At 35.6% G+C, this 122573-nt stretch overlaps 11 protein-coding genes and 2 pseudogenes across 15 annotated transcripts; 8 read left to right on the forward strand and 5 right to left on the reverse strand.

The window, feature by feature from the left end:
• The first annotated feature begins 795 nt into the window (after positions 1-795).
• On the forward strand, positions 796-2470 carry LOC110715932 (F-box protein SKIP1-like). Its single transcript, XM_021894550.1, has 2 exons — positions 796-1363; positions 1797-2470. Exons 1-2 carry the CDS (start codon positions 990-992, stop codon positions 2251-2253), a joined length of 831 nt encoding a protein of 276 aa, XP_021750242.1. The 5' UTR covers positions 796-989; the 3' UTR covers positions 2254-2470.
• Positions 2471-11813: 9343 nt separating this feature from the next.
• On the forward strand, positions 11814-15267 carry LOC110715736 (F-box protein SKIP1-like). Its single transcript, XM_021894343.1, has 2 exons — positions 11814-12227; positions 14325-15267. Exons 1-2 carry the CDS (start codon positions 11875-11877, stop codon positions 14896-14898), a joined length of 927 nt encoding a protein of 308 aa, XP_021750035.1. The 5' UTR covers positions 11814-11874; the 3' UTR covers positions 14899-15267.
• A 1396-nt stretch (positions 15268-16663) lies between these two features.
• On the forward strand, positions 16664-20399 carry LOC110715830 (molybdopterin synthase sulfur carrier subunit-like). 3 transcript variants are annotated; one of them, XM_021894443.1, is made up of 2 exons: positions 16664-16903; positions 19788-20399. In XM_021894443.1, the coding sequence occupies exon 2, from the start codon at positions 19838-19840 to the stop codon at positions 20144-20146; it is 309 nt and encodes a 102-aa protein (XP_021750135.1). In that variant the 5' UTR covers positions 16664-16903; positions 19788-19837; the 3' UTR covers positions 20147-20399. The 3 variants fall into 3 exon arrangements, with proteins under 3 accessions (XP_021750135.1, XP_021750137.1, XP_021750136.1); XM_021894445.1 differs by lacking the exon at positions 16664-16903 and adding an exon at positions 18511-18821; XM_021894444.1 differs by lacking the exon at positions 16664-16903 and adding an exon at positions 19180-19519.
• A 3129-nt stretch (positions 20400-23528) lies between these two features.
• On the reverse strand, positions 23529-27559 carry LOC110715957 (protein MULTIPOLAR SPINDLE 1). The gene is made up of 10 exons (XM_021894573.1): positions 27106-27559; positions 26972-27029; positions 26713-26859; positions 26544-26606; positions 26314-26393; positions 26146-26200; positions 25547-25657; positions 24790-24982; positions 24177-24247; positions 23529-23908 (listed from the first exon to the last, which is right to left on the reverse strand). The coding sequence occupies exons 1-10, from the start codon at positions 27274-27276 to the stop codon at positions 23724-23726; spliced, it is 1134 nt and encodes a 377-aa protein (XP_021750265.1). The 5' UTR covers positions 27277-27559; the 3' UTR covers positions 23529-23723.
• A 655-nt stretch (positions 27560-28214) lies between these two features.
• On the forward strand, positions 28215-31135 carry LOC110715767. 2 transcript variants are annotated; one of them, XM_021894378.1, is made up of 7 exons: positions 28215-28478; positions 28561-28795; positions 29298-29498; positions 29604-30273; positions 30381-30484; positions 30563-30640; positions 30768-31135. In XM_021894378.1, the coding sequence occupies exons 1-7, from the start codon at positions 28290-28292 to the stop codon at positions 30803-30805; spliced, it is 1515 nt and encodes a 504-aa protein (XP_021750070.1). In that variant the 5' UTR covers positions 28215-28289; the 3' UTR covers positions 30806-31135. The 2 variants fall into 2 exon arrangements, with proteins under 2 accessions (XP_021750070.1, XP_021750071.1); XM_021894379.1 differs by having other exon boundaries at positions 30581-30640.
• An 800-nt stretch (positions 31136-31935) lies between these two features.
• On the reverse strand, positions 31936-38505 carry LOC110715786 (eukaryotic translation initiation factor-like). Its single transcript, XM_021894399.1, has 9 exons — positions 37965-38505; positions 37151-37222; positions 36638-36733; positions 36264-36467; positions 35481-35575; positions 34310-34397; positions 33884-34234; positions 33553-33795; positions 31936-33454 (listed from the first exon to the last, which is right to left on the reverse strand). The coding sequence occupies exons 1-9, from the start codon at positions 38133-38135 to the stop codon at positions 32417-32419; spliced, it is 2358 nt and encodes a 785-aa protein (XP_021750091.1). The 5' UTR covers positions 38136-38505; the 3' UTR covers positions 31936-32416.
• Positions 38506-44359: 5854 nt separating this feature from the next.
• Positions 44360-48261, forward strand: LOC110715924 (heat shock 70 kDa protein-like). The gene is made up of 3 exons (XM_021894542.1): positions 44360-45121; positions 46447-47112; positions 47244-48261. Exons 1-3 carry the CDS (start codon positions 44657-44659, stop codon positions 48054-48056), a joined length of 1944 nt encoding a protein of 647 aa, XP_021750234.1. The 5' UTR covers positions 44360-44656; the 3' UTR covers positions 48057-48261.
• A 75-nt stretch (positions 48262-48336) lies between these two features.
• LOC110715925 lies at positions 48337-51721 on the reverse strand (annotated as a pseudogene).
• A 2737-nt stretch (positions 51722-54458) lies between these two features.
• LOC110715763 (translation initiation factor IF3-4, chloroplastic-like) lies at positions 54459-59370 on the forward strand. Its single transcript, XM_021894373.1, has 9 exons — positions 54459-54859; positions 54950-54989; positions 55074-55133; positions 57481-57533; positions 57820-57875; positions 57965-57998; positions 58120-58192; positions 58291-58383; positions 58691-59370. The coding sequence occupies exons 1-9, from the start codon at positions 54600-54602 to the stop codon at positions 58919-58921; spliced, it is 900 nt and encodes a 299-aa protein (XP_021750065.1). The 5' UTR covers positions 54459-54599; the 3' UTR covers positions 58922-59370.
• Positions 59371-60217: 847 nt separating this feature from the next.
• LOC110715976 (cellulose synthase A catalytic subunit 7 [UDP-forming]-like) lies at positions 60218-66061 on the forward strand. Its single transcript, XM_021894597.1, has 13 exons — positions 60218-60292; positions 61047-61242; positions 61382-61581; positions 61667-61757; positions 62090-62198; positions 62306-62572; positions 62720-63065; positions 63160-63423; positions 63708-63920; positions 64016-64229; positions 64321-64517; positions 64735-65088; positions 65287-66061. The coding sequence occupies exons 1-13, from the start codon at positions 60218-60220 to the stop codon at positions 65869-65871; spliced, it is 3111 nt and encodes a 1036-aa protein (XP_021750289.1). The 3' UTR covers positions 65872-66061.
• On the reverse strand, positions 62467-69371 carry LOC110715978 (pentatricopeptide repeat-containing protein At4g30700-like). The gene is made up of 3 exons (XM_021894598.1): positions 66733-69371; positions 66226-66307; positions 62467-62582 (listed from the first exon to the last, which is right to left on the reverse strand). The coding sequence occupies exon 1, from the start codon at positions 69156-69158 to the stop codon at positions 66789-66791; it is 2370 nt and encodes a 789-aa protein (XP_021750290.1). The 5' UTR covers positions 69159-69371; the 3' UTR covers positions 62467-62582; positions 66226-66307; positions 66733-66788.
• A 7049-nt stretch (positions 69372-76420) lies between these two features.
• On the reverse strand, positions 76421-84655 carry LOC110715764 (AUGMIN subunit 8-like). 2 transcript variants are annotated; one of them, XM_021894374.1, is made up of 7 exons: positions 82157-82716; positions 80533-82009; positions 79933-80052; positions 79470-79586; positions 79265-79354; positions 78284-78391; positions 76421-76881 (listed from the first exon to the last, which is right to left on the reverse strand). In XM_021894374.1, the coding sequence occupies exons 2-7, from the start codon at positions 81868-81870 to the stop codon at positions 76795-76797; spliced, it is 1860 nt and encodes a 619-aa protein (XP_021750066.1). In that variant the 5' UTR covers positions 81871-82009; positions 82157-82716; the 3' UTR covers positions 76421-76794. The 2 variants fall into 2 exon arrangements, with proteins under 2 accessions (XP_021750066.1, XP_021750067.1); XM_021894375.1 differs by lacking the exon at positions 82157-82716 and adding an exon at positions 84288-84655 and having other exon boundaries at positions 76569-76881.
• A 20161-nt stretch (positions 84656-104816) lies between these two features.
• On the forward strand, positions 104817-107677 carry LOC110715952 (annotated as a pseudogene).
• The last annotated feature ends 14896 nt before the right edge of the window (positions 107678-122573 follow it).

Genomic DNA, 122573 nt, shown 5'->3' on the forward strand with positions numbered 1-122573 from the left:
TAACGGAGGTAGTATGTATTAATATTCATCAAATACAAAAGTTTGTGTACAATTTGGACGACATTATATATACTCAATTCTCTCTTATTTAACCAAGTTATTATAAGAGTATATGAAGTGAACGAACAAAATTGCTTGTAATTTCTTGTGAAAGGATAACAATAAAAAGCTACTAACATATGCAACCTAATCACAACTTGAAAAAATAAGATAAAAAAGAATTGAAAGAGGTTTAAAACTTATAATTACTATATATACTCGTTTCTCAATATTTACAGTACATGATAGACTATTTGTACTATTTGTATACAAACTTTGACCATATTTATTCTTACTAATGTATAAAGATATAATTTTCAATATTTTTATTTTTGTTGAGTTAATCTCAATATATATTTTCATAAAATAATTTTTTTTTTTTTTATAAATTTTAATAAAGCATAACTAAAGATATTACAATTAGGTAACCAATATAAGAACTTATTTTTCTTGAATAAAACTTATATGGTTTTATTAGACTTAAAATAAATGAAAATAAGGTGAACTAAATAGACGACCCTTATGAATCCAAGATCCGCAAACCATGTGATAACCTTTTGAACAAATTAGCCAATTGAAACCGATCGAGGACTCAATACACTTAGTATACCTAGTCGAAGTTTGTATTACTCGAAGTCTATCTATTATGCTCAAACTATTTGGACGATGTTTCCTACAAGTAATACTCTGAACTTGGTAATAAAAAAAATTGTAGATAGAAGTCATAGAAATATTAGAGTTAGGTTAGATTAAATGTGTTCACATAAAAAAAATAAAAACAAAATCAATTTCAGATTTTGATATGTGTACACAATAATTTACGACTTAATTTAATATAGACCTAATCTGAACTCGCCAAACTTGATCTAGACACACACCTCTATTGGGTGAATGCCCGAATGTGTCCTCGAATTTAAAAAGCTGCTCAAACACCTTCAATCTGTCCAAAAATGAACATACTCTCACGTCCACCATTAGAAGAAAACCCAACGGAGTCAACCCACAACCCGGACTGGGCTGGGTTAATTCACGAGTGCTTAATCAATATCTTCTCACGTCTTCCATTAGAGGATAGATGGAAGGGAGCTATGCTTGTCTGCAAGCCATGGATGGAAGCTTGCCAAGATTCACCTCTCATCAACAACTCGTTTGATCTTGAATGTTACTTTGAGACATATACTGATTCAGCTCATTGGTGGACTCCCGAATTTGAGAGCAAGATCGATGCGATTCTTATATCTGCGGTTAATTTGAGTTATGGGTTGTTGAAACGAATTCGTGTTAGCCATTGCTCTGATCACGCCCTCATTTTTGCTGCTCAAAGGTTGACTTTTTTTTTTTTTTCCCCTATTCTTTTCCTTTTAATTTCCAATTTTTGTATTTTTTTTTGGGTTAGTTATGATATCCTTGCTCCATTTTGTAAATTAAGTATAGCAATTTGATGTGATATTGACGGGATTTGATCCGAGGTCTTAAATAACAACAAGCAAGTTGACATTGAGGATGAACATGAACCTATGATTGGTAAGATCGAAGATTATAAAGAAAATGTACTGTCAAATGTATGATTGAATAAGTTGTGGATGATTGAAATTCTATATATATGATTGGTTTACTATATGATGGAATGAGGTGTAGATAGATGAATTCCTTATAATCGAAATTTCTATTTAGTTACTTGCTATAATCGAATCGGGCGTATACTTAGATACTAGAACTTTAATAATGATGTTTGAGTTTGATTGCCCTGTTTACAGATGCCCAAAACTTGAGGTTCTTTCCATCAAAAGCAGCCAAAGTGTCTCTGATGCGACTATCATAGAGGTGTCTAAGAGATGCCCTTTGCTGAAAGAACTCGATATGAGCTTCTGCCATAAGATCACTTATATATCTTTTCCATCAATCGGGAGGAACTGTCCTCGTCTGAAGTTACTGAAACGCAATTTTATGAACCTGCAGGATTCTTCGCAGTATAGGGGAATTGTACCAAATGAATACATCGATGCTTGTCCCCAAGGTTTTGATTCCGAAGCTGCTGCCATTGCTGGATCCATGCCTAATTTGCTGAGTATCGATCTTATGAATTCCGGGTTGTCAGGTAAAGGCCTCGCTTTGATTTCTGAAGGCTGTTTGAACCTGGAAACTTTGGATCTGCGTGGGTGTGATAACCTGAGTACTCAAAATCTTATATCTGTGTTGCCTTTGGTAATGTAAATTACTTGTACTAATTTATGATCTTCTACATTTTGTTTTAAATTGTCATATTGTTAATGTAATTTAACTTAAACTTAGTTTCAACTTTCATGGATCTTGGTTTGGTTTTGATGATTTCTTGGTGAGTGTAGTGATCTACTTCGTAAATGTATTTGTATTCATCAAATTTAAAAGTTTGCGACTCTAAATACTCTCTCTGTATTTTATTACTTGCTCCGATTCTCCCTTTCACGCATCCCGATACATATCTTTGCTCAATAATATATTTAATTATCAATAAGTATAAATTGTAGCAAATGAAATTAATAATAATCAATAACTTAATACTAATTAAAATATACACGTGAGTGACACATGTCATATCCTGGTAGGGATGACAATGGGTCGGATCTGGATCGGGTCTGGATGGACCCAGATCCAGATCCGTTTTTGTGTCTAGGATCCAGATTCGATGGGTCCAACGGATTCGGGTCCAAAACGGCTCAAAGCCCGTTGGGTTGACCCGAACTCAAAACTTTGGGCAAGGGTTGAACATTTCTGGACTCGTAACTTGAATTGACCCAATCCGAGATGACCTATGACCCGATCCTAATTGACAGGTCTACATAGTAATAAAATTCCATTAGATTGTGAAGTATATTATTTTAATTGATTAGTATATGTTATAAATGGATGTTTTACGTTTTGAACTAATTCCTTCGCTCCAAAAAAATATTATGATATAAAAAATAAATTTATATGATAATTTTTTTAGAATTATAATCTAATAATTTTTTTGAATAAAATTATAATTCAATTTGTACATATGAAATAATTGTATTTTATCGAAAATAAAACTCTTAACAAACAATTTAATCCTAAAATTCTATCAAAATAAATTTTAAACTAACTTTTTTTTTTATCTTATGAAATCTATTTAAATCTATCCAACGTGGCACGACATTTGACGAAAAGTTAAAACGTCAAGTGTCGCTGCCTCGTGACCTGGCTAAAAGTTTAGCTTTATATATTAGTTATATGATTATATTGGCATAATTACGAGGCAGGTAAGTAGCTTTAATTAAAGACTTATTTCATTAATTTTGTTGATTTTGCGAATTATCGTTAGTTAGGGTTTTAAATTCGAATTAGGGTTTTTTTATTAAGGGGTTTAATTAATCCTAGCAATGTTTTGTAGGATGGAGGTAGCAGTAATGTCGAGGGGTCAGAAGTGCTTTGTGGTCTTCCAATTGCTGTTAGGACCTCATGGACACATGAGAATCCAGGGAGGAGGTTCAAGACTTGAAAATTGAATGACAAATGAGAGGAGAGAGAATTTTTTTCACTTACCCTTTCACTTGGCCAAAATTAACCCACAAATTGAAGCATTCAATTCGTGCCTGCCATGGCAGACTTTCTTCATAGAGCTATAATGGTGAGGTGAGCAAGACAGAGAGGAGTAATTGAGAGGAGAGAGAAATAAACTGAGTTGGAGGGAAAGAAAGGGAAAAAATTAGAAGGGAGGGGGGTAAACCGGCGCACGTGCCTCACATGAGATAGAAAACGCCGTAAAACCAAGTCAACTGAAACCGCCCTCAGGTGTGATTTTGCAAAAATTATCTGGTATTAGGTGTTGACCAAAAAAATAATAATAAAATAAAATAAGATTATAAGGTGTTTCTTCACAATAAATCAGTTTTAGAAGGTGTTATCTGATAAAATTTCCTCTAATTTAATTTAAACTTTGTTTCAACTTTCATAGATCTTGGTTTGGTTTTGATTTATTGGTGTGTTTTGTGATGTAAATGTAACAATATTCATCAAGTTTAAAAGTTTGTGACACTATAATTTTTCAATTATCTCTTATTTTCCAATTATAAGAGTATCTGGAGTGAATGTCACGTGGTTATGCAACCTGATGATGATCACAACTAGAAAAGATTAGATTAATTTTTAGCGGAGAAAGTAATAAACAGCGCTCGCACATCACTGGCGGAAGTGTGGGACAAGGGGGGACAGTTGTCCCTCCCACTTTCCAAAACGAAAAATCGTTTAAATCCAATATTTTGTACATTTTGTAATGTCCAATGGAGTTGGCGCGGCGGTCAATGTGAGTTGCATGTGTTTGTGGTCTAAGGGTTAGGAAGGGATTGAGGTTCGATTCAACATTAAGGTTTTAACATTACTCCATTTATTACTTATTTGAATAATTGTTATTGTAGTTTTTTTTTATTAAAAAAAAAAATCTTTATAAGATAATATCACTTCAATAACAATTACTCCATTACGTATTTGAATCATTGTGATTGTAGTTTTGCATGAACTTTACCCGAAATTACGATTGCAATAGCCTAATAGGTAATTATGACAAGTACTACATTTAAATATTTATATTATTTATTGTTTGAAATTTAAAAAAATTAAGAACTCCTAATCAAATAGTTTATGGTGAAAACATGGTACATGATGTTGATTTTTTAGCTAAATACTCCGTACTATAAGGGTTAGGAAGGGATTGAGGTTCGATTCAACATTAAGGTTTTAACATTACTCCATTTATTACTTATTTGAATAATTGTTATTGTAGTTTTTTTTTATTAAAAAAAAAATCTTTATAAGATAATATCACTTCAATAACAATTACTCCATTACGTATTTGAATCATTGTGATTGTAGTTTTGCATGAACTTTACCCGAAATTACGATTGCAATAGCCTAATAGGTAATTATGACAAGTACTACATTTAAATATTTATATTATTTATTGTTTGAAATTTAAAAAAATTAAGAACTCCTAATCAAATAGTTTATGGTGAAAACATGGTACATGATGTTGATTTTTTAGCTAAATACTCCGTACTATATATTTTTATGTTATAAAACTTTAACTATTTAAGTAGATTTTTTTCTCTAATATAATACTTTTGTCAAACTAAGCTATGATTTTCAGTTGTCCCCTCGATTTAAAATTCCTGGCTCCACCACTGTCGCACATGTTATTTTCTGCTTCGTCACAACCTGAAAATTAAGAAAGACTTGAAAATTTTATTATTGTAATCAAGAATTGATGGTTTCATAGGATATTTCAAATGCAAAAAATGCTTGGTATCCTCAACTAATTCACGTAGGACTCAAATGATAACTAATATTTTCAACGGAGTATGCAAATAAAAATAATTTAAAAAATGAAAAGAAGTTTTAAACTTACCATACCCATTTCTAAGTCAATATATACATTAGTTGACTTTTTGTACTATTTTATACTAACTTTGATTGTATTTTATCACAAATAAATATAGATAAATTTCAGTATTAGTATTTATCTAATTAATCTCAATATATATTCTCATAAAATAATTATTTTATAATTTTTAATAAACCAAAATTCAAGATATTAATAATTAAAGTAGTGTATAATGTTCCTTCAAAAAAAAAAAAGTAGTGTATAGTTAAGTATATATATGGTTTTCAAAAAAAAAAAAAAGTATATATATTGATAAACTTATATAGGTCACGAGTTCGAGCCCTACTAGATACATTTGCTTGGGAGTAAGGGTCCTCCTCCCTCTACTCTCAAGCATTGGCTAGTGGATCTAGACTGACTTAATATGTAAGAGGTGTCGGTTCACTAGGGCATCTTACTTTTTTTTTTTTTTGACAAACGTATATGAAAATATAAAGGAAGACGCAAAGTATATATAGTAGAGCAATAAGTATGAATCCATGATCCACAAACCCCATGATAACCCTTTAAAACCTAGGACTCAATACACCTAGTTGAAGTTTGTATTAGTTGGAATATATTATGCTTTATGCTCTAATCCTTTGGAGTTTGGACAATGTTTCCTACAATGAGTAGTAATTTACCGAATACCCTGAGCTTGGTAAATCGTAACATTAAAAAAAACGTAGATAGAAGTCATAGTACTATTAAAATCATGATAGAGGTGTAAAAAATTAGCCAACCAATCCAAAATAAGATTTTAAATTCTAATTTCAATATATATAGACACAAGAATCTAACATGAGTCAAATTTAAATTAGACCCAACCCAAATTCACCAAACTCAATCTAGACACTGAAATTGACACCTATCACAGGAGGTGCACAAATGTGAAATGCCCTTTCGTTTGTGAAATACCCACTTTGCCCCCTTCAATTAATTTGATGAGTGCTAGTCGTATTAAGAAAGCATTTGCACGTTTGTCCTGGCATGGTACCAAATGCTATCATTTTGAAAAGAGAAAACGTGTTAAAAAGATAAATTCGGGAATTTGAGTACCATGACACGACACATTTGACCGTTTTTACGTGTTTTTCAAACTACATTACTTTTGATCCGTAACTTGGAATAAGGCATATAAATATATCGTTAAAAAAAATCTTTAAGTCTACTTTCCAACTCAATTAGAATTAGGTTAAAATTATTTGTATATTTTAAGATATGGTCGTTTGAGTGAAGCAAGAGGTGTCAGTTTTGGGCGGAGTTTTAATGTTTTGCTCATATCTTCTTCGTTTTAAACCGGAATTAGACTTATGATATGTTGTTGGAAAACTTATTTCAAGACCTTTCCAACCAAATAAGATTTGGATTACAAATATGAGGCACAAATATCATACCTGCTTGTTTTTGGGATTATGGTTTAGGAAGATGGAGTAGGAATTGGGTTTAAGTAAATTTAATGGAAATGTGTTGGGCTAAGGCGATAGTTTTAACACTCTGTAAATTGAATACGCAACCTGACCAATAACGGCGAGGAAAGGTTGTTCATCACTGGGTATGGATTTGGGAGAATACATTTTTATGTGTCATCTATTCCTAATTTTAGTTGAGTTTAATTTGTTATTCATTTAACCTTTTCCCTTTTTTCTATTAAATTATTATCCAACAGTTATCAATGTTTATTATGTAGTATTGGTTTATGAATGATTTTTTTTGTTTTTCAGATACTAAAACTGGATGCTGGTAACGACCATCTTGATGATTCTTGTGGATTGATGCTTTGCACAACCTCTACATCTTAGGGTTTTGTCATTGAGGAGGTGCACACTGTCTGATTTGGTGTTGAAAAAATTTATTGTCAATGTGAAATGACTCGCATCACTAAATATAAGTGGATAATACATAAGTGAAAGTTTAATGGGAAACATAGTATCTACTGAGATTGACCTTAATAAAAGCAAATTGTATCCCGACCGCTGTCAATTGAAACACATCATCGTTCTCATGTGTTTCAAAGTAAACTGATTAAATAGTTTTATCTTTCCTGACTTTTATTGGTACTAATCTGCTTACACTAGGTAATTCCTTTACTCTTTTAGATCTCTTTATTATATGTTATGCTCATCTTGTCCAAATGGTAACTTATTCATATTTTCACACTTTTACTTTTACAAAATAACTGATCAGACCATGAACTTGGTTGGTCAATGTTGTCCAAACCTGTTTGAAATATGTGTTTCTTAACTTATATATGTAATTCTAACGTTACACAGCCTTCGAGAGCTAACAATAATCAATTTTATATTAGAATTTCAATTGTAGAGTATATTTGCCCTAATTATGACAATTGGGTTCTTCCATTTTTTTTTTTTTTTAACATAAACCTGCTCAGTGACTTGGTGAATCCAACATTTTTTAACCTAAATAAATTACAATAAAAATATTTATAAATTAACAAATCACATGAAAATATAAATATAAAAACTCCATCTCTATTTTTTTTATAAGAATATACTCCATCCCAATTTATGGCATACCACAGAAATTGATATGTAGGCCTTTGTGACTTTTTGTAATACCCGTATTTTTGAAATCGTATTTTCTAATTACTTAAATAATTAGTATTCTCTTAAAAGGTATTTAGTTTACTATTTGAATTTTGGACCCAAAATGACATTTGAATTTTGGCGCCAAAAGTATTTTAAAACTCAAATATTATTTTTGGATAAATAATAAATCATAACCTTCGTTACGTACATGTGGGGTGTCCGGAGCTAGCAATAATAGATTTTAGCGAATAAACTCGAGTCGATGATGAAGCCGTGGCTACATTCATTGAATTTACTGGTCCTAGATTGATTAAAATCAATTTTTATGATACCAAGTTAGTTGAACATCACACTGTCAATGTTGTTGCTTGTTTTTGTACCAAAATAAAACATGTAAAGACCTCTCTCGTTGCTGTATTAATCAAGCTGATGTTGGAAAGATCATTGAAAGTTGTCCTACACTTGAAAAGATTTCATACATGGCTGTTTTGAGATTTGTTTGATGTCATAACTTTTTTTTGGTTGATTAATTAATCCTTTTTTTGTGGGTTTGTTCACCATTTGGTGTTGAATGTTGAGTGATTCTAATGTATACTATATGTTCTTATGTATAATAAATAAATAAATAAGACCATACATTGAAATTTTGATTAGTAGAGCCTTCCATGATTGTGGCGGCGACGGATTGATTGGTTGTGGTGTTTGTTGAGGAGAGATAATTAAGGAGAGGATAGGAGGTAGGGTAAGATGAGGACTGAGGAGAGATATTTTAATAGATATTCAAAAACCAAACTTTCCTAGGATTAGGAAATAGGAATATATCATCAAATCCAATCCTACAATATTTTGGTTTGGTAAGTAACGGCTATTTGGGCTTCTTAATAATCCGAGGGAACGTTGGTAATTTCAACCCAAATTGGGCCGAGTTAATTCACCACTCTGGGATGGTAAGTAACGCCTAATTGGCCTTTTTTTTATCAACATTCTCTCGCGTCTGCCATTAGAGGATAACATCAAATCCCCCTTGGGAGGAACTCAAATCCGAAAATTTTGGTTATTTGAATCTAATTCGAAAATAAAAATTAAAATATATTAATTACAACGATAACATCATGTACCAAATATCAACAACAAGCTAAGCAACAACTTTCACCAAGTTAGCCGCAACCTTTCAGTAGGCAATCCAAATTTGGGTCCATATTCATACATGCTTAATTTTACAATTCAGTTTTCAGTTTAGTTGGATCCTTTTTGGGTTATCCGAAAATTAAAATTTTAAAAAAATCTCAATCTGATTTGATCCGAATTGATAATTCGTTTTGGATTAGATTGGATTTTAGTTTTAATCCGAATTATGAACACCCCTACATCTGTGTGGGTGTGATAACTTGACTACTTAAGATATTATAATTGTGTTGCCCTTGGTAAAGATGGCACTGGGTCAGGCCGACCCGAAGCCCGGCACGACCCAGCACGAAAAAAGCACTGCGACACGGGCATGAAAAAGCACGGCACGACACGGTACTATGTATGTGGGTAGTGGGTCGGGCTTGGGACGCCTTTATTTGTGAGAAGCACAACAGTACAAGGCACGACATGATTGGGCCCGACACGAAAAAACATGCTAAATCAATGCAATTTTGCTAAGGCACGCAAGCCCAGCACGGAGGCACGTGGGCCTAGGCCGTGCACGGTCAACCTTTTGAAAACTTAGGCCCAGCCCGGCACTGAGGCACGTGGGCCTAGGTCGTGCACGGGTCAACCTTTTGAAAACTTAGGCCCAGCACAGCACGACACAAAACTCGTGGGCCGAGTCATGGGCCAGCCCTAACTAACCCCAAAGCACGTGGGCCTGGCACGGCCTAGAGCCATCTTTAGCCTTTGGTAATGTAAAAAACTCATACTAATTTATGATCTTCCACATTTTCTCTTTTAATTGTTGTATTATTCTACATTTTGTTTTAAATTCAATGTAATGTTTTTTATGTTTTAAAACTTGATTTGGTTTTGTTATTCCAAAGAAGAAGAAGAAAAAAAAAATACACTTTGGGAGCAGAGAGAAAGAGTAAGGGATTCTACCCCAAAATGCCTCTAATGGGGATAATCTTACAAGCTCATGGTTAAGAGATGTAAACTTCCCTACTAAACCAAGCTTTGCTTGGCACATGATAAATTGATAACCAATTGAAACCTAGGATTCAATATACCTAGTTGAAGTTTGTACTAGTTGGAATGTATTATGCTCTAATCTTTTGGAGTTTGGAGTCTTTGGACAATGTATCATATTACTCATTCCGTTCCAATTTTAGAAAAAATCGAAACGTTGGACTTTTTCACTATTCATGTACTATTAGCTTTGACCACAATTAATGTTTTACTAACATAATAAAAATACTAGTTTTGTGCCCCGTGCGATACCCGGGTTGTTTATTGAATTTTAGGATAAATTTATAATCTATGTCAAAATTTAAAATATATCATTGATACAAAATTAGTTCGGAGTTGATGTGTTTTTCTGACGATTTACTATCTCGTAAACATGTAATGACTAATAATAATGTTGGTGAAAGTGTTCGCTTTAATACATTAAAAAAATAATTAAAAAAATTAGCAAAAAAATAAACTAAATAAAATAAATGTTCAAAGCACGTCAGATTGACCCGAACACAAAACTGTGGGCAAGAGATGATCATTTCTTGACTCATAACATGAAGTGACCCAATCCGAGATTGACCCGACCCTAATTGACAAGTATCCATTCTATAATATATTGTGAAGTATATAATTTTAACCAATTAGTATATATTATAAATAGATGTTTTACGTTTTGAACTACTTCCTTCACTCCAAAAAAATTATGATATAAAAAATAAATTTATATGAGAATTTTTTAGAATTATAATCTAATAATTTTTTTGGATAAAATTATAATTCAATTTGTACATCTGAAATATTGACATTTTATCGATAATAAAACTCTAAACTAACAATTTTATACTAAAATTATATCCAAATAGAATTCTAAATCAACTAACTTTTTTATCTTATGAAATCAATTTAAATCTATCTAACGTGGCGCGACACTTGGCGAAAAGTTAGAACGCCAAGTGTCTTAATGTCAACCTGGCTAAAAGTTTAGTTTTATATATTAGTTATACTAGTACGTACCTCGAGCGATGCCCCGAGTTCCCTCTGCAATATATATCTTTATGTTTTAAAAATCCTTACATTAATTCGCAACTTATAAAGACGGGTTAAAGTTGTGTTAAAAGTATTTAAAAGTTATAATTATTTATCTTATGCGTGTCACACTAATTCATATTTGTTGTTTACATGACGTGACACTTGACGAAAAATCAAAATGCCAAGTTTTGTTTTGGTTGATTAAAGTGTATCATAAATAGTTTTGTACAACTTTGTAAATTTTATGATATATATTTAATTTAACATATTTATAAGATATATTTTTAAAGTTACAATCTACTTATTCATATGGAAAATTAGAATTTCTATTAGAAATAAAACTATAAATAACTTTTTTATCAGAAATAAAACTCTTAATAACTTTTTCATCTTAAAAAAATCTATCTTAAATTCTCTTATCTAGCGTTAGAGGTATCATACTAAATCTTATATGTTGCCTATGTGGCATGACATTTGGCGAAAAGTTAAAGTGTGACCTGACTAAAAGTTTAGCTTTATATATTAGTTAAGTTAATATGATTATATGATTTTATTAGAGGACAAATAGAATGGAACACCCACTTTGTGAAATACCCACTTTGTCCCCTTGAATTAATTTGATGAGTACTACTCGTATCAAAAAACGTAAAAACCATTTGCGCAAGCAAATCTTCAATCTGTCCAAAAATGAACACGGAAGATAACCCAACCGAGTTAACCCACAACTCGGATTGGGCCGAGTTAACTCACGAGTGCTTAATCAACATCCTCTCACGTCTGCCATTAGAGGACAGATGGAAGGGACCTATGCTCGTCTGCAAGCCATGGTTGGAAGCTTGCAAAGACTCTTCACTCAACAACTCCCTTGATCTTGAACCTTACTTTGAGTCATCTACTGAGTCAACTCGTTGGTGGTCTCCCGAGTTTCAGAGGAAGATCGATGCGATTCTTAAATTCATAGTCGATTCGAGTGATGGGTTGTTGAAACAAATCCGTGTTAGACATTGTTCTGATCATGCCCTCATTTTTGCTGCTCAAAGGTTGTTTCTTTTTTCCAGTTTTTGTACTCTATTTTTTGGGGGTCTTAGCTTGATCATTCATTTGAATACTTTCGTATTAAATATAGCAATTTACTGAAGTATTGAATCTCGGAAGTTGTGATGTTGATGGGATTCGATCCGATTAATTACCAGCCTACTAACATGAACATGTGATTTTGGTGTTCATCTTTATTATATATGGAATTATAAGGAATTGCTGGATGGTGTGGAAAATGGAAGTGGGTATTTTTTTTTTTTTATAATTTATTTGGATTTTGAATTTATGTAATATGGGATTAATTAGACTAATTGATAAATGATGTGATAACTAAAGTATGGTTTTGAAATCAGGCATAGTTTGTTTAACAGGAAAGTAGTTTGTAGCACTTTGTAAAGAGGGTTTTGAAGGAGTTGCCTACTATATGAATATTTAAAAGGATTTGGAGTCATTAATCTGGGAGTTTAATGATGATATATGTAGGGTTTTGTTATACATTCATGGTTGAGGCTTGTTGTTGGACCTTGGACATCTACAATATCTTAGTGTAGTGCATGCACTTTAGGCTTTGTATGCTGAAGAAAGCCTCTTTTGAAGTTTTGAACTTGATGGCCAATTTGGTAGCTGGTTATAAATAGTGCTAATGGAAATGAATATACGTGTAATATGATAATCCAAACAACATCCTAATGTCAATGGTAAATTAGTAATGCAATTTCATCCCTAAACATAGTGTTTTTCTTTATATATATTCATATTTCATAACCACCCCCAAATGGTAATGGATGGTAATAAAATTTTGTGAAGAAAAAGAGAGAACTTGTAGTGAACTAGCATTACCATGGTAATGAAAGTTGATTTTTCTTACAAATTTATATACAAATTTGTTTTTACCAAATAGGCTGTGAGTACTTGACACAATGAATATCAGACTCTTTTTTTTTAAAAAAATAAAATAAAATTATTGACTAGGTGTTTGGCTCATGGGAATGGGGTTTTATGAACTAATATATGAATTGGGGAGGGGGTTGCTATGAGTTAGATTAGTGACAGGAATTAACTAGGCAAAAATAGATAGCAAAATATAAGAATTGGCTTAAGGTTTCCAAACCGACCTTCCTACTTTCTACCCTTAAATGCTTAAGGCATAACAAACTCTCTCACAGCTTCTGGATTCCTTCCCTTTAGATTTTGCTGATAACAACTTAAAATAATAACTTTTATTCCCTCCTCTTGACGTGTGAATTAGCTAGTAAGATGCTGCCGAAATGGTCTTCTCTTCTTGTTGGTGATAGTCACCGGTGGTTTAGACTTGGTGCATAGTGCCGGGGAAGGTAGGGGTGGGGGATGATTAATCAAATTTTTTCCAGTCCTTAGTCCATAATTGAAATATGTTGAAAATTTAATATTTTGTGGTTAATAAATATTCTTATACCCTTGTATGTGATCATTATATAATGTTGTTTTTTTTAGCCTGATACATATGCCTCCATTCCCCAACCCTGAGGATTGTAGATTGTGGGGATTGTAGACCACCGTTTTCTGCCCAGTTGATTACTTACTACTGCACCTATTTTCCCTAAACACACCACATGAAGGTCTTATACTCTTATGTCGTATTTAGCTCTTGTTGCCTATCCTTTGTGATAAGCCTTGTCTAACTATTATGTGGTACACATGCTATGTTGGTTGAAATTCCACTCTTTTTGTGATATGAATCTTTTTGTGATACTTGGACAGTTGGACTTGCCAAGTTTTCCATGGTGATTGATGGACTTCATTTTGTACTTTTTCTGTTGTGATTAACCCTTGCATATCTAAGTATATCTCAACACTATTGCTAACATGATCAGTTGGTCACTGGTAGAGTAGTAATAACTATATCTCGTTAGTAGGAGCTAGAGCTAGTATCTCTTCCTTCTTACCCCCCCCCCCCTTTTCCCCTCTCTTTTCTGTTCCTGACCTTGCGCAATATCCACTAAAAACTTCTGAGTAAAGAATAAGAGAACATTCTTGCTTCTGTGAAAACGATCAGGAAAGTTATAAAGTCCCTTGTGAATTCTGTGAGTGGTGTTTCAGTTTGATTGCTTTGTTTACAGATGCCCAAAACTTGAGGTTCTTTCAATTAAAAGTAGCCAAAGTGTCTCTGATGTGGCTATGACTGAGGTGGCCAAGAGGTGCCCTATGCTGAAAGAACTCGATGTTAGCTTCTGCCATGAGATCTCTCATGAATCTCTATCATCAATTGGAAGAAACTGTCCTCATCTGAAGGTACTAAAATGCAATTTCATGAATCTGCTGGATTCTTCACAGCATAGGGGAATTGTACCAAATGATTACCTCAATGCTTGCCCCCAAGACTTTGATTCTGAAGCTGCTGCCATTGGTAAATCCATGCCTAATTTAGAGAATCTCGAGCTAAAGTTTTCCAGGTTGTCAGGTAGAGGCCTTGCTATGATTTCTGAAGGCTGCTTAAACCTGGAATTTTTGGATCTGAATGGGTGTGCAAACTTGACTAGTCGTGATATTTTAAATGCATCCTCAAATTTGAAGAACTTGAAGACAGTTTTGAAACCAAACTTTTATATACCAAGATCAGTGTATCACACTGAGAGGTATGGTCACTGGAGGCTGTATGATGAACGATTTCAAACAGATATTTTTAGGATATAAATGCCGACCCCTTATAGGTAGGGGCACCAGTTTGACTGTAGGCTAGAATTTACTTCCGGAGTTGCTTCTTACAGCTGATATAATTGGAACGATACAGAGGCTAGAATTTACTTCTACAGCTGTGTTTATGAAAAGATGTTGAAGCTCATCTCCGCTCTTGTCTGAATGATTTCTGTTGTGATAATACCAGCACTCACCTGAGTTGTATACTTGTATTGTTATTTGTTTTCGCAATATTTGTTTGTGACTACCATGTAAAGCTCATTTCTGGTTTAGCTGTTGTAAATACTGATGTTGTTCATTAAATGAATAAACGGTCAAATATTCTGTGTTCTGATATAATTTGATTCTGAAATATCTGCAAGATTATTCTTTTTGCAGCTCAAATTATAAGCTAGATTTGTCAACATGTATGGACGGTTATTAAGTAGACACCGGATACAGCCCTGGCCAACGATTGCTATTGGTTTTATATACAGTACGGAGTATACTGTTTTGAGGTGGTACACAAGCAAAAACTTGGCTTTATCAACCTTGTGAAACATCAAAGTGTCCTGATGCACAAGAACTTTTGTCAAAACTTCCTTAAGCCAATTTGTTGATGTAGAGTGAACCTTATACCCATTTCTGGCACAACTAACACCTTGTGCAAATAATAAAGCATTAAGCATCCCACAACCTTGAAAATTAGTGACCTTATAATACATTTGATTTGCATCTTGCCACTTTTACCATTGTCCCTAATGCTCCCCCAACATCTTATGATGCTTCCTTTGCAAAATATGCACAATTGTAATCCAGTGTAACATCCAATTAAATTAATTCTATCCAAAAAAAAAAAGGTGAAATTTGAATTACTATAAGACCACTTTCAATGGTGAGCAAAAAAAATGTCCACCCACTATCTCTCTACCCACTTTCTCTCTCAACAAATCTGTTTTGCCCATGGGCAAATTTTTTTCACAATTTCTCTCCCAATGGTGAGCAAAAAAAAAAATGCTTGCCCACTACTCTCTCTCTTACTTTTTCAATACCTCACCATTACTTTCTCTCTCCTACACAACACTTCTTTATTTATTAATTTCATTTATATTTTAACAATATTACTCCAAATAAATAAAAACTAGTCTAAATTTGTGTAACTTATTTTTTTTTATTTGTGTCGTTTTTATCGTTAAAATAAATAATATGGAGGATTTATGGTATTTATGAAATTATACCAAAATATACCAAAATGCATGTCAATTTATAGAGAATTAAATTTTATAACCGTTGGTAATTTTAATTTTTTCTTTTTAATAAATATTTATTTCAGAATTTGCATTACAAAAAAATATAACCATTACAAATTGTGGGGCCCACCAGAGCACTATTCATCCTTTATTTTGCTCATCTCATGGGCAAAATAACAAATGCCCATGGGCATTTTCACTTTTGCTCACCATTGCAAGACTACTTCTACCAAAATGCCCACAAAAATGCCCATGAGCATTTGATTTTGCCCACCATTGTAAGTGCTCTAAGTAATTGATTGTTGATTTTAAATCATTAAGACAAAACTAATACAACCAACAAGTGTTTGGATCAGCTGATAAGAGAGTTGTTCTAACTTAATCTGAACTTTTTTCTTTTTAAAGCTAACTCCATAAATAACAATAGTTTTAAAGATAGTTTTTATCCCGATTAAGATTCGGACTTAACTTGACTAGAATTCGAATTACTTGTATTTAATAAACTTTGGATTACTGGGTGAGGCCCCAAATAAGAAAGGAATGCCCAACAAAATCTAGTTATATCTTGATGATGTGGTTGCAACTTCCAAGAACAAAACTTCACTAGGAGCCTCAACTATAACTCCAAATCCAAAAAGTTTACGACTTTCTTTTTCGCCGGAACTCGGTGATGACTCAGTAGTCCCGCCGCCTTATTGGTGATTGTTGTCGCCGGCCGCCGTGCTCTCCGATTGCCGGAAATCCATCTCATATATTCTGCAGCTTACACTCAGGTAAATTTGATTTCTCCTCATCAATTGCTACAATTTTTAAGCTTGATTTTCTGTCATCTTATTAATGTTAAACTTAGATTGTAATACCCAATTGATTAATTTGGGATTTCTTTACCCTGTTTTGAATATATTCTTTGATATATAATGCTTAGTTGAACTCAATTTTATGATATTTGGAATATTAGGTTTTATAAGCAGTTATCATCTTGCATTTAGTTGATTAAATTTGGGGATTGAAATTAGTGATTTAGTGATGTATGATTTGTTTATTTTAATAGCTGTATATTGATTTTGTTCGGATTGATGAATTTTGTAAGAGCCTTGTAATTTAACCCTATTAGATTGAATACCCTGCACTAATTTAGCTTTATATGATACAAACAGCTTAACAAGTGGTTGTTTCTACACTAATTACCATTTCCATTGTGCGCCGGGTGTATCGTACAACCTAAGGCTTATTTGCTTTCCCATTTTCTCATAGTCTAGAGCTTTTATTGAAGCTATTAGCAGAAAATAGGTGTATGTTTACTTATTAGTTAGTTTATGTTATAATGCACTCTTGCTGTTAATAGATGGGAATTGTAGTTTATCAGAATTTTTTTGCTCGATATCTTGTTTATGTAATATACATGTTTTTCTATTTTACTTGAATGTGATGGAACTCGACCTAGATGAAGGATATAAGATAGGGCCATGCGAATTGCGAAGGGTGGGGGGATGCTGGATGTTTAATGGATTAGTTGGGTGTTGAAACAAGCTGGATTTTTGTGGACCACCACTTGGTATATAAGTCTAACTATATCTCTTATGGTGGAATACAAATTAGGAACCTAATTCATTTTCTTAAGAGTTGCTTCTTGGTCTCCACTTTGCAATGGTGTCCTACCGCTTAGGCACGATTCCTGAGCCTCACCTTAGCACCAAACGCTAGAAGACATTGTCCATTTCAGAAAAGGCTATGATTACTTTTTTTTACTATTTCCTTCTCTTTGTGTCTTCCCATTTTGTGCAAGCTTGGATTAATGTAGATATTTAATTCTACCTCTGGTAGTTATGATGAATTGATGATACCAGATATTAGAATTACAAGGAATTTCCTTTCTTAGTTGTGTTGATCCTAAAGATGAATTGAGAGCAGGTGGTAGATTCAAGTTTTAATTTTTTCCTATTGTATAATCAAACTTTACTGTCATGTTTTATGAATGGAACTAAGTAGCAATTATCAATAAGCTGAGACTAAGGATTCCATTTTAGATGGTGATAATGGCAATATGTGATCATGCAACTACTGCATCTAAAGAAAGCTTGCAGGCTTGCAGCCTATCACTAAAATGAGCCAAGCAATGACCATATATGTCCAATTGTCCATATATGTGTTCTTCCAAATCTTCAATTTAAATCTATAAGTTCAGACATCATGGTCCACCTGTGGATAATATATGGAGGAAATGGGGTTGACAACTATGTTCAAATCTGAACTGAAGCCAATCGATTTGCATTTGCTAGGAGCCTAATAAAGAGTCCAAATCCTTATAGAGGAGGGTTGGACTTGGATACTGGTCTGACTTGTGTTCACTTGACCAGTCAATAGGCGGTATTTAGTATTTTTAAATATTGTTGTCTAAATGATTCTTATATCAAATAACCTAAACCATATCTTAGCCGTCCCCTTTTCTCATCACCTTCTTGACCTCCTTTCATCTCTCCAGCCTCCCTCCAATTTAGATCTTTCTTTGCTATTTTTTTCAGTTTTCATTCTTCCTCTCTTACTTTTCTTATTTCTTATCTCCTAAAGGAATAAGCGTCAAGACAGTATAATAATAGAGGTCATGCAGATTTACCAAAAAAAAAAAATGAAAATTTTACTAACGAAAACATCTCCTTCAACCGTCTTTAAACCCACTTAGCTGTATACAGGGTAAGGGATTTTTTTCAGATCTGAAACGTAGTTGATTACATCGTTGTACACCTTTTTTGTTATTTTTTTTTAAGAATTAAACCTATGTAAAGAATTAGGATTGTTTATATAAGTCATGGCCACCACAAGTTTGTACTTTGCTGTAGGTCTTAAAATAGTGAGCTACTGATGAAAGTTTTGATGGGTTTTGTGTTGACTAATGGGTTTACGTAGTAAAATTTTGGTTGTGCATATCATAACCACTGTACCATATGCTATATACTTATTCAGATTTCATAGTTGAACTCTAGCCATTGATTCTTTTTCACCACTATATCTAGAATGGTTGAAATATGGTGCTTAATTTGCAAGTTGGAATCATTTTAAAGTTTTGCCTTTTGTTGTGGTCTCTCTGATTGGGAATAATTCTGATTATGATATTGGTTAAAGGTAAAGGTGGCGGCTCAATCAATAGTAAAGTTATTCCTTTTTCTCCCCTTATTTTAGTAGTGGACTATACATAAAAGCGCCCTGTTCAGTTGTTCTAAATCACTAGAACTGAGTGGGACTTATAGCTTCTTTTATCTTCAATAGTTTCTGCGATTAAATATGGGCATCGTGTCTTTGCCATGAAACAACAAGATCGAGCCTTGCACCATGATTTGATTTCAGCTGCAAACCTTCTTTGGCTAGAGAGATTCTAGACTCCAACTTTAAATGTCTTGTGCTTCTCTGAAACTTATGACTCAGTACTTTGTGTTTTACTTTATTTATTAAAATTCTTAGAGATGGGGGTATAAATTGTTGCTTCATCCTTTCTTTTAGAGTCTTGTTCTTTGATTCTTTGGCCTAGCTTGTTCCAATCAGAAACACCTGTGTGTATGTGATTTAATTTCAATGGTGCCTGATAATTTTTTTAAGCTTGTCGTATGGACTAATCAGTCTCATTCCTCCAGTGATATTGACTATTGTGTGATTTATCGGCAGTTTGTTGTAAAACGTATGCTCAACATTTTGGCTTCATTTGATACAACAAGATGGAGCTGAAGAACCAAACTGAAACTCAAGAGAACACTCATGAAAGGGATGAAAAATCATCAATTGAGCTAAAGGTTCTGTTTTTTGCCAGAGCCCGGGATCTGACTGGGTTAGCTGATATGCCACTGGAGGTAAAATCTGGTTGCACAGCTCGTGATTGTTTAGATAAGATTGTCACCCAGTTTCCAGGTCTCGAAGAGTTACGAGGGTGCATGGTGCTGGCTTTGAATGAGGAGTATGCATCTGAATCTGCTATTGTTAAACATAGGGATGAATTAGCCATTATACCACCTATTAGTGGAGGCTGATCGTTCCTTGTATACATTTCACTTTTTATACTTTTGGGCCTTTTGATATTCTTGTAACTCCCTTGTATAAAATAAAATGAAAAAAAAATCCCTTGACCAATGTAATATGCAAGCTATAAACTTTGTTGCATATTTTCATTTATGCTTCCTGTGTAAACAGACTGTATACCGAACATGCTCTCTGAATCAAGCCTTTGAGGGAATTTTGGAAATTACTCTGCGAGGGTTGCTAATAAGTTCGTAAGTTCATTAACTTTTCGGTATTCAAGATAATTCTGGAAAGATATTGGTTAAGAGTCCGGCTAATTGCCTAATATTTATGCAACATTTAGAAATGATAGATAGATTGTGACCTTAATCGAGAAGCACAGCTGCAGTTCGCTCATCAAGGGTACCTTGGACATTTCACCTCGTCAAACTAGCCAGTCTACTAGAAATTTTTCTTCTTTACATTATATAACTATACAAGGTAGTAGTATATAATGTATATTGGCCGAAAACATTGAAGCAATGAAGCTTCAACACAGAACATAATAAGAGTAGAAGGCAGATATATCACAGCCTGTAACAGAGATAAATGATCAACAAGAGGAAACCATGGAACCAAGATGTTTGTGGTTTTACAGCATCTGATTTTCTACGGTGAATTATACCCAATGGTAAAAATCTTGGTCGTCTTACCATGAAACCGAGCTTTCGAAAATGCAATGAACAACAACTGCTGTTACTGTCAACACCATTTGTTTCCATGCTGCTGCTAATTACAGGATAGTTCTTCACACCCTGACGAGTTACTGATGGGGTGACATGATCAGATTGCAATATGAATAAGGCTGAGCATAGAAAGAGCACACAGGATCGACGCCTCAACCACATTGTCATCCCCTTGGTTAGTGAGAAGGGAGATGAGCGCGTATGGTTAGAATTTGGATGTTGTGAAGGAATGAGAGAAGGGGCATACAAATAGGAAGACAGTTAATTGGTTTAGGTTGGCAATCTAAATCATGTCATAATTATAGCCATAAGCCATCTATATTAGTGACATTACAACTATAATCATAAAGAATGCTAAGGTAATTAGCTAGTACTCAATAATTTTTTTTGGAATTTAGACATATTTTTTTGCTAACAGAGTTACAGAGGATCGGATCATGTAAGAGATACAACAGTTGCATTATCATCTGCTATATCCCCGGCAGATGACTCATGAAGGTTATATACTTGTTTAAAAAAGTATACCAGTATATTTTACATGAAGGTTGTATACTTGTATACAAGTATGTAAATTTGTAACTGTACTATAGTGTTCGGGCCTAGTCCATTGTCGTAAGCCCATTGACCTGGAATTACGAAAATACCCCTCCATGATCCAGCCCATCATTAGTCAGAGCAAAGTACGAATTTACCCTTAATCTGTCCAATTAAGTACAACTTTTGCCACCTGAAAGTACATCTATAAATAGCTCTCCAATCATTAATGATAATAACTTTTTCCTAATTCTCTAACCTTCTTTCTCTACTTTCTCTCTCTAAAGTACTCTTTCTCTCTCCACTTTCTCTCTCTGGAAAGTACATTCGCTGACTTAAGCATCGGAGGGGCTTTCTCTTTTGCAGGCCTAGCTCTCGGACAGCAAGACATAGCTGAGGAGAATTCGGACATTCATTGGACATAGCTCTAGGACATCTTGATTTCATTACCCTAACACCGAGGAGTATTCTGTTTCCAGAAACATATAGTTTTGTTAAGAGAGAATTTTTATTGACAATGGTTCTAGTGATTTTATTTCTTACATTGCCCTTTCCTTCCAAGGGATTTAAGTACAACTAATTAAAATTAGGTATAAATCTAATCATGTTAGGTATCAACCACTAGCAAAGCCTAATATGCCTAATAACGTTATTAATAATTATAAACCAAAATTAAACTAAAAGCTAATGATTGTTCCAATTTCCACATTATAAACTTTTTGCCTACAATAAGATAATAGGAGTTGTCTAACATTAATTTCCCAAGCTGGAATAGTTGAGTTACAATATCTTATATGCATGATTAAAAAGATGTTCATAGAACATACTTGGTACGTTTTATGTACGTTTTCTCTTTATACATAACTATAACATAGTAATATGTTGTACATCATTAAATTAATCTCAATATACATTTTCAAGAATATGTAATTACACATTTATACTGTTTCGTTCCAATTAAGAAAAAATAAATAAAAATAGTAATAGTAAAGTAAATGTAAAAAATGAAGATTATTAAAGAAAGAAAAAAGCTAACAAGGGGAGTATGAGCAAAGTAGAGTGTAAATTTGAAGCATCTGATGTTCTGCTACGACTAGCAACAACAGCTGGAATGAATCTTGGTGATCCTCGGAACATCACAGCAAGTTTTCGAGTATTCGATGAATAAGCTTGACTATTACTACCATCATCAACTTCATTTGTTGCCTTACTGCTACTGATGCTGCTAGTAATAGCATAACTCAAGGCATGTTCATCATGTTGTGCTGATGAACTCAGAGTAAGTTGTGACATGAATAACATGAAACATACTAACAACACTGCTTGAAATTGACGTCTCAACTGTGTCATCTTGATTGTTTATGTAACTTTCAAGCTCGAATAATTCAATTAAATCGAATCAGGTTGATGAAGAAGAGATGAGCTGATGTTTTTGGGGTGGAAATTATTTATTAGGTGAGGAAATAATATGGTTTGTGTAGTTATATTTAAAGGGTGGCAATTAGTTGAGAAGCTTAGCTTGGCAGACTATATTTATTTTTAATTATTGGTATAAGATTAAGTATGTTGAAATTATCAAATTTGGCTAAGTCTTTTTATTTAAGCATATTTTCCTTTGACTAAACAACTTGAGGTTTTGTCTTGTAATTTCTGTTTCCTGCTTCACTCGGTTTCAATCTAGCCGGCAGAAATTAGTAGTTTCCCAGGAATTTGCATCCTAATTTAATTTAATTTTATAGAGATATAAATAAGTGGGAGATGCCAAATGAATAATTAAAAGCATGTGTTCAAAGTTGTTTTCTTTTTTAAAAATACTTTTCTTTACTTTTGAAACATCCATAACAGGTGTGATTTTTTTCTTAAAAATTATAAATATGACTTTTGATTGAATTTTCTAATATTCCCTTACATAAATAAAGTAATGGTAACAATAACATAAATGTGAGGTTATGTCATATAAAATGTTGAGATAGTGTTCTTACAATTAACTAGTTTTTGGATCCAGATAATATCTTGATTATTACATGAATAAAATTTATACTTTTACGGATGAATGACGTGTCATGATCCAATTATTCAGTTATTGTTATTATTTATTTATCTATAATTAATTTTGAAAGGATTACATGTAATCTGGTATAATATAGCCCAGTGTTTAAACACTTTTTTGGATAAAGAAAGAAATTATAGGGTCCCTTGATTGTTTACACTTTACAGCAATTTGGTTTTCCTACCTAACTTTGAATGGATCTACAAAAATACTAACAGAATAACGAAATTTGATGGATTTTCCAAGACTATGTAAATGGTTATAATACAGAGGCCTAAATTAGCTAAACAATTCATCAAGTATATCTTGGTTGAGTTTCTGGAGAGACAATACTTGGCCAACCTGTCTAGCCAACTCTCCAGTTACTCGGTCCAAATAAAGCGAATAAAGCCCTGACCTCTTCTCCATTGATTGCAATGTTTTACGAGCATGAAGAAATGAAATCAGCCATTCTTCGAATAACCCTACAATGACATCAAACTTTCACATCAGTCTGCGACAGTTTTACTGAAACATGCTAGACTTGTTAGGATTATTGACACAGCAGTGCACATAATTATACTAGTTCAAGGCCTAATTAACCAGCTATGTTCCCTGTAATAAGAAAGCCAATTTCAAAGGTAACGCCATTTTTTGCACTAATGTTCATACTTTCTGTTAATATTTGAAATCTAACTGCAAATTTAAAAATATTTTGTGGAGTCTATATATATAACAAGGTTAAACACATACTAATCTCAAAACCTTCATCTTTTGACCAAGTGACTAAGTAGTCTGACGCTAGAAACTCAAAAAGCTGAATCCTGCAAGTCAAACAATTTATTAGATGAATAAGAAAAGGAACTACTCCATACTACTAAAAGATAGCCAACTCAGTTACAGCAAATGCAGGCCTAATATTACAAGAATATTTGATTCGTCGTATAGCAAGACCACCAACCAGTCAAAGACTAAACAGCAGCATATCCAGAAAGCATAATTATATGTTATAAATTTTCTGGAATACATGACACTGTAAATCCACATACATTTTGTGGTATACAACAAACCATGAATGCTAATATGGGATCCAAGATATTGGTGAGGATATTGATACATATATAATGACAATTCAGATGAGTGAAGATCAGAATTTATAAAAATGAAGCATGCCAATCATAGAGAAAAGACCTGAGGAAAGATAAGGCGATTGATTAAGCATATATGCTCAATTCCATAATGGTTCAATTTAAAAATAGATAAATAAATAAGAAAATAATCCATTACTTCAATTGATGCAACAATCAAGCTTAGAAGAAAGTCAGAACATTCGTATAAGGAGAAAAAAAAAGTGTGGGAAGCTTACATCACAAACATAGAATCGTGGATTTGGGGAAATGACTCATCAAATGGATCCAGCAAGAGCAAATGTTCTGCTAGTTCAGATATCCTGTGGCAGACAGAAAGCAAGACCCTCTGTCCTACATAGGACACATTTCCAAGCTTACGAATAATGTGCTGAATATGAGTTTGCGCATCAGTTTCAGGGTCACATAGCTCTGCAAACAATAATGCAACGCGATCAGCAACCATATGAAACAGAAGAGAACACGAAAAAAACACAGAGAATTGCTACCATAGCTAAAGACTACTATTTTGACATACAGTCAGAGGACATTTTATTGCCCTGGACAAAAACTGGGGTCTTTGATTCTAGGCAGGATGATTTGTTTGACTTCAACAATTACTGAACAAAACATCAAGAGCATTCATCTCCAATGGCAGTCATATCTGTTTGAAAGAGCAACTACCTCAACTACATGCTCTTATTATCAATTTTTCTGAAGTTCCATCACATTGAAACAGACCAAAAGTTTTCCAATGCCAATGATCAATCAGACATGACAGTTTCGGAGAAACTGAAAAACTATAAAATCAATGAGAAGTAATTTCTAGAAAGAATCAAAACAAACAGTATGGCCAAAAATTAATTATAAGCATTTCGGCATCAAAGTTTAGTCCATTATAACTCAAATCACCAAGGCAAACCAAGATGAAATATTTGTCCAATAAAATATCAAATAATGGAAAGAAATGAGTATGTTGAAAGAAATATAAATTACCATTTTCCAGAGGTGTGCACATCCTTTTGATTAGACAAACAATCAAATTGCTGATAATTCCATCAGTAACAGCCATATCCTTCCCAGTTAATAATTCTTGATTCACAGAACCTTCAATTCAACACAAAAATACATCTCTCTTAGATGATGAATTCAAAACAACAATATCCTATGAAAGTCAGCAACGTTATGAGATACAGTCACCCATTTTGACATACATAGACAATACAGTTGGGATTGGAATCCCTGAAACTGCAAGATTTAACTTTTAAGATCTCTGTAACTATCAATCACCAAGTTATAAAGTTCCAACAGCAGATAAACAAACTCTTTGCATTTGTAAAAACCACCGCAAACTTAATAGGATAAAACTACTAAAGAACTAAAAGCAAGACTACATTCCGCAATTAGTAAAACAACTTAGTAAACATTGAATATGAAGCACACATTAACTACCACAAGTTTACACAAAGGTAACCAGTTGAACCTCATACTAATATTTGCATAAATTTCAAGACATTGCAGATTATATAACATAACATTAAATTTTCATACCAAAACTAGCATTATACAAGACCAAGTATGAATTAATGCCTAACCTAGAATGAAGTCCACAGCTTGATGTGCCAAGTTTGCAAATTTAGGTCTCTTCACCTGCAGAAAATCATCGAACAACATGCTTGAAATCGTGACCATACCACTACATTTACAAACAGAAATATTTCTTGAAGATAGGTTAACATATGTTTATGAAATGCAAATCTAACCATGCTAGGTGTCTCACAAAGATCCACCAGAAACTCAGCTGATACCTTCAGCTTTGCTATCTCCTCTTCCTTGTAATATTCTGTGAAATTACAAGCAGACAGAAACTTTCTATAATCTGATCTAAACTTAATTTCCTCTACAATTTCATAACATTGTTCATTTTTACATACATTAAACAGGAAAAAGACCGAAAAATAGTGTAAATGAATGTTTTAAGATGCACTAGAACCTGAAAAAGCTCGTTGATCAATCGAATTGCTCGTCTTTCGTTTAATTCTCTTATGCAAACGTACTGCAAAATCAAGATCAATTCATTCAAATCAACAAACCGATCTAATACAAAAAATTCCTATTTATATTACTTTTAATAAACTGAAGAGCAAAGGATAAAGTACGACCTAATCTGAGAAATCTGCGATGAAGAACATCATTCAGCCGATGATCAGAACAATTCGTTAACTTCTTAGGGCTTACAATTTGCAGATTATTGAAAAAATAACACTTGCAGGAAGCACTTTCCGGATACAAATCACGACCTAAATCATCTAATCACAAAAACACAAACAAAAATCGAAAATAAATAAGCACAAAATTCGAATTTTTACAATAAATTAAATCACTAGAATACGAATTCAAGCGATTATTGAAATTGCTAACCTTCAAGACGTTTGAGCTCATCTGAGAGTCGTTGAATTTCCTGCTTACGATTTTTCGCCTGAATTTCCAGCAAAAAACTTCGTCAATCAGAAATTCAGAGTAGAGGAGAGAGAGTATGAATTGCGCGCGCTTACCTTTTGCTTCCAATGGAAGGTACGAGAAGCAGGAGAGGACAGAGAAGAGTGAGGTTGAGAGAGAAGCTTTGATCGGAGAAGAGCCATTGCGATTGCAATCTTCATCGACTCGTTGGAGTTAATCGCCGCCGCCGCCGTAGGTTCCGCCATTGACGGTGTTGTTGTAGCCATTTTTTCTCCGGTGTGTTGTAAGTTTCCGGTAGTGAAGTAGTGACACCGTCGGTTGAGTGATTTGATTTTTGGTGAGCGCGGAAAATTGGGTTATTTGGGATTAGCCGCCTTTTTTGGTTGGGAGTAAAAAAAAGAGAGAGAGAGAGAATGATTTCTATTAAAAGTTTAAAATTGAAGTTGGAGGCCGGGGTCTACAATTAGTCATTTCCCTCCGTGGCCGTGGCCGTACCCGTGTTGTGTTTTGTGGATCAACAATGTGAGTAAAAATGCTAAACATACGCTAATACACAATATAATTTATAAACCTAATTATATCTGTAAATATGAGTTAAAATTAAAATATGTACGAAATACTCGTCATCTAATTTAACTAAAAAATTTTAATCAAGCTTTTTGATAGGACATTAACTCTAAATCAATTACTTGTACGTAGTATTAGTTTCAATAGGTACGAAACATAATTAAATACCTGCTTTTTCGTTTATAAAATAGATAAATAAAATTTAATTGTGATGTTTAAATTTCCTTTTTTTGTAGGAAAAAATTAGCAGAAATGTTATTTCAAATTAAGTTCCGCTAAGATACTTAAATTTTTTTTTTTTTTTTTTTTTGAAAAGATACTCAAACTTACCTATTATCCTTTTTAAATGAAAAAAACACCTTTTAATTTTTACATCAGAAACACCAAATTATAGACCAACATGTCACCTTGAGCCCAACAAAAAAAAAAAAAAAAAAATGAGTAGTAAATAATTTATTGCTCATTTAATTTTTTTAAAAAAAAACACAAGAAATGGCGCTGAAACAGTGAAACAACAACATAACCCGCTAAAATTAACCCGCAACTCCATTTAATAATTTTCAAAATTCTCCCGCGCAACCTTCTCCATTTTAATCTTCCCTCTTTCTTCCTCCCCTTCTTCCCTCTCTTTCTCATTTCCTCCCAATTTTCTTCAGATTCATCTCCATAATTTTCTCTCTCTAACTTTCTCTCTCCTCCTAAACCAGTAAAAATGGCGAAGCAAGGAAAAGGAAGAAAACCCGATACCACCAACAACAACAATGTAGGTAAAGGGAAAGTAACTCCAGTTCAAGTCGCCTTTATCGTTGATCGCTACCTAGCCGAAAATAACTACTCCAAAACCCGGTCCGCTTTTCGCTCCGAAGTATCTCCTCTTATTTCCAAGTCATTTCTTCAAGAGGTACTTTTTCAATCAAATTGATTTATTTTTGGATTATTTGTTGTGTTTTTGATTGATTTTGATTTGGGTTTTTTTTTTACAGACACCCAAAAGTTTGTTGAGTTTAGGGGAATTATTAGATGAGTATATTTGGTTGAAAGAGCAGAAAGTGATTATTGAGCAAGAGAAAAATGGGTTAGTTCAAGAGAAGTGTAGGATTCAAACCCTTTTACAAGGAATGCAGGATTTGATGAATGTTTATAATTCTTCTGCTACTGTTAATTGTCTTACTCCTCCTCCGCCTCCGCCGCCACCCGCTTCTGTTGCACCTAACTCAGGTTTGTGCTTTTGTTCATTGGTTGATTTGAAATGGGGTTTTTGGTGGTTTATTTGTTTGGTTTAATAGAATGTTTTTTTGGTTGGATTTGTTGGGAAAAGGGTGTTGGTTGTTTGATTGCATTGGCATTTGTTTGTGTGTTTATGCATTTCAATTGGTTAATTTGCTGGATTGGTTTCTAAGTTTGTGAAATTGTGATAGTTTCCTAGATGAGGACATTGTGGGAATTGAGAAGTGGAAATTAGGGATTTATCGAAAACTCGAGCATGATCATCCTTCATGTTAGAGTTTAGTTATTGAATTTATTTGTTTAGATGTATATAGGACATTGAGTGTAACAGATTATCTATGAAAAACATGTAATTTTTGAGTCCTTTATTTTCAAATCAACCCAATAAGATTTTTTCATGTAAGTAAACATGTTCAATGCATTTCATATGGTGGAATATTGGAAACTACCCTTTTGAAATTGATTTCAATGCTTGTTTTTCTCTGGTTTTCAGGCTATCCTGCTTACAGAACTCCAGTTATGACAACGATGTCGATGACACAAAGTGTGAAGGTGGATCATACCAATTACTCAACACCTATCATGAGTTCGCGTCCTCCAAGGAAGAGAAAAACTTACAAGGATGCTCATGATGTACCTCAAGCACCAAAGAAATATTGCACTCCCATAACTAACAACTCATTCTATGACAAAGGTTGGTTTTGGTTAAATATTGTATGCATCAATGTAAGTCCATTAATTTTTGTAAACTTCAATTCTCATTACTGAATTTTGCTTCTTGCGAAAATTAACTCTGCAGGCAGTAATTCAGCTGCACAGCCAAGTAATGCAGCTAAAGGTCATGTTACTAATCATCAGTCTCCTCCTCTACAATCACTATCCCCTAGTTTTGCTCAAGGAGGATCACCGATTCAAGGATCAAATGTTGCAAAGAATTTATTTGATAAGCCATCAGGATCTCCAAATTCAAATTCTTCAGGTCCTAAAACACCCCCACGAGCACTCTCTTCCCAAAGCGAAAAATCCACTTCTCCTCTTGAAGATGTATCTTCAACTGCAAAGTCTCAACATGATAGCACCCCTCCTGAGACTACACCCACTAACTGTACTATTTACTCCTCTAAGACGATTATTGTTAGTCCTGCTAAGCACATTTCCATTGAAAGGAATCAGTGCACTTTTTCATCGCCTGTTAAATCAAACAAGCGGCAGGGCAATAGAGAACATGTCAAAGGGAGACTGGATTTTGACAGTACTGATATGCCGACAAATGTGGAAACTACCAGTGGGGATGGAAGTAGTGCCAGTTCAGAATCTGAAAGGGAAGGAGACATTTTTGACTTGGGTTTGGATGCCTTTGGGCCGGACTTCTGTCTGACAGAACTCCTGACTGATTTTGGGATTGATTGTGGAGGTATTGACTATTCCTGCCCATCAACAGCAGGTGCTTCAACTGCTGCAGTCACAGGGTAAGTGGGTTTTGCCATATTACTGCATTGATTCAAGTATTTCTTGTATTTGGTTTCTTATTGTTATTATCATATGCCGTATATGCTTAAAGTCGGATGGAATGCAGTTTGCTTCATGACGGAAACAATGAAGAATTAGAGAGTAGCCAAGATTTTGTAGAGCATTCATCAGCTGTTCGAGAAGTTTGTTCTGGAGACATGACAGGAAATGGTAAACATTTTTAAAATATTACCGCTCTTCAATTGATATCTCATTCAGTCAGATAATTTGGAGCTGACATTCAGTCAGATGATTGTTTGATTACAGGTTCAGATACCATTACTTCAGTTAAGTCCATGAGAAAGTGCATAAGAATAGTTAGTCCTAGTAAGTTTGTTTCTCTTATTTCATTCTCTTGTCAATGGTCCTTAAAACATTATAACAATTCATCACACTTTCCTGTGATTTTCATCTCTTTCCTGTGATTTTCTGAACTTTTGATTTATGATTTCAGCAAAAGGTTCAAGGAATAGTTCAAGCCATGAAACATGATCAAGAAACCTTCAGCACAAGAAGCTAACCAGTTTAACTTCCAGGCTGACTTCAGCTGACTAGTGTTGATGACATAACAATACATCACACTTTCCTGCGATTTTCATCTCTCGGAGAGTTGTTGATTTTAGGTTTAGAGCTAGACAACTTTGCAGTCACTTGTGCAATAGTGTTTTTGTTTCTAAAGAGAGTTCACTGTAAACTTCGGAACTTAGGATCAATATTTATTATTCCATCTTAATGCAGTGATGCAATCTCTATATCTCCCTCTGCAATAGTGTATTATAACCATTGAATCTCTCTATTATATGGTTACTGAAATGTGACATATATTAATCCTTAAGAAGAATGAGAAATGCTCAATGTAATTTCTTGTTCACATAACGGGTATATCCGTCTGGTAGCCATTTCTAATTTAAGCATTTTAGAAATGCAGGGTGCAGAGATGCTACTATGGACCGAAGAACTAAAACTTTTAGCAAATATTGATAGCAATTTAACTGGCCAGAACTACAATTTTGCAATTTGCAGTAGTTGATCAGCATTCAAATACTATGATGTCTTAAAGTCTTAAGTACATAATGGGGTGTAACCGTGTAATAGTGTATTAGAATTGAAATTGAGCTCTGTTATAGTAATAATTTAGGATTTTAGCTTTGTTATACTAAAAGGCTATTGCTTTGAGTTTGAATGTTTGAGAGCTAGGAGAGTTGATTTATGCCTCACCTATTCTCTTCTGTCGTCGTTTAGTCACCAATTTGGCTATTTGCTTGTTACTTGGCTTCAGATACGTATTATGCTAGACTGTTTGATATTGTACTCTGATCTTAGTTATGCTGTCTTGCCACGGGGTCCTAGGAAATGGCAGCAAGCGGACTGGTTTGAGAGATCGACATCATCCTTACTAGGCTACTGTCTTCAATTTACCAGTAATAATAATCACTGAATAATACATTATACATTGGGCCAAATCTTTAAAAGTTACAGTTCAGATGTTGACAATCAATATGAGTTGCCTTTGCCAAGACTAATACAGACTAATATTTACGGAGGATACAGTAAAGTTGTTCGGACAGAAATGTTTTTGTGCATGGAGACGAGATTTTGACAAATTTATAGGCGCACCAAAGTAATCAGAGGCTTGCTCAAGCCCTTAAGAACAAAAACTTGTCCAATTCAGGATATCACAAAATTCATAAAGTAACCGAATACAGAACAAACTCGGTCCTTGACAAGGACAAACCATCCAAATGTGAAAATTACACATAATCCAGCCATGCCTGACAGAAAAATCCATGGCATTATGTTTAAGCTTCTAGACCAAAAAAATATCCCAAAAAATAAACATTTAAAAAAAAAAAGGAAAAAACCTACAAGTATGACCTTAGTCCTTTGGAGCAAAATATACAGTCAATAAAAAGAAAAACCCAGATCCTCACTGCTCCAACTCAGTATATAGTAATACATGGGTACTGACCTCAAACATGGGAGGAATTGTGAAAAGCATAAAACAAAAATGTAATCATAGGAAAAACGTTGGATAATTGCGGTGGACTACATTGAATTTCAAGTACTACTGTAAAGGGGGGAAAAAGAACAACCAACCGGCATTCAGATAAGGGCTCTGCATGCTTCAACATCAGCAGCTTGTGCTTCCAAAACTCCTTGTCCGACCACCCTCTCGGTGGCATCGAATATAGGTTTTCGGAATATTTCATCTTCTACTTTCTGCAGGACTTCTTTCACTACACTGAAGTTCAATCCCCCAGCCAAAATTAGTTTACCCATGATCTCGCCAAAATTATTGGGAGCCTTGGGAAGGTCAATAGCTACATCATCGATCATTCCACCGTAGAGCAAGCAACCTGTGCTTATATCACTAGCAGTGAAAACTCCCTTGGAAAACAGGAGCTCTAAGAGCTTTGCAACCTGCTCAACACAAGGGGGGTTCTTATCCAATCCCAAATTAATTGCCTCCCTCACAATTTCGCTGTGATAAGATGGTGATTTTAGCTCCAGGACGCATTGTAGCGCCTCATCCAACAGCCGGACACTAAAGTATTCCTCGAGGAGAGAGAGAGTCTTTCTTTTAAGTTCCTCAGGCTTGACATTAGTAGCAGCAGCAGCAGCAGCAGCAGGTTTCTCAACTGGAACTGCTGGTTCAGTTGGGGTAGGCTTTGCCTTGGAAATTTGGCTAGTGGGCTCCATACCTGAGCCAAAGCTTGGTTGACGGGCAGGTGGACCACTTCCTTGCAGTAGGGCACTAGTTTTACCACTAATGACACCACCACTTCCCTGAGGTAAGAGGTTTGGGTTCATTGGTGTTGTTTTGCCAACCAATGATGATGGGAAGCGCCCTCCTGAAGAAGAGGAGGCAGACGCATCAAATCCCCTTGGCATTGACCTATTCCTTTGAACTTCCCAATTGTCATTGTCCATTCCTGGCATTCCAGGCATCTTCCGCATGCCGGGCATCCCAGGCATCATACCCCCAGTGCCAGGGCGATTAACAGGGAATCCTCCTGGACCAATGTTTCCTTGAGAAGGTAGTATACCGCGCGCATTCCGCATGCCTGCAGTAGCACCAGGGCGCAAGCCAAGGTTTTTCTCTGCCTCGGTATGGATTTCAGTAATGGTTTTGGCTTTGACCTAAAGAACCACGATCAAGAAAAGAAGATTATGACCAATATTATATTGAGAACCAATTACCAAATTGCTTAAAGTAAAGTTAAAGACAGCAATCAAACCTCTTCACGCCTAGGAACCCAATTGTTGGATCGCATATCTAGAACATCACGGGCCATGAAACGCAAACGAGGGACAAGTTGGCTGTTTGTGCTCAGCTCCTTCAACCGAGCCATATAAACATCATTAATACGCCTTGACTTGGGGTTTTCATCTAGCTGCTTACCGATTGTAGTGAAAAAGTGGCATATGGCCTCAACATTCTCCTCTTCTGGACAACTTTTATTGTCAGGACCTAAAAGCTCCTACATTGTGTACAAAGCAACATCAGAGCCAAGCTCGCAAGAGGAACTTGTCTTACAACAGAATGGACATGCAGCAAATATCAAATACCTGTACAATATGATGCACAATCTTTTCAGGTACCATTTTCTGCTTCAGAAGTTCACCAATTAGACGTATGTTTCCAAGAGTACGGAGTTTAACCATTTTTTCCTTATCTCGACGTTCAGCTTCTTGTTCAGGGCTTGTCATCAGCCTTAGTTCAGCTCTTAAATTGTCAGCACCTTCAAATGCCTCTTGGCAATTGTTCAAGAGAATACGCTTGAAAGTGACTTCTTTTCCACCAGCTTCCTCGGCTGGGAATGGAGGAAGATTTTCATTCAGATCAGAACATAACTTAGCATACATTTGGCAGAATGTAGGCTCCAGAACAGCTTTGTCAAATATCAAAGAAATAACACCCTGAAAGATGAACAAAAATCAGTCGCAAAGTAAGATTAATAACCAAATTCAGGAAACATAGAGAAAGACAATAACCTTAAGGATCTCAGCTGATGTGATACCAGAGTCAATTAGTTGACCCTTGAGGAGATCATACTTCTCAGGTGTAAGCTTGTTGAGAATACTGCATTGTAAACAATAATATCATTACACAAGAATCTAGAACAAATGCCAGAAACAATCCTACATGGCTACATGTCTGCATTTCTAACACTAAGGGCCTGTTCCGATTAACTGAACTCAGCTGAGTTGAACAGAACTGAGCTGAACTTATTAATTAGTGTCTTCTAACTACGGATTAGTGATCTTTGATTATTTATTACTATACATATGTGTATATACAAATGTACATATTATTATTAATAATAATATTATTATTATTATTATTAATTTTGATTATTATTATTATTTATTGATTATTATTATTATTATTATTATTATTATTATTATTATTTATTGATTATTATTATTAGTATTATTATTTCAATTATTATTGTTATTATTATTATTATTATTATTATTATTATTATTATTATTATTTATTGATGATTATTATTATTTATTACTTATTGATTATTATTATTATTATTATTGTTAATATTATTATTATTATTATTGTTAATATTATTATTATTATTATTATTATTATTATTATTATTATTATTACTACTACTACTGTTGTTGTCATTGTTGTAATAAGAGCTTAAAAGAATGAAATTTGGCTTTATATCATTAGCAATATCATTAGACGTAAATTAAGAGCAGAGCAGAGCTGAATTTCAACGGAAGAGAACAGGCCCTAATATGGCCTGATGGCAGCAGAACACATCCGCACTAAGACATTATTATAGATCTTATGTGATCATATCATTTACAGTAACCTAATATTCATAGGATGGCATATGCAGCAGATAAACATTTTTACAAACTACAGTTTTTTTTAAAAAAAAAAAAAATTGCTATACCATATTGCACCCAAAACTTCAGACCAATAATTTTTTAATGAATTACTTTAGTTTACAGGCATCACAATTGCAGCAATTCAAGCTCAAAAAGCCATAACCAGTTATTGCTAAAGACTAGCAGTATGCAGTCACCATGACTAAAGACCAAGAGACCAAAAATTATGTAACCTGGTAGGGAACGCATAGAATAAAATTCTATGAAGGCTGCAATTACGGCCCAAAGAGAGGAAAAGACACATTACCCTTTTACAGTCTTCAAAACACGGTCATTATCAGAGAGGGTGCCTCTTCTAACAGACCATGGCACCTCAGCCTTAATCAGAGCTGGAGTTGGACCCTATTCATGTAAAACAAAACCTTAAGTAAGCCTAAAAAAACAATAAACTAGAACAGAGGCAAAGAACTGGAGATGGGTAAAACACTACTTGAAATTCAAAAAACAAAAATGCTAATTACGTACTTTCACAATCAACTACTAAAAATTGAGTAAAAAAAATAGCTACATATAGTTAAGCAGACTTGAAGTCACTAACCACAAAATTCAACTACGTAATCATCATGTCAGACTGGTAAAGTAAGTTAGCAATCGCAGGCATTACAGAAAAAACTAGCAATGCTCCAAATGCATAGATTCATATGGTCTAACATGAAAAAAAGACGTACACATAAAATTTCCAAGTTCTGAAAGGCGTATGATACAGAACGTAACAGCTACTTTTAATGTAAAGTTCTGCATGGGGCAAGTAACAGAAAGTCACAACTACTTTAATACTATAGTTCTGCATGGGATAAGACACAGAAAGCAACAGCCACTTAAAAACTAAAGTTCTGCATGGGATAAGATACATACCCTAACAGAGCCAAAACCATAATAATGTTTAATAAATTGCATAAAAAAAGTTGGAAGATGCAAACTTAAAAAGATGGAAATTGTAAAATCTGGGAGCACTATAGCATTGGTTAAAAAAAAAATCACTGCTGATAGTCAGACCATAATCAGAAAACAATACAATTAAAGAGATTACCCCTTGACCAGAAGAAATATTTGCCCTTGCAAACTGTGAGTTAAATTGATCCTGGCGATTAGAATCTGGGCCCCTGTTGACAAATTCTCTGTCTTTAATTGTCTCCCATGACCTCTCCTCTGCAGGGGCAGGTATCTGGGTAGAGCGAGTGCGCCAATCCCGGTTATCAGGCTCAGAATAACGGGGTGTTGGTTGGCTTGGAGGCTGATAAATTGCAACAAATTAGTTAAAACCAAATTCTGTATCATAAATGGGGGTGTCGCATATTAAACCAAACACGCTCATACCAAATTGAATGCAAAATTAACAAGAAATAAAAAAAGAAACAATTGTTCAAATTAGTCAAAACATTAAATTGCACAGATGACACTTACAATGACTTCAGCACGATTCCAACTCTGCTCTTCACCAAGCAGCTCAGAATCGACTTCTCTTTTCACATTTAGGATTTCCTCAGGAACCACCGCCACCTATGTAAATAGACAATACATATACATAAGATTACAGGATACGAAAATTACATTTGCCAATAACACTAGACAAAGGACTACCCCTAAAATCCCAATTCCAACACCCATAAAAAGAAAAAAAAAAGATACAACCCTGATAAGTAAGCAGATGGACCATAAAGGCATATGAATACTATAACATAGATATTACAGGAATAAGTATACAACAAGAACAATGTAAATCATGACAAGGTTAGCCTCCAGTCTTAATTTAACAAGAATGTACAGAACTCTCTGCAGTAAACCATCAGCCGGGAATATCTCACATAAATTAATGAAAAGATATACAGCGAAGACAGTTCAAAATTTAATCAGATCAATCATTACTATTCATGAGTGGGATACAAACAGAAACATAAATTTGAATCAGAATAATACCTCTCTGAGTTGCAAGAGCTGATCTCGAGTGTAGCGGACTCGTTCACGACCCTCAAATCGAGCATCTCCAAACTACATCAATGGGGGAATACATAGATTAATTATAAAGTTTTAATAAAAAAAACACTTCTTTTCACAACCTATAATCATATAACTTCATAAGCACTGAATTATAAATAAAAAAAGACTTGCCAATGCAAGATATAGAATCCCTAGAGCAATTAGGACACATCATAACACACATGGTAAGCAAGACACACGTGCAACAGCAAAGCAAGTCTGAGCATAACACAACAGAGTAACAATCGCTTATCGACAATTCAACATACAAAATTATATAAATGTCATGTTAGTTCAGTTACCAGTACGAATGCGAATACAACAAATGTCTGTAGGTTTCTTTATGAGCGAGATACCACTAATTCTTAGCTCACCTAAAGCCTACATATAACTTTCCGTCCATATTTACAGCAGAGAACACATCTTTAGTCCACTGCTAAGAATCAGGACGCTCGGTTCGCCATATCACCCGAAAAACCTAGCTCAATCCACTAATTAAATACAAAACCACTAGAAACACAACAAATAAATCATGACATTAACATCAATAAAAACAACTCCTCCATTCAAAAAGTTCCAAACTTTACCAACATAAAACACACCAGATCAAAAACAACAATACCCAGATCCAAAAAATCACAACCCACTTAACAAAATCACAAAACAAACAAAACCCAGATCGAATAAACAGCAAAATCAATCAAATTCAACAGATCTAAGGCAGTAAAAATCAAAATTAAATAAAAAAAAAGACCTTAAGCGAAGCGCCGCCATGAGGACGAAGAAGCTGATTATCAGAAGAAGCAGCAGCAGCAGATGAAGACGATGAAGAAGAAGAATCAAATCGGGGTCCGAGAAATCGAGGGCCTCGATTGCCTCCACCACCACCAGGTCTTAAGCTAATAACGGTCTGGTCAGCCGGCATAACTCAGCTAGCTACACGAAACGCGAAACGGCGAAGAAAATTAGGGTTTCAAAGAATTGAAAAACGTCGGAAAAAGGGATTTTCCGGCGGATTGAAGATTCGACGAATCTGATGAAGATAACAAACAAAAGGGGATAAATAGAATAGATTGAATTGATAGATAGATAAGAGGAGAGAGAAAATTGAAGAAATTTGAAGAAAAAGGGTTTTGGTTTTGGGGGAATTTTCTCTCTCTACGGGGAGGAGAGAGAGAGAGGGGAAAAAGGAAGAGAAGAGAGGCTGTGAGGCTGATTTTAGGGACTACAAAAAAAACCCTTTCTTTTTTTTCACTTGATGATGACTTTAATTTATTTTATTTTTTTTTATCAATTTTTAATTTTTTTGTTTTGGTGTGATTTTATAGTAGTGTGTAGAAAATTAAATTAGGAAAGTTTTTTTTTAATTGAATGTATGTGTTTTAGTTTGATTTGGATTCTACTATTATGGAAAGTTTTTATTTTTTGGTGGAGTAGGAAATAGTGAATGTTTAGATTTGATTTGGTGTGGTTATGATTGAGGATTGATTAACAATTGGGTAACAATTTGCATAGGTTTTTTTAGGTTAATTAATGAAAAAAGGTAATAGAGACGTGTGTTAATGGAGTAAAACATACAAAGTATGCTAATACTTTACTTTTATTACCAATCGGAAATTTAAGTTTCGAGCCCTCGTAAATAAAGTTTCATGTTCATGAAAGCCCACTACAAATCTTACCCAAGTGAAGCCCATTAATAAGCACATTAGAAAACTACCACATGTACAAGATTCTAAGTTTGATTGAATCCGCAAGTCTCTTTTTGTTTTTAAGAGTAAGGGCATGTTCTCTTCCGTTGAAATTCAGTTCAGTTCAGTTCAGCTCAGTTCAGTTCAGTTCAGTTCAGTTCAGCTCTTAATTTATGTCTAATGATATTGCTAATGATATAAAGGCAAATTTCATTCTTTTAAGCTCTTATTACAACGACGACGACGACGACAACAACAACAACAACAACAACAACAACAACAACAACAACAACAACAACAACAACAACAACAACAACAACAACAACAACAACAACAATAATAATATTAACAATAATAATAATAATAATCAATAAGTAATAAATAATAATAATAATAATAATCAATAAATAATAATAATAATAATAATAATAATAATAATTGAAATAATAATACTAATAATAATAATCAATAAATAATAATAATAATAATAATAATAATAATCAATAATTAATAATAATAATAATAATAATAATAATAATAATAATAATAATAATATTGATACAATTCATTGTTCAAATGGGTTAGATACATGTAAGTGTTTTGTGTTCTTTTGTCATAATACTATTTTATTTTTAAATTAAATAGTATATGTGTTTAAAATGTTTAGAGGTTTCAAGTTTTTAATATATTTTCCATAAATTTTATACTTATATAGTATATTTTTCGTAAATATTTTAATATGTACATTTGTATATACGCATATGTATAGTAATAAATAATCAATAAATAATCAAAGATCACTAATCCGTAATTAAAAATCACTAATTAATAAGTTCAGTTCAGTTCAGTTCAACTCAGCTCAGCTCAGTTTAGTTCAGTTCAGCTGAGTTCAGTCAATCGGAACAGGCCCTAAGACTTACTTCTTATTTTTGTAAAAATGGTTGCTGCCATCCGAGGCGATTACATGAGAGGTAGAAAGGCCTTTGTTTGATAAAGAGCTTTTTGTGACCTTTTAGCTTATTAAGAATTAACAAAGTTTGACCATTCTTAAAAAGCTAAAAGAGTTTTTGGGCTTAATTAAATACTCTTTAAGGCCAAAAAAAAATAAAAATAAATAAATAAATAAATAAAAACATAGTAGGACCTTTTCAAATTAGCTTATTGGGCATTTTTGTTAATATATATTAACAAGTAAGTAATAGTTATTTACCATTATTGTCATTTACATTACTAACTATTTATACTGGCTAATGCAAGCATTAAACTAGTTAATACAATCAACTACATCAATCAATTACTAGCTAATTACCAAATAGGTTGGACCTACAGTCCTATACTACTCCCTCATTATGCAATGGACCATACATGTGGGTAAATTTACATTGAAGTGGATGTGTGTGTGTGTGTCTATATATATATATATATATATATATATATATATATATATATATATATATATATATATATATATATATATATATGGTCCTATTCCTACTTACTTTCTTCTTGGTTTACTCGGACTAGTGAAGAAGAAGAAAAGAGCTTATTTTCTTCCAAGCCATCTCTACGCAGTCTGCAACTTTGATATCTCCCTACCGCTACCGATCAAGCTCAACCTACCTATGGTATGCCAACCTCTAGATTGGACGAGTGCCTGCCCGAGCTAAAGTAAAGCTCTCTAGGTTAGCTATAGGTCAAGTTCTCTCAGAGCCGAAGACAGGGGCTGACTAAGGCCTGTCAAAGAAGTCTCGATTATCAGACCTAATCCGCCTTTCCGTGCAAAATCTCCTTGCGTCAGGCCTATCTCTCATCTTTCAGGCTGGTTGAATGGATCATAGAAGGCCCAAGATGTGCTTCCATTCCTTACTTAGAACAAGTAAGCAAATTCCAATTACCTTACTCTAAAGAGTCAGTGAATTGGAATTACCTTGATTAGGCGCAAAAAGGTTCGAAGAGCTTAGTATATACTATGCGGCGGGAAGAATCGAGGCAACGTTAGTTGTTCATCGGCCAAGTCCGAAAGAAATAGAAAGAAATGGCTTAGCCAATGATGGATTGACCAAAGATTTAAACCCTGGTCAGGCATCCTCGCCGGTCTAATGAGAAAGATTCCGTCTTTGATCCCCGGGAAAACATTTCTATTGAGGCAACTGCACTTGGTCAGTAGAACATAGTCTCGGCTGGACCTACATACCCAATGTTATGATTGAGCAGGTCTCGCAGCTACGGGAGAAGGGGACCTCTTTCGGAGCAAGCTAAAGAGCCCTTCCTTTAGATCGTCGCTTTCCGGTAAGGCAATCAATGAAACCTATCCATCCCCTTTGAGGGAATTTTGCTCCAAACCAAAGAAGGAGTTCAGGCACTTCCGTCAGATACGAGATTGAAAGATATGGCTTTGTCCCGGCCGTTAGAGCGTTAAGCCACTCATTCTCTTAGGTCGTCTCAAAGCGCTTAGTCGAAAGACTTTGGGTCTCCGAGCTTAGCCGCCAGGCGAAGGGTAGATGGAAGAAGGTCTCCGAAAGGCCTATTCCGGTTTCGAGAAGAACGGGCACTCAAACCTATCTTTCATCAGCTGCTCTTGGCCTTTCTTGAATTAGGTGGTCTTGCTTTGAAATAGAAAGGCTGCCTTAGGTTGAGTTTAGGAGTTCTCTCTCCCGGGGGGCAGAAGCAGCAGAAGATGTTTTTGCTCCTACAGAATACCTTGCCTCAGATCCCACATGGGATAGGGTCAAAGGAGCGTGGCGAAGGTGAGATTGGTTACTATTTAACGATGGAAAGAATAGCCTCATTCGTGGACTCGTGCTGCTAATAAAAACCTTTCATTCACTTCGAAACCAAGACCTATAGTAAGTACTTATTCCCGATAGAGCCTTATATGTAGATAGTCAAGCTCGTCTTCTTATCTGGATTCATTGAGTCCTGCCATTCAATTCTAGGCTCAAAGAGGAGGTTTATCCTGGCTGGGCTCATATCAGCTCATTCAGTCGGAACTCACTCTCCTTCCTTTTAATACAGCAACGCCTATGTATAGATCATCAAAACATCAAACAAAGACCTTCTTTTAATTAAGAAAGAAATGCGTGATACTGATATTGAGAAATGAGGAAGCATGAAGGTTAACCAAGTGCCTTAGGTATGTAATCGCTTAATAACATTAACGAGCGGCACTTCCTTTTCTTAATCTTATTCACATCCAGAAGCACTTTACGCTCCGGGACCGATTAGAGGATGTGTCCAACGATCAAAATATAAGCAAGCCTTGCCGCATCCGATAGAAAGAAAATATATGCCAAACTTATATCCAAAAAGCTAAGGGTGTGGACAATAGAAGGTGCAAGTTTTTCCGGGGCAATAAATATTATAACTATCCAATATGAGTCTAGTTTATGAATACGAAAGCCTTTGGAATCTAATAGTCTTTCATATAGGTGGTAAGAAAGAAGATTATAGAACAACCTATTTTCTTCCTAATGCCCGTGGGTGTGGGACTAGTTATATATATATATATATATATATATATATATATATATATATATATATATATATATATATATATATATATATATATATATATATATATATATATATATAGTAATCGTTATTGTGTCCTTACGAGTGAAGCAGTAGATCTAGATGATAAAAAAAATAATACTTCGTAATAAGTTTTCATAAAAGGAACAAAATAAAAATGGATAGATTTAATTTAAAATTATAAGAGAGATGAAAACGAAAGTACATAAAACTTAGGAAAACAAAGTTATTAACATGAACAAATCTGTATAAAAAAATAATAAAAAAAAAAATTAAAAAACTAGCTTGAAATATACTTTATTTTAGTCTAAGAAAAGGAAAGCCTTAATATATATGTCCGTATCAACATTCAAATTAAAATTAATTCATTAACATATAAAAGAGTGAAATAACATCTACAATATAAATCAAAACTAGCAAATACGATATAAATTAGATCAAAAAGATATTAATATAGAAGAATGTTCCTTAAATAAGTTAATGACAAAATAACAGAGAGAGAGAGAGATAACTCAAGTAGTTAGACCTTCCCTCCCGATTCCAAGATTTCCAGGTGATCTTGAGATCGATTCTAATCGTCCACCCTTATGCCTCTCTAAACAGTACACCAAAAAAAAAAAATCACAAAAGTGTTCTTATACAAGTAAGGCATTATTAATCTATTACACAAATAATGTTTCTACAAGTCAATACTTCATTCCATATGAACCCCTAAAAAAAATGGTTAAGCAAGACAATTCATCAAATACAAATTCCAAACGTTAGCACTACTACAAAAAACCCCTATCGAGTCACCTGTAAATGACCTAACGAGTCGTTTTAAAGGCGACTCCACAGCCACCGACACAATAGCTTCCAACTTTAGGAGTCGCCTCTGAGGCGACTTGATAGCTTTTATATAAGTCGCTTATTAGTTGTTAGGCGACTCTATTTGTTAAGCTATTGTGTCGCTTGTGTTGAAAAAGGTGACTCCATAGGTTAATCTATTGTGTCGCTTGTGTTGAAAGAGGCGACACGTAAAAAATCAACATTTTTTCCAAATTTTTATTAGCTCATATAATGTCAGTGTTTATGACACTGAGCATGCTTGATCTCTGGTTCTTTGCATGGAAGGTTGAAGTTCTTGCCATTATGCCAAAGTTACTTTTCATATATATATGATATTGTAACTATTTTATATACATTTTTATAATTAACCTATCGAGTCGCGTCTTACGTATTAGGCGACTTATTAGGTAGTGGTCATATAATAAAGCACCTAACAAGTCGGACTTTTAGAGTCTCCTATATATAAGGTGCGACTTGTAAACATATCGAGTCGCCTCATACTTATTAGGCGACTTGTTATGTTGGGTTTAAAATCAACAAAGCACCTAATGAGTCGCCTAATATACATGAGATGACTTGATAGGTTTACAAGTCGCACCATATATGCATGTGACTCTATAACCCGACTTATTAGGTGGCTTAAATTAGATTTTTAAAGTCACCTATATATAAGGTGCGACTTTTTAACCTATTGAGTCGCCTTATAAATATCAGGCGACTCATTAGGTGAGAGTCGTAGATAAGAAAACTCACCTATTGAGTCGCCTAATATTTATAAGGCGACTCGACAGGGTTTTGAGTCGTACTTTATGTACAGGTGACTATGAAAATCTAATTTAAACCACCAAATAAGTCGGATTATAGAGTCGCATGCATATATGAGGCGACTTGTTAACTTATCAAGTCACCTCATATATATTAGGCGACTTGTTAGGTGCTTTGTTGATTTTAACCCCAACTTAACCAGTCGCCTAATAAATATGAGGCGACTCGATAGGTTTATAAGTCGCACCTTATATACGAGTGACTCTAAAAGTCTGACTTATTAGGGTTTTTTTTTTGTAATAGCGTAGGTTTTTTACTTGCAAAGTTGCAAGCCCTTATATAAACACTTGTCTACATTATGTGTAATTTAAAGGTTGGTTATGGAACATAGAGCTTCCAAGTAGAACTCTCCAACTTCAATTCATCCAACAAAAAACAAAAATAACCTTATAAATAATCATATCAACAAAGCACCAAATATCACCGGTTAATTTCCTACTTCCACGTACATCCCCTTTAATCTTCAACTTTAAATTCATGCATATCCTTAAACTATAGTCTTAAGTCTTTATATATATCTCCTAATATGTAACGTTTTTACAAAACAAGTATTATAGTTATTTCATGCAAAGAAATGGCAAAAGCAATAGGTATTGATTTAGGAACAACATACTCTTGTGTAGGAGTATGGCAAAATGATAGAGTAGAGATCATACCTAATGATCAAGGCAACCGTACCACACCGTCCTACGTCGCCTTCACGGACACCGAACGCCTCATCGGGGACGCAGCGAAGAACCAAGTGGCGATGAACCCCGAGAACACGGTGTTCGACGCTAAGAGGCTGATAGGGAGGAGGTTTTCGGACCCCTCGGTGCAGTCGGATATGAAGTTATGGCCGTTTAAAGTGATACGAGGCGTGGCTGAAAAGCCGATGATAGTGGTGAGGTATAAGGGGGAAGAGAAGGAGTTTGCTCCGGAAGAGATATCGTCTATGGTGTTGGTTAAGATGAAAGAGGTTGCTGAGCAGTTTCTTGGGTTGTCTATTAAGGATGCTGTTGTTACTGTTCCTGCTTACTTCAATGACTCTCAACGCCAGGTTATCACTTGTAACTTATTATTATTATTATTATTATTATTATTATTATTATTATGTACTACTCTTTAATTTTTGTTACTCTTGTTGTTGTGGTAATCTTTATTGTTGAACTGATACGGTATTACAAGTTATGGGTATGTCTTTCGGGAACAGAGGAAGACTTACAAATTAATATCTTTATAAGGGAAAATTATAATTAAATCATCTAACAAATTATGAATAAGCTCGATTATATTGGGGGTGCGATGCATTGGGGTGTATAATGTATATAATCAATTCAATGTCAAAATAAATAAATAAATAAATTCTATGCATATCATGTGTACATGATTTTTACGGGTTTTGTTAACAAAGAAGGAAGTGAAAATAGTTTAGTATTTTTAAAGGAAATAGTAAGATAAAATGGCCTAGGGTTAGAATAGATTTGTTAATTGTTATGTTAGAGTAAAAGATTGAAAGTGAATACTTAAAGATGAAAGAAGTATATACAACAATAATTAATATGTATATTTTAAAATTTTTTTCATATATAATATCATTTTCTTGTAAGAATGGAAAAGAGTAATTTATGCTCTACTCAGTAGTTCTTAAAATTAGCTTAGTTAAAAGTATTCATTTTATTCTACAAGATTAGAGTCTCGTTATAAAGAGAAATCCTAATGCGATACATAGAGAGTAGACAATATAGTGGCTAGAGACGTAAGTTTAACTTGAAGTACATGTAACATGATGTTATAGTACATTTATACTCATAGATGGATTGTGTCAACTTGTTTACATTACTCATAATTTATTCTTATAGATTTTTACAATTTCATGATTACAATATTACTACAGTTTTACATAGGAGTACAAAGTATAAAGTAGCATTTGAATTGATATTGTCAAGAATGTCAACTATCACTCGAATATTCGATTTAATTAGTGCTCGCTCACATAATGAGGTTGCTTTATTTATATATTTTCATTCATTTTTTTGGACACATCTAAGATATCTGGCCCATATATGAACATATGTTACATATCATTTTTTCTTAAAAAAATAAAAATAAAATGTTACATATCATTTTTTCTTAAAAAAATAAAAATAAAATGTTACACATCATTATGATGCTTGACTCATTTAAAACTCTATAATATGAATAATGGATGATTAATTATAGTCATTATTATTCAAGTCCCTGTATATAATGCTTGAAAATGATTTTTATAACCAAAGTAGTTGATAGAGTATATAATATATTCCAGGCCTCAATAATCAGCTTGAGCTTTTGGTTGAATTAGTCCGATCCACTAATAGTAACGTTAATTAATATATTATGCAGGCAACTAAAGATGCAGGAGCTATATCAGGCTTAAACGTGATGCGTATAATCAACGAGCCAACAGCAGCAGCCATAGCATACGGCTTAGACAAGAAGGCAGCTCAAACTGGCGAGAAAAACATCCTAATCTTCGACCTCGGTGGTGGAACCTTCGACGTCTCGATTCTTACAATCGAGGAAGGTATCTTTGAGGTCAAGGCTACGGCCGGAGACACCCATCTAGGAGGAGAAGATTTCGACAATCGTCTCGTAAACCATTTTGTCACGGAGTTTCGTAGGAAGACTAAAAAGGACATAAGTGGTAATGCAAGATCTCTACGTCGTCTTCGTACTGCTTGTGAACGGGCGAAACGAGCCCTTTCCTCTACCGCACAAACTACTATTGAGATTGACTCGTTGTATGAAGGGATGGACTTTTATGCGACCATTACTCGGGCGAGGTTTGAAGAGTTGAACATGGACTTGTTTAGGAAGTGTATGGAGCCGGTTGAGAAGTGTATTCGAGATGCAAAGATGGATAAGAGTCAAATCGATGAGGTTGTTCTTGTAGGAGGGTCTACGAGAATTCCTAAGGTTCAACAATTGTTACTTGATGTCTTTAATGGGAAGGAGCTTTGTAAGAGCATTAATCCCGACGAGGCTGTGGCATATGGTGCGGCCGTGCAGGTAACATTATAATCTTTTTGTGTTCATGTAACGTTTTATTTTTTACTCCGTAAATTATAAGTATGATATGGTATGATATGATCAATGTTGATATATACTTGATATTTTTCATTTGTTGTCCTTGGGTGTAGGCGGCGATTTTATGTGGGGAGGGACATGAGAAGGTGCAAGACTTGTTGTTACTAGACGTTACACCATTGAGTTTAGGGCTCGAGACTGCTGGTGGGGTGATGACGACTTTAATCCCTAGGAACACCACCATCCCTACTAAGAAGGAGCAAATATTTTCTACTTACTCTGATAATCAACCAGGAGTTTTAGTACAAGTATTCGAAGGAGAACGAGCAAGGACAAAGGATAATAACTTGCTTGGAAAGTTTGAGCTTGGTGGGATTCCTCCGGCACCTAGAGGGGTACCTCAGATAAATGTAACGTTTGATATTGATGCTAATGGGATATTGAATGTGGCTGCTGAGGATAAGACTGCAGGGGTGAAGAACAAGATCACTATAACAAATGATAAAGGGAGGTTGAGTAAGGATGATATTGACAGGATGGTGAAGGAAGCGGAGAGGTACAAGGCGGAAGATGAGGATGTGAAGAAGAGGGTGGAGGCAAAGAACTCATTGGAGAACTACGCGTATAATATGAGGAATACGATAAGGGATGACAAGTTCAGAAGCAAATTGGGGGAGGAGGAACGTGGAAAAATCGAAAAGGCAGTAGGAGAAGTCGTGGAGTGGGTGGAGGCAAATCAGTTGGCTGAAGTAGAAGAGTTTGAGCATAAGCAAAAGGAGTTAGAGGGGGTGTGTAATCCAATCATTTCAAGGATGTATCAAGAAGCTGGTGGCGTCAATGGAGAGGCCGGTGATGAGGACATGGGCGGTGGTTCTAGTGATGCACGTGCCGGGGGTGGTGGGCCTAAGATTGAAGAGGTGGATTAAGGTGGTGTGATCATCACCTGAATCATGCTGTGGATTTCAGGATAGCTCCTCTGTTTTAGTTTCCTCTGTTTTGTGTATATGGTGTTGTAATGTTGTTGTTTTAATGTTGCTTTATTTTTTATGTATGAGTTATGACTCTGAATCCATGACTATGTGAATAGAAATAGTCAGTAATTAATGAATAAAAAGGAATTAGATTGTGAGCTACTCATACTCCTAAATTACTCAATCCAAAGCACAAAACCAAAGCGATCAGACATCATCAGAAATTCAGAATATGATATTATTAATTAAGGTGTAGTGAAAATCCACACAGATAACATATTGCATAACCAATGATTATAAATGACATAGAGCTAATGACAGTCAAAAGGCTACTGGCTTTAAAGAAAATAGTTTGCATTTAGCAATTCTATAATGACAGTTAGTAAATAACACAAATGATCCTAGTGTTAAGACACCCTCGAAAATTCTGCAGCTTGCTCCTTATTCCTGGTAAGCACAACCAACTAAGTTATAAGATAAACTGAAGACTTTGAGCATACCTGACTCTCAAGGAGTCACTGCACAATATTACGCTGCCTCCCATCAGGAATTGCAAAAAGAGCAATTGGCTTTGATTGTTTCACAAATGGAACATCGCATCTGAAAGTAACCTTTTCTCTCTAACTGTATGATCTCTCCAGATTTCAGATTTCGCATGTTTGAGTCCCCAAGTGTGAAGGTGTCTTTTCTGGTGACGGGGTTAAGTGCTTTCAGAAATTCCTTCTCCTCCTGGATCTTTTCCTCCTGTGTCTTCTCTCCTTTCTTTTTCTTGAATTTGACCTGAGATAAATAAAAATCAATTAACAAACGAATGGCCAGGACAGGAATCAATAAAAATTGTTATATAATATGGTTGTCTAGGTAGTACCAGCTTCTCCTTAGTAATCAGAGAATCAAAATCCACAAGCTGAAGCTTGACTAGTTCATCTGTCTCAGGAAGCCAGGTCAGTTTCAACTTAGTTGCTTTAACAGATCCTTCGAGATGCAACACACCTAGCAACTGCACCACAGTACCCATCTCATCCCTCTTGATTTCTTTGATGATACAATTCCCCCAATCCATTAAAGTCACCTCATCATTCGCAGAAATGCTCAAAGCATCAGCATAATCGATCCATATATTTTTGGTATAGAGAGTACACTTCTCTCCTGCTTCTTTAAATTTTTTATGGCGAGGCATGACGCGCACAAAGGGCTCTGCAGGGCCATTCGCAAGGGTTATCAGAACTCGGTGTTCCTCGAGCACAGCAGTATGTCTTGGACAAACAGGATCAATGATCTTTTTATTAATGGTCCACAGTTTATCCCATTGCATCAGATTTTGGTTAGTGGAAGCCCCCTGCAGAACAGCATTATAGGATAAGTTTAAAGTTCTCACATACATAATATATACTTTGTAATTTGTATGTCAGCAAAAAGGCACTTTCAATTTAAATTTTCTCACTACGGAGTACATAACATAAAACAGAATCAATGAAGCACAGGTGGTACTGTTAGAGCAAAACAAAATGTAACTACGAATTATACCTGTTCACGTATGAATTGGGTCAGTGCCTCTATCTTAAGACCTCTACGCACCATCCCTTGAATAGTTGGCAAACGAGGATCATCCCATCCGTCAACTCTTCCATTTTGCACAAACCACAGAAGCTTACGCTTGCTTAAAAGTGTATAGACCATACTCAACCTGCTAAATTCATAAAAACAAACTTTCTAACTCCCATATCCTCCTGGATCATGTGACACTGATCATCACGATCACGATACTCATTTGACCGAAGGACATGTGTTATTCCCTCCAAAGCATCTACAAATGAACTAGCAAAGTCATAGGTTGGGTACAACTTATATTTGAAACCAACCCGATGATGGTGAGCTAAATTACATCTGTAGTAAACAGGATCTCTCAGACACTTGTTCGGGTTCTGGAAGTCTAATTTGCCCCTAAGACAACACATCAAGCCTCTGTCAGACCCCAAAATCATCTCCTTCCACAACTCCAAATTCATACTTACACTATTGTTCCTGCACTTGGATTCAACCCCTTTATCCCTTTCGATCCTCATTTGATCTACTGGTGTATCATCGACATATGCTTTACCCTCATGAATCAATTTCTCAGCCATATCCATCAACTGAGGGAAGTAATCAGATGTATAAGTTACAGCATCATAAACAATGCCGAGACTAGCAATGTCTTTAAGAAGACTATCCACAAATTCGGTGCTTTCTTTAGATGGATTAGTGTCATCCAAGCGCACAATCAGACGCCCATTATACTTATCAACAAAATATTTGTTGAGCAAGGCCGAATGCCCTATGTGGAGATATCCATTAGGCTCAGGGGCAAACCTCAGACAAACCTTTCCTACTTAGCATTCGGAAGTTCAATTTCAGGCAAATTAGAACTATGTGTTTTCTTCTTCTCAACACTGCCACCAAACATTGTCAGCACGTGTAATTCACGCGCTCAAGATTCTTGTAATTCAAAAACACCCTCAACCTTTCACTCCTCTTACTCCAAAACCTGTAGGCAGCAAATACAATTTATGTCAAACAATTTATGTACAAAGTATATAAACCCACATTTATCTCACATCTCAAAGCCTTTAAAGTAATTTACTTGATAGGCTTAAGTCACAATATCACAACAATCTATAATATTCAACTTATACAATTCAATAAAATTGTAAATAATCAAATTGTACAATTTTACAAAATCACAAATTGTAAACCCACAGTTCAATTAATATAATCCTCAGAAAATGACCATAAATATTAAATATTGTGCAATGAATTGAGATTTAACACCCATGATTCAAAGAAATAATTAAACTAGAGACAAATTTGTAAAAAATTAAACCCTATAAGATAGAAATTGAATATTTAAAACCCAATAAAATTACTAACAGAGTAAAGATGAAATCGAGTTGCGGCCAACGTTAGAGACGGTGGATTGGTGGCGCCGGCAAGCAAAGGGCGTGGTAGAGAGAAAATAGAAGGAGGGATTACAAGATTTGGCTAATAATTTGAATCAACACAAAATTCAGAATTTATGACTGTAAAATTAACCCAAAAACGTATAATTTTACAGAAATCTGATCAATAACCAAGAAAACCACCATTGATGATTCTGAAAAACACGCTAAACCCTTGTACAAATCAAGAGAATAATTCTACCCAAAAATTCCCCACAAAACTAATTAAAACAACACAATTAACTATAATAAAACACCAAAAATTGAAGGATAATGAAGTGTCACCTCTACAAAATTGATCACGATTGGTAAAGAGAAGAGGAATCCTCGATCTTTCTCACCGAAGAATTGCAGATGTCTTCAGAATTTATAAGTTCAAGTTTAGGCAGAGAATAGAAAAGTGGGTTTGCGCGGGAAGAGCAAAGTGAATAACTGAATAACCCTACAAGAGCGAGGTTGAAATTATTTATAGGAAAAAATTGACATTTACTCCCAGTACCTCGTGTTACATTTGCTAACTGTTTAGTTTTTTATTTTATTTTGCTACAACCTAAAATTAAATAATTAAAATTTCACTACCACTTACCAGAATCCGTTTAGGTTTCGTTAAGTTTATTAAAAAAATAACCCGGCCACCCCCTCCCCTCAACTGCCCCCCTATCGAAATCGGCCCCCCTCCCCCTACCGTTTTCGGCCTTCCCAAACCCAAAGCGAATTTAGGGTTTCACTTATGGTGGTTTTGGGGGTGGTGGTTTAGGGTTAGGGAAGGTCAAAAACGGTAGGGGAGGGGGGCCGATTTCGGTGGGGGGGTATGAGCTGGGGGCGGATTCCGATGGGGGTTTTGGTTCGGGGTGGGGGTCGGGGGTCGGGGTAGCAAGAACGGGGAAAGGAAAAAGGGGGTTTGTGTAGGGGTGGGGGAAAGGGAGGTGGGTTCGCGCCGACGCCAGCAGGGGAGGGGTGGCAGTTGAGGGGTGGGGTGGGGTGGTGGAGAGGGGGCAGTAAGGTGGAGGGGTGGCAGCAAGGTGGCTAAACCCAACCTAACGGAAATAGTAACGGCGTAAGTCAGTTGGTAGTGAAATAAATATTTTAGAGATTTGGGTGGTAGCAAAATAAATTAAACGAGTAGCAAATGTAACATGAGTTATTTTCGTTGTTAGCAAATGTCAATTTTTTCTTATTTAAATTGAAACAATGAAAATTGAGTTTATTTTTCTAAGAAGATTTTTGTCAACAAAATTATGCTTATACACCCTCTGTCCCTAAATTTTTGTCCCAATGCAAAAAATTGAGTCAACTTTTATAAACTTTGACCATAAAATACTCTTAATCTGTAACTGATAATATAGTCATGTGAGATCTTGATTGATGCGCCTCATTGTACATTTTATTGATATTTAATTTTTATAATTTTTACACGTGTGAAAATGGAGATATGACCTTTTTAAACGTTTGTTGGCGACTGCAAAAAGTCAAACGGGGCAAAAAATTAGAGACGGAGGTAGTAGGCTGTTAAATTGTGCCTTGAATAAGATTATATGTCATATGAATATGTCTATCTTGGGCACTGTGTTTTACTTGGGCACCAATTTTGGTAATACTTGGGCACCAAGTTTGGTAAAGTTTACCTTAGGCTCTAAGGTTAGGAGGTCTATAAATACCCCTTAGGATTAGTCATATTCATCATTGAATTTCATGAGTAATATTTCATAAGATGATACTCATGGGGGATAATCATGAGATATTGAATGGAGATATCAATATCACTTTGTAGTATATAAACTGTTATTTGGAAAATTCCTCACGGTCAATAAAACGTTTTTCTCTCGTCTGTCCTTGGAGGTAGCCAATTGATAATTGATGAACTACGTAAATATGTGTGTTCTTGTTAATACATTTTTATTTTGTTTCTCCCTCACATCCGTTATAACATAGGTTTTTTTTGATAAATTTCCCAAAAAAATAAAAAATAAAAATCAATAATTAATTCAATATAAGGTAATTTTTTTATAATGGCAATATAAGCTAAATTACATAAACCTAAAACTGTACATGTATATAAAAAAAAAATTCCTATCAAAACCATTACTCAGGAACATAATTCCAAAGAACCATAACTCATACATTCTCTATTCTTTTTTTTTTTTTTTTTTTTTTTTTTTTTTTTTAACTTAAAACTTTAATTATCAATAATTTTAATTACTCCGTATTATATATTACATAATAATATTTATTGAGACGATTCTAACAAGATCGAATTTTTTTTCTCTATTTTTAACTAGGTTAGAACCCGTGCGATGCACGGATTATGTAAAATTTATTTTTATAATTTGTACATTTTTTTAAAAAATAATGGATAAATATAAATAAGAATATGCACCTTGTACAAAATATCTGTATTTTGAAAATTTTAGATTTTTATCAAAATTATGATATAATACATGTTCAAATTTGCCTAATACATCTTTTAATGTAGGACTATTTATTAGTGTACAACTTAAAATTATTTCATTTTTTAAGGATACATTGATAGGTTGTATTTGTAATATAGAAGCTTCTGTTTTTCAAATTTCAAAATCTATTAAATATGATAGCTTAAAAAAAAAAAGAAGAAGAAGAAGAAGAAGATGACATCATCGTGCATTTAGGCGGGAAAATTTTTATTATGAGAGTGACATAGGACAATGATGACATTAACAAAGTTTTGTTTTAGTAATAGCTAATAGATAGATTCACAAAAGACGCTAAAAGAGATGATAAATAGTGTATACTTCATAACGAAAAAAAAAATAAAAAAAAATGGAGGAAGTATATATATATATATATATATATATATATATATATATATATATATATATATATATATATATATATATATATATATATATATATATATATATATATATATATGTTTGGGCATAGTCCATTGTTCTAAGCCCAGTGACCTGGAATTACGAAAATACCCCTCCATGATCCAGCCCATCATTAGTCAGAGCAAAGTACGGATTTACCCCTAATATGTCCAATTAAGTACAACTTTTGCCACCTGAAAGTACATCTATAAATAGCTCTCCAATCATTGATGATGGTAACTTTTTCCTAATTCTCTAATCTTCTCTCTCTACTTTCTCTCACTAGAAAGTACGTTCGCTGACTTAAGCATCGGAGGGGCTTTCCCGGGTCACACCCCCGGGGTAGTTAACCTTCTTTCTCTTTTGCAGGCCTAGCTCTCGGACAGCAAGGCACAGCTGAGGAAAATTCGGACATACATTGGACATAGTTTTAGGACATCTTGATTACCCTTATTAACCTAAAACTTCCAGGAACATTCTGTTTCCAGAAACAATATATATACCGGCACTGCTCTAACCAAATCCGATTTTAGACCGCCCTAGTTCCAAAATAACCCAAAGTCGAAAGTCGAGAGACTCGAAACACTGAACATCCAGAAAGAGGAAGAGAAGAGACTGTGTTTGTGTGGATAAGAGGCAAAGAAGAAAAAAAAAACAGAGGAACAACAACAATGGCAGGTTTAGCTACTACTGCAGGCAATATCTTAGCTCCGCCATTGTTAACCCGCCTCAAGCTCAAACCTCCTTCTACTCCACTTCTTTCTCTCTCCTCTTTTCAATCCAATCTCTTTGGCCTTCGTCTTTGTATTTCTACCTTTCATTTTCAATCCTTTCCTCTTTCTCTCTCCTCTTCTCACCGTCTTTCTGTTTCTGCTCGATATTCTGGGAAGAACAACGATGATGATCAAGCTCTTGATATTTCTACCGTTAGGTTTTGCTCTTATTATTGAATTATTGAATTTGGTTGAGCTTTTTTTTGTATGATTTTAGCTGAATTGTTTGTGTTTTTTTTTTGAATTAGGTCGGATAAAGTTAGGTTAATTGATGAGCAGCAAAATATGGTTAGTATTTCGGATTTAATTGTGATAATTGTTTGTTTTATTTATTATTTTTGGTGATTTATTTACTAAATTGAATTGAATTAGATTGGAGTTGTATCAAAAGGCGAAGCAATTCGAAGAGCTGAGGATTCACAGCTTGATTTGGTATGTTTTTTAATTGGTGAATTGCCAATTTCTACTGTTTAATTGTTGATTTTGAGATAAATAGTGTTGTATATGTTGATTCAGCTAATTTATTACAATGTTGGGCTTAAATTATGCTTGTTACTTTAAATGAAGATTCTTGGTTTAGGAGTATGTGTGGGTGAAATGCAAGAAAAAATGCATGAAAGTTGACTAAGGGGTGATCTTCCCTTGTTGCTATATACAAAGTACGAAGTATATGTTATTGTTAAAGCATTAGAGAGTAATATAGTCGAGTTGTATTGAATGTGTACATTGAAAGAAATACATATTACAAGAGGAAGGCAGCTAAACTAAGCCTTAGTCGCCTAGGAAACAACGATTGCACGCCTAAACCAAGTACAGTAGTTTACTATGCTAAGGGAACTTAACAGACACATCATGTTTTGTATTTATATTAGACTTTCTAATACCTTTGTACTACACTTGTTTGAACTCGTATACCCTTTTTCCAAAAGTGGCTCTCAATGTTGATTTAAGAAGTGTAGGCGTGTAGCTAGTGAGTGTGGAGTAGGATTTAACCATAGTTTATGGTATAGAAAAAACTATATAATATGATTGGTTGATTACAGCAACTCCCCTGTTCCCTCTTCCAGAATTTCAAGCCAACTTCTTTCTTCATTATTGTATAAGCCAACAGTTTAAATGAGTTTATGATTGTTCATCACCCTCCTAAAAAACTGTTATATAGATTTATAAGCTATATATGAACTTTTTCAGGATAATAAAAAAATAAATACACTCCTGGCAAGGCAATTAATGAATGTATGGAGTCTTTAAGTACAGGCATTTGTGTCTAATGTCTAATACAAGGTGCTGTAAGCTTTGTTACACAGGTCCTATAGTAGTGTACCAAAGCATGCCCTAGTCTTCTGAGACTAGGGTTTGCTCGGAAGGGAATAATATAAACACATCTTACTATTTATATTTTCTATTATCTTTTATTGTCCTCTCCAAGTTTCCGTTATTCATCAAAGGTGTCAAGCATGTGTTTAACATGGGTGGGCAAGGCCATTCGAATGATTTAGAGTATCAAAGAGGCATCCTGTTAATGGTTTGAACTTTGAAACTTTATCCCGGTAGCTATTACGGGTCAAATTTTGGACCTCACAGGAAAAGTGGGGAAGCCATAATGACAGATTTTAAGAAAAAGTGCTCTGTAAAAACTTTGTGGCCTATTACTGTTGGGACAAATTTGAAATTTCCCAATAGTTCTGGTCCATTTCTCGGAACTAGGCTTTTTAAGTTAACGGGACTTTGCTTGGAAGTATCATAACATTTCATAATCAATACAGGACACGGGTATCATTGCATCAGGGTTCTGTTAGTGAAGAATTGTCATGTTTCCCCTTGTGTGCAGGATCTGTGGCAATTGATGTCCTTCAATGAGATAAAGCTTAATGAATATGTTGTTGTATACGAGCATAATTTAGTCAACCTTAGAGATAAATGATTTATAAAGCTAAGCCGGGGCATTCACCTTTGAATTATACAACTATTCTGTGACCCAAATGATATTTTTGTAACATCAAATATAGATACACTGATGGATCAGTAGGATCACTAGATATTGATTTTTCTTTACACATTGAAGTTTTAGATTGTTGACCACATGTCCTTTATTAAGTTGATTGATATTGTTAAATTGGTGGCTGAATGTGCTAGGAAGAGAATAGGGATACTAACGTCTATTTCTTTACAGTGTATGCTTATGTTGAAGGATGTTTTATGATTAATCAACATGTTGGGACTGTAGGATTGATGTCTACCAGAAAAAGAAATAGGGAGGGGGAGTGAGATGCTGCCACTCCTTTGCGTTTGGGATGCAACCCTCCTTTTAGTTTCTTACCCATTTGCTTATGGGTATATGAATTATGATGACTGGATCTTAAAGTCATGTATTCTTGGTTTGAGATGTTGGAAAGATGAAGAGCACAAGTGCTTAGTATAACAATCTATTGGGCTAAAGTTTAAAAGTATTCTATCTACAATCATATCAAATTGAATATGTGAAATATTACTCTGGTAGTCTGGTCTATGTTTTTCCAACTGGATCATACATGTAATTTAATTGAATTTTGCCGTGTTCAAAATGGTGTGGTGTTAAAGTTCTACTACATAATCTTATTTTTAGACTCACTTGTGTTCAGCCTCTCAGACTTATTGGGACTTCATAGTGACTTATCTTTTTTCAGTTGAACTGTGTTAATTCTGCAGGTTCAGCCCAATGGCCTTGTTAGTTTTTGAAATTTAGTGATACATTGATTTTGTGGTTATTAATGATTTTTTTTTTTTTTTTTTTATATAGGTGGTTCTCTCACCCGATGCAGATCCTCCAGTTGTCAGAATAATGAACTATGAGTACGTTTTCTTTTCCTTCCTGGTTCCGTTGATACCTCCTGAAAAATGAGATTTCAGTAATTTCATTGTTCCTTGTAGATTTACTGGAATCATATCATCCCTTCTTTTAATGATTTTACAGATATAGTTTAAGGGGTTGTGGAGACTCGCTCTGTGGTTTGCAATTTCATAGATTAGGCTATTAGCAAGGATTTATATTTGATTTTGTTGTGCTATCTTCTGTGTATATTAGATACTACCTTCTTTCACTTATTTTCTTATTACTTGTCATTTTCATTTTTTTCAGTAAATATAGATATGAACAGCAGAAGAAGAAAAGGGAACAACAGAAGAAAAGTGCTGGTGAATTACTTCTATCTAGCATTTCCAGTAGTCTTACTCGTGCATTTAGTGAAGTAAAAGAAACTAACCCAATTTTCTTTGAATTTTAGCTAGTCGTATGGACTTAAAAGAACTCAAGATGGGGTAAGAACAACCTATCTTCCGCAATTTCTCTTCCGATGTTCTTTTCTCAAAAGAGCTGGAAATGTTGTGAGTCGTGAAAAAGCTTCCTTACCTAACTGGTTTTATTCTGTACTTCTTGTAGGTACAACATCGATGTCCATGATTATTCTGTGCGCCTTAGAGCTGCACAAAAGTTCTTAAAAGATGGTGACAAGGTTAATTTGCATTCCTCCTATGGACTACCATGTGTGCTCCGTTATTCAGCTTTGTGATTTTCACTCACTACATTGAGCATGTTGGTTCTTGTTTACAGGTAAAGGTTATGGTAACTATGAAAGGACGTGAAAAAGCCTTTCTAGATAAGGCGATTCAGCTCATCAGAAAGTTCCAAAGTGACCTTGGTGAGGTAATCACTCTAATTCATGCCAACTGGATGATATGACTTTATCTGGTTTTTAAGCTCATAGTTTTAGGCTTCTTTCTTTTCATTTCAAATTTATTTATCTAAACTTATTAAAACTTATCTAGCCTTATTTTTATAGTAAACTGTAACCTTGATTTGGACTTATTTGAATTTAGTTGAACTTGTATTTCTTGAAACTTCATTCCTAATTTTCTTTGTTGAGTTACATGCATTCTGATTCCATTGAGCTCCAGACAGTGTTGCATTTTCAGCAATTTATTGTTTGATTGTTGATTGATACGATTTGCAGCTTGCAACTGAGGAGCACAACAATTTTGCTCGTCGCAGGAAAGAAGATTTCACCGAGAGATTTATATTTTTGATTCTTGTACCAAATAAAAATGTCGTGCAAAAGGCCCCAGAAGGGCCAAAGAAGAAGCGTGATTCAGCTCCTAATGAAGTCTCAGTTGCCTCTAATGAAGTCTCGGCTGCTCCTAGTGAAGTCTCTGTTGCTTCTAATGAAGTCTCGGCTGGTGTTTAGTGCTACAAAAGTGGTTCAAGCTCTACTGAGAAAATAGGTGGCTGATAGTCTTCATGATGTACAAGGTTTGATAGCAAATTACAGCTTCTGTATAGCATTAATGGAATAGAGTTTGTACGGCTTACACAGTTTGCTCAAGATTGTATAAATATCTTTCGAGTTGCTGTGCTAGAATCAGTATTATATCGTTCTTGAAATTATATGAAAAACATTTTTCTTAACAACGATAGGCCACCAATTACATCAACATCAATTGCTTAGAGCATGGTGAGATTTTTGTTGTAAATTCTACCTCAATTATACGAGAAGAATTTTGATGGATTAGAATTTAAGCAATCTACTATATCTCGTACATGTAAAAGTAAAACTTTCCTATCAACTCAATTACTTGTTGAAGGGCAGTGTAGTACATTTATTGAGTGAATTGTTGTATGACTTATTGAGCTTTACTTGGTTCATTTGCACACTTCTATTGACTCTATGTGTCAACTTTGAGAGTGAGAGACGCTCCATTATCTCATTTGTTTCATCTATGAAATGCAATATTAATGTAGATTTTGCAAAATGATTTAGGAAAAAAAAAAAAAAAAAACATTTTGGCCGTTTTGGGTTTGTATGAGACCTTTACACCTTAGTGATGACTTTTTGCACGTATTCTTTTGCAAATTGGTCGAAGCCGGTTGCACTTGAGAGCAAATGTATGGGCATATATGTAAATAATTCTAAGTTTTGTGTTGCATTGGTGTAAACACTTTCACTTTATGGATGTCAACTAGTTTAGTTGATTAAAGTCTTGAGAATGGTATCCAAAACTTGAGATCAAATCTCGTCTACATCACTGTCATTTGTAGAATTGTAGCTCATTTTACACCATAAAATAAACACTCCCAGCCTTCTACTAATTTGTCAATTGACACAATATAGATCATTTCTTGAATCCCATGCAAAAATCCCTAAAATACATTTTAAGAAGAGTAAAAGAAGGAAAAATAAAAGTATTCATACTCAAATAAGTCGTTGGTACAAAATAAATAAGAGTATAGAAATGCAAAGTTAGTTGAGTTGGACAGTTCAGAATATAACTAGCTAATAGGTAACTTTACTTCAAGGCAATGAGGAAAGGGGACTCCACAACAAACTATATACCAAATAATACACCACACCACACCACCATTAGGTGAGAGACTAAGCTTTATGTCCTACCTTTCTTTCTTCATAAATTAGAAAGCCTCCCCTCACCTCCCTCACCTCACTCTTACTTCTTCTCCCGTCTCTCTGCTCGCCGTCCTCCTCGCGATGGAAGCAAGCGCCGGTCTTGTTGCCGGTTCTCATAACCGGAATGAGCTTGTTGTTATTCAAGGCCATGAAGAGGTAATAACTACGTTTTTTGCATGCATTAAACATAAGACTTGTAGCTTGTTTAGATAATACCCTTAACTTCTAAATTATTTTTAGATTATTAATGTTCGGATTCATAATTTATAAACGTTTACATATAGATCGTCTAACACTCTAACATGCTTACTACTTATTCCATGCAAATTTTAATAACACTATAATATACAATTACTAGATGAAGCCCGTGTGATGCACGGTTTGTTAGTATTTTTTTTAAAAAATATTTTTCATATTTATGTGATTTTTGTTACTACATATTATATTAGCTTTAAAATATTAGATAAAATTTCTAATCTCAAAAGATAATATTTTAGATTTAATTAATTTAAACTTTAAAATTTCATTCGTCAATTTTACTAACGTGGCATTTGAATTATTTAATTGTAAAATAAATTAATAATCTCTTATTTTATTGGCTACAACTTAAATTCAAAATCCTACATGACGCGCTAAGAAAAATAAATCCTACGTGGCTCTCTAAAAATTCGGGGAAAAACTCCCCTTTAATATATATATATAAGATTTTGAATCTAATATATATATATATTAGATTTGTAAATTTTAACACTCATTATTATGCGAGTTTGGTCAATTAGGATTGTCAAGTTGAAACAAAGGGAATACATAAATAGGACACACGATGAGTGAATGGACTTAATGAGTTTCAGTTTATCTTAGCTATAGCGCGATCTTAATCTTTTATGTGTGCTATGTTGTGTATCTGCAGCACAAACCGTTGAAGGATCTGAGTGGACAAGTATGTGAGATATGTGGAGATGAGATCGGACTTACCGTTGATGGAGACTTGTTTGTTGCTTGCAATGAGTGTGGTTTCCCGGTGTGTCGCCCTTGCTATGAATATGAAAGAAGAGAGGGCAGCCAAAACTGTCCTCAGTGCAAAACCAGATACAAGAGGCTCAAAGGTACAGCAGTAGATATGACTTATTATAGCCCTCTAATACAAAACTTCAGATTTTGATTCATAGTTTCATTTTCAAATATAGCAGATAGGTAAAACTGCAGATAATGTTTTAAGACGTGTAATGCTTAATGTGTAAACAGGGAGCCCCAGGGTGGAGGGAGACGACGATGAAGAAGACATTGATGACATTGAGCATGAGTTCAACATAGATGATGAACATAACAAAAACAACCAGGTTGCTGAGGCATTGCTTCAAGGGAAAATGAGCTATGGACGAGGCCATGATGATGAAGAAAATGCTCATTTTCCCCCTGTTATAGCCGGTCTTCGTTCTCGACATGTGAGTTAAACATTACAACCTTTTATGTACAGTTTCTTTGGTACAATAGGCGATTGTCTAATCGCATCCTGATGCATATATGTAGGTGAGTGGAGAGTTTCCGATCTCTAGTCATGGTGCAGATCAGATGCCTTCTCTGCATAAGCGTGTGCATCCATATCCTTCGTCTGAACCAGGTTTGTTTTAAAACTAAGAGCTCACTTGTCAAAAGTTTAAATGACTGATAGAAGTCTACAATCTGACCAAAACACAGTAAACATACAATGCTTCTAGTCTCATGAAATCAATGGTCAGAATATTAAGAGTTAAAAACCGATATGCAGGAACAATAATATGAATACTGACAATAAATTCGAATAGCAACAGAGACAAGAAACTTGTACTTACTAAAAAAGCTTTTACCATTTGAGAAATAACAGACAAAACATTTATCAGTACAAGTTGATAAACTGGTATTTGAAGAATTGAAGATATCTAACTGTATTTTTGTAACTGTAACTGGATACAGGAAGCGCAAGATGGGAGGATAGAAAAGATGGAGGATGGAATGAATGGAAACTGCAGCAGGGGAATCTGGGGCCTGATCATGAAGATTATAATGACCTAGAAAATGCCATGTAAATACTGCTTCCGTTTTTACTTCCTTTTTCCTTCCTCATCAGAATAACTGCAAAAGAAAATGTTAGCTTGAGCTGAATGCTTACTGATATGAGAACTTATGCAGGATTGATGAAGCAAGGCAACCACTCTCCAGGAAAGTACCCATTGCATCCAGCAAGATCAATCCCTACCGCATGCTCATTGTTTTAAGGCTTTTTATTTTGGCCGTGTTCCTCCGCTATCGTATCCTTAACCCTGTCCATGATGCCATTGGGCTCTGGCTGACATCTGTGATCTGTGAGATATGGTTTGCCGTCTCATGGATCCTTGATCAGTTCCCCAAATGGTTCCCCATTGATCGAGAAACATACTTGGATCGCCTCTCTCTCAGGTAAAGCACTCTGCCAACAACATCAGCTAAAATTGTTAGATTTCACAGGCACATTTAGAAATTCAAAAAAGAAACATCAAATATAGTATGAAACATAAACACAAATAAGGCCGATTGAATATGTCATGACTCAAACATTTTGTGCAGATATGAGAAAGAAGGAGAACCAAATATGCTGGCACCCATTGATGTCTTTGTCAGTACAGTGGATCCGATGAAAGAGCCTCCTCTTGTTACGGCCAACACTGTGCTATCTATACTAGCAATGGATTATCCAGTTGAGAAGATTTCATGCTACATTTCTGATGACGGAGCTTCAATGCTTTCCTTTGAATCACTCTCAGAAACAGCAGAATTTGCTAGACAATGGGTTCCTTTCTGCAAGAAATTTTCCATAGAACCTAGAGCTCCAGAATTTTATTTTTCCCAGAAAATCGATTATCTCAAGGACAAGGTCCAACCAACATTTGTGAAGGAGAGGCGTTCTATGAAGGTATTTTTACAAAAACTTTATACAAGCATGTATTTCCTATGGACTATGTAGGAATACTAACTAAGCTGAATGTTTTGGTAATTATAATTCTCAGAGAGCCTATGAAGAATTTAAGGTTCGGATAAATGCGATGGTGGCAAAAGCTTCAAAAGTTCCTCCAGAAGGTTGGATCATGCAAGATGGAACACCATGGCCAGGAAATAATACAAAGGATCACCCAGGTATGATTCAAGTATTTCTCGGCCACAGTGGAGGACATGATACCGAAGGAAACGAACTTCCTCGTTTGGTTTATGTCTCTCGTGAGAAGAGGCCTGGATTCCAGCATCACAAGAAAGCTGGTGCAATGAATGCCCTGGTAAGTTTCAGAAGCAATTGGTGAAGTAATTTTGTCTGAGAAAGTTGTGAAAATGAAAAGTAAGAAACAGGATGAAGATCTGGTCATTTTAAGTTTGGATGCCTTTAAAAATTAAGACCAGGATGCAGGTCGTTTTATTCTTTGATTATAAATATCAATCATGATGAAGTTGGCAGACAAAAACTAACAAATTCAAACACACACACACACACATGAAAAAAGGTAGGACTGGCACTATAAATTTGACAACTTAATGGAGCATTAATGTACCTTCAAACTCGCAGGTGCGCGTCTCAGCAGTTCTAACAAACGCACCTTTCATGTTAAATTTGGATTGTGACCACTATCTAAACAACAGTAAGGCAGTTAGAGAAGCAATGTGTTTCCTGATGGATCCACAAATTGGGAAGAAAGTTTGCTTTGTCCAATTTCCTCAAAGGTTTGATGGAATAGACCAGCATGATCGATATGCCAACAGAAACACAGTGTTTTTTGATGTAAGCTCCTGATCAGAGACTGAAATTTTCAACACTAAAGAATTCATCAACATTACATATTTATATTCTTAAGGCTTTTTGTCCTTACTTTTCAGATTAACATGAAAGGGCTAGATGGAATTCAAGGTCCTGTATATGTGGGCACAGGATGTGTCTTCAAAAGGCAAGCCTTGTATGGGTATGAACCACCTAAGCGTACTAAGCGGCCAAAGATGGTAAGCTGTGACTGCTGCCCATGTTTTGGTCGCCGCAAGAGGAATCAAAAGTCTAAATATGGTGCCAAAGGAGATGCTAACGTAGACCTTCAAGGTTTAGTACATATTCTCCGTAGCCACTAGCTTATTAAATCTTAATAACTCATTTCACTTTCAACAGATCTAACAAATGTTTACCACTGTAGGTTATGAGGATGATCAAGAGCTCTTGATGTCCCAAATGAATTTTGAAAAGAAATTTGGACAGTCAGCAATTTTTGTGACTTCGACATTGATGGTTGATGGCGGTGTTCCTCCTTCATCAAGTCCTGCAGCACTGCTGAAGGAAGCCATTCATGTCATCAGCTGTGGCTATGAAGATAAAACAGAATGGGGTGTTGAGGTAATCTAACTGATTCATCAAAAACCTGACTAGTAGCTCTTTGCGTGGACCAATAAATCTCAGTCTTGAGCTTCTAATTATGCTATATAGCCACCACATTATTATAGGACTATTGACGTGACTTCAAAATACACAATCCACCACATAATTATACTGCAAACAATAGCAATCAGTGAAAACTTCAAATTTTTTAATTTCTTCCAATTTGAATGTACAGTTGGGTTGGATCTATGGATCAATTACCGAGGATATCCTAACAGGATTCAAGATGCACTGTCGTGGTTGGAGGTCTATATATTGCATGCCCAAGAGACCCGCATTTAAAGGGTCTGCTCCTATCAATCTCTCTGATCGACTGAACCAGGTGCTTCGTTGGGCCCTTGGTTCTGTTGAAATCTTCTTCAGTCGGCACAGCCCTTTATGGTATGGGCACAAAGGAGGCAAATTGAAGTTTCTTGAGCGTTTTGCATACATCAACACTACTATCTACCCATTCACCTCCTTACCACTGCTCGCCTATTGTATACTCCCAGCTGTCTGTCTACTCACTGGAAAATTCATTATGCCAACGGTAAGGACCACTTCTCTCTATACTAGAAGAGTTCAATATAAATACTAGATTGCCACATTCAAAGTAAATTTCCATTATCTTTCAGAATGCATGTAAAAAAAGATACAAGCAACTTGTCATGTAGTCCAGAATAAATGCTTTAGCACTCCACAAATGTCCACACAGAACTAATCCAAATAAGAAATCGTGTTGATGCAGATAAGCACTTTTGCAAGTCTTTTCTACCTTGGGCTCTTTCTATCAATCTTTGCCACTGGTATCCTTGAGCTCAAGTGGAGTGGAGTGAGCATCGAAGAATGGTGGAGAAATGAGCAGTTTTGGGTCATTGGTGGAGTATCAGCACATCTCTTCGCGGTGATACAGGGGCTTCTCAAGATTTTGGCAGGCATTGATACTAACTTTACTGTCACATCTAAGACAGTTGATGACGAGGATGAGTTTTCTGAGCTATATGCCTTTAAGTGGACAACCCTTCTTATTCCTCCAACCACAATCTTAGTCATCAACTTAGTAGGTGTGGTTGCTGGAGTCTCTGATGCCATAAATAATGGCTACGAATCATGGGGGCCTCTCTTTGGAAAGCTCTTCTTTTCCTTTTGGGTGATTGTGCATCTTTACCCGTTCCTGAAGGGTCTCATGGGCCGGCAGAACAGGACACCAACCATTGTTATTATTTGGTCAGTTCTATTGGCCTCTATATTCTCCTTACTCTGGGTGAGGATTGACCCATTTGTGATAAAAACAAAGGGTCCTGATACCAAGGCATGTGGACTCAATTGCTAAGGTTGTAGTTTCTGAAACAGCCATTGCCCCGGAAAAACAATGGTGATAGTGTATTAATTGGCTTATGTAGCACTAAAGATTTTTGTCAGGAAAAAGGATTGTAAGTTTTGCAATGATGTAAAAACTGTGTCACAGATTCACAGGCTCATCCAACATGATTGATAATTGATCAGCTTAGTGATTTGCACACCATGAAATCTTCAATAGCATATCTACTCATTCCATGATCAACATTACTCAAACCAAGAAACAGAAATAGCAAACTGAGGCCAAAAAAAGTAAAACACTAGCAGACCAAGTTATGAAGCAGAATTGTTTATTTCATTCCATAGATATAGAAATAATATAACTGACCAGGATGTGGAGGTAGAAGTCTAGGAGTCACTCTGACATGCAAACTGATGATGACCGCCATTCTGGATTTATTCTAATTGAGCTGTCAAGAAGGACAAGAAGTTAAATTGCTTAAATGAACCATTTTGGGGGGGTTCAAATCATCAGAAAGGAAAATAATATAAGAAAGTAATGGTGAAAACAGAATTACTGTCATATTATGTGAGCTACATGGTGTATATAATAAATAGAAAAAAAAAATACATCTTAAACTAAAACAAAGTGACTCAAACAGCTTATACAAAAACTAATATTAGCTACTGTTTAAACAAGCCACAATTGATTGCCAACTAAATCCTAAGAAGAATGCCAAAATCCATCGCATATCCAATCATACACAGCTAGGTTAAAGGAAAAAAATGCAATATCATGCCTAATAATTCATCTAGCTGCTATTGAAATGAAAATGGTTTCATAGTATCGTATAAAAACTGCGTTTTCTCTGGCATGAGGATAGAAGTATCTCACCTATAAAGAGTATGCCACATAGCTCAATTGCCACAATCCAAACAGCCGCATCAAATTTACCAATAGTCTCCACAAGAACAGACACCATCTTTAAAATGGTGGAACCTGTTAGCATCTCTAACTATAATAACTCTATCTGTGAGCTTGGAGATGAACTTAGTTGCAGTATGACAGTCTAAACAGACCCTGAGGTTCTTGAAGATCCTGATTTCAGTTCCTGGCTCAGTTGAGATAAGCCCAAAAGCTATAGCTAGCTTCTCACTATGAACATTAACCATGAGCTCCTTCTCTTCCTCCTCAACATCATGCAACGCTGTTAAAGTCTCATGCTGATACCCAGCCTCCTTCATTCTTGCCATTAACTCTTCCAACTTCGCATATATTGCAGTTGTTTGTGGGTGGGAGCGATCACCACATGTGAAGACATGAGGAGTGTCACCTAGCTCTATTAAGGTGCACCCAGGTGTCTTTGCCAGCCTTCTTTTCTTGGCTACTTGTCGAACAGAAGCAGCGTGACAATAGTTGCGATCAGCTGAATATATGTTGGAAAGTAATACATAATACCCCACATTTTCAGGATCTAACTTGAGCAAATTGTCAGAAGCAATGCGTGCCATGTCTGTATTCTTGTGAGTCATGCACGCACCTAGTAATGCTCCCCACTCAACAGAACTAGGTTTAATAGGCATACTCTCGATAAAGTTTAAAGCCTTGTCTAATTGTCCTCCTCTGCCAAAAAGATCAACCATGCAGGCATAATGCTCAGCTACTGGTTTACAATGATGATCATGAACCATAGAATGAAAAATTGTATTTCCTTCACTAATTAGTCCAGCATGACTACAAGCATACAAAACACAAAGGAAAGTTACTCCACTGGGAGGAATTTCTGACTCCAACATTTCATAAAAGAGACTCACTGCTTCATGTCCAAGTCCATGAAGGCCATAGCCAGAAATCATTGCATTCCAAGACACCACATTTTTCTCAGGCAAGGCATCAAATAATTCCCGAGCTGTGGTTAAGCTTCCACACTTAGCATACATATCAATCAAAGCAGTTGATATGTATACATTTGATTCTAACTTTTCCTCATTAATCAGTTCATGAACCCACTTTCCTAAACTAACTGCTCCCAACTGCGCACATGCTGATAGGATACTAGTGACTGTAACAGGATTTGGACGAACATTACACTTTTGCATTTGCTGAAATAATGATATTGCCATTTCAGTCAAGCCATTCTGGGTATAACCTGATATCATGGCGTTCCAAGCCGCCAAACTTTTCTTAGGGGTCTCATCAAATAATTGTCTAGCCCTATCAATTTCATTTAGCCTACTATATACTGTAGTTATTGCAGTTGACACAGACGAATTTCCTGTCATCCCAGTTTTGATACAGAAACAATGAATGGACGTAGTCAAACTTAGATGGCCAAAAGGATACCCAACTGGTATAAGTCCTACAATTGTGCTAGTGTTCACCTTTGCTCCAGAAATCAGCAGTTCTTTAAAAAGACTTACTGCAGAATCCGTTTCGCCATTACATGTATACCCGGAAATCAATGCATTATAGCATACCAAATCTGGTTTCCTCATCTCACTAAACAGCAATCTGGCAGTACACACATCCCCACATTTTGAATACATAGAAACAAGCCCAGTAATAACATAACCATGAGAATTCAAACCAGCTTTGAAAGCTAAACACTGAATTCCCTTTCCTGCATTCAAATCATGCAACTCTGCAACAGCAGGAAGAATGACAGACAAAGTAGAAGAATCAAATCGAGCACTACTACCAACCATATCACGAAAAACCCGAAGCGAATCAATATAACAACAATTCTTAACCAACCCAGAAATCATAGTATTCCACAAAACCGTATCTCTCTTAGACATTTTATCAAACATCTTATATGCATACCCAATCTTGGAAAAATTAAGATACATTCTCAAAACAGCCGATCCAACAAACAAATCAGCACCAAACCCATCAATAATCGAGTGAGTATGAAGCAACATACCAACCCTTTGATCCCCAAGTGACCCAGAAGCCGAAACAGCGAAAGCGTAGGTGAAATTATCAGGCCTAAGAATCGAGTTTCGACGCAACTGGGTATAAACAGAAACAGAAGAAGATGGCAAATGATTGAGAGAAAACCCACGAATGAGGACATTGTAGAGGAAAAGATCTGGGGTTGGAGATGAAGAAACAAGAAGATTAGCATGGTGAATGTATCCAATGTCGCAGAGTTTTTGAGTGAGCTTAGTGATTGTAATAACGTCGGAATTGAAAGCGTTGAGAATGATTTGAGCATGGATTTGTTTGAGTTTTGTGAAAGTTGTTGATTTTGAGATGAGGTTGAGGAAGAAGTTTCTCTCTGGTATTGTTGTTGCAGAGACTACGGCTCTATTCAACATTTGAGAGTTTTTGAAGGGATCTTATTTTAAGGATTTTGCTCATATAGTACGAAGTAAGCAATTACATGGCGGGAAATTTCGCAATACATAGCGGCTAAAAACTAACTCGATTTATAAACAATTAAGCCAAACTTGTAAATTACAATGGTTTGGAAATCACTTATGGCTCGAAATTGATATGGTATGAATTGAAAATTTGTGAGTCAAATCCGATCTTTCATGTCCAATTTTACATATTTTCACAAAGTTATGGATTTATCGTAAAGTACGAAGTAAAAAAAATATTTTTGCCCTGCTTTGTATTTGTTGCACATTACCCGTAATTGATAGCTTATTTTATTAGCTAATGCATTGATTATTATTTTTGTGTGAAAGTTTTGGAAAACTAGTTATGGGATTTTAAGGGTGGTTTTTTTAAAAAAAAAATGCAAAGGAATTACATATTTACATAGCTTGTTATTGTTTAAATGTGAATAAAATCTAGTGTTATAATAGAATATAAAAAAAAACCCTAGCCTCTCTCTCCTCTCTCTAAAACCCTAGTTGAATTTTGGAGTGGCTCCCATCGGTTTTTACCGGTGAAAAGCCTTAATTGTGTGTTTTTTCTCTTGTGTTTAGATTTATAATAACTCTTCCTAGGGGGAACATTTCTCCCAGGGCCGTCTCTGGCAATTCGGTGACCCTGTTCTAGCTAAAATATTGGGCCCTTAAATTTTTTAAAGAACTATTTTTAAAACGTTAAAAATATTATTATTTTAAAATGAATTTATTTAGTAGTTAAGCACACAATTAGGTACTCAATTGTTAAAAATTTCACCTTTTAGGTACTCAATTATTTTTACTTGTGAAAGAAACCCATCCTTGTGAAAGAAACCCCTCTCCACATTGAAGCTTCGACTGAAGAACAAGATCAGGATGAGCGATGCCCTGTGATACAGCTATCAAAGGAGGAAAAAATGCGATTGAGAAAACCATGGAGGTCTTCCTTAATTGTCAAAATGTTCAGTGGTAAGATGAGATATATGGGACTAATGCGCTGATTGAAGAAGAAGTGGAACATAAGAGGGGAGTTAGCTCTCACTGACATCGGATGCAACTACTATATTGCTCGATTCACTAATCAGGCCGATTATGATTATAACTATGTCCTCACGCAAGGGCCATGGTTAATTGATGATAATTACCTAACGATTAGAAAGTGGGTACCAAATTTTGTGCCTGATGAAGCTCCAATTAAGGTGCTAACTGCTTGGGTACGCATTCCGAACTTACCAGTGGAGTACTTTGATGTCAATTTATTGAACAAAATTGGGTCAAAAATTGGTAAGGTGTTACGAGTGGACAAAACCACTGCTCAAGCTGAGCGTGGACAGTTTACTCGCCTGAGTGTTGAAATAGATCTGTCTAAACCTCTGTTATCGAAGTTCTGGCTAAAGGGAAGGATTTGGAGAATTCAGTATGAAGGAATTAAGATGATGTGCTTCAAATGTGGAAAATTGGGGCATGTTGAAGATGACTGCGGCCCTGAACCTGTGAACGTAGAAGATCACAGTATGAATATTCATAACAACCCTCTGCATAAACAGAGTCATAGGTCGGAAGAAAAGGAGAACTTTGGTTCGTGGATGCTAGTTAAGAAGCCAGGGAGAAAAAAGATAACAAAGACAGACAAACCTGCAACAGAAGCCCCGGCAGCCAAATCTGGTGGCAAATCAAGAAGCTAAAACCTGGATTCAATGCTACCCCCAACATGGAATCCTCCCGAGTTGGTTGCGACACTCAAAATTCCCAATGAATTTCAACGTTTGTTGAGATTCATTTGTCAAGCCTATGTTGATTCGTTAAGGGGTATATGGCCATCAAAATTGATTTCGAGAAGGCTTACGACCGCCTTCGCTGGTCCTTTATTAGAGATACTCTAGTGCAAATGAATTTGCCAATTTTGATGGTGGATTTAATTATGGATTGTGTGACTAACGCATCTCTTCAGATTCTTTGGAATGGGGAACCATCTCGCCCTTTCAAGCCGAGCAGAGGTATTCGACAAGGGGATCCACTCTCTCCCTACTTATTTGTCATGTGTATGGAAAGATTTTACCAAGTCATTGAGCAAGCCATCATCAATGGATATTGGAAAACTATCCGCACTAGTCGCGATGGTCCCGAACTATCGAATTTATTCTTTGCTGATGATATTGTTCTGTTTGCAGAAGCCACCAGTGACCAAGCACACCTCATTCACACTTGTTTGCACAGATTCTATGAAGCATTAGGGCAAAAAGTTAGTCTTGCTAAATCCCGGGTTTTCTTCTCGAACAATGTCAGTGTGAGCACACAAGAGGAAATCAGTTCGGTCCTTGGGATGGAAGCAACAGCTGATCTTGGATTGTATTTAGGGATGCCTACATTGTCAAGTAGGGTCACTAAAGATACTTACAGCCATCTTTGTGAGAAAATTGATCGTCGACTCTCGGGTTGGAAGTCGAAGTATTTATCTCTGGCTGGGAGAATCACTTTGGCTAAATCAACTCTTTCTACAATATCTTTGTATTCTATGCAAACGGCTAAGATCCCTAAGTCGATTTGTGAGGACATTGATAAGAAAACAAGGCGATTTATTTGGGGTGGTAATGATGAAAAGAGAAGGATTCACCTGTTAGCTTGGGAAACCATCCAACGACCAAAGGAGATAGGAGGCGTAGGCATCAATTCGGCTAAACAAGCAAACGCAGCTTTTCTCACAAAATTGGGATGGCGCGTGTTAACAGAACCCCAAGCCCTTTGGTCGAGAGTATTACGTGCTAAATATTGCAAAGGACGATGCGACTTGGACATGTTTGTTCCAAAACATGGGATGTCAAATGTGTGGGCTGGAATCACTGAGAATGCTCCTTTATTAAATAAGGGTGTTCGCACTGCTATTGGTAATGGTATGAGTACTCTTTTCCGGCAGCATAAATGGGCAACTTCACAGCCCTTAAGTGATCTGATTACTCAGCCCATTCCTCAAGAGTTGGCAGCAGCAACTGTAGGAGATATGTGGGAGGAGGATCAAGGCTGGAGATGGAATATATTCGCCCCATATTTACCCCAAGACGTCCTCAAACTCATACAACATCATGTAGTACGAGTTGATCCCAGTGTGGGAGATTTGATGTATTGGCAAGAAGGCTCCAAGGGAAAATTTTCTATTAAATCTGCCATTAGCATTCTGAGAGATGACTCTGAGTTTATTGAAGAAGACTGTTGGGATTTAATTTGGAGCGCTCCAATTCAACAACGAATCAGAGCTTTCCTTTGGCTTGCTTGTCACGACAGAATTCTTGGCAATTTGAATCGTTTCAAGAGAAAACTTACTGACAATCCTCAATGTTATATTTGTGGAGAAGAAGAGGAAAGCACCATTCATATTTTGAGGGATTGCCCTGCTGCAAAACAAATCTGGCGAATAGTGTTAACTCCAACGCTGCTCCATAATTTTTTTCAGAGTAATCTGAAGGATTGGCTAACTCACAATTTGCGTGAGTCGGGTAATATTGATGATCAGGGGTGGCCTACGCTGTTTGGAGTTGTCACTTGGTGGGTGTGGCGATGGAGAAACTGCTATGTATTTAACAGAGCAAATGAAATTCCAGAGGATATCAGTGCGTTCATTCGCATCAGAGTAGATGAAACCTTTCGAAGCCTAGGAAAAAAGGACGAAAGGTTAGGTAGGACTATCAACAAGCAACAAGCTTATATTGCATGGAGTCCTCCCTCTCATGGTTGGTACACTCTTAACTGTGATGGGGCAGCGAAAGGTAGCCCTGGTCCAGCAGGTGGTGGAGCTCTTATTCGAGACCAGGAAGGTAATTTCATTTCTGGATTCTCAGCTGCTTATGGGCATTGCACAACATTCAGAGCTGAGATCCTAGCTCTAACTCGAGGTCTATAACTTGCTAAAAATTTGCAGATTAGTCAATTGGAGGTCCAGCTTGATAATCTGGCGTGTGTCCAAATAATGCAAAGTGGCTGTACTCAACATGGAGAGAGCGTACATGAGATTAACCGATGCTTACAAATGCTCGAGGATGAAGGATGGACCGTAAAAGTAATTCACATTTATCGGGAAGGAAATAGAGCGGCGGATTGGTTGGCCAACCGCGGAGTCACTTTAGACACTGATTTTGATCTTCTTAGTTTTATTCCGTCTAGTCTTAGTAGTATTTTAGAGGAGGATGTAAGAGGAGTGGCTCTTCCACGACTCATCCCTTCTTAGTTTTTTCTTGTTTTCTGTTTCTTTTATTTTTCTTTGTTTGCTTGTCTTTTCTTTCTTTGGCTTTGCCTCTTTGGAATAAAAAAAAAAATTATTTTTACTTTGCTTTTGGGTACTGAGTTAAGAAATTAGGCCAAAAAAATTAAATCAGCCAAAGAATTCAGAACCTTAGGTTAAAGAATTTAGTACCCTTGGTTAAGTATGTGGGCCCCACCCGATTAAAAAATTCACGGGTCAACCCATTTTTTTCCCTTTCTTTTTCTTTATTCCCCTTTTTGCTCCTTTATTCTTTCCCATTTCTGGAAACTTTGCTGCGAACGTCGAAGAACAACGAGCAATCTTTGTGCTCGAATCTGGGGAAAACGACACCAAAAGCCGCCATTTTTTTGAGGTAAGCTCAATTTCTCATCGTTTATGTTGTTAATTTGATATAAATTTTGGATTTTTTTCCCATTTGTTGATGTTTGTTGCGACCTAGGGTTTTCGAATTTTGGGGTTTTTTTGAACAAATTGATGATGTCGATTTGTTGTGGTTTTTGTGTTAAATTTGGGTTTTCGAATTTTGTTTTTTTTGGTTTTTTTTTTTTGACAAATGGTTTTGGATGAATTTGTTAAGCAACATTGGCTGATTTTGTGGCTGGACAAAAGAAGCAACAATCGCTGATTTTGTGGCAGAGTTGAACTACCAGCAGCAGGGGGAAGCAGCAGCCCTTCTGTTTCTGGTTTTTTTATTTTTATTTTTTTTCTACAAAATTTGGCAAAACCTTGCAGAATTTATGCCTAAATAACATGCTCAATGAACCTGTTTTGTTGCTGGTTAAGCTGCTGTTTTTGATGAATTTTGATGAATTTTCTTGCTGTTTTTGATGAATGAATTTTGATGAATTATTATTGATGAATTTTCTTGTTGTTTTTGATGAATTTTCTGCCAGGTTCATGCCTCTTTAAATAGAGAAACCAACGGCTAGTTTCTTAGTCAAATTTAATACAATTTTTTTTTATAAATATTAATTTTTTAATCGGGTGGGGCCCACATACTTAACCAAGGGTACTAAATTCTTTAACCCAAGGTATTGAATTCTTTGGTTGATTTAATTTTTTGGCCTGAATTCTTAACTCAGTACCCAAAAGCAAAGTGAAAATAATTGAGTACCTAAAAGGTGAAATTTTTAACAATTGAGTACTTAATTGTGTGCTTAACTCTATTAATAATACAAATTAAAGAGGAAAATATTCATATTACTAAGTTTAATAATAATTCAATGAAAAACAAATAAAAACTTTTTATTTATAAAATGTCATCCTTCTAACATTCTTTGAAGCAAAATCCTTAGTTATATCTTTTTGATTTGGAAATTCAAAGGCAAAATTGAAGATTTAGGATGAAATTTTGGGTTTTATTTTGGAAATGTTGGTCCTTTATGAGAAAGAAGGTGAATTGATAAGATATGATTTTTATTAACGAGTCATCATTTTTTTTAAATTATGGGGTCCTGTTCTGTGTGTGAGAAAAAACATGTCCAAAGACGGCCTTGATTTCTCCCTCGAAAGACAGGGTTTTTCTTGTTCTTTAGGAGGATTTAGCTCCTTCAAAAGACTGGATAAAATTTTGTGCGGGGATTGAAAAGGAGGTTAATAGTTGAATTTCAATCTAACGAATCAGACGGAAATTTTCTGTACGGCTACAATAGACCGATAGACCTCCTCGCCAAAGAATGTTGTAAATCATAGCGATACGAAAGGGGTATGAAGAATGTACAATTTACAACAACGATTGTAGTTTTGCTTACGGGATGTTTTTATTTGATTCAATTATGATGTATTTGTTAGATGTAAGTCTCTTTGTAAATGTCGTATGACTTTTATTTATAAATCAATTTTTTAAACCTAACTTAATGTAGACCTGATTAAACTAAGCTTGGCCTTAAAACATTCAAAAATCGGCCACAATTTCAATTTCTAGGCTCGCATTTCTGGCCCGATTCGATTACTTAAGGGTTTGGACAGCCCAAAAACCCAATTTAATTAAATAGTCCAAAATAGTAAGTTTAGGCACAACTTTTTTGCCCCAAAGTTTGGCCCAGTTAAATCCAAAAGTTTGGACAACCCCGCTTGGTCCATGATCACCTCTAATTTAATGTTAACCAAAGATACGCAGACCTACATTGGCTACATATGAGTAGCCAAACACTAATCTAGCATGATTTTTTTAAAAAATGACCCGAGTTGAACTTGATCTACACACTTGATTTGACTGTCGATTTCAAGATTTTCTCAAGAAAAACAAAATTCCTAAAAAAAACTTAAAGAAATATTTTGCCTACTCACATTGACACAATAATTTAGCATGACTTAAATTTAAAATTAGTCTCAATCTGACCTTGCCAAACCCAAACCCTACCCGTACATCTAATTTGAATTTGACACGTCTAATATGGAGTATCACTGAAATGATGTGATGTATCACATGACTTATGGACCTACTTATTCCGTTAATCATGTACCTCCAAATTTGTACATGATCCACGTACAAATATATATTGGACAGTATATTTCCGCGTTCGACCCACCTCCCTGATGTGAAATGTCATATTCCAAGGGCACATGCACATCATAATTTACTAATTTGTCATTTTCAATCTATATTGTCAATTTGTCATGAAGTTTCCTCCCCCTATTTAGACATCAAATTCTTAATGGCAAATGCAAGCTTTTGGTAAGTTTGTGGGCGATACTCAAAGCCTTAGATCAAATCTCGATTGCAATAGTCTTTTATGGGTATACCGAATATGAATGTACTATATATGCCCTTAGAAAATAAAGCCAAAGAGAATGTTTGAAAGCAAAACAAATCCGCTATAAAGTTTATCGATTCGATTCAATTCAATTCATTCTCTATATCCTTGAGTATAAATATACGGAAACAATAAAGAATGAAATAGTTTTTTTTAAAGTGAGTAAAATGTACACTTCAGCTTTGAATAAAAATTATATGCTCCAAATCTCATGCATTCGGAAACACGCTGTGCATGTACTTTTCTATATTCCTTTCATTTTTAAGTTAATTTTCTTCTCTCAGCAATTTTCTTTGCCTTTTTTTTTCTTCCTTCTATTTTTTTTTTCTTTTTTTCGAGTGATACAAAATTACATGCAGGGCGAAAAGCGAGCTCAACAGCTCATTTCCAAAAAAAAAAGGAAAAATAAGTAAAAAAAAAATTATGATTCTCACTGGATAAATAGAAAAAAAATAAATTAAGAAAAAAAGAAAAAAAAACCTAATATAGGGACCTAAAAAAAATTTACATACTTTTGAGACCTGAGAATATGGCAAAGTAGGAAAACTGTTAGCTTCAGCACCACAGCAGTAACCAAAAAATGTGTTTAGGATGTCCATAATAATGGCTCCCTTGTCTTCTTTAGTTCTTGTTGCGATTGTATTAGCTGCGTCATCAGACTGTATTCTTTCACCTGTTTTACAGCAGCAAATATAAACATCAGGTACCGGTCCATCATTAGAAAGTAAAGAAAGATCTTGAAAGTTAAAAAGCGACAACAATGGGGATGATGATGACAACTAATGGAGGCTGCTAATGCAAGAAGCATGATTAACATATTGTAAAAGTTGCAACAAAGACCAGACCAATGTGTAGCATATCTAATCATCAAAGCTACTGTATAATAGTTAAGTATGACCCCTTTTTCGGGTTCTTTCGGTGGGTTTGATGATCAGTCTCTCCACTTTGACTGTCTTCTAAAAAAATTAATTTTGACAGCCAGCCACTTTGATTTACAGATAGATCTTTACATAAAAATGAACAAAGTACATAAAGATATTCTATAGAAAGTTCATAGGTTGTTACTGCAACTGACATGACTGGCGAGAGTGGACCAACCCCCATCAGCCAAAAAAAATCTAGTGTATCACTTTAGCGCTATTTAGCATGACAGTTACAGTCTGTTTAAGAAGCAGTAATGATTATAAGTTTGTATGTAATCTTGCAAGAAAAGTCAACGTTCATGATAATGCTTCTCCAATTATACCAATCAAAACCACCTCTAAAATACGTAGTCATGAGTGGTAATAAAAATTTATAAAGAAAACATGTACTTTGAGATAACTTGGAGATAAAATCAGAACCATAGACATTGGCATGGCCGCATGTTGCAAATAATATACAAGCTCACTATCATCACCAATATTAATAATCGCATACCAAACAAGTCGTTAATCTTGGTTTAATCAAAATAAAAATCCATTAAGTAGCTCAACCAGCTTTACATAATAAGATCAAGTAGATCTTTCATAGTCTCACTACAAAAGATACAAGTCCCACACGCAAAAAAGAATGCCAGGCAATCAAGAATGTATTCAGTCCTTGTCATTAAAAGGTGAGGTATGTTAAGGGCTGTTTCATTGTTTCTTACATAACTTAATTTCCTTAATAAACCATGCAATTGCATAATCATTGTCAAAGTTGTATCATCATTAAAACCAGGCAGTTGTTGGATTAGTGAGAGGCACTACTGAGAAATAGAAACATCCACTGAACCACAGCACCTCATAAAAAAAGGACCCACTAGAATAAATCAACAGACACTTAATAACCTTAATGTCCAAAAACGACACATATGCCAAAGGATCGACCTGGACATGGCAGAGTTAAGGGACTTGTACCAAGATGAAGAGAAATTGTCCAAACTTTATATAATATATCTGGTAAATTTCAGCATAATTACATGCATGTGAGCAGAAAAGAAGTTTAGCAATAATTTTCACTTTTTCAATGAAAAGTGCATGTACAATGAATAAAATCATTAAGATGTTGCCAATTATTAACAAGAGAATATCATTACTATGTGTTATCCTCACCTGCATGGAGGACGTTGAAGCTGATAAAGCCTCACACTCATTAAGCATGGCCCTCCCCTGTCCTGCAATGTCAGAGAGCTCAGAAACCAAGCTATTGATTCCTTCAACCTACATTATATGAAGAGCAAAGCAGATAGTTAGCATTCCAGTAGGGAGGCAATCCAAAGTTGTAGGCTGGTAAAATTTACGAGAGAGGAAGAAAGGACTAATTCAAACAATACAGCCTCCAGTTCGCATGAAATGCTTGGCAGTGAAATAGCAAACACATTATACAGGCATCTATATATGTTTCAGCCATTTGCAACACTTAAAACGAGACATTAGATCTGTAGCATGTTGAAAGAAGATACAAAAAAGTGACACTCTTTCCATTGATCATAAGAGTATGGAAATCATCATTATCCTGAGTATTAAATAGGTTACTTGTGTTGTTATTAGATAAGCTGAGATATACACACATAAGCTTTCCCGGTAAATTGCAAAAAAAAAAACTTGCACAGGAAAAATTAGCTTGAATGACAGGAAACAAATTCCTAGAGTTCTCAACCAAAACACATCTGATACAGAAAAAACCAACAAGCTGGAATTTCCATTATTTCATGTTAAATGCAACAAGTCCAACTTCCTTAAGTAATAATCCATTAGAAGAATAATTTTGATGGAAATGGAATTGATAACTTTCTATGGATTCATATAACTTTCACAGAAGTGCATGCAAAAAGACAATATGAAGCTTGCATACTTTTAAAAGAAAAACGGTGTAAGAGTTGATAATGGGAAGTAGGTGGAGCTCAGAGAACCAAAATAATTTCTATTTGTACAGGATTAAATAATTTATGCAAGATTACATCCCACATTTTGCTTCATTTGCAATAATAACTGGATGGAGTGAATGATCAGCATCCAAAATATGCAATTTCAAATAAAATAAATTTGTACACTCAAATAGGACAAGAAACATGAACTGGTCCCTTGTCTTACCTTTGATAGAACAGAACAGACGGAGGAACCCATTGCCTGCATCACATCAACAGCAGAGCTAATTGAAGACTTCAAAGAATCAATATCAGCCTGCAAAATAACAAACTTCATTAATTCACCCAAATCCATGATATAACAGAAGCAATTTTTTTTTTCTTTTTTTTGATTTTGTATTGTTTATCCAAAACTCTCAAAGCTGCCTTACTTTTGCCCCTCCAGTAACTGGAAGCCGAAGAGTGCAAGACTCAAGATCTTTGATTGCTCCGTTTAAAGAAGTAGAATGGTCTCTTTCAACTAAAGCCCAATCTTCTAGATACGCCATCTGAAATTTAATTTTTGCAATAATTTGAAAGGGGAAGTAAGTATCATCGTGAACCAGATAGAAACAGAAATTTACAAACAAAATATACCCTCTATATACAGATTTTGTTACAGAATATAGTTTCCTCTGGAACATTTACTGAGCTTATTAAAATTCAATTTCTATTTCACTTAATTTTTATAGATGTAGCTTAAAATTTTAAGTAGAGTAAGCCAATTGAATAAAAGCATCAATAATTCACTCATGGACCATAGAACATGAAGGGAGTAAAATCCATCTGATCATGCTGCAAAGAGAGGACAGAATGAATTTGCTAAATTAAATTTAAGTCTCAAGCAAAACTTACTTGTTCACTCAGCACCGAATTCAGCTTTAGCTCCAGATTCAGCTGCTGAAGATCAATACGCTTCCTTATGACGGAATCCCACAGTTCCAAATTTGTTTCCCAGACATTATAGAGTGTTTGCTGCAGTACTAAAATTATTTAGTACAATGAAAATGAAATGCAAGCATAACAAACATTATACAGGGTTACATCATTTTTAGAGAAGGCACTCCCAAAATTTTACAATTAAGAGAGACTGCAGATACTATAATTAGGATTCTGTTGCATCAAAACAATCACCATTAGATTCTTCCCCGATTAACTAGATATTAAGAACCATTAATCTCAATCTCCTGCATTTTGCAACGGTCACTAATCACATATCTTGCATTACAGAGCAGCCAATCACTAATATCCTTCTAGTTATCAAACTAACCATTCATCTTATAGCCCAACTATGTGTTTCAAAAAAAAAAAAAATCATTTAAATTGCCTAATGAAGATCTATTAAACGAGTAATAAACTAATCATTCCATTTTCAAAAAACTACTAAACTAATGTTTTAAATAGGAAAACAAGTTTAACATAATTTTGGGTAAATAACAAACATTTAAATTCTACCTCTGCCGTTAATTTCTGTATATACAGAGCAGCCTCAGCTCGAGCATTAGCAAATCTCCACTGCAAATGTCTATTATAAAACAAGCGCAGCTGATGAGCCTCTTCTAATTGGTTAGTTTTCTTGCCTTTCTTAATATCAGCAACAAAACTGAGCACTGAAGTTGTACTACTGGGTTGTCTGGTGGGGCTAGACGGTCTAATCCTCGACGGACTTGCTCCCCTAGACTGTGTAGGAGTTGACGGTCTCGTTTTGGATGGACTCGGAGTGACTTTGGAAATGGAGGTCCTACTAGGTGATGGGAGACGTGACCCGGGCAGTGACCCAGATCTCACTGAAGAAGCAGCTGATACCGCCTTTTCTGACGAATTCAACCCATTGGCTTTTTGTCGTGCAGACATCCTCAGTAAACTATCATCCACTGACTTCATCCGTAATCCCAGTGACCCAATATGATCATCAAATTCTGACTGCTCTGAAGCATCACTTGAAGATTTATGTAACGGCCTAGGAATACCATCAGCTGACAGTCTCCTTAATGAAGGTGTACCAATACCAGGAATGGAAGAAGTCGGAATTTTAGCAATTCTATCAGTGAGATCCACACTTCTTGTCATTATATTAGAACTAGAAGACATTTTCCCACCTGTTCTACTAGGCCACCTATGCTGATCAATCAACCGCGATTGTGAACCATCAACAGGTCTCGAATTCTCAGATTGATGAGATGAATTCTTCCCTTTCAATGGACTCCTCTTCCTTTCTGGTGTCCCTTTCCTCGGCGAAGCAGCTGCCTCAGCCTGCCTCTGTGCTACATTGGAAGATGATTTCAAAGTACGATCTGAAAGGGCATGTGTAACAGGTTTCTCTTTCTCCTTCTTACTAACAGGTATAGAAATGATATCAGATTGAAACGAAACACTAAGACTACGCATTGTGGAAGGCCATAACACCTCTGGCAACCTACTGCTTATCATCTTTTTAGCAGATATCTGTGACTCTACTGATGTATCCGAAACCGGAGTCGAAGGCCGAGACACTGATGTAGGGGTGGATGACCTTTTCCTCTCAACAGACACAGGTCTCTTAGAACCACCCCCCAATTGGGGTGATTGCAATGATGCATTGGCATTCCTAGAAAGGTTTGGTGATGGACATCGCCTCGAATTCGTTGGCGGTGTTGGTGATTTGTATCTTGAGCTAACTTCTCTGGTCCGGGACCGGCGTGTTGCGGTACCGGTGGCAATTCCATTGTACTTTTCAGCCGGAACCAGTGGTCTTCTTGCGGTATCCACAGCTAAATCTTTACGAAATTCTCGCACGGCGTCAAATACATCCATCCAAACTACCCAAATTAGACGACATTGGTGAACTTTTCATCAAATGTACATAATAATAATATATTGCAGGCTTTCATATATATAATCCCACATTCACGCTCCAACCATAAGAAGAAGATCCTTTCTGGGGTGTCAAAATCTGCCATAAATTCAGAAGAACAAAAAAAAAAAAAAAAAAAAAAAAAAATCCCAGAAAAAATAATAAGATTAAAGCAAGATTCTAAACAGATAGGATGATGAATGAATAACAATATAAGAATAATAAGAAATTTAGCAAAAAGATTACATCATTATTGGTAGAAACCCAGATCTATTTGATTATGAATTGTACAGATCAGACCATGTGAGGATGATCAAAGGACCCTGTAAATTAAAGGGGTGTCTTTAAATTACAGGGCAGATTATTGATATTGAAGAATTGTTGGGCATTAACGGTCATCTGCTTTAAGGGTATCCCTACAATTAGAGGGATAGCTAGGAGATAGAAAGGGTGAAAGGGGGGGACCGTAAAGAAGAGAGGAAGAAGTGTGATGAGTGAAGCTAGAAAGAATGGTGTGGTGTAGGTTAACACGGGTGAGGTGCGTAGGATAAGACAAGTGTTGATTTACCCTTTTTCTTGCTGATGGAGTGACCACACTAGAGGGGGCAATGGCTTTTGTCACTCTCACGGGAGTGCCATGGTCGGGTAGGCTGGCCTATTTAGGATTCTTTCTCTCTCCTCCTTCTTCTTGCAACTTACAAATCTACCCTGTCCTGTTCCTGTCTCCCTTCCCTCCAAATTTTATGAAAGGGAATTCATTGATAATGAGATTAAACTTCCAAATGCAGCAATTACAGCTTGTTTGTTATCAAGGACTTCTTTGCGGGTATTAATATTATAATCCGGGTGGGGATTTATGTTACTCGGACTCCAGATATATTTGTCCGACATGAGTATGTGTCCAAGTGACAGATTTGAGTAGGAAAAAAAAAATAATAAAACCCATGTCGAAGTGTTAAGATCATATACAAGTAACTTAACATGAAAATTGCGGGGTAATAATCATTTCTAGATGGGTAAATAATGTTTCACTATATCTAATAATCAGTCACAATCAACTATATTTAGGGATAAAGCTAATTCCTTTATTGTTGTGGGAAGTAACAATTATGGTAGAGAAAATGATCATTGCTTAGAAACTCCTAACATATTAAGGTAAAAAAAATGTCACTATTAAAAAGAGTAGTTTGTTCCTTTCAAGTAATCTGATGAAGACAACTAATCTCCCTTGTTTAAAAGGTTAAAATAATAGGAAAACTCTCAATTTACAAGACTTTATAGGGATTAGCAGTGAATTTCTTGAGATTAATCACAAGCATTAACTGTTTCTGCTTGTCATTAACTCTACAAAGTTGGGGCAAAAAAAATTCAACTCCTATTTTACTAGCCCAATTTATATGGGAACATGGGTTCACTGTTTAGGGATATGGAAGACGGAGACATAGATGGAGCTCCACGTGCCTTCGATATCATTGTTCATCCCCATAAAATTCACTATGTTTAACTAATGATCGCGGGAAAAAACTTGTACACAACAGGTGTATTAGACTATTAGATAACACTATAACACAAATTTTAATCACCTTAAAACACATAAAAGTATGTTTCTCTAAAAACAATCACCAAAATAAATACCCTCTGGTTTAGGTTAAATGTGTAATCTAAAGCTAAACTTACCCCATATTGTGTCATTGTACAATAGAAGGTTGCTAGATATACTAATGTAAAACTTGTACACAACAGGTGCATTAAATATCATAAATGACCATTTTGCAACAAACAATGAACAAAACTAACACTCGGGGAGGATCCTTCGTATTGAATTAGACCCAACACATAAGTGTTGCACCCGATTGTACAATAGAAATTGCTAACGGACTTAACTAATGCTAGTAGTACTAATTACTCCTATACTAAATTATGTTCCCCAAACTTTATGATTCTGACAAAAATTTCCAGGCGAAAAAAATAGAAATAAATGAATAAAATAAGTTTTGACCTTGGTGAGACTTGTGATTTCCAGAATTTGGAGCGAAATTCAATGCACTCTACACGGAAGATTTTGCGCCAAATTAAAAAACAAAATTTCAATTATTATTAAACTTTTCAATTTTTCTGGCTTTTTCTCCGTGAAATAATTCAATAATATTCATATAAATCATGGAGTTTCTGATTTTTGTAGGTTCATGTCCCTCATTTACAGGACACCGAAATTTGCATACATTTGATCAGAAAGAAACACGCCAAAACTCCCCCCTTACTAAATTACTCTCGCGATCAGGGCATCCTAATTTCGTCGTAACTTGAATTAACTATAAATAAAAAACGATCAAATGAATATCACAAACCCTAATTAACAAAATTAAATGTATCTTACCTCAAAAAATCAATCAAATCGGAGATTCGGCTCGAAAAAATTTGAATTGAAGCAGGAGTTTCTTCGATTGGCGAAAATTTGGGGGGATTTTGGATGAAAATTAGTGAATTGAAAGTGTTTGAGAATTGTATGAAGTGATTAATTAGTGAAATGATCGATGTAAATCAATGGAGAATTAGAGAGAGAAAGTAGAGAGAGAAAACAGTTGAGAAGAGGAAGAAGGAAAAGAGGAAAAACGGAATTTTCAAGTTTTTAAGAGAGAGAAAGTGAAAAGGAGAGAGAGAGGGGCCGTTGAAATAGGAGTTGGTCGTTAATTTCGCGCCACCTTGATGATGTTTAATACAAGTGTTTATTTTCATCTTGTAAATTTGGAAACTTCCTATAATAAAATATTTATTTGGGTTTGGTAATTATTCGTCATACATTCGGGTGTACCATCAATCCATCATGTATTCAAGTATATGTCCTTAATAGTGTAGCAATATCAATGAGAGTGCAAAAATTGTTTTATGTCTTATTTTAAAAAAAAAAAAGAAAATCATTTACACTTACTTTGGTAAAATTAAGTACATTTCGTGAATAATTTTAAAGTCAAAATAGTGAATGAGTGAATAAAATGCACTCGTAGTGCCAATTATGCTTTGAACGTATATTAGATTTTTCAAGAACTTAAACTAACTACTACTTGGAGAGCTAGTGAACTTTTTTTTTTTTTAAAAGTGTGTTGAATTATAGGTTTTGCATACTACTCATACACTAACTCCTTTGTTACTTCATAAATTAAAAAAGAAATTTTGGCATTAGTCAAAATGATAAAATAATTAATCAATAAAATTCATCAATTTGATTAGTAAAAATTATTTTAATTTAAATCAGGTGAAAAAACCATTGCCTAACAAACTTTCTAAGAATTAAAAAAATTATGGGTATATTTTTATCATAAATGTGTGGGTACACCAATTATATAAATTATAATAGTTATATATGGTAGCTTTCTTGGTTTCTAATTTAATTTTATGCATTTATGTAAAAAGAAAGGTAAGTTTTGTCTCATTTAACAAACATACTCCGTATTGTTTTACTATAATAGGAAGATCTTTGTCATTTAAGTATATGTATATCTATGAATTACTGAGTAAGGAGCTCGCTAGTTTGATGTAGATGGATTATCTAATACATATTATACATTTTAACATTTAGATTACGCCTTTGAGGTATTAAGATGATTAATTAGGTTATATCCTATCATCTTCTCTTGCACAATATACTTGGAAAAAAAAATTACTCATGAAATTAAATATTTAATTGAAAATGGAAAGGAAAAAAAAAAAGAAGAAGAAGAAAAGAGTAGAATATTAGGAAAATGAATAGAAATAGAAATATGAATATAAATGCAAAATCTACCAACTACCTTGTGTTTGGTTAGTTGCTTAATTTAAGTGTATTGCTCAAGTACTTGGTATGCTACGTATGTCTAAAATTTGAACACGAGACATAAGCTAGAATTCTATATGTTTTAAATCTTTCTAATAATGCTCAAACTCCAATTTCTTTTTCTTTATTCTAAATCAATATGAATTCTAATTTTATCAATACTATTTCCAAAATCAAGACAAAGAATAAATGCAACATTGTTATGGTCCTCGCCTCTTCTCTAATAAGATTTCAAATAAATATGTTTTTCTTGATCGCATAATAAATGAGGTTGATCAAGACTCTAAATACAACTTTGCTCTCACTTTAAAAAAAAATGAATTAAATACCAATTTGTGCAAACTTATTGTTTATTTTATCTCACCAGCCTATTATTATATGATTATCTGAAGGATAGTGTAATTTAATACTTTAATAGGTAATGTATACATATTATAAATTATTTTTCATTAACTTTATAACTGATCATCAAAAATACCTAATAAATTTTATTAACATTAAATATATGATTCAAATGGTATAAATATTTATGATTCTTCAAAAAAAAAAAAAAAAAAAAATTATGACAAAGTTCATATACATTTGCTTGTAGAATTATAATTATTCAAACTACTCATTAATGTGGTATATGAAGTGTTTCATAACTTTTGGAGGTTGAATGATTATACTTCTTTCGTTACTTACTATTTGTCCTATCAGAATTTTGAAATATTACATACGTAGTATAATTTTTGGTGCATTTTTTGAAAAACAACATCAAGTATCTAAATTCGGACAATGTTGCCTCGAGTCATTACTGGAATTACGAATTGTACATTTGATTCATCATGGCTCAATGATCTCTCATAAAATATTCATTTTAGCTTTATTCAGTTCAGCTCAATTCAGTAAATGTGAACAAACCCTTATTAAACCTTACCTAAACTTATTTTTCTTGAAATAAGTGAAAATAAGGTAAAGAACATAGAGCCTAATTAAGTTTAGATAAGTTCATGTAAGATACAATAAGTTTAAATAAATACTAGTATACTACCTAATTGAAAATGAATGAATAGAACACACAATCATAGTTGGGACAAATCTAACATAAATTTCCAATGGTACGCCTTTTCTTATATACAAGTTAAATGAGACAAACAAAAAAAAAACAGAGAGTGTGTACATACAATTTAGATTTTTCTATGGTCATTGTTGTAAATACTTCAACTCTATAGAGTACCCTACATGACACTTGTTAGTGCTTATATCTCGTCATAATTGTGTATCAAGGAATGAAATGAATGAGAGTCTTTTGGGGGCCTTAAAATTGTTGCGGTAGTTGAACATGCTTGTTGTTTTGGTAGACCTAAGAATTAAGATCATATCTAACTTAATCAAGAGCTCTTAAAGAAACTTTTAGGCGCTAACTTAGTTTGCAAATATTAGGAGCAATTTTGTAATGATCACAAAACACAATCCTTTATCACACATTAATGTATTATTTGTGTTATTATCTCGTTCTTTTTCATCTTACTATTTTTCTATATGGTAAATTGATTTTTTTTTCACCCTTTCTTATATACGCCACCTTATCATTCAATTATTATACTAGCCCTTAAATGATACTACGTATAAAGATAGCACTAAAAAATTATACTAGCCCTATATATATGCATGATTGCGTGCATTAATTTTCTTAATATAATCATGCCGATTAATCGAACAAAAAAAAAAGGAATGACATTTATTTTACCATAGAAGATACCCCTACACCTCTAAAGTATCTCAAAAGGACAAAAACGAAAAAAGAAAAAGGAAACAATTGAAAAATAATTTTTTCTTCTTCCTACCAATTAAAAATGAACTCTTTTTCTATTGATTAACTCTTGATCTTTTTCATGATTTATGTAATTATGTTGCTATTAAGAAAAAGTATTGTTAAAAAAAGAGCTATTAAGAAACACAATTATTCTGTGTTTCTTCAAAAGAAACAATTATTTTGGTCTGTAAGACTTAATTTTTAAATCATTAGTATGATTCAATAAGAATTATTAGCACGATGAACATGAAAATAAAGTATGGAAATTTTAGTTTAATGCCCACAAGTCGGTTCAAAATTATCATCATTATTCTATTCTTGTTTTTAAGGCGTGGACAATAGTATAACGTTAATTACATGGAGAAGTCTATAAAAAGTCAAACTAACCCAATATCTTAATTAAAAAGCTTGTCACTAGGCACGATCTCATGATTTGCAGTACAATTTTAGCAAATCTTATTTTCACAATATAATTAAAATTGGAATTTCAATTTTTTGGTTTATCTTCCCCACAAAACCTATATTACTCTAGGATTATGAGAGGTATTTTGAAAACGTTAGTAAGAGCTCTAACAAGCACATGTGGTGCGCGCATAAGCTATATACGTAAATGTAATTTTAAATGATTCCTGTGTTAAAAGTTAATTATTATAATCCTGTATAAGTAAGGATTTACCATGATTTTACTTTAATTTTTTTTGGTTTGTTTTTTAATTTTCTTTTCATTAAAAACAACTTGAAATTTTGTAAGGAATGTGGATTGGAGGTAGCTAGTTGATATAATGCTTGTTTGGTTAATTGGTTAAATGTTGAAATAATTATTGCTTCTCAAAAAGTTGCAATACCTATGAAGTTTTACTCATGAATTATCAAAAATTGTTTGGTTGAACATATCAACTTCTTCTTTTAATGGGAAAAGTGATTTGTAATAAGTGACTTTTTTTTTTTTTTTTTTTAACTTTTCACATAGATTATCTATATATATATATGAAGAGTGGCTATTTTCACTATAAAATGTCATAAAACGGTAGTAATGATGAAAAGAATAGTAATATGATAGAGCTAGCTAGTAATTAATCATTAGTACGATGATGAGAAGATAGGTGAGTAAATAATGAGTTGATATCCACATCAATTTAAGGTTTCTTCAAGCTAAGGCAAATAAATGAATGGTGAAACTTTAGGTTTCCTTATTATTGTTATATTAATGCTTAATTTAAGATTATTAGGCTTGAAATGTTAAGTGATTAGTTGATAGGGGTGATTATTGACCAGAAAGAAAGTGTAGACATCCATGTCAAGTGTCTTCCATCAAGGAATTGGTTCAACTCTTTTTTTATACGTACTCAATTAGTCTTATAATATAAACTTTTTTTTTTTTTGGTTTACCATAACTATCAAATTCTCAATACTTGCTCCGTATAACTTTCGACTTTTAGTTTTGGTGTTTTGCTAACAACGTATTTATCTTTACCAATTGGATATATCTCATGTCAACAATCTTGCGCATTTAAAATATTAACTAGCCAGGCAGCTAGCATAATAAAGAGTTCAATTGTTACATATTTTATCAATTGTATAAAATGCATACAAAAATAGCTTGCATACACAAATTCATTCAATTCGATCAATTTTCTAAGATATCATTTACATTGGATTATTGAAGATTTCAAACTTAAAGAAACACTTAAGAGCTAGAAAGGCTAATATATAAAAGAAACACATAAGTATATAGTATTAAAATTTTGACTTGGTATTTATTAAATGTGTTATACATTGTTGCACCTCACATCAAGAAAATTACTAATAAAATAAAATTAATTGTAAGTACGTAATAGTACGTAAGAGAATATTTAGAGCCAACAATATTTGTTTAAGATGTCATTGTCATCTTGGTTTTGACCTTCATAAATTTTAATTTCTCTCCGAATTTGTAAGCAAAGATAGATTTATCTTATTAGTTGACTGACCCACACCTAAAATTCTATGAAAGCTAACCGATAACATATCCAACTCAATTTGAAAATGTCATATTTCAATATAAAATTGTGACTTTGACTCCAGATTCTATTGGAATTTTTATTAGTAGTTTTTTTTTAAGAGGAATGAAATTTGGTGCATTGTTATTCTATTTGTATGGGTCCTCACTTATACGAATTACATATGAAGTATATATCACTGTTTAGAATGAAAGATGAGAAAACTTAGCTTTAACGTCTGCTTTAAAGATGGACTTTTTTTTAAAGGTATGTAAATAATGTAATGAAAATGGTCGACCTGCATGGTAAAAGATAATTGTTCATTCTAATAACTAACATTGAAACTAGAAGGGTTATGGGATGCACATAAAAATCATAATAAGTTCGAATACAACAAGTAAGTTTAGATTCGACAAATTCAAGTGAAGAATATATAAATTTACCGTCAATTATTTTTTAGAAGCAATAACAAAAAGTATATTAAGTAGAGTTTAGTTGATTCTTCTCCCTTTTCTTCAATTGTAGGGAAGTTTGATTGATTCATGAATCTCCTTAATGGACCTACTAGCTTGTTTATGGGCATTACATATGAGAGCATGGCCTAGCAAAGTCTCAAAAAAGCCATTTGAATTTTGAAACATTATGTATAACTAAATCAAGTGGGGCATATTAGGATAAAAATTAAATATATAAAAAAAACATAATTTCTTAAATGGCTAAAACTGGTCTCTACACGTAATTAATAATCATTAGAAGAACAATACTTATAGGCCCGGGCCCGGGCCCATGGCACTATGCTTATGTTGGTAATTATAATGTTCTAAGCAATATGCTTCATGTTACAAAAGAAATAATTTAAATAAAGCATTTGTTTTATAGCCTATAAGTCATTGCTTTAGTTCACTTGCTCCCACTTTATAAAATTTCAAGCAATTCAAGTTGATTAGTTTCACCAACTAATAAGATTGTTCCTTCGCCTAATAGCTTCAAGCTAATGAGTGTACATGGAATAGCTTTCATCATGCAATGTATGGGGGTAAATAGGGTATTAATAGTTAATAGTAACATCGTGAAAAGTATGCCTTCCTTTTATTTTATTTTATTATGGTAAGAAGAAGGACTCTACCGAGCCGGCACCTCTTACAGATTTAACCAGCCCAACTCCGCAGGTCATCGCTTGAGAGTAGAGGGGAGAGGTAAGAGAATCCCCTACTCCCAAACATTTTGTAGTTGGTGGGGCTCGAACTCGTGACCTCAAAGTTACAAGGTGAGTTCCCCATCAACTCTTGAGGTGATAATTAAATCACATCATTTTCAAATACGTAGTTTTTTTTTTTTTTTTTTTTAAAAAAAAAAAATTTATATCAAGACTTTTTCATCGCTTTAAAAATTATTGTAGAAGAGCATTGCGTGGCAAATATTATTGTTGGTGTTAAAATACCTTTCAATAAAGTCAATTAGTTAATCAATAATTAGAAAAAAGGCAGTGAAATAATGAGAATATGAGAAGTCATGCTCATGCATCAATTATGTCATTAAAAATTTCTGAAGGATTTTGTCTACAAATCAAATTATTGTAAACGATGAGAAAAGAACTTGTAGAGTTGTTTGTCATACCAATACACTACGATATAAAAATATGGCAATGACAACAATTTGGAGTATGAAGTTATATTCTGTATTGTTTAATAGTGTCCATATAATATTTACCAATCGTATTATTTCACACTAAATTATATAAATTTTGTAATACTATATCGATCAATATTATATTCAGTCCGTTTAAAAATATATTATATTAGAAAATTTGTGAGAAATATCCTTTTATATAGACCTTTTTGTGAGGAAGGTCTTTTTATAATATAAAAAAAAGGTGGCACAAAAGGTATTTATATTATCGTGTTTGGGTGTGAGGAGGGATCTTTGACCATTTTCCAACATTGACTTTTTGGCCAAAAAAGTTTAATTTCCCCCCCCCCCTTTATTTTTCTCCATTTTTTCCCCTTTTACATGGATTTCCCCTTTCCCCCCTATTAAACCTGTTTCGGGGTTTTCTGATGTCCTGCGGGAGAGTTACAATTCCGAGACTGGAACCGGACGCCTGTACCTGCAAAACAAACGGAGACTCCTTGTGGTAGGAGCTCCGCCTCCGACGATCAAGTTAGTACTTGTTTGAGGAGTGATAAATGCGGAAAGTAAAGGTAGGAGATCTGGTTCCTCTAGGGGAGGAGTGATCAATGTGTTTTGGTTTTCTCTAGGTGAGAGTCATTAATTGCTGAATCCCCTTTAATGAGGATTAATTAAGTATTTATAGTCTTGAGAAGCGTGCCAATTTTAGGTTTAGGTTAACCAGGGCAAATTGGGCTTCTCTCGGACTTTGGGCCTTGGTGGCCATTTTGCCTATTTGGCATATGGGAGGCCACGTGGCGTGGCCTGATTAGTCCATGTTGGACCTCTTAGGGTGACAAATGGCGGACGCTGATTGGCTCATGTGGTGGACACGTGGCAGGTCCGGATTGGTCCATTTGTCATGGGTAATTTTTACCCTAAACATTTGCCCCTCGGAAGGAGTAATTTCTCTTTCCAGGAGGGATTGCTCCTTTCTAAAGTTAGACCCTCGAAGCTTTGCTAGGTCGGCATCTTGTCTAGTTCTAATGGGAGATGGACTTGATTAACTTAGAAAATTTTGATACCTTGGGCGGTATGACATTTTCAAAGTTAATCAATCATAATAATGATTGCCGCCGAACTAGACAGATGCCGATTCTTTGCCCCACTATGCAGATAGCCCCTGATCAGGTGGACTGTCAACTATTGCATAAGGGGTAAGCGTTTAGCATTATTCGGCCATTGGCCTCTTTTGATTCAATATACTAAGTTTGGTACTTAGTTTATTTCGTTGGGGGATGGCTGGTCGTCTGCTTTGGTGGCTGCATAGAAGCAGGCGTTAGACAGGACGTCCAACCAAAGTAGCTACGCCTGCTGGGTTACAGACGACAGCTTTAAGTATAGCCAACCTAGTAAGAATAGTGGTCGAGTACCTCTGTTTACCAAAAAACAGGCGGACTCCTCATACCTTTTAGGTTCCGTACTAAGGAGGGCGACTGGTTAACCTTGCGGTTAGTCAATCACTGCCTATTTTGTTTGAGTGGTAGGGAAACCAGGCGGCGGGGGCCGGATAGTCCCCTTGATTCGCCAAGTTTTTCTTGGCTATTAACTCAAAGGTTGTTAACCTAGCAGGAGTAGTGGTTGAGAGCCCCTGTTTGCTAAAAACAGGCGGACGACTCATACCTTTTAGGCTCCATACTAAGTTTGAGAGAGTGACTATGAGTTAACTTTGGTGTTACTCAGTCGCCGTCACTCCTGCTTGAGTAGTAAAGGTACCAGGCGGCGGAGGCCGGCTGAACCTTTTGATTCGCCAATGTTTGTTGGCTATTAACTCAAGAGGTACCCCCTGAATTTATCCCAAGTAATACAGGGGGTCATCCGACTCAGATGTCAACTGCTACCACCGGTTTGGTTAGTGATAGAGTTATCCTTGTCTCAAAAACGGCTACGTGGTTGCCCTTGGGGACAGTCGTATAGGTGCCGTGTAATGATTTTATAGAACAATGTTCCACCCAAAAGGGAGCTGCTCTCTGCGACGAATTTCATCCGGATGGATGCCGTCGGACGCCTGCTATAATGTTGGGACAGGTCGAATTAAACTTATATTTGGATCAGTTGGCTTGGCGCCTAGTCTGATCATTTCAGCCATGAGCCTTTGATAGTTCTTGGTGAACTGAGTATAGTGGAGTAGTTGTCTGTTTTGGAACTAGTCGACCCTTTCTTATGGAGAGTAGCCAACTATATGTCCAGACGGCATGCCCCTCTGGTGATAGAGTAAAATAATCAATGGAGAGTAGCCGGCTGTAGAGGTACAGCGGCATGCCCCTCTGATGATAGAGTGAAATACTCAATGGAGAGTAGCCGACTGTAAAGGTACAGGCGACATGCCCCTCTGAATTAGTATCAAGTATTGAAATAATTTCAAGTGTTAGAGTAGATAGATCACTTAGCTCCCTTCCATGGAGGACTTAGCTCCCTTCCATGGAGGATTGGTGACTCTACTTTCTTCGAATGGGAACAGTTGTTTTAATGTGGTTTGCGACCTTGCTGTTCGGCCCACACATTTTCCGCCGGTCTTTAGCCCCTTAGTGAAATTAATGAGGGTCGATTGCTTTCATAGCTTCGAGACTTCGTCGTATAGGAGGCCGACTACTATTCATGTCGCCTCTCTTGCTTGATAGATTGTCACACAAATAAGTGGAGGACGGTCTTCAGTAAGGTGCCGCCTAAACAGAAGGGAGACGGTCTTCAATAGGGTGCCGCCTAAACAACTGGTTTTACTAACCTTAGGCAATATTTTTTTTTTTTTTTTTTTTTTTTACTTGCAATCATAATAATGATAATGTGCTTATGGTGACAACTCACACATAAGATGAGACTTCCTGAACAATCATGCGACAGGTTTTATACGATATGCAAGGCGTCAAGCCCCACACATGCTTGCAATGAACAAGCAATCGACTACTCTTTGGGTTTTGAGGCCGGCTGCTTGAGCTACGACGCTTTACATGCCGCCTGCTCAAGCTTCACATCCGGCCAAGCATGGTGCCGGTCTCCTTTGGTGGTTGATCAAAGAGAGCTGGCTCTCTCATAGCACCAAGATACGAGGGGGTGTTTTCAATAATCATTTGGCATGCCGCCTGTTGTATGATGTCGATTGCCGAGCCACTTGTATATAGCTTGCATATTCACAGGTGGCTTATTATGCCGCTTGTGTTTCTAATTCATCTTCAGTTTTCCACTCAGCAAGGAGTCTATCAAACATACGGCTTTCGCCCCTTGCTTGTGCTACTGTCGGATGCTTTAATCATAGGTGCCCATGCTCCACCTTGTACTTTGTCAATGATTTCAAAGGCCGGCTGGTTCTGCCGTGATGTGCCGGCTGTTTTTAATTGCCGTATAGCCTGACTTGTGATGGTAGCGAGAGCCGCCTGTTATGAAAATTTACAAACTCTCAAGATTAGACGTCCACTCCCGTCTTGTGTATTATGATTAAAAAAAATTTTGCCATGCATAACGAACACACTCTTGTCTTGCTGTGCCTTTGCTTGCTAGCTTGTGGCACAAATTTATGCAATTTCAATGGTTCATTGGTTTAGTTTTATGAGCCTAGGACCCACACTGCTTGGGAGCTTTGATATATCAGGCGTCTAGGAGAGACAATTACATCAAATAGCCCTTGTTTATATGAGCGAAGCCATTCAGCTGCTTATTAGAGACGCTTGTCCTTGAAGTTTGACATTGAGATATCGTCTTGCACATTCTCAAACAAGGAACTTTTTGGTGTTAAACGGTTTCGGACACCATTAATAACCAAGGTGCGCAGCCGGCAACCGAGAGTTTGAGTTCAACATCTTACTTGCATTTTACTTGAGTTTGAGTTTGAGCTCATGCCTTTTCAACCAAGTGCCGACTGTTTTAGCCGCCATTTAGCCGCCTGCTTTCTTGGGCGAGACGCCAATGCCCAGCTTTCACAATAAGAGAATTAGCACATGAACAAGTTTAAGCATTCACTCTCATGGCCGATTATATTACTACGAGCCAAGCGCTACTCCTCTCGGCAGGCCGTGAGGTTTGAGGTTTATATGTGCGAGTATGTTGGCTGTTTACTTTTGGAAGATCAAGCTGGAACCAAACTCATTTGTATCAAGTATACTTGGAATTATATTTTTGAGCAAAAACCATGCGGTTATACCATGATAAAACATCATATAGAGCAGGCTGGTCTTATCACAATAGCAAAGATCATAGATGCTCGCATGCCGGGGCCGTTTTTGAACCTCAAGTAAACCGAGCACAATGGTTTTTTTGGGTATGGCCGGCTGTAATCTTGAGGAGCACTTGTGATTGTGTAATTATTCACGGCATTCTTGCTTTAAATACATATAGCCGGTTTTTCAAGGCTACCCTCGACGAGCACCGGCTGTTTGGCTGACCGAATGCCGACTAACTCTATAATGTCGCCTGCTCTCAAATGCTGAGAGTGCCGGATATTTTATCAAGAGCTAACTAATGTTGCGTAGAGATGGCCGGCTGCTATTCATGCACCTAACTCTTGTTTTTTACGGCTGGTTTTCGGTTTTGTTTCAGCCAGACCAAGACCCACTAGTTGACCCGCATATGATGCAAGCTGGAAAAAGTTTCATTTGAATTGAAATACATATGGCATTATAAATGTTGGGTGAGCATATATGGAGCTGGCCGGATGTATTGCTTGCAGCCTTTGATGCCGCCTATATCAAACAGATGCTTGGCATGAGGAGAAGTCCGCCTGGTTAGAAGCTCACAAACGACTTCTTCCAGAATTTACTCAGTAATTAAGATTCACCTTGGGTAAGAGCTTCCTCACGGTAATTGCAACGGAAACAATTGACAATCCTCAATAGGGTGCCGCTTGTTTTTACATGACTAGTCGTTTAATCATTGCTTTGGTTGCAAGGGCCACCTGATTTAATCATTACTGCCGCCTAGTTGGTTGATACTAGGCCGGCTGTTTTTAGCGACTGGATGCATTTAACAAAACCATTGTGAAGGCCGGCTGTTTTAGTGCCTCTAGCTGGGACTGAGTTGGAGATGGATGTTCCGTAACGTTCAGGTTTAATAGTGAAGGACCGAATGTTTAGTAGCTGCATAGATTGCCGTTTGTTTGCATTTCATCGTTAGCATGGCCGGATGCGTTGCACCAACCGACTGCTCATGGGGTGTTCTTGTTTCTTTATATGAGCACCTGTTGTTCTCCCACTTGCCGCCTGCTCATACCACACTTGCATCGAAACCATTCATGTTAATAGCTGGCATCGTGTTCACCAAATTTGCATGTTTAGGCAAGCTTTCCACTACCAGTGCAAGTATGAAGAGCAGTAGTAGCATGCGCATATTCAACCATAGCAACAACATATATTGGCCGGCTGGTTAAAAATACCATCTTGATGCCGATTGCTTGTGCTATGTCAAGAAAGGTTTGGCAAAGGTGATGTTGGATGATACTTTGATTAGTTTGAGAACTAAGAGAGGTGCCTTAAGTATCCATTTTCGGCTTCAAGGGTGTAATGCTCACAACGTTTTGAGAGTCGATTGTATGCTAGCGTCTATGGCCCTCATTAAAGAGTTCCGGATATTTTAGAGCTAGTAGGCCGACTGCTTTGTGGCTGAGTTGGAACCGATTGCCGCCTACTAGCTTTGAAGAACGAAGCCTGGGTGTCGGTTTGTTCAAGAAGCATAAGGGCCATTACTCCACCTAGCATTTGCGAATCGTTTCAAAAGCTGAGTGTTTAGTGGGCGACGGTTATGATCATGTAAGTCTTGTTTGGTCTCCATGTTATACGACACATGCCTTGGTTTATATACCCTTGGTATTGTGCCTTGTCACTTGAAGAGCCGCCTCCTTGTTATGATCACATGGGACTTTGCCACCTGGTTGGTCTAAGTGACGTGTGGCTAGCAATGTGCTTCTCACGTAATGATATGAAGTAGTCAGCGCTTGATTCCATGTTTACCTACGTTGTATACATATACAAGGTGGTATTAGGCGGCCTAACTTTGCATACCTTCTTTTATTTTTTTTATTTTTTTTGTAAAATCATAATAATGATTTAATAATTATACCAGCCTACAAGCTTGACCATCCGACTCCCAACATTTGTTCGTATGACGCATGCAGTACTTGGCCGCCTGGCCGGATGCTCGGAGGTTGGTCTTCTACCGGCTGTACCCATTGAGTGTCATGCTAGGCGCATGTAACTTTAATCGGGGTTGGTTAGACCTGGCCGACTGCTTATATTGCCGCCTGGTCTATTAATTTAGCATGGGCAAGAACTATGTCGGCTGTACCCTGTGAGTGTTAGCACACTTTTGTGAGGGTGAGTGCCGCCTGTCTGACTCTCATGGTTAGACTTTGAATACCTCATGGAGGTATGGTGGAGACTGTCTTGAAAATCAGACGTAGAGGCCGACTCTGATAGTTGCCCAGACCTCTTTTCTCTTCTCGTCTTTGTTTGACGACTGCTTCTGTCGTCCTTCTATTTTGTCGGACCTTTTCCCGTCTGACTGTTTTACCGTACTACAAAGATCAGTCGCCTGTATATAGGCTTCCGCTTCAATCAAGGCCTCTTGAAGAGTCGCCACCCTCTTTCGGACCAAATCAAATTTGAAGGTCGACCCGTCTTTGAGACCTCTGAAAAAGTCAGTATAGGCTACTTCATCCGGTAACCCTTGAATCTGTATTCTCATCAGGTTAAATCGCCTGATGTAAGAACGAAGCCCCTCCTTCTCGCCCTGCTGAATTGTTCCTAAATCAAGGGTCGTCTTCTTCGCAGGGATGTTCATGGCGAAGTTGGAGGTGAATAAGTAAGCAAGCGTCTTGAAGTTATTTACACAACCAGTCGGCAGGTTGACGAACCATTGTTGTGTGATTCCTTTGAGAGTCGCTGGGAAACACTTGCACCAAGTGGGATCATCCAACCCTTGAAGGTACATCAGGTTGGTGAATGCCATCAGATGGTCTTCTGGGTTAGTAGTGCCGTCATAGGCGCCTACTAATACATTTTTCACTTTGGCCGGCTGAGCGGCTTCAGTAATTTCCTTGGAGAAGGCCGACGGCTGTTCACCAAGTCTAAGCAACCGTAGCTGCCAGTCCATAGGTTGGACATTTTTTGCTGCATGTCCACCAAACGGAGGTGGCTGTAAAAAATACAGTTGTTGCGGTACAAACGGTAAGTTTGGTACCGCCTGGTCGCTATGAAAGCCGGACTGACGGGAGGTGCCGCCTGACTGACTCTCATGATACGACTGAGTATGCCTCATCGAGGTATTTCACAGACTGTCTTGGAAGTTTGAAGTAGAGGCCGACTCTGACAATCGGTCACTCTTCTTCTGCTCTAGCAGTAGCCGAGCGTCTGTGTATGTTTTCCTCGACCCGTCCGCCTGAATATGACGAACAGGTTTCCTATTTCCTGGAGTAGAAAAACGGTATTTTGTGAAATCAAGGGCAGGTGGCTCCCACTTCCTAGATTTAGGATGAGGGGTCGCCTCTCGCCCTTGAACTGGCTTCCTCTTCCGTGACGTGGAGGGTTTCTTAGTCGACTGCTCCTTGTCCAGAGCAGGCGGCTTCTTGTTGATCAACTCTTGAATTTCTCCCTTGAAGTCCCTCATGAAGGTCATGAGTTCGTTCCTTGTGATGGGAGCAGACCCATCAGTCGGCAGCTGCCGAACAGGCGGTGCGCCTGCTGGCTCGCTTCCAGTTTGAAGATGTTTTCGTTCCCTCCTTTCGGTATGACGGGTACGTCGGGCCCTTAGGGTCCCGTCTGAAGCTGTGTGAGCTTCAACTTCAAATTCATTCTCAGTATCGTGGTCCGACTGAACTAGAGGATCGTCCAGGGGACGTCTCTCTTCAGGAGCCGGTACAAACGTGGGTGCCATCTCAGAAGTACTCTCCCCACAGACGGCGCCAAAATGTTTCGGGGTTTTCTGATGTCCTGCGGGAGAATTACAATTCCGAGACTGGAACCGGACGCCTGTACTTGCAAAACAAACGGAGACTCCTTGTGGTAGGAGCTCCGCCTCCGACGATCAAGTTAGTACTTGTTTGAGGAGTGATAAATGCGGAAAGTAAAGGTAGGAGATCTGGTTCCTCTAGGGGAGGAGTGATCAATGTGTTTTGGTTTTCTCTAGGTGAGAGTCATTAATTGCTGAATCCCCTTTAATGAGGATTAATTAAGTATTTATAGTCTTGAGAAGCGTGCCAATTTTAGGTTTAGGTTAACCAGGGCAAATTGGGCTTCTCTCGGACTTTGGGCCTTGGTGGCCATTTTGCCTATTTGGCATATGGGAGGCCACGTGGCGTGGCCTGATTAGTCCATGTTGGACCTCTTAGGGTGACAAATGGCGGACGCTGATTGGCTCATGTGGTGGACACGTGGCAGGTCCGGATTGGTCCATTTGTCATGGGTAATTTTTACCCTAAACAAAACCCAACCCTAAATTTAGAATACAATTAACCCCAAATCTTCAATTGTAATCCGCGAAATAAAATTTGAAGTATTCAAGCCCAGTCGAAGAAGTAGGGATGGCAACGGGTCGGACTAGGAGCGGATTATGCTAAATCCGACTCTGACCCGACAGGAAGTCGGAGGTTAAATCCGACATTCGACTTCGACATCCGACTCCGACTTCAATACCCTCCGACTCCGACTCCGATCCGACCCGATCCGAGTTTTTTTTTTCATTATTCAATATACTTTGATATGTTGGGCTATTTAGGACTTTACAACCCACACCCAATGCCACCATGACCCACACAAAAATTCACTATCTATTGGAGTCGGAGTCGGATAATCTGTTAAAGTCGGACATTTGTCGAAGTCGGATTTTTTCTCGGATTTTTTATAGGATCCGACTTCGACCCTCCTCCGACTCGGAGTCAGATTATTTTAACGGAGTCGAACTCGGATTACTTTTTTCTCGGACTCAAATAAAGTGGATATTTTACCTCGGATCGGGGCGGAGTAGGGTCGGATCCGGACTAGATTGCCATCCCTATGAAGAAGGTATGACGAAAACCCTTTGTCAATTTGAAGTTTAATTTTGCAACGTGAAATTCTCTTTATTTTTGTAGATTGTAGCAGCGCAATTAGGGTTGAATAATAGGGGGGAAAGGGGAAATCAAGGGAAAAGAGGGACAAAAAAGGGAATAAAAGGGAACTTAAGTTACCATTTTTTGTCGGAAAAAAAAAAAAATCAATGTCGAAAAATGGTCAAAAAATCGTGCCCACAACTCAAACACGATATAAGGACATTTTGTACCACCCTTTTTTTTTTATATACTTCCTCCGTTTTTTTAATATTGCATCACTTGCCTTTTAAGGAACTATCACAAATATTGCACCATTTCTATTTTTGAAAAAGAAATACTTGTGTTGACACTACAAATACCAAATATACCCTTACTTTTCAACACATGATTATTTAATTTATGTATACCATCACATGGACAATCTTGTATTTTACCTTTCTCTCTCATCCTTTTTTCCACTACCAAAAAACTTGTGTCAACCTCCTATGATGCAATAAAAAAAAAACGGAGAAAGTATAAAAAGACCTTCCTCACAAAAAGATATACGGTACATAAAAGGTTCTTGCCCACAAATTTTTCATTATATTATTTGTATGCTAAATTAGTATAAACAATGGAGTTTATTATTTTGGAAAAAAAGGTACCTCAAAACTCAAGCAAATTGTCACATAAATACATAATCCAACATGTCTAATGGCTTTGTCCCACAAAACCAAATTGTTTACAGAGAAACTAAATTGTCTATGTCCTACATGTCATAGTATTACGTGGCATTATTTGACAAGGGGATTATATATTTTTGGAATTAATTGAATAAACTACTCGTATATGCTTAAAAAATACAGTCTTAATAATAAACATACTTAAAATATAAATGAGGGATTCCCGCCGTCTGAAGTTTTGTTCCCTAGCAACAAAATTTTCATAAGTACATTAATATTAGTGATGATTGAATAAGTTTTGTACGTAGCTAATTAAGCTAGGTGATGTTTGTTTTTCATTTTTATTAATTAAAAAAAAAAAAAGTAGGTGATGTTTGTCTTGTGGAGTATTATTTTCAAATGACTTCAGATCAAAATTTGTTTATTAAATAGCAAAATCGTAAATAAATTAACAAGTATGCCTAGTCAATATCAACACATGTATGCCCATTTTTAATAAAATATTGATCTATTTATAGTTTTACTATTTGTATTTTGTTTATCATCAAGGTGATAAACTTGTATCTCATTAGAACTCAAATCAGTGTAGTCCATAGCTAATTACCTTGTGGTTAAAGCTAGACAAATAGTCTAATTTGCTTGTCTATTGTTTACCTATTGCCAAAAAAATACATACAGAGTATATAATAACTTGTTTTGGTCATCGATTTACCTCTTAGTTCGATCAATTTGGCTACTCTTCTCATATGATCTAAATTTTTTTTCAGTTTATTCTTATCACTTAAGACAAGCCAATTAATTAATTAATTAAACCGGATTAATTATCATAATTCATAACAAAAAGAGCCAAGAGTTTCTTATAACATTGTTAAGAATCTTTGATATGATTAAGCACCTTAGATTCTTCTACCCTAAGTGTATAGACAGATTACCACTTTAATAAATTGTGAAAAAGTTTTACATATATATCCCTTTGCTAGTTGTTACATGCATGTGCTTAAAGGTTAATAAACACAATGGATAATAATATAAAGTGATAAATTAAAGATTCAAAGGTTAGAGGAATTGAAGTGGCTCACATGTATTTCTTCAATTGATCAGCTGTATAGATATAAAGTAGGGATATTAGAGGATATGATAAAGCAAATTTCAGTATATTGCTTGATTTTTAGTTTTAAGCTAATTACACAAGTTTATTTTTTACATTTAATTTCTTTCATGTGTTTAATTTATTGTTTGTATTTTTCATCAATTAGACCAAAATAAATCCATCGTATTATTAAATGGTCAAATTAAATAAACGAACCATGCAAATGTTATAATGTTAGTTCCTCGCTCCATACCAATAATTAAAAAAAAAAGAGATCGGAAGTATCATTCAGTTAATAATAAACCATGATACGAGTATTAATTATGATAATTTTTATTTCCATCGCATAAATATGATCATATTGATTATGATTCATGAACTTTAATTTTCTTTTTATTATTGTGTGGACATACTACAATACCCAAAAAAGACGACTCTACAATGTATTCGTCTCCCAATCTTTTCTATAGAAAGCTTAGCTTGCATGATGATATAACAATCAGGAGAAAAGAAGAGAGTATAATTAAAAGCACACATCCTATGCATTTTACAGGCAAAAGAGCTACTTTGATTGGAGACTCAAACTAACAACTAGCTAGACACTTATACAAGAAGTTATATTGGAATCGGATGCATGTATAAGGAGTTCATAACCCAAGGAAATATGTCTACGATTACGCAATAATAAAAGAAACATCCATATAATTGGATGAGGAGCTCATTGTCTAAGTAAATATATCAGAATAAAAACGGAACATTCATCTTATACGTTTTTAGACACTTATACAAGATCGATGTTATTGGATGTATCATGTATTGAGTTCATCAATTATTAATTCACGAGAAAATAAAAGAAATTAAACATCCATTATCTTGTACATTTATATGGTTCTCACGTTATTATGGAATTCAAATAAACACCGTTAACCCCACGTAGTCAAATGAGAGTAATACATGAGCTCCATGTCACATAATGTGACAAATTTAAGTTTTATATTGTAAATTTACATAGAATTTAAGGTAGCATTGTTATTGGCCTAGCTTAGTTGCTTACTTTCCCCACTAGAATGGGTATGTTGTATTCAAAAGCTATGGAATGAGGACCAAATAAAGATGAAAGAACAGCAAAAAAGAGATGGGGTTATTCGATCATTTCATATCTAGGAAAAGTGGACGTACATTTATTTCATGGTGGTCCTTAGACCAAATTATAAGCCTAAGCCCTAATACAAGGATATATCATGGGATTTGTATATATATATTTAACAATCCCTTATTAACCGATAGGGGTATATGTTATTGCTTCGTTTGAAGCAAAAGGTATGTGAATGACTAGCCTCAACTTAGGATCAAGTTATAGACTAAAATTTAAAATTTTTGGTTTCGCATCAGCCTTACACGAACTTTCAAGTATATACATTAAAAATTTGACGAAACAATATATATAATCCTCGACACCATCCCTAATTTCCCTCAATTATACTCACCGATCTTGAAATAACCTTAGTATTTTCTAATGATTCAAACAAACCACCCAACCAAAGGTATGTGGTAGTTGTTCCGTATTCCTGCTTATTTGAGCTTCTAGATGAGCAAAAAGAAAGAGAGAAGAGAGGGATGGACTTTGTTTTGTACTCCGTATTATGCTCAAGTGGTTGTGGATACTGCATATGGTACAACCGATTGTACATTAAAAAAATCACTTATTTAAAAGTTGTTGAAAATGTAGATGTATTAGATTACTATTTTAACTAATGATATGGTTCTTCATGCATTCCATATATCAATGTAAAATTTTGTTCAATAATTATAAATTACGGAGTAATTACTACATACTGTACTGTAATAGAGTCCTTAATATCCAAGCATTGAAGTAATAATGTAAAAATCATTCAAAGTCTATCTGAACTTTTAGAAACTCCAGTTCACTTTAAATGTATAGTACTTTAATTTGCACTTTGCAGACATATAGAACTTTTATTCTTGTGACACCTTCTATTTCGATCTAGTTGTAAAAGCTGAAAAGCAAGCACATAAAATATCTGGATAGTCCTTTCTATCTAAAGATTATACTCTCTTCCAAGCAATTCTAAACAAGTATCTCATGTATTTCGATAGTTAGTTACAAAAAGGGAGGAAAAATAAGTTTATGAACTATGAAGTGAAGTACATACTACATGAAGGTAAATCTCCATGTAGTTAGAGCTTGAGCTTTATAATCCTAGCCTAGTCCCTAATTCAGTTATTGTACGTGATGTACTCTCTTTGTTTCTAAATATTTGTCATATTTGGTTTTTTACGACATAAATCTACTTTTTGTGAGAGGGTCAAATGAAGCAAACAATAAGAGACGGAGGGAGTACATATTTGACCGGAAAAAAAAACACATGAGTATGTATTGACTTTTGATGTACAATGAATAGACAAATTAGAATCTCTTAATATTTCTAATTAAAACCACCCTGACCAGTTTCAACCCTGGTGGGTTTTTTGGTCCAATATTTAAGACACGAGAAAGGGTAAGATATCTCTACCTTAGTATCTCTAATAAGGATTAAGTCATTCAATAAAATGAATTGTTTTTAGAGAAGGAAATTAGGAACTGAATTAATTGAAACTGAACTGAAATTAAGCTGAACAGAACAAGCCTTAAACCATAATAATGGTATGCCAACTGCCTAGGTTAGCTACATGCCTACCACCTACATTAACAACTTTTGTTAAACATGCCATAAGCTTTCATTTCCTTATTTGGGCCTGTACCATATAGCTTTCCAAGTTTCAATCCTAAAATGGGCCTAAGTTAGCCCTCTTCTTTTTTGATACCACCGTTCACTGACTCAATTTCTAACAGTTTTTTCTTAATTGTAAGTCTCTTTCTTCATCATTTTCATCAATTCACTAAGAATTTTGCAGTTAATTTTGTAAAATTTCTTCTTAATTTTGAAATTTATTCGAATTTGTTTTGTTTATTTTTGTAGAAATCATCAATGGCGGTTCCTAAACTCGACAAGAAGATAGTGAAGAAGCGGATGAAGCAATTTAAGAGGCCGCAAAGTGATCGTAAGATTTGCGTCAAGGTATAATTTCAGTGTGAATTTTGCAAAATATTATGCGAATTTATTTCTCAGATTTCTCCATTTTTTCTTGCTTGATGCTTGATTAGTAGAAAATTTGGAAGTAAACGAAGATTTTGTTTGAATTTGATGTTGTTTGTTGTCAATTTTTATATGAATAGTGTAGTTTTCATGAATATAGTATAAATTTTTGGATGAATTTCATATGAACTGGAAGCTTAATTATTTGGACAAATGTTTTGAGTATTCGACAAATGAACTGGTTGTTTAATTTGGAATATGGAAATAGCTGGTTATTTATTAATTGATTAGCCTTTTTTTTTTTTTTTTTTTTTTTTTTTTTTGGTGTGTTTGGTGAGCCAGAAGGGCGGGGATGAGAATCGATCTGAGTACCTCCTGGAATCGGGAGGGAAGCTCTAACCACTTGAGCTATCCCTCACTCTCATTGATTAGCATATGAGTTGTGATATGATGAGTGGCGCGTTATTAGGATTGATCAGAGGCATGTTCTTGACAAGTAGATAATCTTTAATACAAAGAGTATGATAAATTGGTATCTGAAGTTTGAACCTCTCTTCTGTATTCAAGTATGATTCAGCCTTATGCTTATGATAATTAGGTTTTTGATTTGATGAGTGGTGTGGTGTCGGGATCGAATTAGAGACATGTTGATAAGTAGATAATCTAAATTCAAGGCATATATTGTATCTTTGTTTTGGCATACATATCATTATGTTCTTATACATTAACTTTGGGCTAGATTGCATTTTAAGTTCATGGTATTAGATTTTGTAATGTTGAGTTGCGAGATTTAATCTCTATATATTGGGTGCAATGACCAGATTGTCTGAATGTTCATGCCTAGTTCATTCACGTCTATATGTTTATGCCTAGTTTTGAGTACATGTGCATTGATATGCATAATACCAGGATTAATTTTTATTTTTTTGTGCAAATGCTGGCCTTGTGCTTGTTGAAGGTAATAGGTTTTATTCCTTATGTGTTATATGCCCATCTATCTGTATTCATGTATTGGTAACTTCTTGTAGGACTGTCCTTCCAAGACTATAAATTTTGCAAATATACAAATAAAAAAAAAAAAAACCTTTGCCATTTTACTCTGAGGTGGTTTCTTTGAACTTGTCTCATTAATCTAAATGGTTGTAACTTGCTGACTAACTGGCGTAGGCCAATCGTGTATGGTATATTTGTTCTGGCATTCATATTTGAAGTTTGCACCCCAGTATTTATTATTCAAGTGTGATCCGGCCTTACGTTTAGGATAAATTATTTTGATAGGATGAGTGGTGCGGTGTCGGAATTGGATTGGAGACATGTGGATAAGATGATAATCTAAACTCAAGGCATTTGTTATCTTTGTTCTGGCATTTCATATCTGAAACTTTCACCTCTGTATTTTTTTTTTATGTTATTCATCCTTAGTTGACGACTAAAATTTGATACTTTTCCAGTTTTCCCTTAAGTGAGCTCATTTTGGAATATTCTTATGTCTACCTGACTTTGTTATGTTCTTATATGAAGATGTAGGCGTAGATTGCAATTTTTAGCTCGTCGTATTAGAACTTTTAACAAACTGTAGTGTGGATTTGATTGAGGCCTGTTTGGTCGACTTGTTTTATAGTTTATGGTCTAATATGTATTGTATGCCATTACATGGAAGTGTAAATCAAGTTACTATTTTAGCTTTAGCCCTTTACGTGCACAAGGCAGGATTTTGTGAACAGTAGTTTGATTTTTCCACCCAAGTGTTATGCCTCTGTTGTTCAATCTAATTGAAAGCAGTAAGCAGCAGTTCACATCAATGCACTTGCTGAGTTGCGAGATTTAACATATATTGGGTGCAAGAACCAAATTGTCTAAATATTCATGCCTAGTTTTGAGTACATTTGTTTATTTTGATATGCATATTGACAAGGTAGTAGGCTATATTCTTTGTGTTATATGACCATCTACTAGTTACATGTATGAGGTATTCCTCGTAGGGCTGTGCTTCCATGACTGTTACTTTGCAAATTTATAAAAAAACAAAAAAAAAACAAAAAAAAAACTTCTTCCATTTTACACTGAAGTGGTTTCTTCACATTTGTGTTAATTTAAATTGTTGTATCTTGCAGAGTAACTGGCGTAGACCAAAGGGGCAAAGGGTATTGATTCACGAGTGAGAAGAAAGTTTAAGGGAGTCACTCTTATGCCAAACATAGGTTACGGTTCAGACAAGAAGACTCGTCACTTTCTTCCCAATGGCTTCAAGAAGTTTGTTGTCCACAAGGTTAGTGATTTGGAGCTTCTTATGATGCACAACAGGTAACCGAGGCCCTTTAAATTCTTTGCTACCTTACAGTTTTTTAACTTGTTCTTGTGTGTTTGCTGACTGATCATTGTTTTTCATTGCTTGTTCAGGACATACTGTGCTGAGGTTGCGCACAACATTTCAACCAAGAAGCGAAAAACTATTGTGGAGCGTGCTGCTGAACTGGATATCGTAGTTATTAACAAACTTGCGAGGTAAAGAAGCCAGGAGGATGAGTAAATTTGTTGGTGGCTTAGTTCTTGTATCAGTGTAAATTTAATTTCTAGATCTAAACTGTAACTGTGATTTGAAGCTTTGTTTTCTACCAGATTATCTAATAAATCTCTTTATTTGATTATGTTATAATTTTCTTTCAATGAGTTGCATTGTGTTTTGAACTTGACCAGCATATGATTAAGATTCCCCAGAAGGGCCAGAACTGTGATTCTATGCGCTATCATTATATTCAATTTTCACAATGATTTTTAAAAGAAGTGCAGCACTGCTGTGTGCCTGCATATTACACTTTGAGAGTAGATCAAGTACTAGAAGATTACTGCATGTTGCGAAATTAGAATTGGGTGTGATTGGTAAAACAAGAGTTGGCACACGTCATGTTTGTGTTCAAAGGTTGGGAACCTCGTTTAGGTACACGTGTCGATTTTATCATATGTATTGGAACTTTTTAACACTAACCTGCCTTTTCACGGTTTGTTTTGGATTATGTGATTTAATTAGTGTTATTGATACTACACGAAACTAGTATTAAAAATCAAATAATATATATATCAAATATATAAAACAAATTAAACATTACACATACCTTTATACTTGATTCAAATGTAAAATATTATGACCCGAGCCCAACAAATCACGTTGTGTCCTTAAGACAATTTTGCTCCCTCTACGATACCCAAGGTTATTAAGCAATTGTCTCCCAGGATAGAACGGGTTTCGTTTCTTATAAAATGGTATTGTAATTATAAGAAACCAGCGAACAAACTAGATTAGAGTAACCGCAACTATATGCATGTATATCTTGAGAGCGTAAATAAAACTAATATTCTGAATCTATAAATGAGAACAACTAACAATTATTTATAGACAAAGAAACATGGATGAAAAGATGCAGGTAATGAAAAGATACAATTATCCATCATAACTAATGAATAGTAAATAAGGAAATAATGCAATTATCCATATTAACAATTACCAATGAAGAGTTACAATTATCCAAACATACAATTTGTCATACAACACTATTCTTCATAATTCTTCATTAATACAAAAATATTTACATAAATATCCAACAATTAGAACAACTAGATAGTGGCTCGGGCGATGCCCGGGGTATGAAAATTACCTTAAGTTTAAATACTTGTAGATATACACTTTTTTTGGACGGAAAATATAATATCATTAAATAATAGTCATACGACATCTACAATAATAAAGATCTGTAAATCACATATTTAGAGAAAAATAGCATCCAAGTAAACACCCATTAGTAGTATATGATTGATTTTTTACAAATTAATTTGTAGTTTAATGTGCAATTATTTAGAAGTTACTTTTTATGGAAATATTAAATACGAAGGTTACACATATGAAGAGTTTAAAGTAATGATATATAGGGTGATACATAAAGATGATGTGGCGCCAAATCACATTGAGGGAACGATGACACATGGCGATAACATGTTGTCCCTTTATGTTTTAACTAGTCTTTTGCCCGTGCGATGCACAGGTTATTCATATAAAATTGTATTGATAGATAAGCGAGGAAATATCAGTAAGTCATTATAGGGTATAATATGTAATCGGAAACATGATTAAAAAAAATTAAAATTTTGGAACTTTAATCGAAAAAAGGCTTAAATAGAAGGTGAAAGGGCTAAAATTAAAGTGAGAATAGGAAAATGTTGAATTAAAGGGGAGAGATGAAGATGAAGAGATGAAGTGTGTATGAAAGATGAATTATAATTTATTTTTTTTGAAATAAATTTAAAGATGAATTATAAGTTTAATGAAAGTAATTGGTTAGAATTAAAAAAAATGGTGTAATAAAGAATTAATAGTGTCAGATAACATGCGGCACTATGGTAAGAGAAGTGTAATAGAATGGATGGGGACATGTGTCTTTCTTAGTTTGTTGGTTATAGTTTTTAAATACTAACTAGCCTTTTGGCCCGTGCAATGCACGGTTTATTTATAGGTATACTATATAAATAATTATTTTTTGATATATTTATATTGGGAAATGAATAGTTTATAGAGGAGAAGAAGAGGTGAAAATTGTATGCAATTGTAGTAGAAATTAAACTGGAGGAAAATGAATCAAACAACATTCAATCATTCATACATGTATTGAATTAAAGTTTTTTTTTTCATATGAGAAAAGGGATTAAAAAAAGAAATATTAAATGAAGTGACATGTAACATTAGAGAAAAAAAAATGAAAATATATGGCATTATAGGGATGATGGTTTTTGTTTTTAAATAATAAAGTATAGATTATAGATAATATTATAGGTTAAGCGAAACACGATATAGTTTAACTATATATAATGAGTGATGAGATTAAAGATATACTCACACTTAATCTCTTTTAGTGCTGTTATGTATTCCAAATGCCCAAATTCAAGAGACCTAAGGCTAATATCATATAAACTTTTTGCCATTTCTTATGTCTAAGAGAACTAATGAATTACATCTTAAAATGGCAACAAATCGAGTTCAACACCTCAAATCATTTTGCATAATAGCAAATACTTAGTAAAAATGTTGTATTTCACTTTCAAGGAGATTATTATATGTATTCAAGGAGAAAAAAATAAAATCACTAGATATCTGTAGAATAAGATGTCTGTATAATAAACCGAAACCAGACCACACTACACTATCAATGAGAAAACAAAGATATAAAAAATTAATAGTATAAAAATGTACCTAAAATATTGTCAATCAAACCATTTTCGGATTTGCAAAACAAAATCATTAATTATTATTGCATTTCTTATCGTTTTGCTAAATCCTTTATTTATCCCAATTTCAATTCCATCCCAGCATGATGACTGCATGAGCTTTTTCGAGCCTTTAATGATTATATTCTGACGGATCTCAACTCTTGAAAAACTCGTTCGTTGTCTTCAATTCCCACACTGCTCTACTATATCGGAGTATACAATACTTGAGAACCCAATCAAAGTTTTATTTAATTGCATCGAATCCGTAATTCCAATCTATATAATTCTTTTGCACAATTTTTTTATAGAATAAAAAACATAAATTTTATGAAGACAAGCTGAAAAAACTTTGTTTATATATATATATATATATATACCTCAACATTATTTTTAATCCAAGTTAAAAGTGTTGTTACGGTTCGACATTCAATCATATATTTAAAAGCTCATAAAATATGTTGAAAAGATAAATATATAGAGTGTCTATGCCGGCAATCTGGGCTACTATGTTGAATTAAAATGGAACACATTTAGCATTTCTGATAAGTGAGTTTAAATAACATAAACAAATTATATAAAAAAAATTGTTCACAAATTAACAAATTACGTGGAATTACATATGTTTGTATTATATTTCACATCGTTGGCACATATATAATTAAATTATGTGTATTAATATGGAATATATATTAGAATACTCTTATATTATCTTTCTTATTTTTTTTTTGACAAATATTATCATTCTCGCTCATATGAAATCAATCATGTTTTAAATATTTTATCAATTTAAAAAAAAAAAAAGTGGGATAATTGATCTTGTAAGTTTAAACTTACCTCCACTCCTATAAACAAAAATTTTACTAACGTGACTATATAAATATTTAAGCATAAATAAAAATGTAAATGATCATTTTTCTAGCTTAGTACAAATTGTTAAACATCCCAAAACCGACATGATGAACCACTAACAAAAAATGGAAATAAAACTAATTAGACAAATACCTTCATTATCCATGTTTAACATAGAGCACTAAAGTGTAATGCCGTACCTCAACGCCTGAATTCTCGTGAATATAGAATACAAGTTTCCATTATAATCGAATTCTCCGACAAATTGTTCAAGAATGCTACTTAAATGAAATGTAATCCGATAACACACTAGGAAGAGGGTTTTCGAACAAAAGTGCAACGTTTCCCGAATACACCATTTTTTTTTCATTTCTTTTTTTCTCTTTCTTCTCAATGAAGTGTGAGAAATGGAGTGTAATGATGTTTTCTTCAACAGACAACAACAGCTTAGCAGTGGAGCTGCGGCTTGATAGCACCTTGTTTCGGGCATTTTTTGGATAACCCGAAAGGGGGGTATGGATTCCCGCGGGAGACAGATCTGGGATGCAACACTCGTACGGCCTGAACACCTGTAAAACAACGGATCTCCGGTGTACCGGAGATCCGCCTCCGACGATCAAGTTAGTGACCGGAAAACGGATTTTTAGAGAGAGAAAGTAGAGAGAAGTGAGAGCATATTTTGGGCATTATGCCTTTTTGGAATTGTCTGTTTTCTTCCATCATGAAATGATGGGGTATTTATAGGGAAGTGGGAGATCATGCTCCTAGGGTTTCATAACCTAGGAAGATTGGCTGCCCTATACGTGGTTGACACGTGTATTAGGGTTTCCTTCATGCTAGGCATGTTTCCTTAATGGGCTTTGAGCCCCTCTTTTTCTGATATCTCTCTTAAGGCCATGTGTCATGCTCTTATTAGCCTTTATTTAGCTGAGCAGGATGCCACGTGTCGGCTTACTATTGGGCCATTTGTTAGCCTCTCATTTGTCTATAAAAAGGGGTAAAAATACCCCGAAACATAGCCCCTCGAGAGGGGTTATTTCTCTTCCCAAGAGGGATTATACCTCTCAAAAATGAATTTATAACTTCTTTGAATTCGACATCTTGTCTAGTTCAATTAAAAAAAAAAGGTTTGATTAACTTGGAAAATTTTTATACCTTGGCCGGTATGATATTTTCTAAGTTAATCAATCATAATAATGATTGCCCTTGAACTAGACAGATGTCGATCATTATGCTTTTAAGCCCCACTTTGATTGTCTTGCGACTAATGGGTTACTTAAAGTACCTTTCTTACAAGGTTTGATTAGCTATTAAGCTTTTTCAATTCCTCCCATTCATGAGGTTTGCCCTATTCGGTCTATCCTTTTTAAGAATTATTTTGGACCTAGCTAGGCTTAGACATTTTTTCTTTAATGGCCAATTAGGCTTAGATGCTTCTTTTGCATTCATTCGACATATAGTCTAGAAGCTTTCAATTAACTTAGACTAGGAAATGCCGAGAAACATTTAACACTTGCCGAGGGGCTTTGCCTCGTGTCTGTGCCGAATTAGATATAACATTTTGCCGAGATTCTTAGTCTCGTCTTTATGGTGGGATGGATTTTCCTTTATCTTTTCTCGGCGTCCAACGATTTTTTAGTTGTTTGAACTAACCTTTGAGAGGGACAATTCTCAATAACTTCCAAGTCATATTAACAAGAAGTTTCGTCCCATGCCCTTGTCACTTATGACTCAATTGGGCTCGGACTTAGTTGGGGCGAAAGTTGACCATCTGTCACTTGCTTTCAGAATTCTTTTTGGCGCATAGGCTTAGAATTCCTATATTTTGGAGTTTAAGCTATACAATGTGTTTTGCCGAGAAAATCTTCGGAATTATACTCGGTGTTATACCATTGTATTGGAAATTATACTTGGCAATGTTGCCATGTGTATCTTCCATCTTGGATTTCTCCTTGCAGTGGAGCTTGGCATGTGTGTCATTTTACTCTTTTATATGGTAAGTCTTACTCAGACTTGGAAGGGTGCTGTGTGAACAGCTCAACCTCTTCTAGAGTTTTATGTATTTGTTCGGATGAAGGAGCCATTCAATGTACACTCGGACCATATAAAGATCTGTACATTGCCCTATTAAGGGAGGCTTATCAGAAGGTAGTAATACGCTTATTGGGCCAAAGCCTTATACAAAGGGACCTTTGTCCTTAATTTCAGGGAGTGGCTACTCAATAAGGAATGTTTGGACTTTAGTCTTTCCTTATTGCCCCAATGGGGTGGCTTGTCTTTGAATAAAATGTGACGGCTTAGCATTTGGTATAGTGATTAGGCCGTTCAAAAACTAGAAGGAGCTGCCCTATCTTATTTTGATAGGCTTTCTTCTTTTTTCAATTATGAACTTGATTATATTGTAACGATACCCGACCTTGAAGCTATCTTGTGAGCTATGAATGCTTACATAGAGGGTCGAACACTAAGTATGCATCTTGAATTCATGGAGGGCCTAATCGGCCTAATTGCATTAGGCTTTAGAAATTTGTTGCCGCTTGCGGTCTTTAGTATAAGTCGAGGCCTCATGGTGCTCGTCCAATTGGCTTTTAACACTGGCCACTTATCCTTCTAAAGGAAGGTTGTTTTCTCATTAGTTAGGCCTTTCGGCTCATGCATCGGCCGGCTCGACCATTTTCTTTGCTATCTTTTGCATACTAGCCCCTATCCATTAGGACTTTACACTGGTTAGCCTCATGTCCGTTTGATTATTTTCGGACAGGCCTAATCTTGGTACTCGGTTTCACTTTTTTGCTGGACGACTCTCTAAAGGCCCAACTTTAGATATTGCATGCCATCATGCGGTAGGCTGCATGATTTGGCTAGGACCACATGCCTTGCCCTTGCTAAAGGCTCTCTTACTTATCATTGGTCGTCATTCGACCATCTTCAGAAATTCGACTTGGAGAAAGGTTAGCTTGAATGCTTTGATTCTGTATTCAACTCTTAAATGTCGAGCCAATTATCATAATCGACACTTCACCAAGCTCAGATGTGAATGTTGCTTCTATCTTGGTACTGAACTGTTTGTGTAGATTAACTTCCTTTGCAAAGGCCGCCTAGAAATGAGAAGGAAGTTCCTTTGCTTAATAGCAGCTCAGCCACGATTTAACTTCATTTGGCACATTGGCCAATTCATTCCATGTTTGGCACATAGCCGACTCAATGCTTGGTCGTTTGAAATCAGTTAGGAGGTCCCTTGCTCAATAGCAGCTCGGACACCTAGCTCGGACTTTGTACTTGTCCGCCTGAAATTGGTTAGGAGGTCCATTGCTCAATAGCAACTCGGACACCTATCCATGGCTTACTTAGAACCCGTCCGCCTGAAATAGGAAAGGAAGTCCCTTGCTCAATAGCAACTCGGACACTTATCCATGCCAGACTATCCGTCACTCGGCCAGGAAGCTCGGACACTATTTTTTTTTTTTTTTTTTTTTTTTGAAATCAATATTGTAAATCATTATAGTGATTATATTGCTGACAATAATACCACCATTCGGCCCATAGATTTCTCATAGCTTAGGCGGCCTACTCTTCTTCTTTTCTCTGAAAGTTGTAGCTTTTGGCATATGGGCTTAACAAGGTGGAGGCCCAACTTGTAATTTATTTGATCACAATTCAAGGAACAATTGTTTTCCAGGTGTTTGCTTTGGGTGTGACTTTTGAGAATGCACTCCACTAGGCCACATTTGACTCATTGCACTTTCTATCATCATCACCATCTAAAATACCATCAAGACACGTAAGATCTTGATAATAATAATAACAAACATACATTATATATTTCCTATATATAATGATGATAACAAATTTTTGCTTTCTATACTCTATACACAATCATACGACCATGATCAAGATGGCTTTGGTGCGTTCATATGGTTGCCCAACTAAGTTCACAAGGAGGGTCATTGCAATTACTTCCTGCAAGATGGTCGTCTAGAAGTAGGGAGGTGGGCCTTTGCTCACGTGCAACTCGGCCACCAAGCTCGGCCCTCTAACGACCGCTTGAATTTAGGAAGGAGTGTTGACACGCATAGGGAGCTCGGACTTAGCTGCTTTGATGCATTCTTGCTGAGCTTCTATGCTCACTCGGACGGCTACTTGCCGCCTAAAAGTAGAAGCATGGTGCTTAATTGATGGGCTACTCGGACATGTTGTTGGCCGCATTAAATCGCAAGGAGGTTGCTTGCTACAAGGCAAGTCGGACACTTAGCAAAGGGCCGACCTGCTATGCTTGGGAGGGCATGCTTTCCCTTTTCACGCGGACGGACAACTCGGCAAGGTTGTTGGCCGCCTGAATTGAAGAACATGGTGCGTTGCCTCGACTGCTCTAGTTGGCCGACCATCTATGCTTTCAAGAGCATACATTCCAATTTTACTCGGACGAGCTTCTCAATTTTGGCTCGGCCAAGTTGCTCTTGGCCGAGCACTTTGCTCGACCAGGTTGATGACCGTGTGGAAATGAGAATATACGATGCTTTGCTCGACATTCTGTTCATGCCGAGCTTTGCTATTTAGCTCGGCATATACTCAACTCGGCCAATTAAGCTTCTGTCCGCATAGAAGTAAAGAGATGATATGATGGTCCTTTGATGTGCAACTCGGCCTGGCTTGGAAGCTATTCCAAGGAGCTGGCTGTATGAAACTAGGCACATAGGGGGCAGCTTGAGGGCAACACGGTCCAGCTGCAGCTCGGCTAGGTTGTTGGCCGTATGAAAGAAAAAACTTGGTGCTTTGCGTGATGGCAACATGGACAGCTTTGCACGGACATTAGCTTGGCTGTCCTGGGGGGTTCTTGTGCGGACATTCTGCTCGGACAGGCTAGTGGCTGCTCGGTCAGCAGACATCCAGGACGACCAGTCTGCTGGTTGCTTATCCTTACATGCCGTATAGAGGCAAGATTTGACCGATACAATTTTACTCAGCCATATGTGGCTTGACTAGGCTGCTCATATAGGTAATGAATAGTAATGATGCCTCATAACATAATATCACTATCCAGCCCCTTAATATGGTCGTTACATCGATTTTTTCATCCCTTTTTATCTTGAAAAAATGTTTGAAGGCCAATTTCGGGCCCTAAACGAACTCGGATGGCTAAAAAAGCCTGTCAGTCACAACGAAGTGTGTTTGACTTATTGGCCCATTTCCATTTCCAAAAAAGGTATTTTATTAACCATTCTGACACCGTGAGCCCGACTAGTAGAAATCATTTCCCTTATTTTGGACGATTTTTTTCGTCGTCAAGTACATGAAGGACGAGCTTCTATCTTAGCTGTCCGACTGAAATTCATTACATTATCCCTTACTCAAAGGCAGGCCGGACACCCAACTCGGCTCCCGTCCGTCCACCTATTCTCTTGGGGACCAACTTCAAGTTCTTACTCGGCCTCTTGGGCAGCTCGGACAGGCTGCTTAGCAAGGTTGCTGGCCGCCTATTTTTGGGAACATGGTGGTTCTTTGAAGGGCAAGTCGGCCAGTTAGCTTGCTGCTCGGCCATGCTTCTTGTTACTTCTTGTTACTGTACGTTGCTGCTGCTGCTAGATCACCGACTGCTGCTCGTCCAGACAGGCAGCTGCTTGGTCAGGCTGCCTTGGACGAGTTGCTACGTTTGGAAGGGTGAGGCTCCCGATTTCACTTGGACATATTGTTGGCCGCCTAACAACAAGGTCGTGATGCGTCTTTGAGATGCAACTTGGCCAATTTGCTGCCTACTTTGCTCGGTCAGGCTGATTGCAGTCGGCTGCTTATTAGCATGGCTAGGTAACTTGGTCAGGTTGCTCTTTAGCTTGGCCGAGTTCCTATGCTTGCAAGAGTGAGGTATCCGATTTCACTCGGACAGACTGCAGCTTGGACAGATTGTCAGCTATGCTCGGCTAGCTCTTGGCCGAATTAAACTCAACGCACGGGGCTTTGCGTAAGAGCTGCTCGGCCACCATGGTGCTCAATTATGTAGCTCGGTCAGGGTGCACCTGCTATAATAATGCCGACCTGCTATGCTTTGAAGGGCATGGTTTGCCTCTTCTCTCGGCCATGTTTCTTGTAAAGGAGGAATTCTCTACCTGTTGACCGAAAGTAATGGCACCTTAGGCCTTAGCTTTGTTAGCTAGTGAAATGCAAGTGGGTGGGAATGTGCTCCTTTATGTATATATAAATTAATATATACTTGTAGCAAGCGGCAACATCTAACTTATGTACTCCACTTGCAATATTTTATTTTATCTTATTTCATTATTGGCCATTCAGCTTATATACTTTTGTATATTTATTTATTTATTTATTTTTATTATTTGTGTGGTATTGAGTCGTCCTTTGACGCTATCTCTCGGACGTACTCTTAAAATTTCAAGTATTTTCTCAACTTGCAAATTTCTAAGGGCTTGTACGCCTAGGAGTGTCCTTGCCTTATTTAGGTAAAATATACCTTAGGCGATTTTTAGGACTTCCTAATGTTCATCCGTCCATTATAAGGCCGGATGGACTTATCGACCGCGTGGTCTTCACGGCCGAGTAATTTAGCTAGGGAATTCCCCTACAAGCTTTTTAATTTTGCTTGTACATGCTGCTTGGCTGCCTTGTACGGGTAGCTATACTTGTGTAAGCACACTTTCCAATTTTTCTCATACAGGCTGTCTGGCTGCCCTGTACGAGTAGATATGCTTGTATCCACAAGCTTCTTGTTTTTGCTTGGACGGGCTGCTTGGATATTTTTTCAGTTAATCAATCATAATAATGTGTTTGATTTTGCCGCTGTAGACACCCATTTGTGTCTCCCTAAAACCAAACCCAGTGATGATTACCTTTCACGTCGAATCATAATCGAATGAAACGAAAGTATGGAAAGGTCTAGTGTTGCGGAAAGTTTTATTTTTTTTCTCTTCTCTCTATTTTTGAAAACTTTAAGAAAACAACCAATTTAGTTTGTTGGTCCATGATATGGGTCCAATAGTGGTTTAGTTGGATGGGGCTTGCCAAGACCTTTCCAACGATATATTATAAGCCCAATTCCGATGAATATTGAGGAATTTATGGCCAATTTACTAAACTGGACCCGATTTGAGCTTTAAGTACGGCCCAATGATCATGAGGAGGGTCCAAAGGTTTAATCCTATTACTAAACTAATTAGGATTGATTAGAATCTTCTATAAGTTTCTAAAATATCTTAATTATCCTTTTTTGAAAAGATAAAATTAAGGAATTTGATTTAAAATATAAACTTTCTTTTTTTTATAAAACTTTCCTTTTTTAAAGTCCTAATTCTATTCGGATTTAAACATGTTCAAAGACAGTCAGATATTATTTTCGTGCCTCATAGTTTTTATCCAAATTTTATATGGTTGGATAGATCTTGAAATTATCTTTTCAATGATATATTATAATAATAATTCCGAGCTATAACGAAAAAGATTTGAATAAGATATCAAATTCTTTCCAAAACTGACACCGTCTCACTATTTCGTTCATATCTTTTATTCTACAACATATTTTAATCTGATTCTAATTGGGTTAGAAAGTAGACTTCAAGATCTTTCCAACGATCTTATTCATCTTATTCCGATTCCTGGATCAAAAGATATGATAAAAACAAAATCCGCAAAAACTGCTGTCTACGAGTTTTATTTCGATTCGAATTTGGATTCTTTTCTTAATTCTTCGACCCTCTTTTTTCCTATAAATAGAGGTCATATATCCCCTTTTTCAATAACCAACTCTCATCAAGATTTTCTTGATTATTCTCTCTCTTTTCTAAACTTTGTTTTCACATACAAAATTCCGCATTCACAAGATCTAGAAACACTTAGCCATATTCGAAGTTGCCTTCGCCCTAGACGTGAAAGGTTTTAATTTCTGAGGGTTTGGTCCCAAATCTCTATTTCAATTATTTAATTTAATTGTTTTGATTATTATTTTTCCTTGAAGTTACTAACGTGTGTATTTTGTAATTAGAAAGAGGTACGAGGCATCCAAGTAAGTACTTTAATGGTTTAATTGATATTATGATGTAGATATCATGCTTAGATTGTTGTTTTGATTCCTAGTATCATGTCTAGGGTGTTTTTAATATTAAGTATGATTAAAAGTATGATGTTTCCTATATTCTTCCTAATATTTATTATGATTATGATTGATATTATTGTTGTTAATGATGTTGATTATTTATTATGTTGCTTGATATTTATTCTTTATTGCTTGATCACACCTTTTTATGCATGTTAAAGGGAACTTGGTACTTGTAATCACGCTTAATAAGATAATTAATAATCTTGTTTAGGGTTAATTGTGATTATAATTTCAAGTGATCGCCAATAATAGATTTATTTGTGCATTAATGTTCAACCAACATAGATTAAACAGGTTTAGGGTTGATCCTATTGATTGTATGTTAGTCAGAAAGCGCACATGAATACGAGCAGAATAAAGTAGAGGCCTATTATTAGGGCAGGTTCAATCTCTTTTAGGTTGGATTTGTACCATCATCCCCGAACCCTTATTTGGTTCATGACCTTATGGAGTTGACGATCTCTTGGATCGTTAAGGGGTGTAACCTTCACCTCGTGAACAGTTTACAAGTTCCTTAAAAACTTGTTGGCGACTCTTTTGCTCTATATTCTTCCCTTTTGGACGCCACTGTACTTTAGTGTATGATCACAGTGGGGTTCAAGCTAGTGGGATTTTTAAAGGCTTGAAACTATTCCCTACAGTTTTTGGCGACTCCACTGGGGAGGATTTCTATTTTAATTCCTGAATTTGTTTCGGCAATGATTTAGAATGAGTGGATGAGACTCGAAAAGTTCTAAGTATTTCATGTGTGTAATTTTGATTAACATTATTGTCATATGCATAAAAAGGTTCTCATTGGAAAGACCATCCGTAATGAGTCAAAAACATAGGATTTTACACGTAGGAAATTTGAGAAATGTATTTCACAACTAGGACTGAAATAACACCGCGCAAAACTGGATGATTTTATTGAGCACAGAAAGCTGCTGAGGCATGTGGGAAGTAGCGTCAGGGGCCAAAGCTTGGCGCCAAACTTTTAGCCGTAGCGCCAGACGCCAGTATTGGCGCCAGGCGCTACAGTTAAAAGTCGGCGCCAGTCTTTGTTTGCTGGCGCCAATTTCCCCCAATACCGAGCCAGAAATATGCGTTCTAATTTCGACCGGTTTTTCGTATTGTTTGCTCGATCCTACTTCCTGATTGAATTTTTTTCTCACTTTTCTGAAACCCATATGTGTTCTACATATGGACATAACCCTCTGGGAATTCATGCTCTATCTACCCGATTAAACGCTCCTAGCAACAAAGGGTACATTTGAGAGGTTGAATTCACCAAACCATGGAAGTGAGTTTTTTCTAAAAACTCGCGGTGTTCTATCCACACGCGTTAACCCTTCACGGTTAGGCTTCTACGCGGTGCATCTGGACAATTAACCATGGACCCTATTTGACTAAACCATATCCCGAACTTTAGAGAACTAGAGCCATGGTTAGGTTGCGAACTCATTGCATCATATTGTGCCTACTTGCCTAATTGTGCATTATTTGTTGTGCATTTATATTCTATGCTCTCTTAACCGTTTGTTGATTTGTGTTGAGATTATAATTAATGACTTAAAGAATTTTTCCTAATTAATTAATTAATTAATTTGAGTCAATAAAGTTTTTTCTTCTTTTAATCGGAATCGACCTAGTACGACTTTAGGCATACCCAAGTTGACTAATAATATCGAAAACAGTCCCAGACCGAGGCTCCAATATTGGTGCCAAAATCTGGGCTGTAGCGCCACTGTATGGTGTGTAGCGCCAGACATTTACTAAAAAGTCTGGCGCCAACCACCATATTGTGACGCCAGTCCTGTCGCTTGGCCGACAGTTCGGATTACTTGTCGAGTCATGTCTAAATAACCAGTTTACTAATTAATTCGGTTATTTCCGCTGTCAATAACACCGTGTCGAGTCATTAATCGAGTCTTGGTCACATAGTCTAGCCACATGGTCATGACATGAGTCTCAACATGTCACCTACACTCACTAGTCTTAGCACACACTTTGAGTACACATCACCATGACCATGTCTTAGGTTCATGCATGAGTCGGTCTTTCCGTCATTTGAGTTGAGGGTACATTCTACTCCTAATTCTTCATATCCCTCCACCTAAATCTTCTTCACATTCTTCCATCTTCCTTCACTTCCTCCATTCATTGCATGTTGAATAAAGTTTGAATCAAATAATTAACAATAAGTATCCCCAAATTCCTTTTCCCCCAGTACTTGGTCAAGGAGAGAAGGGCGATTAATCAAGGACAACCGCTTTATTCAAGTCTCGCTTTTTGATAAATCGATTCGTCAAGAGAGGAAGGCTAAGAAGATAATGGCAACTCAAGAAGAAGTCAATGAGCTTAGGAACCAATTGGTTACCATGACTGAAACACTGAAGCTACTCACCCTCAAGGTTGATGATCCCGTGAAGCTACAACAGATGGACCTCATGCAAGAGAGCCTAAGCAAGTTGTCTAGCGATTACAAGTTTCAAGAGCTTACATCACAAGGGGTCTCGGTGGACAAAGATCTTCTTCCGCAGAAGTTCAATGCCAACGACATCCCAAAATTCAAGGCAACAGATAATCCTTACTTCCATCTAAGAGCTTTTGAAACTATAATGACCATTAAGGGTATCGATAAGAAGGTTTTCCCCTCTCTGTTCCCACTATCTCTTGAAACCGTTTGCCAACAATGGTTCTTCTCCCTTGACAAGGAGAAAACCTCTACCTGGGAATCGATAGTAAACGCTTTCGTTGATAGGTACAAGTACAATATCCAAGTTGAAACCGATCATAGACAACTTGAGATGCTAAGACAAAAAGAAAATGAAGGCTTTACTTCTTTCTTTAATAAGTGGAGGGAAACTTCCGCTAAGATGATTGAAGTCCCCACCGAAAAGGAATCCGTGAGGATGTTTATCAAGAATCTCCAAGAAAAATATTCAAAGCACTTAAAATATCAATACAACTTGAATACTTTCAAGGCCGTCTATGACATAGGTATCGAGATCGAAGATGACCTGGCAAAGCAAAAAGTTACTAACAATAGTAACCACGGTGGCTGGAAAGGAAAGAAGAACGACAATCCTTCTTCTTCTGAAAACGCCCACTCTAGTAACAATGTTAGTACCTTTGATCTTAGTGAAGTTTTAGCCATAGATAACCAAGGATCTAAGAAGCAACTAAGGAAAGACTTCACCCCCATTGGGATGAGCTACGATACTGCCTTCGATCGACTCCGTGCCAAAGGACTCATTACTCCCATTGGACCTATTCAAGATCCCGCACCTGAAAAGAGATTGTCTAGTTGGAATTCAGACGAACACTGCAAGTACCATCAAGGTAGGGGTCATACTACT

This window comes from Chenopodium quinoa, unplaced genomic scaffold (assembly GCF_001683475.1).
Source record: "Chenopodium quinoa cultivar QQ74 unplaced genomic scaffold, ASM168347v1, whole genome shotgun sequence".
In the NCBI taxonomy this organism is placed as follows: domain Eukaryota; kingdom Viridiplantae; phylum Streptophyta; class Magnoliopsida; order Caryophyllales; family Amaranthaceae; genus Chenopodium; species Chenopodium quinoa.

Coding starts and splice junctions, on each gene's coding strand:
- LOC110715932 (XM_021894550.1), top strand. CDS start 990: ATGAACATACTCTCACGTCCACCATTAGAAGAAAACCCAACGGAGTCA. Junction 1,364..1,796: donor CTCATTTTTGCTGCTCAAAG/GTTGACTTTTTT, acceptor CCCTGTTTACAG/ATGCCCAAAACTTGAGGTTC.
- LOC110715736 (XM_021894343.1), top strand. CDS start 11,875: ATGAACACGGAAGATAACCCAACCGAGTTAACCCACAACTCGGATTGG. Junction 12,228..14,324: donor CTCATTTTTGCTGCTCAAAG/GTTGTTTCTTTT, acceptor CTTTGTTTACAG/ATGCCCAAAACTTGAGGTTC.
- LOC110715830 (XM_021894443.1), top strand. CDS start 19,838: ATGGAGCTGAAGAACCAAACTGAAACTCAAGAGAACACTCATGAAAGG.
- LOC110715957 (XM_021894573.1), bottom strand. CDS start 27,276: ATGGCTACAACAACACCGTCAATGGCGGAACCTACGGCGGCGGCGGCG. Junction 26,201..26,313: donor TTTGTGAGACACCTAGCATG/GTTAGATTTGCA, acceptor GATTTTCTGCAG/GTGAAGAGACCTAAATTTGC. Junction 25,658..26,145: donor AGCTGTGGACTTCATTCTAG/GTTAGGCATTAA, acceptor GTTGAATTGAAG/GTTCTGTGAATCAAGAATTA.
- LOC110715767 (XM_021894378.1), top strand. CDS start 28,290: ATGGCGAAGCAAGGAAAAGGAAGAAAACCCGATACCACCAACAACAAC. Junction 29,499..29,603: donor CAACTCATTCTATGACAAAG/GTTGGTTTTGGT, acceptor TTAACTCTGCAG/GCAGTAATTCAGCTGCACAG. Junction 30,485..30,562: donor TGGAGACATGACAGGAAATG/GTAAACATTTTT, acceptor ACATTCAGTCAG/ATGATTGTTTGATTACAGGT.
- LOC110715786 (XM_021894399.1), bottom strand. CDS start 38,135: ATGCCGGCTGACCAGACCGTTATTAGCTTAAGACCTGGTGGTGGTGGA. Junction 37,223..37,964: donor ATGGCGGCGCTTCGCTTAAG/GTCTTTTTTTTT, acceptor CCATTGATGTAG/TTTGGAGATGCTCGATTTGA. Junction 36,468..36,637: donor GGAATCGTGCTGAAGTCATT/GTAAGTGTCATC, acceptor GCAATTTATCAG/CCTCCAAGCCAACCAACACC.
- LOC110715924 (XM_021894542.1), top strand. CDS start 44,657: ATGGCAAAAGCAATAGGTATTGATTTAGGAACAACATACTCTTGTGTA. Junction 45,122..46,446: donor TCAATGACTCTCAACGCCAG/GTTATCACTTGT, acceptor TATATTATGCAG/GCAACTAAAGATGCAGGAGC. Junction 47,113..47,243: donor CATATGGTGCGGCCGTGCAG/GTAACATTATAA, acceptor CCTTGGGTGTAG/GCGGCGATTTTATGTGGGGA.
- LOC110715763 (XM_021894373.1), top strand. CDS start 54,600: ATGGCAGGTTTAGCTACTACTGCAGGCAATATCTTAGCTCCGCCATTG. Junction 57,534..57,819: donor GTCAGAATAATGAACTATGA/GTACGTTTTCTT, acceptor CATTTTTTTCAG/TAAATATAGATATGAACAGC. Junction 57,876..57,964: donor ACAACAGAAGAAAAGTGCTG/GTGAATTACTTC, acceptor TTTGAATTTTAG/CTAGTCGTATGGACTTAAAA.
- LOC110715976 (XM_021894597.1), top strand. CDS start 60,218: ATGGAAGCAAGCGCCGGTCTTGTTGCCGGTTCTCATAACCGGAATGAG. Junction 61,758..62,089: donor ATATCCTTCGTCTGAACCAG/GTTTGTTTTAAA, acceptor AACTGGATACAG/GAAGCGCAAGATGGGAGGAT. Junction 64,518..64,734: donor AAACAGAATGGGGTGTTGAG/GTAATCTAACTG, acceptor TTGAATGTACAG/TTGGGTTGGATCTATGGATC.
- LOC110715978 (XM_021894598.1), bottom strand. CDS start 69,158: ATGTTGAATAGAGCCGTAGTCTCTGCAACAACAATACCAGAGAGAAAC.
- LOC110715764 (XM_021894374.1), bottom strand. CDS start 81,870: ATGGATGTATTTGACGCCGTGCGAGAATTTCGTAAAGATTTAGCTGTG. Junction 79,587..79,932: donor ATTCGGTGCTGAGTGAACAA/GTAAGTTTTGCT, acceptor ATTAAATTTCAG/ATGGCGTATCTAGAAGATTG. Junction 79,355..79,469: donor CAGTTACTGGAGGGGCAAAA/GTAAGGCAGCTT, acceptor GTTATTTTGCAG/GCTGATATTGATTCTTTGAA.